Source organism: Lepus europaeus, chromosome 2 (genome assembly GCF_033115175.1).
Source record: "Lepus europaeus isolate LE1 chromosome 2, mLepTim1.pri, whole genome shotgun sequence".
In the NCBI taxonomy this organism is placed as follows: Eukaryota; Metazoa; Chordata; class Mammalia; order Lagomorpha; family Leporidae; genus Lepus; species Lepus europaeus.
Window position 1 is genome coordinate 4,243,711 of NC_084828.1, and position 139,805 is coordinate 4,383,515.

At 61.3% G+C, this 139,805-nt stretch overlaps 2 protein-coding genes across 3 annotated transcripts; one reads left to right on the top strand and one right to left on the bottom strand.

Moving 5' to 3' along the window:
• Nucleotides 1-6,034: 6,034 nt before the first annotated feature.
• Nucleotides 6,035-26,993, top strand: LOC133769661 (interferon-induced GTP-binding protein Mx2-like). The gene is given in 15 exon segments (XM_062204858.1): nucleotides 6,035-6,125; nucleotides 8,458-8,593; nucleotides 10,064-10,256; nucleotides 10,642-10,779; nucleotides 13,317-13,471; nucleotides 13,955-14,093; nucleotides 14,508-14,706; nucleotides 15,807-15,885; nucleotides 16,790-16,912; nucleotides 17,206-17,347; nucleotides 19,877-20,035; nucleotides 22,373-22,449; nucleotides 23,499-23,771; nucleotides 26,623-26,769; nucleotides 26,771-26,993. Coding segments are annotated over 15 exon segments (2,064 nt in total). The 5' UTR covers nucleotides 6,035-6,105; the 3' UTR covers nucleotides 26,855-26,993.
• Nucleotides 26,994-38,522: 11,529 nt separating this feature from the next.
• BACE2 (beta-secretase 2) lies at nucleotides 38,523-116,499 on the bottom strand. 2 transcript variants are annotated; one of them, XM_062175172.1, is made up of 9 exons: nucleotides 116,209-116,499; nucleotides 86,311-86,399; nucleotides 78,243-78,459; nucleotides 74,757-74,885; nucleotides 73,711-73,845; nucleotides 71,156-71,257; nucleotides 66,947-67,096; nucleotides 59,909-60,077; nucleotides 38,523-38,987 (listed from the first exon to the last, which is right to left on the bottom strand). In XM_062175172.1, the coding sequence occupies exons 1-9, from the start codon at nucleotides 116,497-116,499 to the stop codon at nucleotides 38,734-38,736; spliced, it is 1,536 nt and encodes a 511-aa protein (XP_062031156.1). In that variant the 3' UTR covers nucleotides 38,523-38,733. The 2 variants fall into 2 exon arrangements, with proteins under 2 accessions (XP_062031156.1, XP_062031161.1); XM_062175177.1 differs by lacking the exon at nucleotides 38,523-38,987 and adding an exon at nucleotides 58,900-59,035.
• Between the last annotated feature and the right edge of the window lie 23,306 nt (nucleotides 116,500-139,805).

The window sequence follows — 139,805 nt, forward strand, 5'->3', positions numbered from 1 at the left end:
CTAATGACACCCCAGGAGGCAATGGGTGGTGGCTCGGGCACTTGGGTCCCTGCCACTTGGGTCAGACCCCTGGGTTGAGTTCCAAGCAACTGGGTTCAGCCTGGCTCAGTCTGGCCATTTTTTAACGCAAATTTATATTCTTTCTTTTTATATAAATACCCATATAGCCTCAACTTTGCCTTTTGGCCCAGAGAGTCCAAGCCATTTATTATTGGCCTTTTATGGAAAAATATAATTACAGACCCTGATATCAACCGCAAACATCCTTCAACTACAAACCCTTTAACATCGTGCACATGATAACCAAGAGCAAATGTGAATGAATGAATCTTTTATCTGATTGCCTTAGCTTAGTTAAGATGAGGGGTGTCTCAGGAGGTACTCATAGGGGCCACAGTTGTGGTGTAGCCAGCTAAGTTGTCACCTGCAATGTGGCATCCCATGTGGGAGCACCACCTCGAGTTCCGGCTGCTCCACGTCCCAGCCAGCTCCCTGCTAATGTGCCTGGGGAAGCAGCAGAGGATGGCTCGGGCCCCTGCACCCACGTGGGAGACCCCTATGGAGTCCCCAGGATTCTGGCTTCTGCCTGGCCCAGCCCTGGCCACTGCAAGCATTTAGGGAGTGAACCAGTAGATGGAAGACCTCCATCTCTCCCTCCCTCTCTCCCTCTCCCCCCCCCCAATCCTTTCAAATCAGTTGTTTACAGAAGGCAACTGGGGGTGAGGTGCCCTAATCTGGGGTTAAAACGTGGCTTCACTGTGGGAGTCCTCGCCTTGGCCAGGCCTGGATAGCACCCAGCCACTGCTTCCCTGAGACCCTAAAGATGTTGGCCCCAGGATAGGCTGGCTCCCAAGGACAAGGATGTGCTACAAGGCCCTGGGAAAGTCTGGCCCCAGGTGCTGGGACAGACACCGTGTCAGGACAACGGGAGCACTCGGGGGGGGGGGGGGGCATTTGGAAACCAGGTCTCCACCAGCTCCCCGGGACCTGGGGTCTAAGCAGGAAAGCAGGGCCATGGGGCAGAGTGGCCACGGCGGTGGACGGTGCCATGTGGCCCGGCAGTGCAGGTCTGGCTGCGGATGCAGGTGCCGCGTTGGTTCCCTGGAGGGAGCAGAGGCCTCTGGGCTCAGCGGATGAAAGGCCAGGGCTCCGCGAGCATCCAGGTCATCGGGGCCCCGCACACACTCAGGAAATGACTGCGTGTGTCGGAGATCCTCCTGGGGTGTTCTCCCCCGGCCCCTGCAGGAAGGAGGGACGCGAAGTCTCCATCAGCCGGGGGCAGGCTGTCTCCTGGGAGACGGAGGAGGTAGGGGGCTCCCGCCCAGGACAGGCCCTGCAATGCCTGCACTGGAGGAAGTGGGTGCTGGTCTCCACCCGGCCTAGAAGCAAATTTGGGTGATTTCAGAGAACTGAAACTCCCGTGACAGTCACGTTCTAGGGTGCTCTCCACGCCACGTGGGGGCCTGGGGGTACAGATGTGGAGGGAAAGCAGAAGGGTGGCAGTGCCCCGGGGAGGCCCCCCGGCTGTGGCAACCGCCCGTGGGCAGCAGGTGAGTGGGCACACCTGGGTGCTAGCATACGCCGGGCAGCCTCAGCCCTGACCTTGGCCCGTGGTTTCCTTGAGGTGCAGGGGCAGCGCATGGGGCTACCAGTGATCTCGGCAAAGCCCCCTTCTGCCAGGGCATCTGTGGGTGTGGACTCTGCAGGACGCACAGGGCAATGGCTCGAGCAAGCGCAACCCCTGGGGTTCCTGAGGTCTGCTGGTGACCTCATGACCAAAATGAGATCAAAATGAGACGCAGTGGTGCCCCTGTTCCGGTCCCACAGCCTCTGGGGCTGGGGTGCTGACGTGGAGGCCGGGCCGTCTCTGTTGGGGGTTGTCTTCCCAGGTAGCCACCTGTCCGAGGCCAGGGTTAAGGTATAGCCGGCAGAGCTGCCGCCGGCAGCCCCGGCAGCCCACATGGGTGCTGGTTCGAGTCCCGGCTTCTCCACCTCTGATCCAGCTCCCCGCTAATGCACCTGGAAAGCTGGTCCAAGTGTTTGGGCCCCTGAACCATGTGGGAGACGCGGAAGAAGCTCCTGCTTTGGCCTGGCCATTGAGACTATTTGTGGAGTGAACCAGTGAGTGAAAGACTCTCTCTCTCTCTCTCTCTCTCTCTCTTTCAAATAAATAAATCTTTTTTTAAAGACGATGACAATTGGCTGGCGCCGCGCTGACGTGCAGCACCCTGGGTGGCGCTGGAGCCCTCTGGTCAGCACGGCTTGGGCCCATCTGCACCCCGAGCACCGGGACTCGGCTGCAGGGAGCCGGCGCAGGGTAGGGTTGGGTTGGGCCGTCGCCATCTCACCAGCATGGTGCGCCCTGTGTCCCGTGGCCCTCCGAGGCCCTGCTGAGAAGGTCCTGGTTCCCTAAGCCCAGGGGCCCCAGCTCTGTCACCTGTGAGATACAGGCACAGCTCCACCTGCCGGTCAGTCTGGCTCCACACCAGTCCTGTCCACAACAGAGCCGCAGGTCACCAACGCAATTCACCTGTCTTGCGGCAAACACAGCCCCCCCCCATAGCGGTCCTGGATTTGGGGACCGGCTGCCAGGAAGGGGAGGAAACAGGACCTTCCCTGCCCCCTGCAGGGCCGAGCTGTCCTCTGCGCAGGTGACACACGCGGCCCCCCTCCTGTGCAGCCTTGAACCTCATTCCCCCTGTGCCAGGAAACTGAACCGAGCCTGTGCAGTGGGCGCGTCCCCTCCGTGAACCCCCCTCCCCAGCCCCCAGCAGCCCCCAGCCCTAGCCGCAGCCCCCGTCTGCTCACCTCTCCCCGCACCACACACCCCTAGCCTCCAGCACGGAGCTCCGTGAATGTGCCCAACAGGACCGGATGGAGGGTGGGGTGGGCGCGGCGTGGCCCCAGGTCACTGCCCCACGAGGGACTGGCGGGCAGGCAGGGCCCACGCTCCGACCCGGAGACAGCAAACTCGCTTCACGTGGGTGCCTGCGCACGGCGGCCCTAAAGGAGCCGCGGTTTTGCAGAGCCACGGTGCCTTCCCGCTCCCGCACTGCCAGGCCTGCGGGGGGGGCCCCGCTCGCCCACCCCGCGGCTGCACCCCCACACCCAGCTTTCTGCCTCCATGCAAGTGCGGGTCAGCGCGGGGTCCGTGCGGGGTCCCCAGGCGGCCCCAGACCCTGCGGCCACCCAGCTCCCGGCGAGGCCAGCGTGCGGGCCCGGGGGCACGGGTCACAGCGCGGAGAAGACGAGACCCACAGGTGACCCGGGCCCTGGACGGGCATCCAGGCTGGACCCGGGGGACTGAGCCGGCTCTGCCCCCGGGACACGGCGGCCCCGCACGGGGCACAGCATCCGCTCCGCATCCCGCGATCCCGCACAGCGCAAACCTGCGGGGCACCAGCGGCACCTGGCCAGAACCAGGGGACCCGGACCGCAGCCCCATCCACCTGCCCCCTCCTCCCTAGGTGACCCCTGTCTCCGGCCCCGCCCCTCCTCCTGGATCCGCCCCTCCTCCCAGCTCCACCACCTGCTCCAGGCTCAGACTCTCCCCAAAACCAAACCCCACTCCTGGCCCCGCCCCCCCTTCTGCCTCCTCCAGGGTCTCCCGGCCCCTCCTCCTCCCCGCACCGCCCCTTCTCCCGGCTCCGCCCCTCCACAGGCTCCGCCCACCCCACAGCACCGCCTCTCTTCTCGGCACCGCCTCTCCTCGCGGCTCCACGAGCTCAGGCCCCGCCCACTCGTGGAGGCTCCGCCCCTCCTCCCCGCCCCCTGCCCCGCCCACGCCCGGCCCAGGCTCCGCCCCTCCCCACCCCAGCCCCGCCCAGGCTCCGCCCCACGCCCACCCCTCTGGACTGGAGTTTCCGACCACAGAGGAAACTGAAACTGAAACTGAACCCGGAGCGCGGACATGAGCGGGGGGGGGGGGGGGGGGGCGGGGGGCCGAGGGTGCAGGCGCGGTGACCAAGCCAGGGAGGACCCAGCTGTCTCCTGGCCACACAGAGTGGGGCCCGAGAGGGGCGGGGGGCTGCCCACCCTGGGGCCACTGCGGCGGCGGGGCCGGCAGCGACCAGGCCAGGCCTGGGAAGTGCGCGCCTGGGGCCAGGAGCAGCAGTGCTGAGCCGGAAAGAACCGGCCCGAACCTGCAGGGCAGCCGGGCCCAGGGCCGCGCGCTGGGGACTCCGTGGAGCCACACGAACCGGGGTTCCTCCGCAGAGACGGGCACCCGGCAGGGTCCATGCGGGGAAGACGAGCTACAGGCGTTCATTTAGGGGCAGAAGTTGGAGATTGTGCGGGCATTTGACCCAGCGGTCTCCGCGCCAGGGCTCGGCCCGGGGGGACACTGTGCGCTCCCGCGGGTGTAGCCCGGAGCAGAGGCCAGGGCACAGCGGTGGGGAATGAAGCCCTGCACGGGGACCACGGTGTGGCCGCCTCCTGGGGCTGGGTGGCTCCTGGGCCTCCATGTGGTCCAGGGTGAAGAGGGCCCGCCCTTCCCTCTGGGGGTGTGAAGTGGGCCCGCCCTTCCCTCTGGGGGTGTGAAGTGGCCTGCCCATCTCCCTCCCCCGAGGGGCCTGGGAAGGCCCTGAGTGCAGATGGCCCCTCAGGCGGGCATCCAGCATCACAGAGCCCAGTGCCCAGGCGCTGCCGCCCGTACACCCGGAACCCCACCCCCAAGCCAGCACAGCCACTCCTCTGGGCGCAGCTGTGTCACCTGCAGGAGAGCAGTGGGGTCCCCGAGGGCAGGCCAGGGAGAGGCTGGGCAGGCATGGGAGGCGCCTGCACCCCTGGGAGTGGCAGCCCCTCGCTGCCCTTCCCCGAGCCCGCCCGGGCCCCACCTGGCTCTGCCTGGCCCAGGCTCTGTCTGGTCCCTCCCCTGGGAGGCCACGGGGCAGGGGCTCCTGTGGTTTGGAGCAGGGGGCAGCACAGAGGGACAGCTCTGTCCCCTGCGGGCCAGCCCCGTGCCGCCCTGGCCCGCGTCTCAGCAGCACTGTCCCCTTCAGAGTCCGCCCACCGGGCTTCAGCCTCCAGGATGCTCCGGTCCCCACGTGTCCAGGAAGAGCAGCCAGACACTGGGGGAGAGTGTGGGCTCCCCCCTCCCCCCGGCGTGGGGTGGCCCCGGCCAGGGGAGGACCTCAGGCCAGCACCGCCCCCTCTCTGCCATGCCCCCTGCTGGCATTGGCCTCAGGCAAGCTCTCCCCAGAGCTGGGCCCAGGGCTGGCTGGGGTGACCTCTGTCACCAGAGCAGTGTCTGGGGGGCTGCTTGTCTCTGAGCTGAGCTAGGAACATGGAGTGGGGGGTCCGCGGCTACAAAGGGGCGTGTCCTTTCCCACCCACAGCCCCTTAGCAGGAAGGGGAGCCCCCAGGGAGGGCTAACCTAGTCTGCACCACCCCACCCCAGGCCATGTCCATCCTGGGGAAGTTAGACAGGAGAAGTCCAGGGAGACCTTGGAGTGAGCAAAGGCAGTGGGGGAGGGGAAGCGGGCAGGAGGGTGGAATCCCCCCAGGAGCCAGGCTGGCCCCAGAGGCCAGGCTCAGTGTCCGGACCCCGCGGGGCAGCCAGGGTCAGGGTGCACTCAGGTTCCAGACTGGGCTGTGGGGGCAGCAGCCGGGCCAGGGGCCTCAGAAGCCTCTGATGAGACCCAAGTCCTGGGCTCCCGCCCCTCCCGAGGTTAGACCCAGGAGGTCCGGGCTTGGGGCCCCAGGACCTGCGTTTCCCGCGGGCAGCCAGGGTGGGCGGGGAGGGGGCTGCGCTGGGCACCCCGGCCCACCCTCCTGGCCACTGAGTTTCATTTCCCTGCGGCCAGGTCTCTGGGTTTCCTTTTGCGGCCCCTGTCCCCGCCCCCGTCCTGGTCCCTCAGGGTCCTCTAAGTTTCATTTCTCCGCGGCCCTGGGCGGAGCTGGAGGCGGAGCCGGCGCTGCATAAAAGCGGAGGAGCCCGGACCACAGCTTCTGGTGCTGAGCTAGGAGCAGTGAGTGTCGCCGCTGGGGTCCGCGCTCCAGCCAGCCGAGGGGCACACGCAGCGGGGCTTCCTGGCGGAGAAGAGGTGAGGGCAGTGCGCGTCCCCACTCGGGCTGGTGACGTCACGGGCGCGAGGGCCACGGTGGATGCGCTCCGACCACCCCAGGTGCTGACCCCCGGAGCGGCCCGCCCTGAATGACGCGGTAAAACCTGAACTGGCCACCTGCCCGGGCTCTTTTCGAATTCCTGCAGCCAGAGAAGGGGGAGGGGCTGGAGTCCGGAAGGGTCTGGGGTCGAGGGGCGGGGCGCTGAGGAAGGAAGTTTGCTGTCCCCTCTGAGTGGCCCCCGCGGACTGGAAGTTTCTGCGGTGGGGCGGGGCGGGCTCCTGGGAATGGCCCCTCCAGGTCCTCACTGGTCCTGGGGGGGGGGGGGGGCTGGGGGGAGACCCCAGGGCAGCTGGGAGAGGAGGAGGCCCAGAGAGGCACGTGCGGGGCTCCGCCCACCCTGCTGGGCTGGGGCTGCCCAGAGGGCAGGACCCCACAAAGAAGATTCCGGAAGGGGCCTGGGGAGCAGGACCCTGCTGCTGGGGACCCAGGCCTGGGGAGACGACCCTCCCCCACCACAGCAGTGGCCACAGAGCAGCACTTCTGAGAGCCTTCCTAGCACGGGTCCGTTTTTGGACATTTAATGTCTATTTGTTATCTATTTGAAAGGCAGAGGACAGAGCTTTTCCACCTGCTGGTTCACTCCCCTGTGCCCGCGACTGCTGGCCCAAGCAGGTGGAAGCCAGGACCTGGGGCTCAACCCTGGCTCGGCTGTGGGCGCCATGGACCCACTGGGCGAGTTCTGGGTGCGGAGCCAGCCTTGCGTGCTGGGCATCCGGGCATCAGAGCTGCACCTGGGTGCAGGCTCGGGGATGGGGCGCAGGGGCCGCAGAGTCTTTGGCTGTGTGGAAGACCCAGGCAGAGTTGGCTTCGGGTTTGCTCCTGGGAGGCAGGGTCCCGTGGTGCCGAGCCCAGTGCCCGTCCCCGGGGCCTCCTGCAGTGTCGAAGGCGGCTCCTGTGGACACAGCTGCTGGCCAGGAGCCCAGCCCTCTGTGGGAGCCCTGCCCGGGGCTGGGGGGCAGGGGTTCTGCCCGTGGCCCTGACACACGGCGCTCTGCGAGGTCTCGGGCCCAGGCGCCTGCGCGCCAGAGGCAGACAGAAGTTCCCCGGGCATTCCAGAAGTAGACAGGCCCACGCCAGGGAGGTTGCAGGATGTGCGTCTGATTCTTTTTGTAGGACGGGGTGGTGGGGTGCCTCGTTAGGGTTCAGGGGAGGAAGGGGCTGACCCCACCTCCTCTCTGCTGCTCTGTGGGCTGAGCTCAGGATGCTCCACAGGGACCCAGCCCCAGGCCCCTGGCGCCACTCCTGGTGCAGGGATTCTATGGCCAGCACCGAGGAAAACTCAGGAAACCCCCAGGCCTAGGAAACCTACAACCCAGGAAACCCCCAGGCCTGGGGGACCCCTAGGTGCCTGGTCCTGAGCACAGGCAGCAGCCCCCCAAGGCAGCATGGCCTGCGTGGGCACAGACCGCCCCGGGCACCCTCTCCTGAGTGATGCTCCTGCCCTGCCCCTGACCTTGGGGGAGAGGAGAGCTGGTGCCCAACTCTAGCCCTGTGGGAAACGGGGCCCAGCCACCACCTCCAGCTCTGCCCAGAGGGGTCAGCAGGAGCGAGGGCTGAGAGCCAGAAAGGGGAGCGCGGGGCGGGGGCACCTGCTCCCCCACCACGTCCACGGTAAAGACGGGCGGGAGAGAACACGGAGGAGCAAGCTGGGGCTAAGCCAGGGCCTGCCCCCTTGAGCCCACCGAGCCCCCGCCCCCAGCTGGCAATGCCCTCGGATCAGGGTGACCCCGCAGCTGGGGCAGGTGCAGCGACTGAACTAAAGCTGGTGGAGCTGCTGAGGTGCCCCTCCCCTGCGAGCCCCCGATGTCCAGCGTGGTCCAAGCTCCGGAGGCTGCAAACCCTGAGGGTGCACAGAAGGTCGTGGGGATGAGCGCCAGGGATCTCACTCCTGAGGGAGACAGAGGAGGGTGCTGGGACCCCAGGATCCTGCTGTGACTGCTCTGTGGCCCTGGAATGCGAGGCCTGGGGACCAGCAGTGCTCCTTGGGGCAGGGAGGCCACCTGTGGCAGCCATCGTCCAGAGACAGGCTCTCCCGAGAGGCAGGGGCCGTGCCGGCCTCAGCTCGGAGCCCGAGCCCTAGCACAAGAGGTCTTTGCGAAGCCGGGGCCTTCACCCAGTACATTTCCAGACCACGTGCGCCCCCGAGTGGATCAGCTCTGGTCCCCACCCCTCCCCCTCGCAGAGCGCATCCCTGTCTCCCTTTCTAGGTAGCATAGCTGCGGTGCATGGGGGCCGAGGCCCGGCCCGGGGGTGGGAGTCTGGGCAGGGCGATGGTCGAGGACCTCCGCCCGGGCTCAGCTTGCAGGCCTGGCTGACTCCGCTTCTCGGCAGCACACAGCGTCGCAGGAGGCACAGGAGGAAGATGGTGCAGTCTGGGGTGGAATCCACGAGTCTGGATTCAGCCGCTGAGCCCAGTGCAGCGACACTGAATGGAGACGCTCACCCGGCAGAGAGAGCGCAGCCCAGGGTAAGTGGCCGCCCGGCAGGTGCATCCCGGGGACAGGAGCGTGTCCTGCTGAGGGCTGTCCCCTTCCACAGGGCAGCGGCCGCCCTCCTGCTGGCCTCCTCTTCCTCCCCGCTCTCTGGGCCACCAGGGCTGGACCATGGCCTCCGTGGACTCTGGCCACCGGGGCCACCTGGCTGTGGGAGCCTGGACAGGCCCTGGGGCTCAGGCAGGACAAGCAGCCAGGGCCGTCCCTGCCAACCTTGGCTTGGCCTCCGCCCAGCCTTGGGCCTGCTCACTGCGTGGTGAGCTCCATTGAGAAGCCACGTGCTGTCTCCCCCAAACCAAGATGTTTTTGGGGAACCCCACGAGCCTCTGCGCTGAGTCCCTGCACTGCCATTCCCGCTGGGCCTTGGGGGGATTCCCTGCCGCTCACAGTCTGGACGAACACCCTGAGATGGGCTGAGCCTGAGATGGGCTGCCTGTGACCCCCGGGAGGAGCCATGGCAGCTGCCGCCCAGGCTCCCAGGGCATGCCCGGTGATGCCGTCTGCCCTCGGTGGCTTTATTTATGTAACTTTTGCGTGCACACAGTGGGCGTCTTTCACCGAGTAGGGCTACCTCCAGGTGGAAACTCGCTCCTCGGTGCGGGATAAGCACCCTGCCATCGCAGGCTGTGCACGGTCTGGCCGAGCCCCTGACCTCCCACGTCACACACCCCACCGTGCACGGTCGGTGTTGGGCTCGGACAGTCCGGTCCCTTCCAGACACTGAAGTCCCGGGAGGAGCTAAGGTGCTGACCCTCCTCCTGAGTGAGGTCCGGATCCAGCCGGGAGCTCTCCCTGCTGCCTGGAGGGATCCCCCACAGAGCCGGGGCTGCGGGGCGCTCAGTGGCCTCTGTACGTCTGAGATGGTTGCTCTCCACTTCTGTTTTTACAGAGACTTGTTCACAGATGTGACAGTTAGAAACACACACACACACACAGAATGTCTTTGATCGGCTGGTTCACTCCTCGATGGCCACCATGGCCGGGGTTGGGTCAGGCTGATGCCAGTGTCCAGGACCTCACCCAGGTCTCCCAGTGGTGCAGGGGCCCAAGCACTTGGGCCGTCTCCTGCTGCTTTCCCAGGGCGCTAGCAGGGAGGTGGATCAGAAGTGGAGCAGCCGGGACTCAAACAGGCGCCTTAAGGGAGGCCAGCACCACACGTGGGGGCCGCGTTCCTCGCGGGGTTTCTAGCGCTGGTTGTGAGCAGTTTGGTCCAGGTGCCCGGTGCAGTGCCCTCCCGTTCCCAGGTCGGGGCTCAGGAGGTCCCTGGGTCTTTGCTTTGTGTTTCCACGACGCGTGAAGACACCCGAGAAGCCTCTCCCGGGATGCTCTTCCCCTCCCACGCCTGCTCTCCTTGGAGAATTCCGTAGCTGCTGGGGCTCGCTGGGGCTGGCTGCTCTGACGTTGCACCCACGGCTGCCCAGAGTCCTCTGCGTTCCCGTCCGCAGGGGCCGGAGAACAACCTGTGCGCCCAGTACGAGGAGAGGGTGCGCCCGTGCATCGACCTCATCGACTCCCTGCGGGCCCTGGGCGTGGAGCAGGACCTGGCGCTGCCCGCCATCGCCGTCATCGGGGACCAGAGCTCGGGCAAGAGCTCCGTGCTGGAGGCCCTGTCGGGCGTGGCCCTCCCCAGGGGCAGCGGTGAGGACCCTCCCTCTCCTTCCGGGACAGCCGGGATGCGGGGCAGAGACGGCCCTGGCAGGCGCTCCGTCGGGGAGGGCGGGGAGCAGGGCCACCCTGGTGGAGCAGAGTGGGGGCTTCGAGCCTCCAGGGGTTTCCCACCGGGCACGGGGAGGACCAGGCAGCCTGAGGAAGCCTGCGGGCCCTGGGGTCAGACGGCGCCGGGCTGCGTGTCCAAGGCGGTTCCTGAGGTCACGCGGAGAGCATGCGTGAGCAGCAAGGGGGCGGCGGGAGGTTCTGCCTCGTCACCCACCGTCCCCCCAGCGGGGACCGCAGGGGGTTGACAAGCACGGGCTCAGGCCTGCAGGCCAGGGGCAGGTGCCAGCTGACCGGGCCTGGCCCCTAGGCATTGTCACGCGCTGCCCTCTGGTGCTGAGGCTGAAGAAGCTGCCCCCGGAAGCCGAGTGGAGGGGCCGGGTCAGCTACCAGGAGCAGGAGGTGGAGCTGTCTGACCCCGCGCAGGTGGAGCCGGCAGTGACTAAAGGTGAGAGCCTGGGCCTCCTCCCCTGCTGGGCGGTGGTGGTGGTGTGGCTCCCGAGACCGCCCGCCCCATCCTGGGCACTGCCGCTCCCTTGGGGACCCCTCCCCAGGGGCACTCAGCTCCCTGGGGGTTTCATCCCTTCGCTGCATGAGCCCCGGGCCCGGGGTGGATCTGACAGCAGCGTCCTGCCCGAGTCAGGATGCACCGAGAGCCCTGTGACCCAGAAACACTCGCACCCTGGGCCCTCTGCGGACTGACGGGGTCGTGTGGGGCGGGACTCCTCGCGAGGTCCTGTACAAGGGCTGGCCCAGGCTGAGGGTCCAGGGCTGAGGGTCCCAGGGCTGAGGGTCCAGGGCTGAGGGTCCAGGGCTGAGGGTCCCAGGGCTGAGGGTGCACAGGGCTGAGGGTCCCAGGGCTGAGGGCCCCAGGGCTGAGGGCCCCAGGGCTCAGGGTCCCAGGGCTGAGGGTCCAGGGCTGAGGGTCCCAGGGCTGAGGGTCCCAGGGCTGAGGGTGCACAGGGCTGAGGGTCCCAGGGCTGAGGGTCCCAGGGCTGAGGGTGCACAGGGCTGAGGGTCCAGGGCTGAGGGTCCAGGGCTGAGGGTCCCAGGGCTGAGGGTGCACAGGGCTGAGGGTCCCAGGGCTGAGGGCCCCAGGGCTGAGGGTCCCAGGGCTGAGGGTCCCAGGGCTGAGGGTGCACAGGGCTGAGGGTCCCAGGGCTGAGGGTGCACAGGGCTGAGGGTCCCAGGGCTGAGGGCCCAGGGCTGAGGGTCCAGGGCTGAGGGTCCCAGGGCTGAGGGTCCAGGGCTGAGGGTCCAGGGCTGAGGGTCCCAGGGCTGAGAGCCTACAGACACGGACTGTCAGCCTCCCAAATAAAAAAATAATAATAATTTTTAAAGTTCAAGAAAATACAGAATTAAAAATAAGTTCTGTCATGACAACTCTGGAGTTCATTCGCACAAGCGTCTTCTGAAGTTCCTGGAGATGTCTGTGCTGTGGGACACGGGATTTCCACATGCCACCTGCGGAGACGCCCTGTGCGCTGACCCCTGGACCGGGAGCCAGGGCAGCCCCGGGGAGCCCCGAGCGCCTCCGAGCAGCGGCCGCAGGAGGCTCCCGAGTGACGGCGCCTCCCAGCTCCTCTGGCTGCTGTGGAGCCGGGGCAGAGGGAGAGGCTGGCCGTGGGCGGCGTGGGTGGAGCGCCTCACACAGTCCAGGCCTCCGCGGACAAGGACACGGACATGGACACGGGCACTGACACTGCCAAGGACACAGACACAGACATGGACTAGCCCCTGGCCACGGCCATGGCCACGGCGCCCTTTCCGTGCTGTGGGTGAGGCCGGCTGTGGCTGCACACACAGGACCGCGTGTCGGCGAGCCCAGCCCTAGGGCTGTCCGTGTCTGTCTCACATGTCAGTGGACCAGCAGGGAAGGTGCTGGGGGCGTGGCTGGGCTCAGGAGGAGTGGCCAGGCCCTCCCCACCCAGGGTCAGTCCCAGAGGTGCGCGGGGCAGGTCTTGCAGGCCCTGCATCACTGTGGTCATCATGTGGCACGGGGGCTGCGGGCCAGTGTCCCAGGGCGAGCCCAGCTGTGAGGAGCAGACCCTGCCTTGACGGGGGACACGGGGAGACGACCCTGCCCGTGGGTGTGGCTGCAGGACGGAAGGGACAGTGGTGTCACCATGCACACGGGTGGCGGTCAGCGTGGTGGACAGCACACAGGAGCTTCCGCCCTCTCCGGGGCGCCTGCAGGGGGCGGGCCAGAGCTGCACTGGGGCTGTGGTCTCAGCCTTGAGGCTCCAGAGGGCGTGGCCTTTGTCACTGAAGCCCTTGCGGCGCTGTCGGCATGGCCACCTTCCTGCCAGTGGGCCAAGGGGAACAGGCCCGTCCCGGCTGATTTCGGCCTCCCTGGAGCTGCCCCCAGCACTCTCGAAGGAGTCCCGGCCAGAACTTAGCTGCAGGCCCACGGCGCGGGCCAGCCGCCGCAGGGGAACCCAGCAGATGGGGCGCTGCGTACGTGGCTGTGGTCCCAGCCCGGGTGGGTGCTGGTGCCCCGTGGGCAGAGAGAGAGGACGCTCGGCTGCCAGGCTGCACACGCAGACCCGGGCCCTGCACCTGCACCTGCACCTGCGGGTCTAAGGATGGAGCAGGCCACAGCCGAGTCTTGGCCGCGATGCCCGGCGTGGCTCGGGCCCACACAGGCCAGGTCCCCGCGGAGCCTGGCAGTTCCCGTCCAGGAATCCCCTGCTTCCTGTGGTTTTCCCTCATTTGCTGTGACCTCAGGGGGAACTCGGGGGTCTCGGGAAGCCTTCACCTCCCTGCCCTCCCGAGGACGGGACCTCTGGGGGCTGTGAGGACATGGGGCTCTGACCCCAGGTGTCAGCCCTCAGAGGAGCAGTGCCTGGGGCTTTGGCTCTGACCGGGGAGAGCGAGCTGTGCACCCCGCTCCTCCCCAGCCCTGGGCCTTGGCAGGGACCGCGGGGCCTCTCCCAGGGGAGCAGGTGCCAGCCCGAGCCCCGCCGCTCCCTGTGCCTCCTGCAGCCCAGAACGTGATCGCCGGGGAGGGGCTGGGGATCAGCTCCGAGCTCATCAGCCTGGAGGTCAGCTCCCCGCTCGTCCCGGACCTGACCCTCATCGACCTGCCCGGCATCACCAGGGTGGCCGTGGGCGGCCAGCCCGCGGACATCGGGCACCAGGTGAGACGCCCGCTCCGTTCCCCCGGGCCTGGGCGCGCCTGGGGGGGCAGTGGCGAGTCGGGGCCTGTGGCCAGGTCCTCCGGCCGGCTCAGTGGGAACCTCTGAGGAAGTGGGGCACCGTGGTTTGCTCTCCAGGCCTGGCTGTGGCTGGGGGCAGCGGGGGTGTCTAACACAGGGTGGGGCGGGGCCTGTGGGAGGAGGAGCATCAGCAGTGGGCGTGGTTATGGCACCAGAGCCTCACCTGGAGAGGGCAGCAGCAGGTGCAGCCTCGTGTTTTGCAGCGCGAGGCCGGTCCCGGGGAGAGCAGCTGGGCTGAGGCCCCGTGGTAACTCTGAGGCCCAGCCCCCGGCCGTCCGGGCAGGAGCCCCGGGGCTCAGGGCTCGGCAGGTGCCACCCCTGGGAGTCTGGGTGAGGCCAGGGCACGGCCGGGCCCAGGGAGTCGCTGCGTCACGGAGTCGCGGGGCCCCTCTCGTCCCTGTGCAGATCAAGGCGCTCATCAGGAAATACATCCAGAGGCAGGAGACCATCAACCTGGTCGTGGTCCCCAGCAACGTGGACATCGCCACCACCGAGGCACTGAGCATGGCCCAGGAGGTGGACCCCGAGGGGGACAGGACCATCGGTGAGAAGGCGCGGGGCTGAGCCTGCAGGGGGTGCGGGGGGCGCACCCCAGAATCCAGACGGGCGGGCGTGCGGGCGCGGCTCTGCCCAGGTGCACCTGCTGAGGGTGCCCAGGGAGGCCATGGCCAGCAGCTCCCCTGACATCTCGGGGTCCCAGGTGACGCATGGCCCCTGTCTTCCTGCATCAGCAGGCCCAGTGGGGAGACTCAGAGGGCGGCCTGTCCGTCCTGGGGCCGGGGGAAGGAGTGTGGCCACAGCCTCTTCCAGGGGGCCCCTGCCGCTCTCCCCCTAGGCTGTCGGGGGTTCATCTCCAGGAAGCCAGGCGGGGAGGAACCAGGCGCCCGCGGCCGGCCCTGCGCTGAGCTTTCCCGGGGCGCAGGCCGGGGCGGCTCTGACCGGAAGTCCCTGCCCGCAGGCATCCTGACGAAGCCTGACCTGGTGGACAGGGGCACGGAGGACAAGGTGGTGGACGTGGCGCGGAACCTCGTGTTCCACCTGAAGAAGGGCTACACGGTGGTGAAGTGCCGCGGGCAGCAGGACATCCAGGAGCGGCTGAGCCTGGAGCAGGCCCTGCAGAAGGAGCGGGCCTTCTTCCAGGAGCACCCCCACTTCAGGTGCGCGGCGCCGGGCCCCCGCTGGCCTCGCAGGCCTGGTTCCGACCCAGCCACCCCCCAGCAGGAGGGGCCTCTCAGGCCTGGTTCCGACCCAGCCACGCCCCAGCAGGAGGGGCCTCTCAGGCCTGGTTCCGACCCAGCCACCCCCCAGCAGGAGGGGCCTCTCAGGCCTGGTTCCGACCCAGCCACCCCCCAGCAGGAGGGGCCTCTCAGGCCTGGTTCCGACCCAGCCACCCCCCAGCAGGAGGAGCTGTGCCGGCCTGGTTCCAACCCAGCCCCGTCTCTGTGTTCTGTGCCGGCCCGGCTCCGACCCGGCCCCCTCTCTGTGTTCTGTGCCGGCCCGGCTCCGACCCGGCCCCCTCTCTGTGTTCTGTGCCGGCCTGGCTCCGACCCGGCCCCCTCTCTGTGTTCTGTGCGGGCCTGGCTCCGACCCGGCCCCCTCTCCGTGTTCTGTGCAGGCCTGGCTCCGACCCGGCCCTGTCTCTGTGTTCTGTGCAGGCCTGGCTTCGGCCCGGCCCCGTCTCCATGTTCTGTGCGGGCCCGGCTCTGGCCCGGCCCCGCCTCCGTGTTCTGTGCAGGCCTGGCTCCGACCCGGCCCCATCTCTGTTCTATGCAGGCCTGGCTCCGACCCGGCCCCGTCTCCGTGTTCTGTGCGGGCCCGGCTCCGGCCCGGCCCCATCTCCGTGTTCTGTGCGGGCCCGGCTCCGACCCGGCCCCCTCTCTGTGTTCTGTGCAGGCCTGGCTCCGACCCGGCCCCGTCTCCGTGTTCTGTGCGGGCCCGGCTCCGACCCGGCCCCATCTCGGCTCCGACCCGGCCCCATCTCCGTGTTCTGTGCGGGCCCGGCTCCGGCCCGGCCCCGTCTCCGTGTTCTGTGCGGGCTCTGTGCAGGCCCGGCTCCGGCCCGGCCCCGTCTCCGTGTTCTGTACGGGCTCTGTGCAGGCCCGGCTCCGGCCTGGCCCCGTCTCCGTGTTCTGTGCGGGCCCGGCTCCGACCCGGCCCCGTCTCCGTGTTCTGTGCAGGCCTGGCTCCGACCCGGCCCCCTCTCTGTGTTCTGTGCAGGCCTGGCTCCGACCCGGCCCCCTCTCTGTGTTCTGTGCAGGGTTCTTCTGGAGGAGGGCAGGGCCACGGTGTCCAGCCTGGCCGAGAGACTGAGCACCGAGCTGATCGAGCACATCTGTGTAAGCACGCGAGGGCACTCTCCTGGCGGAGCCCGGCACAGGGCTGCAGCGCCGGCCTCGGGGCCTTCCCGGAAGCCTGGGTGCAAGCTGGGGTTCAGGAGGGAAGGCCTGACTCTGGGGGAGCCGCCAGCGTGCCCCACGTTCAGTCCTCAGCGGGGGCAGTTGGGGACCCCCAGCCAGGTGGGCGTGGGCGAGGGGGCCATCTGGGGCTGGCTGTGGGTCAGAGCTCGCCTGGGCTCTTTCTGCTCAGCTCTGGGCCACAGTTCGAGTCCTCCGTGCGTGGCCAGGGAGCCCCGGGCCTGCAGGTCGATGTCCCTGAGCCGAGTGTGAGTGGGGAGCTGCCTGGGCCCCCTCATGCGGGAGGCGGGCGCTCGGGTATCGGACCCCCGCCCGGGCTTCCGCAGCAGCTCGGGTCCAGGCGGGGCAGGGCAGGTCTCCTTCTCTGGACCAGTGCCTTGAGGCCCGGTCCTGGAGTCTTGCTCTCGCACGTGGCTGCTCACGGAGCAGGAGGGCTGGGCCTGTTGGCGCCACCGTGTGGCCAGGAGCAGAAGTTCCCGGCCACTTCTTGTTGAGGTTTGCAGATCTGCAGTGGCTCCGGGGGTCCCTGTTCAGGACCTGCCCCACACGGGGTCTCTGTGCTGCCTGCAGGAGCTCCCGTGGCCTGGTCGCGGCAGTGGCTGCTCTTCTGGGGCGGCCTCCAGGCCACGCGGGCGCCTGGGCCTGGTGCCCAGCAGCTTCCGAGGAGCTGGGCCTGGGGCTGGAAGGAGGCCAGGCTGCCCTGGGCCCCTCGGGATAGGCCCCGGGGGCGGGAGGTGCCCTCAGGGGAGCCGCGCCCCATGCAGAGGAGCCGGGCCGCCGCCCTCTCCGGGGCTCGCAGCACATCTGGCCTTTCTCCCCTCCGCAGAAAACGCTGCCCCTGTTGGAGAAGCAGATCAAGCAGAACCATGAGCAGTGCTCTGAGGAGCTGCAGAAGTTGGGCGTGGACATCCCCGAGGACGACAGCGACAGGCTGCTCTTCCTGATTGACGTGAGCGCGGCCCGCCCACAGCTGCCCCGACTGCATGCAAGGCCCAGATCTGAGTGCAGCAGGCCCTCTTAGTCCTAAAAGACCGACAGGGCAGGGAACCAGTGGGAGGGGAGGGCTGGGCCCGGGAGGCGGGGCCTGCAGGAGACAGTCGCTCACTCATTGGCTGTGGCCCTGAGCCCACCCAGGACCCCCGGGCGGTCAGGGGAGTGGGTCCCCACCCCGCGTGCACACGGTGCATACCAGCCCACGAGTGTGCCTGCACCTCTCCTGACCCCGGTGCTTGTCCCCCACAGAAAATCAACGCATTTAACCAGGACGTCACTGCCCTCGTGCAAGGGGAGGAGGTGGTCCAGGAGGACGACAGCCGGCTCTTCACCAAGCTGAGGGCCGAGTTCTGCAAATGGGAAAGCGTGGTCGAGAAGAATTTCAAGGCAGGTGAGTGTCGCGGCCCACGGGGGCTGGCCCGGAGCCGTCACCGGTGATCGGCGGACAGCGGGGCCTCCCTGTCCTGGTTCTGGAGGCTGGCAGGACCCAGTCCCGGCTCCACCAGATCCCTGTCCGGGGGAGCTCTGTCTGCCCCGCCCCACGGACAGCGCCCCCTGGTGGTGTCCTTGCGTGGGGATGGTCGGAAGAGCCCCTGGTGCACCTGGGTCAAGGCAGGGTCCCCTTGGGGAGGGCAGAGCCCTGCGACCTCAGCGCTGCCCAGAGACGCCCCTCCTGCCCCACCACGCAGGTTTCGGCACTGGAGTTGGGGCGCAGAGACAGGGCACAGCAGCAATGCGGTCACAGACCGGGGTGGGGGCTGGGCCAGAGGAGGAGACGCACGCAGGTGGTGAGGGTGGGCGCGGTGAGGAGCTAGGGACACAAACTCCCCGTTTGTCCCGTTCCTGTCACTGGCCCGGGTCAGCCAGTGTCTGAGTGCAGCGGACCCTCGAGAGAGGATGGGCATGGACCGGCCGGAGCCAGGTGGCTGCAAGAGCTGCCGTCCTCCCCCATGGAGCAGAACCCACACCTGTGTGATGACGCAGTGCCATGGACGTGGTCCATAGAGCAGAACCCACGCCTGTGTGATGACGCAGTGCCGTGGACGTGGCCCACGGAGAGGAACCCACAGCTGTGTGATGACGCAGTGCCGTGGACATGGCCCACGGAGAGGAACCCATGCCTGTGTGATGACGCAGTATCGTGGACATGGCCCACGGAGAGGAAGCCACGCCTGTGTGATCATGCAGTGCCGTGGACATGGCCCATGGAGAGGAACCCAGGGCCTGTGTGATGACGCAGTGCCGTGGATGTGGCCCACGGAGAGGAACCCAGGGCCTGTGTGATGACGCAGTGCCGTGGACGTGGCCCCATGCACCTGCTGGGGCCTCCAGTCCAGACCGTGGCTGCCGGGATTCCATCATGGCAGCCACGGAGGCAGACACACAGCTGCACCCTGGGTCTGCAGGGGCCCAGGAGGCAGGCGGCATGGCTGCTGGGGCCCGGGCCACCCCAGGCAGCGTCCAGATGGGCGAATCCATAGAGATGAGATAGAGGCACCCTTGCTCCTGTGGCTGGAGCGAGAGACGGGCAGGGAGTCCTGGTGGCCGCCAGGCGTGAGCACGTGGGTGTGGCCAAGGGCGGAGTGTGCAGGGCACAGCCTTGACTGCAGCAAAGGCAGTCAAGGGGGGTGGGCTCCTCTAGGGATTTCTCCTTGATCACTCCTGGGGGAGACCACCAGCCAGCAGGGGGCGCCAGGCTCCACCCCCGTTCTTCACTCAGTGGGGTGGGGAGGGGGCCCTTGGGAGGCTCCAGCCCTGCAGGGTCCCTCCACTGCCTGGGGAGCAGAGAGTGAAAAGATCCCAGGTTCCCAAAGGGGCTCCCATCACGCAGTGCACCTGCTGCGCCCCGGCCACTGTCCCTCAGCTGTGACCATACCCACCGCGATGGGCCAGGTCCAGTGTCCACGGCCACACCTGCTGTGCCCCGGCCACTGTCCCTCTGCTGTGACCATACCCACCGCGGTGGGCCAGGTCCAGTGTCCACAGCCGCACCTGCTGCGCCCCGGCCACTGTCCCTCAGCTGTGACCATACCCACCGCGATGGGCCAGGTCCAGTGTCCACGGCCACACCTGCTGTGCTCCGGCCACTGTCCCTCAGCTGTGACCATACCCACCGCGATGGGCCAGGTCCATTGTCCACGGCCACACCTGCTGTGCTCCGGCCACTGTCCCTCAGCTGTGACCATACCCACCGCGATGGGCCAGGTCCAGTGTCCACGGCCACACCTGCTGTGCCCCGGCCACTGTCCCTCTGCTGTGACCATACCCACCACGGTGGGCCAGGTCCAGTGTCCACAGCCGCACCTGCTGCGCCCCGGCCACTGTCCCTCAGCTGTGACCATACCCACCGCGATGGGCCAGGTCCAGTGTCCACGGCCACACCTGCTGTGCTCCGGCCACTGTCCCTCAGCTGTGACCATACCCACCACGGTGGGCCAGGTCCAGTGTCCACGGCCACACCTGCTATGCCCTGGCCACTGTCCCTCAGCTGTGACCATCCTACCACAGTGGGCCAGGTCCAGTGTCTACGGCCACACCTGCTGCGCCCATGGCCGCGTCCTCGGGTGGTGACAGTGACGGTGACGGTTCCCACCTGAGGTGCACAAGTTCCAGTGTCAAGGCTGTGCCGCTGCTCCCTGGCCCCAGGCGGCATCTCGGGCGGTGCAGGGCTGTGGCGAAGTCTCGCTGGGTTTGCTGCTGTCTACGCTGCTCTCCCGGCCTGGGCCCTCTCTCTGCCGCCCTGGGGACAGGGACCGGACCTGGAACGGAGGTCTTCCCCGCGCCTCCAGGCACTGCTCCGTCTGGGGCTTGAGCCGACTTCCTGTTTCCTTGGCACTCTCACGCCCCGGAGCCAGAGTGGAATGGCGTCTGGAAACGCGGACGATCGCCTGAGGAGTCAGAGCCGCTCTTCCCCACGCAGGTTCTAGTAACATCCGGAGCCAACTGCGGAAGTTTGAGAAACAGTACCGTGGCCGAGAGCTGCCGGGCTTCGTGAACTTTAAGACGTTTGAGACGATCGTGAAACAGCAGATCAGAGCCCTAGAGCTGCCGGCTCAGGACATGCTGCACAGGGCGACAGGTGTGTGTGGTGTGGGCGGGCCACGGGACAGGTGGGTGTGGTGTGGGCAGGCCACAGGGGACAGGTGGGTGTGGTGTGGGCGTGTCCCACAGGGGACAGGTGGGTGTGGTGTGGGCAGGCCACAGGTGACAGGTGTGTGTGGTGTGGGCGGGCTGCACAGGTGACAGGTGTGTGTGGTGTGGGCAGGTCACAGGGGACAGGTGGGTGTGGTGTGGGCGTGTCCCACAGGGGACAGGTGGGTGTGGTGTGGGCGTGTCCCACAGGGGACAGGTGGGTGTGGTGTGGGCGGGCTGCACAGGGGACAGGTGGGTGTGATGTGGGCGTGTCCCACAGGGGACAGGTGGGTGTGGTGTGGGCAGGTCTCAGGGACAGGTGTGTGTGGTGTGGGTGGGCCACAGGGGACAGGTGGGTGTGGTGTGGGCGGACCACAGGGGACAGGTGTGTGTGGTGTGGGCAGGCTGCACAGGGTGACAGCTGGGTGTGGTGTGGGCGGGCTGCACAGGGGACAGGTGGGTGTGATGTGGGCGTGTCCCACAGGGGACAGGTGGGTGTGGTGTGGGCAGGTCTCAGGGACAGGTGTGTGTGGTGTGGGCGGGCCACAGGGGACAGGTGGGTGTGGTGTGGGCGGACCACAGGGGACAGGTGTGTGTGGTGTGGGCAGGCTGCACAGGGTGACAGCTGGGTGTGGTGTGGGCGGGCCACAGGGGACAGGTGTGTGTGGTGTGGGCGGGCCACGGGACAGGTGGGTGTGGTGTGGGCGGGCCACGGGACAGGTGGGTGTGGTGTGGGCGGGCTGCACAGGGGACAGGTGGGTGTGGTGTGTGCGGGCTGCACAGGGGACAGGTGGGTGTGGTGTGGGCGTGTCCCACAGGGGACAGGTGGGTGTGGTGTGGGCGGGCTGCACAGGGGACAGGTGGGTGTGGTGTGGGCGTGTCCCACAGGGGACAGGTGGGTGTGGTGTGGGCAGGTCACAGGGGACAGGTGGGTGTGGTGTGGGTAGGTCACAGGGACAGGTGTGTGTGGTGTGGGCGGGCCACAGGGGACAGGTGGGTGTGGTGCGGGTGGGCCACAGGGGACAGGTGGGTGTGGTGTGGGCGGGCCACAGGGGACAGGTGGGTGTGGTGTGGGTGGGCCACAGGGGACAGGTGGGTGTGGTGTGGGCGGGCCACAGGGGACAGGTGGGTGTGGTGTGGGCAGGTCACAGGGGACAGGTGGGTGTGGTGTGGGTAGGTCACAGGGACAGGTGTGTGTGGTGTGGGCGGGCCACAGGGGACAGGTGGGTGTGGTGCGGGTGGGCCACAGGGGACAGGTGGGTGTGGTGTGGGCGTGTCCCACAGGGGACAGGTGGGTGTGGTGTGGGTGGGCCACAGGGGACAGGTGTGTGTGGTGTGGGTGGGCCACAGGGGACAGGTGGGTGTGGTGTGGGCGGGTCACCCAGGTGACAGGTGTGTGTGGTGTGGGTGGGCCACAGGGGACAGGTGGGTGTGGTGTGGGCGGGCTGCACAGGGGACAGGTGGGTGTGGTGTGGGCGTGTCCCACAGGGGACAGGTGGGTGTGGTGTGGGCAAGTCACAGGGGACAGGTGGGTGTGGTGTGGGCGGACCACAGGGGACAGGTGCGTGTGATGTGGGCAGGCTGCACAGGGTGACAGCTGGGTGTGGTGTGGGCGGGCCACAGGGGACAGGTGGGTGTGGTGTGGGTGGGTCACAGGGGACAGGTGGGTGTGGTGTGGGCGGACCACAGGGGACAGGTGCGTGTGATGTGGGCAGGCTGCACAGGGTGACAGCTGGGTGTGGTGTGGGCGGGTCACCCAGGTGACAGGTGTGTGTGATGTGGGCGGGTCACCCAGGTGACAGGTGCTTGTGGTGTGGACATTTGCACGCCAGAAGCTGGTGTGTAAGATCCACCGCCCCACCAGAAGGCTGCAGGATCCCCGCTCCCGGAGCGAGGGCCCCATGGGCCCGTGGCCTGTGTGGCTCTCAGGTCCCAGCACACGAGGGCACACAGTGGACAGGTGCATTGCACAGCAGGTGCCCGTGCTGTGGGTGCCTGGTGTCCATGTGGGGCTGCCCCTGGGTGTGTGCTGAGGTGCACATGTGGGCGTGGAGACGCTGGGCAGCTCTTAGGAAAGGTGATGCTCTAGGAGCCCACAGGACATCACGTTCTTGGGCCCCTGTGGACTTAGGGTGAACGCCGTGGGCGCAGGCTGCCAGGCCCGGGCAGGGGAGGGGCCGGGCTCTCCCCCGACGGTCCTGAGCCCAGGGGCCGGGCCGGCGTCTCTGACCATTTTGTGGCCTCCTGCTCTGCTCGGTGCTCCTGGCCGTTCCTGCGCCCTCAGACATGGTGCGCGCCGCCTTCACAGATGTGTCAGAGAGAAACTTCCACGAGTTCTTCAACCTGCACAAGACCACCAAGGTAAACCCTGCCCGCGGCGGGCCCAGCCCAGAGCCAGAGCCGGGGTGGGCGTGGGGGGGGGCGGCCCCCGCCTCCCCCAGGTGCAGGGCCCGGGGGCTCCTCCCTGGCTGTGCCCCGGGGGCTCCTCTGTGAAGTGAGACACAGGAGACCCTCCCCCACCATGAGGCTGTCATCCCAGTGGGGGGTCGGAGGACACACCTGCTGCCCTGTGTCCCCTAGGCCAAGGGTCCCTCACGCCCTGCGTGAGGCATCCCGCAGAGGCCAGCAGGGGTCCCAGGCACTTGGCTGAGGTCGCCCTGGCCCCACCCCCTCCCCGTGGATGCTCTGCTGACCGTGGCCTCCTCCCCAGCAGGCGTCCGAGCCCCACAGGAGAGGCGGACAGGGCTTAGTCCTAGGCTTGAGAGCAGTGTCCTCAGAGGGCCCAGGCTGGGGCAGGGCCAGCTCAGACGGGGGGCGGGGACTGGGGCTGGGGCGGGGCCATCTTAGGCTGGGGACTGGGACTGGGGCTGGGGTGGAGCCAGCTCAGGTGTGGGGCGGAGCCAGATCAGGTGTGCTGAGGGGACTGGGGCTGGGGCGGGGTCAGCTCAGGCGCAGGGAGGGGACTGGGGGATTGGGGAAGTGTCATCTCAGGCGTGGGGCGGGGACTGGGGCTGGGGTGGAGCCAGCTCAGGCTTGGATGGGGACTGGGGGATTGGAGAAGGGTCAGCTCAGGTGTGGGGAGGGGGCTATGGCGGGGTCTTCTCAGTACGGGGTGGGGATTGGAGGACTGGGGCATTGGGGCGGAGTCTGCTCAAGTGTGGGGCGGGGTCTGGGGCGTCAGTGCAGCTTCATTTCAGGCACAGGGCAGGGTCAGCTCAGGTGCGGGGCAGGGATTGGGGGACTGGGGCTGGGGCGGGGTCTGCTTCCAGCAGGCTCAAGCCTCCCTGGGGAGCCCCACTGGCAGCAGCGTCCCCTCCCCTGGGCTCCCCCCGGCCTGAGGCCCTGCGGGCACCTGCATCCCCGTGACGCCGGCTCCTTCCCTACCCCTGCCTGTGCTGTCTCCTCCCCAGTCCAAAATCGAGGACATCCGCCTAGAGCAGGAGAAGCAGGCCGAGCGCGCCATCCGGCTGCACTTCCAGGTGGAGCAGGTTGTCTACTGCCAGGACCAGGTGTACCGGGGCGCGCTGAAGAAGGTCAGGGAGGCCGAGGCGGAGGAGGAAAAGAAGTCTCAGAAGTTCAGCGGCTCCTCCTTCGGATTCGGCTCCTCCTCCTCCGGATTCGGCTCCTCTCAGGACTCCTGCTCCTTGGCCGAAATCATAGAGCACTTGGACGCCTACTACCAGGTGAGCCTGGGAGCGCGGGCCAGGGCTTCTCCTGCCCTCCTGCGGGGCCTCCTGCGGGCCTCGCTCTGTCCCGTCTCTGGGGGCAGCACCGCCAGCTCCATCCCCCCCCACCCCCGGCTGTGCCCCTTGGGAGCAGCTGGACGCCAGGCACACAGCAGAGGCGGGGACTTTGCGTGCCCTTGGCCTGCTTTCTCCTCCGGGCCGGGGACTTCCTAGAGGTCTCCATGCAGCCTGGCCGGGCCCTGCAGCTCAGTGGGCGGCAGCTGTCCACTGGGCCACGTGGCTGGGGGCAGGGGCAGTGCAGCTCAGGGGGTGCATGGGCAGTGAGGGTGCGGCCAGGTGAACCCCGGGGACCTCCTGGGTGACCAGATGCTCCCCGCCCCACCTGGGCCCTGCAGCCGACGGGGCGGGGCTGCCCCAGAGGCCATCGTCCTCAGGCTGAGGCCGAGCCGCCCATCTGTGCTCCCGGGCGGCAGCAGGAGACCGCACGGAGCAGCAGGGCTCCAAGGCGAGGTCACACTGCTTCCTGCTGACTGGGGGGGGCCGCGGCGTGTGCGGCTGCTTCTCCCCACCCCAGCGCAGGGCCCCAGCTCCCCGTCCTTCCTGCTGGGACCGCCGTGAAATGCCCCGCGCTGGACCCGCACGTGGCCCGCAGGCCACAGCACGTCCGTGTTCTCGGGCGTCACCTGTGCTGGCCGCCTCCTGGATGGGGCCTCTGCCCAGGCTGAGAGCCAGGCTCGGGCCCCGCCCTCCCAGCCCCACGCCCCTCCCCCTGCTGGCCTCTCTGCAGGGGGCTGCTCCAGGACCTCCCACAGGCAGGCGGAGCCCCCACCTGTCCTTCTGTGCCTGGCGCTCTCCTGGGCACAGCTGCCCCAGAGCGAGCTGTGTGTGCGGAACAGGGGTCTGAGCTGTGTCCCTGCAGACGTGTGCTGTCCACGCCCCGTCCACGGAGCACCTGCTCCTCTCTCTGTGCCCCCACCCTGTCCATGGATGCCTGCTCCTCTCTGTGCCCCCATCCTGTCCATGGATGCCTGCTCCTCTCTGTGCCCCCACCCTGTCCATGGATGCCTGCTCCTCTCTGTGCCCCCACCCTGTCCACAGCGTGCCTGCTCCTCTCTCTGTGCCCCCACCCTGTCCACGGAGCGCCTGCTCCTCTCTGTGCCCCCACCCTGTCCACAGAGCGCCTGCTCCTCTCTGTGCCCCCACCCTGTCCATGGATGCCTGCTCCTCTCTCTGTGCCCCCACCCTGTCCACGGAGCGCCTGCTCCTCTCTGTGCCCCCACCCTGTCCACAGAGCGCCTGCTCCTCTCTCTGCTGCCCCCACCCTGTCCATGGATGCCTGCTCCTCTCTGTGCCCCCACCCTGTCCACGGAGCGCCTGCTCCTCTTTGTGCCCCCACCCTGTCCACAGAGCGCCTGCTCCTCTCTCTGCTGCCCCCACCCTGTCCATGGATGCCTGCTCCTCTCTCTGCTGCCCCCACCCTGTCCATGGATGCCTGCTCCTCTCTCTGTGCCCCCACCCTGTCCACGGAGCGCCTGCTCCTCTCTGTGCCCCCGCCCTGTCCACAGAGCGCCTGCTCCTTTCTCTGTGCCCCCGCCCTGTCCACAGAGCGCCTGCTCCTCTCTGTGCCCCCGCCCTGTCCACGGATGCCTGCTCCTCTCTGTGCCCCCGCCCTGTCCATGGATGCCTGCTCCTCTCTGTGCCCCCACCCTGTCCATGGATGCCTGCTCCTCTCTGTGCCCCCACCCTGTCCATGGATGCCTGCTCCTCTCTGTGCTGTCCATGCCCCGTCCACTGAGCGCCTGCTCCTCTCTGCCCACGCCCCGTCCACAGAGTGCCTGCTCCTCTCTCTGCTGCCCACACCCCATCCACAGAGCGCCTGCTCCTCTCTGTGCTGTCCATGCCCCGTCCACTGAGCGCCTGCTCCTCTCTGCCCACGCCCCGTCCACGGAGCGCCTGCTCCTCTCTCCTGCCCCGCCCCGTCCACGGAGCGCCTGCTCCTCTCTCTGTGCCCCCGCCCTGTCCACAGAGCGCCTGCTCCGCTCTCCTGCCCCGCCCTGTCCACGGAGCGCCTGCTCCTCTCTGTGCCCCCACCCTGTCCACGGAGCGCCTGCTCCTCTCTGTGCCCCCACCCTGTCCATGGATGCCTGCTCCTCTCTGTGCCCCCCGCCCTGTCCACGGAGCGCCTGCTCCTCTCTCCTGCCCCGCCCTGTCCATGGATGCCTGCTCCTCTCTCCTGCCCCGCCCTGTCCACGGAGCGCCTGCTCTGCTCTGTCCCAGCTCCTGCTAACAGTGGCTGAGCTCCTCACGTGCCTGGCCGCTCCCTAATGGATTTTGTGTCTGGAATGTCCGGGTTCCTGTCCCAGGGCCGACGCTCCTGGGCCCGGTTCTAGAGGGGGAAACTGAGGCACACAGAGGGCGGAGCTCCCTCAGCCTGGGACCAGGAGCTTCCTGGAGAGTCCCCGCCCCGGGAGGTGAAGCTTTCACGGGGGCTTGGGGAGGAGAGAGGGGAGCCTGGGACCCGTGCTGTGCCTGCAGGCGGCTCCGAGGCCCCTCCCCCAGCTCCCAGCGCCCTGGCTCTGCCTGGGGCAGCCCCGCTGGTCCTGATGTCAGCCGGGCCGGGCTGTGGGCGGGTCGTGGGCAGTGGGCTGTGGTCCTCGGCCTGCCCCGACCTTGGCCCAGCGGGCTCACCGCTGCCGTGGGCGGCCGCGTCCACGCTCAGGGAGCTGCTGGGAGCACAGAGGGCAGCCGCCCGGCCACCCTCCCCGCTCCCGGCCTCCCTGGGCCTCCCCGGGAAGTCGGGGCTCCCGGCGCTCTCTCGCGGCCCCTGCAGCCCCCGCTCTCCCTGCAGGAGACGGGCAGCCGCCTCTCCAGCCTCGTCCCGATGCTCGTGCAGTTCTTCGTGCTGTGCTCGTACGGGCAGGAGCTGCAGAAGTCCATGCTGCAGCTGCTGCACGCCAAGGAGAACTGCGGCTGGCTGCTGCGAGAGCGCAGTGACAACCAGCACCAAGAGGAGGTTCCTGAAGGAGCGGCTGGCGCGGCTGGCCCAGGCCCGGCGCCGGCTCGCCAAGTTCCCGGGCTGACGGCTCTGCCAGCCGGGCTGCGGGCGCAGTCCCCGCCTCCCCCTGTGCTGTCCCTTCTGGAGCCCGCGGCTCAGCTCAGAGCCACGCGGGGCACCAGCAGCAGCCTCTGCTCCTGTGTAATAAACGCGTGCGGCCTCTACCTCTGCCCTGTGCTGGGTTCTGGGCCGGGGCCCCTGGAAGTGGCAGGGGAGTGGGGCTGAGCCCGGGAGCAGGACCCTCCCTGGTTCCCAGAGGCGGCGCCCTCTCCCGGCCGCCCTGGGCATTCCCCCGCCCTCGCTCCTCGCTGGCACCTGCCTCAGGACGCTGCAGGACCAGCGATGGTCAGCGGTGTCCCCTGTGGCCTGGGTTCTGCTTTGCCCCGTTACCCTGCCCCTGTGATGCGTAGAGGGTGCAGGGCGACGTGGCGTCTGCACTCCTGGGAAGCGGTTGGCCCAGGGTTACCTGCCGGGACCCGCAGAGCTACCCGGTCCTGTGCTGACCAGCCACCCCCAGGGCAGAGTGCGCCGTCCCTCCCCGTCCGTGTCCAGAGTGCGGAGGGTGCATGGAGGTGGCTCTGTGGCTCCTGCACGCCCAGGGCCTCGCTCAGGGCTGAGCACTGGGGGTCATCAGTGTGACGCCAGTCGCCGGAGCCTCCCAGAAACGCTCCCGTGCAGAAGCCCCCGAGGGTCCCCAGGCGCTCAGCTGCCAGGCAGATCTCATTCTTTCAAAAAAGATTTATTTATCTGAGAGGCAGAGTCACAGAGAGGGACAGACACAGAGCGAGCCATCTTCCATCCGCTGGTTCACTCCCCAGATGGCCACAACAGCCAGGCCCGGCCAGGGTGAAGCCAGGAGCTCCATCCAGGTCCCCCATGGGATGGGAGGGGGCAGGCACTGGGGCCATCCTCCACTCCCTCCCAGGCGCCGTAGCAGGGAGCTGGATCGGAAGTGGACAGCGGGACTTGAACCAGGGCCCACATGGGATGGGGGAGGGGGTCACGGGCGGCTGCACCCGCCGCACCGCTGCTGGCCTGAGGGCTCTGAGTCCTGGCTGAGATCCGTGTCTCCGGAGTCAGCTCCCGGGGGAGGAGCCGTTTTCCAACATGGGATCTGTGACCAAGGAGCGGCCAGTGCGCTGCTCTGTGCGTCCTCACTGCCCGCGTCCCGGCCCTGCGTCCTGCACGTATGCCCCAGCTCCCAGGCTGTGTGGACAGGTGCCCAGGGCGGGGCGCCCCACCAAGGCCACGGGGCTGCCTCTGCCCGCCCCCGGCCTCTCAGCGCCCTGGTGTTGGGCGCCTGCCCTCCGCGGGCGATGTCGCCGCGTGCCAGGCCCCATGGTGGGAGGAGGCCAGAGAGGGCGGGCGGCCTCCCCGGAGTGGCCTCTGCAGGCTCCGGAGGGCCCCGGCGCACTGGGTGTGAGTTAAGGCAGGAAGTGGTGTGGCCTTACCCTGGCCAGGCAGGAAACGTGGTGCCCAGGGCCTCGCAGGAACCTGTGTCCCCGGGTACAGCAGTGTCCGCTCCTGATGTGGGCCCACGGGGACATTGTGGGGACATCACGGGGATGTCATGGGGACATCACGGGGTCATCACAAGGACATCACTGGGACATCATGGGGACCCGCCGTGCTGCGGGGCGCTGGGCTGGGGGCCGAGTGCTTGTCTCCCCTCACTGGGAGCTCCTCCTGCGTCTCCCGCCCAGCTGTGGAAGCCTTTGCTTCCGCGGGCCATGCACTGCAGCCCCTGCTGCCCCCGTGTGGCTGAGGGACGCAGGGCGGAGCCAGGATTCTGTCCCAGCTCCCGCTGTACCAAGGCGCCAGCCCTAGGACCTCGCTCGGAAGCTGCTGAGGACACGGCTCTGCCCCGTGACCCTGTAGGGCCCGGGAAGAAACCTGGCAGGTGGACATGGCTCAGGGCCGGCCAACCCCAGGACAGGGCTCAGGCAGGGACAGCTGGGTGGGCAGCCCCACACAGGCCCACCAGGAGCACACGGCCCAGGACCCGTGGTGGATCCAGGGTCGCAGGGTGGAGTCCGGGATTCTGTCCTAGCTCCTGCTGTACCTTGGCGCCAGCCCCAGGCACTGGCCGGCCAGAGGGCAAGGGGGTGCAGGCAGGGACAACTGGGTCTGGGGTCCAAGTCTGGGCAGGGCCAGGGCTCTGTGCACAGCGGGTCAGGCTGGGGGTTGCAAGGGAAGTCGCAGGGACCCCCAGTTCCCTCCCCTCTGTACACCTGTGCATGCCCCAGAGTCTCCGGAAATCCGGGATCCATAGCCACAGCTCCCAGGCGTCCCCGCGGAGGCTGGCCCGGGCAGCACGGGGAGTCCCAGGCAATGAGGGGCGCCACGTTGGTCAGTTCCCAGGCTTTGCCTTGATGGGGGCTGGATGGGTGAACTGCGTCAGATGAGCCGGCACAACACATGGGGGCTTGGTGGTTAAGACCCTGACGCCCCCTACTGGAGGCTCCGGCTTCCTGCGCCTGCGTGCCTGGGAGGCTGTGGTGATGAAGCAATGACTGGGGTCTCAGCCCAGTGCGGGGGACCTGAACTGAGCTCCTGGCCTGGCTTCAGCCCCAGCTGGTGGCTCTGTGGCATAGCCGCTACTGTCACCCAGGAGGCAGCTTTCCACACACTGACCCCCGCAGCAGGGGCGGGCTCACACATGGGGACACGTCATTGGTCCGCAGGGCGTGGGGAAGGGGCAGGAGCCCTCGGTGTGGTTTCTGGGAGGCAGGGCCAGGCAGCTGAGGGTGGCCAGCTGAGCAGCTTCCCCAGGGGCTGGCTTGGGGTCCTGCACCTGCCGTGGGGAGGTGAGAGCCGCTGAGGGTGGCCTCGGTGTGAGCGGTGTGAGGGCCATCGAAGAGGGGGCTGGGCGTGGTTCAGGATTGGTTCTGGACTGATAGGCAGGTTCTTACCTCTAGGAATCCACACCCTGGGGAGGGGCAGTGTCAGTGTACCCAGCTGTGTAGAAAATAAGACACGTGGTTAGGGCATCTAGCTTATTTGCATAAGATTTGTTAGAGGCTGGCGCCTCCTGCAGCGCCGGCATCCCATGTGGGCACCGGTTCAAGTCCTGGCTGCTCCTCTTCCAATCCAGCTCTTTGCTGTGGCCTGGGAAAGCAGTAGAAGATGGCCCAAGTCCTTGGGCCCCTGCACCCACGTGGGAGACCTGGAAGAAGCTCCTGGCTCCTGGCTTCAGATCGGCGCAGCTCCGGCCATTGCAGCCATTTGGGGAGTGAACCAGCAGATGGAGGACCCCCCCACCCCGCCTCTTTGTAACTCTGCCTTTCAAATAAATAATAAAAATCTTTTTCTTTATTTGACAGGCAGAGTTAGACAGTGAGAGAGAGACAGAGAGAAAGGTCTTCCTTCCGTTGGTTTACTTCCCAAATGGCCGCTACAGCCAGTGCTGTGCCGATCCGAAGCCAGGAGCCAGGTGCTTCCTCCTGGTCTCCCGTGCGGGTGCAGGGGCCCAAGCACTTGGGCCATCCTCCACTGCCTTCCCGGGCCACAGCAGAGAGCTGGACTGGAAGAGGAGCAGCCGGGACTAGAACCTGGCACCCCAACCGGGACTAGAATCTGGCGCCCATAGGGGATTCTGGCGCTGCAGGCGGAGGATTAACCAAGTGAGCCACGGTGTCCCTGAAAATCTTTTTGAAAAAGAGAATATTGTCTCCAATATTTTCCCTGTGTCATTTTGATTTCAGCATATATAAATTTTTAAAAAGATTTATTTTATTATTCGAAAGGCAGAATTGCAGAGAGAGCGCGGGAGAGATAAATGTGGAGACATCTTCCATCCACATATGAATGTGATGGCCAGGGCTGAGCCAGGCTGAAGCCAGGAGCCAGGAGTTTCTTCCAGGTCTTCCACTTGGGTGCAGGAGCCCAAGCACTTGGGCCATCCTCCACTGCTTTCCTAGGTGCATTAGCAGGGAGATGAATTGGAAGTGGAACAGCTGGGACTCGGACCCAAATGGGAAGCGGGAGCTACAGACGACAGCTTTTCCGGCCAGCCCACAGCGCCAGGCTGGAGAATACAGAATTTTTAAGACCCATTTTCCTTGGGGCTGGTGGTGTGGCGTAATGGGTTAAGCCACAGCCTGCAGCTCTGGAATCCCACATGAGCGCTGGTTCAGGTCCTGGCTGTTCCACTTCTGATCAGAGAAGGGCCCAAGTAAGTGGGTCCTCGCCACCCACGTGGGAGACCCCGATGGAGTTCCAGGCTCTCCGCTTCGGGCTGAGCCAGCCCTGGCCATTGCGATCATTTGCAGAGTGAACCAGTGGATGGAAGACCTCTCTCTCTGTGTAACTCTGCCTTTCCAATCGATCTTTTACACAAATAATTTTCCTTTATGCTTCCATTTTTAACCTTATAAAGACAATAGCATGCGGTTGAAATCATGATACGGTCATCAGACACTGGCCTTGCGTGGGCCACTTACAGCGAGAACCTGGGGACTTGGGCATGCCTCTGTGTGCCTCAGTTTCCCCCCGGGGCAATGCCCAGTAGATGCATCCAGGCAGCGCTTGGAGATGGGCTCTGAGTATGTGGGGAGAGGCCAGGGCTGGGGATGCCGCCTCTCCCCGCCTGCCCGTCCATTGTCACATTCTCCAGACTCCATACAGAGCGCGAGGGAGGGTGGACGTCCCTGAATCACAGGTGAGCTGTGGGCAGAAGCCTCGCAGGATGACAGAGTAAAAGCAGCACAACACCGCCACCTAGTGACAAGCCTGTGAAGTTACGCGGTGACAGCTGCAGAAGGCAAAACCCCACACCCGTGTGTCCCCCTAGAAAAAGCTGCATCAGACATCGCGTTGTGGCTGGGAAGCAAGCGCCCTGCAGGCTCTGTCCGGGCCCGCCGCCTCTCCTTGCAAGGCCCTTGGAATCATTGCAAGCTTTGTCCTTCTCCTCCGGGGGCTGTGGGAGTCTTCAGTCCACCGGGCCGGGCGCTGGCTCACCAGGGATGCCCCTGTCATTCATCAAGCATTGCTGCCCTCGCTGGGGACCGGCCCTCTAATCAGGACGGTGTGGCACTAACTGGGCGCAGCTCCGGAGCATGGGGGTGGGGTCGGGGAGACCCCAGGAGACAGTAGGAGCTGGACTTCCGGAAGTGGGCAGAGCCGGGCTGGTCCCCAGGGCAGACCCCTCACCACTGTGTCCCCTGGGCAGGTGCCCTGGAGTTGGTTTCTCACTGATAAAATGGGGAGGAGCCATGTCCTTGAGGGTGATGGCGGGAATGGCGACCCCCAGGTGTCCCCGTCTCGTGCTCACGCCCAGTCGGAGAGCCCCGTCCTCTCCTTTCGGGGTTTGTGCGCCCACCAGGGTCCGTCCTCCCGACTCTCTCGCTCTGCACCTCAGTGACTGTGCGGGGCCCTTCCCTGCCAAGGTCATCCCAAGGTCACCTGTTTACCAGGAGCCCCCACGATGTGCCGCCTGCTGTAGTTTCTCCAGGGTGACCTGAGTCTTTGAAAACACTCCAGAGCCAACACGTTGGAAGCGCCACTTATTCAAACAAACCAGAATGCTCTATTTCCACTCGGGTTCACCTCCGAAATTGGTGGAACACACAAGCATAAAAAGATTAGCAAACTGCAGGGCAGAAGGGCACAGCGGCAGTCTGGACCCGGGTCGGTGGCCACAGGGCCCCTTGACAGGCGGGACGAGGGTCTCGGTGCTCCTGGTCCCATGGCGACTTTTCGTTGAAATCCATTCGGTGTTTTGGAAATAGAAGAAAATCCCGTAAGGGAAGTAGGTCATTTTCAGCATTTTTGGGGACACAAGCCTGCAGCACTGGCATTCCACATGGGCCCTGGTTCGAGTCCCAGCTGCTCCACTTCCGCTCTTTGCTATAGCCTGGAAAAGCAGCAGAAGATGGCCCAAGTCCTTGGGCCCCTGCACCTGCGTGGGAGACCCAGAAGAAGCACCCGGCTCCTGGCCTCAGATTGGCCCGGCTCCAGCTGTGGGGGCCCTTTGGGGGGTGAGCGAGCAGATGGAAGACCTCTCTCTCAGCTCTTCCTTCCCGCTCTCTGTGTAGCTCCTTGGAATAAAATACATCTCGTAAAAAGCCTCCAGGTTTCATACCGCTAGCAACAAAAACCACAAATTGCATAAGAAATCGTCAGGCATTTTGTTTTCCATGATTTCACTCTGGATGAGCAGGTCGGAGTCGGCTTTGTCCAGCGCCCTCCCCTGCGTCTCACCTCTTAGTGTCTTCCTAACACTGCTTCCAGGAGCACCGGCCTCAGAATGGAGGCAGGTGCAGTGAGGACGCTCAACCAGGGAACTTTCTGGAGCCTCCCGGCCCTTTGGAGACCTGGCCCCTAGGACACTGCTCTGTCCGTGGCCTGTGACTCATGGCACGGCTCCAGTCCCACCTACGTGGCCGTAATCCTGTGGCAAAATCTCAGCCCGAGGGGCTCTCAAGGGTCCCACAGGGGCGACGGCTGGGCTCAGCCGACTGAACTCCTTGTTAGAGATGCACCCTCCCACCCACGGTGGCCCCACGGTTCACTCGGACTGCAGGGGCGACGGCTGTGCTCAGCTGACCGAACTCCTTGTTAGAGATGCACCCTCCCCCCACGGTGGCCCCACGGTTCACTCGGACTGCAGTGCGTGGGATGCCCTCTGTGCCACGTGCAGTGTAGCCATCACCCGATTCCCCGTCTGTGCAGGCTGCGGCCTGGCTGCAGAGGCAACCGATGGGCTGCACCACGGCACGCTGCCTGCGCCCCGGGAATCACCCAGCTTCATCGCCCTGGCGGCCCCCCCAGGCCAGCCGGGGCACGGGGGGCGCCCTAGGCAGGCACCCTGTGCCGCTCTGGCCGCAGGCTGGCTTCCAAGCGGTCGGGAACATCCGTGGCGCCTCCTGGCCCAGCCGTCAGCAGAGCTTGGCTGCCCCGGCCGCTGACGGGTTACGTCTGAGGATGCGGGATGGGGGGAGGTCTGAGGCGGGGAGAGGACCCTGTTCCCCGCAGCTCTGTGTGTTCCCGGCATCGCTCACCACTCTGATCGATCTCTGGGAGACCAAGGCTCTGCGGGTGCACTGACTGTCGGCCCCGGCTCCCCGCCATGGTCTGTGTCCCCCAGCCGGACAAGGCCCTCGGCCCACTCCGCGGTGACCCTCTGACCCAGCCAGGCCCTGGCCCAGTCTGGATGCCGTGGCTCGTGCTCAGGGGGCACCACTCAGGAGCCGGTGCAGTGCACTTCCCTGGGCCCCTGGGCACCCGACGGCACTGCACCCTGCGGTGACTTCAAGCTGCTGGGGCCGCCGGGGGCCGCGGGTGAGCTACGGAGCAGGGCTTAGGGCCGACAGCAGCGACACCAGGAGTCTCCCGTCCCCCTCAGGCTCCTCTCTGGGAAGTAACTGACCGATGTCCTGGAGGAGGGGCGTGGCCAGGAAGTCCCTGTGCTCAGTGAGGTGGGATGGACCTGGCTGGAAGCGGTTAGGTCCTGGTGACTCCGTAGGACCGTCCAAGCTGCTTGGACCCCAGAGGTCACTCGCACTTCCCAGGTCACGACCTCGAATGTGCAGCCTGAGGCCTGCGTGCGAGTGCAGCCTCTCTCGTGTTGTTAGAACAGGCGGATCCCAGGCACGGCTACAGCGAGAGCGGCTGGGGCACACTGTTCCCCTGGGCCGATCACCCGTCCCTGGCGGCTCCTTTGGGAAACCCCTAAAAGCAGGCCGGGTGGGGGACGGGGGTGACACGAGCCGGCTCCGGGCCCTGGGGCTGTCTCAGCTGGTCCAGGCCTTCGGGACCCACTGTGGGGTAAGCACGGCTCCTCCGGCTCCTCGCCCTCCTGGCTCCCCCAGATGCCAGAACCTGCCAAGTCCCAACCGAGCCCTGTCTGCATCCCTTGAATGAACCAAGCCTGCATGGCCTGGGCACCGCACAGGCCACTCGGCCACGGCTTCTCACACCAAGGTGGACGGCGACACCGGGCTCCAGCTGGCCTGTTCTTGGAGCTGGGGGCTCGTTTGCAAGAGCCACGGTGCTCGTGAGGATGAAAGACATCTGGGGCCTCCCGGAACGCAGCAGCTCTTCTGAAAGAGGCACCCACCACCCGCTCAGTCTCTCGGCAGAGTTCTAGTCCCTTTTTTTTTTGTAAAGATTTGTTATTTATTTATTTGAAAGTCAGAGTTACACAGAGAAGGAGAGACAGAGAGAGAAAGAGACAGAGAGGTCTTCCATCCGCTGGTTCACTCCCCAGTTGCCTGCAAAGGTCAGAGCTGCGCTGATCCGAAGCCCAGAGCCGGGAGCTTCCTCCGGGTCTCCCAGGTGGGTGTGTGAGATCTGAGCCTGGATCAAGGTGTAAGTATTTTAAATTAGGCCTCCATCTTGTAACTTGGGCCTGACCAGGCCCTGAACCCTAAGCCAAAAGTAAATAAATGAGCTCACCTTGCGATAAACTCTCCTAGCAACAGCCGATTAACAGATAACAGAGAAATACCTAGAATCCCTGGTGTCTTCTCAGGGCAGATAAGGTGACTGATAGCTACCCGAGACCCTGCGGTTCGGCTCGTACACCCCAGCAGCTCGGACCCTATGCTTCGGCCAATCAATTCAGAAGGCATCCACCCCAAAGCCATCCAGCCACCTTTAGCAGGTCCGTTCCCGCCACTGGACGCACTAACCAATTCTAGGAGATGTCCTTTGAATTTCCCGCGGGATGAGATGATTCGCTAAATGGTACCATGATGTATAGAATGTCCCTGAAAACCCTACAAAAACCCTGTTCTGAAGGGTCGGGGCTCCCAACTCAGACCCTCTGTGTCGGTGTTGATTGAGAGACCAGGCCGGACCTGCAATAAAACTCTCGTGTGCTTTACAGCGGTATCGGCTCCTTGGTGGTCTTGGGGACGACTGCACTGGGCATTACAGGTGCAGGGGCCCAAGCACCTGGGCCATCTTCCACTGCTGTCCCAGGACACAGCAGAGAGCTGGATCGGAAGTGGAGCAGCCGGGACCCAAACCAGTGTTTATATGGGATGCCAGCACGGCAGGTGGCGGCTTTACCTGCTGTGCCACAGCGCCGGGGGGGGGGGGGGGGGGCGGCGGCAGATTTCTTATTCCCTCCCCCACTCACACATATTTCCCCAGCTTTGCTGTTTAATTGGCAAACCACCGTGTGCTCACACCTGAAATTCCTAAACCCACGAGAATGCGCGTTCTTTTTAGAGATTTTATTTATTCTTTGAGAGGTAGAGTTACAGAAAGAGAGAGAGAGAGAGAGAGAGAGGCCCTCCACCTTTTGGTTCACTCCTCGAATGGCCAGGAGCGTCTTCCGGTCTCCCATGCAGGAACTTGATTGTTGATGTTTATGGAACAGACGGCTGGATGGTGATTGGTACCTGGGGACATCAGATGGCCCTGGGGCCGGAACTTGGAAGCGAGCTGTGTGGCAGCTCCGGCAGGCAGGCACACACGGAGAGGAGCTGGCGGGCGCCAAGGCTAGCACACTGGTCCACACCCTCTGCCTGCCTCGCGCTTCTCTCCAAGACCCGTGCCCGGCTCCCGGGAGTCGTTGCCGCTGTGGCTCTGGGAATCACGACAGTGTGCGGTTTTAGGCAGCCACAGACCCGAGATTTCTTTCTCCGTGTTCCTGGAAGTGTCTGGAAGTACTTCCAAGTATTCCCAAGTGGAATGGGATCAGGGAAAACACTCACGCCCACCCACAGGGCCGCCTTCTGGTTTTTTGTTTCATTAAGTTTCTTTACAGACTATCTCTGGGCCATTAGCCTGGGAGCTGCGTCCATCTTCCAAAGGGACTGCGTCTCCTGAATCTCTTCGTTATCCATGAAAGGAACCCAAACGTCCACATTCTTAAGCCACTGGTGTCGTGCCATGGAGAAAGCGGCAGCAAAGCCAGATCCAAAATGCCGAGTCGTCACCATCCGCAGGTTCAAAATGCCAAGTCGTCCTCACCAGCAGCCGCCACTGGTTGCCCCTGGACAGCGGCAGATTCCCCCTGGGCCCTCTCACGCGGCTCCTGCCGATCGTGGAGGCTGTGGCCTGCAGAGGCCTGGCCCAGCCGGCCCGGCGCTATCGGCCGAGACAGCAGGAGGGAGGTGTGGCGGCACCATGCCACCGCTCGCTGCTCCCACGGCTCTGCCCCGGGGTTCAGAAGAAACACAGAGCCGCGCGGGGTGGGTGCGGCTCTCGCCTTCTCCGGGAGTGGAATCAGTGCTCAGTTCTCGTCCCCGTCGTGCGCCCTCCATCCGCACTTCAGTCCCCGAGAGGGGGTTCATTACAGACCTCGACTAGGCTCTCAAGGACCAAGAGCCCCCCCCCCCCTTTAGAAAACAAGATGGCTCAGGCGGAAGCGTCCGCCCCCATCCACGAGTTGGCGAGATTTCTCACGACACCCCGTGCACCTTTCACGCAAGCCTTGTCTTCCGGAACTTTCCACAGCGTGTCCCTAGGTGCAAAGGACCCTGTCAAAGGGTCGCTCAGGACAGCCCCTGAGGGTGTCCGAGCTGAGTGTCCGTTAGAGCTCCAGGGGGCGGGGGCACCGGGGCAGCACTGACTCCAAGCCCAATATCAGCAGCACGGCCAGCAACCAGGACTCCCTGGCCAGCGCAATTGTCTGCTTCACCCAGGTTGCTAAGTTACGCTTCTATAAGTCTTTCCATTAAGATGTCACGTCCAATGGCATCTAGATGCAAGGGTAGAGCAATCGGACAGGAAACACCGAACCCAAGCTGTATTCTGAGAGCGGGGCCTGCCGATCTGCCGCCGGGAGCCCCCCGCCATCAGGAGCCCGGCGCTGCACACAGGACAGAGCCCCCTGACCAGGACATCAGCAGCAAAGCCCAGCAGGGCAGACTCGCCATGTCCTCCTCCTCCGGCAGGCACCCGGAGTTTCCACGGCATGGAGGAGGCACCGCTCGGGGATGCCGGCTGTACCTCTGCGTAAAGCAACAGGACCCAAGGAGAGAGCCCGTGGGAGCGAAGTGAATCCCACGCAGGGGCCTCCCACCCGGAGATGCACTTAGGAGTCTCAGCTGTCAACCCCACCTCCCACTGCACGCCCTCGCCTTCCCGCCGAGACAGCTCAAGTCTGCTCACGGCCAGGAAGTCAGCTCCCTGCTTCCCGGGAGAGAGACCCCCGGGCAGAGGAGACTGGGACAGACCAACAACGAAGCCAAAGAAAGTGCTTCTGGTCAGCTGTTAGTGTGCGTGGACTCCTCTGGGCCCCTGTGGGTCAGCACCCGCCCCGCCTCTGCTGCTGCGGGGTGGGGTGGGGCGCGGGGTCCTGCAGTCAGGCCGCCTGCTACGCCCCCCACCCCGGGCAAAGTCTGATCAGAGGTAGTTTGTCCACCTCTCCCACAGCAATACCACAAGGGTACTGGGTGCAAAAGAGGGGGCCTCCTTCCTCCTGCACCCCAACAGAACTTCACGTTTGGAAGGCGGAGCCCAGAGGTCCCCGGGGGGGCCTGCTGCTCTGTGCCCCACTCGGAACGGGGAGGCCCCCGCTGCTCCTCCGGCTGTCACGTCCCGCCTCCCCGTGCCACTGAGCCGGCCGGCCCGACACGCTCTCAGAGCAAGGAACACAGAAGCTTCCTGCAGCTAACCGGGGTTCTAACGCTATCCAGAGAAACAGCGAGGACATTAGCCAAGGCTTGCCTTGTTTTTTCAGTAGCACATCTGGGCCATTTGGCATCACCAGCCCCATAAAGCCTGAAGCCCAATTCACTGTTTTGGTTTAGAACAAGGTGATTTTTTTTTTATTATCATTTTTTTTCTTGGAAGTAGGAAAGATGAATCGGAAGCTTTAAAAAATCAAGAATCAAAATACAGTGACTCTGGAAGGCCTCAGCAGCGGAGAGCCAGGGTCCCTGGGCAGCGAGAGCGCCCGCGCGGCCCCGGCCTGCAGCCCTTGGAGTGCGCGCTGGGCTGGGCACCTCATTTCCAGCGGTGCCTGACGAGGGAGGATTCGTCGTTGACCAGCTCGGGGTCCCGGGCGCCGTGCCGACACCGCAGTGGGAGCAGCAGCAGTGTGATGAGGGTGAGGAGGATGGCCCCACACACGCTCATGAGCGCGTAGGAGATGATCCACAAGGTGGGCTCCTGCGGAGACTGGGCCGGGACGCAGCTGCTGGCCAAGTCGTCCGTCGAGAACGGCCCAGAGATTTCCGACACCGGAGCACCCGCGATTTCTGGGGAGACAGGAGGGGGAGAAGCTAGAGCTATGATGTGAGCCGTGCACCTGCAGCCTGGGACGCTGACGGCCCCGGGCTTAGCAAACCACAGTGAGAGCGGCCACGTGGGCACAGCAGGAGGCCTCTGTGTCTCTGCCACTCGGGGGGCCTGGTCCCCAAGAACAGGGAATGTCATGGGGCCTGGAAGCTGAGCTCACGCTCCGGCCAGGAGCACCTGTGGCTCCCTACACAGCTGTAAGGCCACACGGTGAGCCTGGTGTCACCACTGTGCCGGGCAGGTGACAAGGGCAGAGCAGGAAGAGCCGGACCGACTGCAGAAGCCGCTGTGACCCTGCCTGGACCGCGGGCCTCTTCCCTGGCAGGCTGGCAGGCTGGCCAAGGTCACGGCGGCTTCCATGATCGGCCATGTTTAACTTCACAGATGAATGTTTGGGGCCAAAAAGTCACAGCACTCAGCATTTGAGTTTTCTGAAGAGTCCAGCGCCGGCCAAGCAGGTGCTTCCCAGCTGTGCACGACAGGATGTCGGCTCCGCAGGGGTACACCTTCCTGCTCCCGCAGGGAACAGCCGCCAACAAGCTCCTGCCAGCGCCCGGGAACACAGAATGCTGCCCTCACGTAGCTGGAGCCCAGGTGCCCAGCGCTGCGGTCAGCAAATGAGATCCAAGAGCTAAATCCGCCCGCCGCCACCTCTGGGAAACCTCGGCTTCTGGGGACACAGCCGGGTCCCTCTGTTCACACACTGCTGTGGCAGGGGTGGGATGCGGCCCAGGCCACTGCTTGCAGAGCCCAGAGCCCGGGTTCCCGGCCCCCAAGGGGGACAGTCAGCCATCCCTGGCCTACAGCATGAAGTATTTAACACACGCCATGGGTGACTACGAACACCCTGCTTTCTGGCTATCAGGCGACACCAGTAGGGTAGAAAATTTTTAAGCAACTAAAAACCCGCTCATCGGTTCACCCGCTGCACAGAGTCAGCTGTGGGCCCCGTGCTCGCTCCGTTGGTGCCGCAAAGCCGGCCCTGTGCTCGCTCCGTCGACGCTGCAAAGCCGGCACGGACAAAGTCCCCGGCCGGGCCCGTCACTGTGCCTGCACTGCGCACAGGACTCGCCGATCTCTGCATGTCGTTCGATGCTCAGCCACGCCGCTTTGATGCCAAAGCACACAGGCCCTGGACACATCCCCTGGGCTCTCCAGTCTCCCGTCTGCGGCCACTGAGGTGGCTTCCGGCGGCGTCCCACTGGCGAAAGCTGGGCGAGGAACAGCTTTGTTTCCTTCCCAGATCTTTGCTCGTAGTCTCGAGAAAGGGCTGCTGAGAGGAAACCATGGGCCGAGCGAGGCTCACGTCCAAGTCCTACAGACACCCAGAGGAGGACCACACCTGCCCCTGCCCCTGCGGCGCCCACTTCCTGCCGGCAGCCGCCCTCACCCTGGACTGCGGCCCTCACCCTGGGCTGCGGCCCTCTCCCTGGGCTGCGGCCCTCACCCTGGGCTGCGGCCCTCACCCTGGACTGCGGCCCTCACCCTGGACTGCGGCCCTCTCCCTGGGCTGCGGCCCTCACCCTGGACTGCGGCCCTCACCCTGGGCTGTGGCCCTCACCCTGGGACTGCGGCCCTCACCCTGGGCTGCGGCCCTCACCCTGGACTGCGGCCCTCACCCTGGACTGTGGCCCTCACCGTGGGACTGTGGCCCTCTCCCTGGGCTGCGGCCCTCTCCCTGGGCTGTGGCCCTCACCCTGGGCTGTGGCCCTCACCCTGGGCTGCGGCCCTCTCCCTGGGCTGCGGCCCTCTCCCTGGGATGCGGCCCTCACCCTGGGCTGCGGCCCTCTCCCTGGGCTGCGGCCCTCTCCCTGGGCTGCGGCCCTCACCCTGGGCTGCGGCCCTCACCCTGGACTGCGGCCCTCACCCTGGGACTGCGGCCCTCTCCCTGGACTGCGGCCCTCACCCTGGACTGCGGCCCTCTCCCTGGACTGCGGCCCTCACCCTGGACCGCGGCCCTCACCCTGGGCCGCGGCCCTCTCCCTGGGCCGCGGCCCTCACCCTGGGCCGCGGCCCTCACCCTGGGCTGCGGCCCTCACCCTGGGCTGCGCTCTCTACAGCTCTCAGGTCACTAACAGGGCCTGTGCCGCCCTCGCCCGGCCGTTTCTACCTCCACCACGCTGCCTGTCTCTTCCCCACCGGTGAAGAAGCATCTTTGAGATGGCCCAGACTTCCCCCACGCGTGAATGTCTTTCCACGGGAGGTCATGTGTCTTTTTAACCGATACGACGGTGAAGGGGAAACACGCGTGGGACAGACAATGGCGGCCCCGCTACAGAGAGCCCGGGGCAGCTGAGGGCGACTCGAAGGCGTGGTGTCCAGCCAAGATCAACCTTCCCACCTGCAACAACCAAGTGTTGCATGAAACAGACGGCAACGATGCCCCCAAGATGCTAAAACCAGGAAGGGCAGACGCCAGGCCTGAGAGCTGGGACGGAAACCCAGGGCCCCGGGCCTCAGGGATGGGGCTCAGGCAGAGCCGTGGTGTCCCCGGGGAGATGGGGACAAGTCCAGGAAGTCACTGCTCGACATGCAGGGTGGTGACGCAGAGGGCACAGCTGCAGCGGGAGAGACTCGGGGGTCCCGAGGCCTCCCATGAACCTTCCCGTGAGCGGAGCGGCCTCTGGACCCCGGGGTCTGCATCCGAGGAGTGAACCAATGGCTGAACGCACTTGAAAGAAGAAAACTGTGTGGGGCCTGAACAGGTGCAACCTTTTCATCCTCATTAACCCCGGACGATGCAGGCTAAGAGCTGCTAGCCCAGCGCTATGTGTATCAGCCTCCCGGAGCTGAGGTAAAGTCTACAGGGAGGAGTGTGGGCTCCGTGCACTTGCGATGCTATTTTCCAGAAGGCTCTTGAGGCCCCGCAGATTCTGGTACCCAGGCTGGGTCCCGAGGATGCTGAGTGATGACTTCCCACCAGAGAATCGGGAAGACCGGCGGAGGCAGCGCCGGGAAGGGTGGAGGGCAAACACCTGGAACTCACGCAGGGCGAGGGTACTGCCTGCTCCCACTGGCTCCTGTCCACCCTGTGTCCCAGAGTGAGGAGGGGACAGCCACCAGCCCCCAACAACTTACAGGGCATCCCCCAGAGAGCCAAGAAGAGTCTCGTCTCTCTTATGGGAAAAACCAGCCCCAGGTGAAACCCTGCCCTGACTCCAGCGAGACTGGAAGCATCAGGCTGTTCCTGACCCACCCGGCCATCACCGAGATGAGCACGAGCCCCCAGGCCCCACCAGGTCGCGTCACAGAGCCGGGCGTCCCAGGGACGACTCCCCGGCGGCTCAGCTGGACACCGCGGACTGGGCGCTCACAAGCTGCCAGTGTTGACTGCTCACACGACCACAGAGGGAGGACATCCATGAAGCCGGGAGGCCGGGAAAGTCCCCAGCAGCCACAGGTCCACACCTGTAACCACAGGTCCGCACCAGCAACCACAGGTCCGCACCTGTACCACAGGTCCACACCTGTACCTGTACCACAGGACCACACCTGTACACAGGTCCACACCTGTACCTGTACCACAGGTCCACACCTGTAACCACAGGTCCGCACCAGCAACCACAGGTCCGCACCTGTACCACAGGTCCACACCTGTACACAGGACCACACCTGTACACAGGACCACACCTGTAACCACAGCTCCACACCTGTACCTGTACCACAGGACCACACCTGTACACAGGACCACACCTGTACCACAGGACCACACCTGTACCTGTACCACAGGTCCACACCTGTAACCACAGGTCCACACCTGTACCACAGGTCCACACCTGTACCACAGGTCCACACCTGTACACAGGACCACACCTGTAACCACAGGTCCACACCTGTACCTGTACCACAGGACCACACCTGTACACAGGACCACACCTGTACCTGTACCACAGGACCACACCTGTACCACAGGTCCACACCTGTACACAGGACCACAACTGTACCTGTACCACAGGACCACACCTGTACACAGGACCACACCTGTACCACAGGTCCACACCTGTACCTGTACCACAGGACCACACCTGTACACAGGACCACACCTGTACCACAGGTCCACACCTGTACCTGTACCACAGGACCACACCTGTACACAGGACCACACCTGTACCACAGGTCCACACCTGTACCTGTACCACAGGACCACACCTGTACACAGGACCACACCTGTACCACAGGACCACACCTGTACCTGTACCACAGGACCACACCTGTACACAGGACCACACCTGTACCACAGGTCCACACCTGTACCACAGGTCCACACCTGTACACAGGACCACACCTGTACCTGTACCACAGGACCACACCTGTACACAGGACCACACCTGTACCACAGGTCCACACCTGTACCACAGGACCACACCTGTACACAGGACCACACCTGTACCACAGGTCCACACCTGTACCTGTACCACAGGACCACACCTGTACCACAGGTCCACACCTGTACCTGTACCACAGGACCACACCTGTACACAGGACCACACCTGTACCACAGGACCACACCTGTACCACAGGTCCACACCTGTACCTGTACCACAGGACCACACCTGTACACAGGACCACACCTGTACCACAGGACCACACCTGTACCTGTACCACAGGACCACACCTGTACACAGGACCACACCTGTACCACAGGTCCACACCTGTACCTGTACCACAGGACCACACCTGTACACAGGACCACACCTGTACCACAGGACCACACCTGTACCTGTACCACAGGACCACACCTGTACACAGGTCCACACCTGTACACAGGTCCACACCTGTACACAGGACCACACCTGTAACCACAGGTCCACACCTGTACCTGTACCACAGGTCCACACCTGTACACAGGACCACACCTGTACCACAGGTCCACACCTGTACACAGGACCACACCTGTAACCACAGCTCCACACCTGTACCTGTACCACAGGTCCACACCTGTACACAGGACCACACCTGTACACAAGTCCACACCTGTACACAGGACCACACCAGTACCACAGGTCCACACCTGGCAGCCACAGGTGTGCACCCAGCAACCACAGCTTTCTAAAATGAAGAAACGCCGTTCGCAGCCCCGGGGAAGCCGGGAGAACTCTTTCCTGGTGGACGCGCACTGCAGAGGCTCCTGGAAGCGGGGCAAGGAGCACACTGGGCGGCACGTGGGGCCGCACGGGCGCTGAGCACCAGGAGCGGGGATCACCCAGGCAGCGTTCAGCTCTTCACTGACAGCCTTAGCCATCAGAAGAGGGAATGGACCCACTGACGCGGAATAACAGCGGCGCTTGGGCGATTTACAACACGCTCGTCAGTAAGGCGTGTGGAGAGCGGCCCAGCTCTGCACGGCTCTCGGGCCATGGGAGCTGGTGGCCTGTGGCAAACCCGACGGCAGCTGACAGCCTCCCAGAGAAGACTCACGGCCCGTGAGCCAGCCACACCGATGTGAAACAGGCAGGAAAAGAGGCAAAGGGGAGATGGCGACCGGTGAGACGGAGAACACAGGCCGAAGTCCCCGGAGTGAACATCCCGAGGTCCCAAACCCGCAACTTTTTCAGCGTCAACCTGGCGGCGCAGCTGGATGCTGCCACGTGTGACACAAGGTGACGCAGTGGAAGGGAGGCTCGCAAAAAAAAAAAGAAACAAAAAAACCCCAACAAGTGAACCTGGGCAGGGCCACCCCAGCCCCCCAGCCTGCGTGCACAAAGTGTGAACCAAGAGGAATTCTGTGTTTAGATTTGGGCACCATCTCCAACACCTCATTACCTAGATGCAAATATCCCAAAATTAAAAAAAAAAAATCCCAAAGCTGACAAAGTCCTGGTCCCAAGTCTCCCGATGAGGCCTCCTCGGCCTGTGGCGAGACGGCAGACTTAATCCTAAGTCGTCTGCACCAGGGGTCAGCATTTTATTACTGCCACATAGTCTGGATCTGGCCTGATGACTTGGACTGCTGATCTTGGTCTAAGTGTCCCGAGGTTGTTAAGTGAGATAATAAGTAGGGCCAGGGGCCAGCGCGGTGGTGTAGCGGGTAAAGTCACCGCCTGCAGTGCCGGCATCCCATATGGTTACTGGTTCAAGTCCCAGCTGGTCGTCTTCCGATCCAGTTCTCTGCTATGGCCTGGGAGAGCAGTGGAAGATGGCCCAAGTCCTTGGGCCCCTGCACCCACGTGGGAGACCCAGAGGAAGCTCCTGGCTTCAGATTGGCACAGCTCCAGTTGTTGTGGCCAATTGGGGAGTGAACCAGCAGATGGAAGACCTCTCTCTCTCTCTCTCTCTCTCTCTCTCTCTCTCTGCCTCTCCTTCTCTCTCTGTAACTCCGACTTTCAAATAAATAAATAAATCTTAAAAAAAAGAAAGATAACAAGTAGGGCCTGCCTATATCCTTTTAAGGTAACGACTTCAACATGTTGAAAGGATGGGAAAAGATGCATCCGGTTAACGCGCGTAGTAGTCGCTTTCCATTATTATCACAGAACGCCCAAGGCCGGCTAACAGGTCTGCAGGTGCGAGGCCTAGGACTCCTCTGGCGATGGCACTTTCTGGAAGAATCTCGAGGCAGCACAAGCAACACAGAGCCTGTTTGTGTCTCTGTCCCTCACCATTTTTTTTTTTTTTTAAAGGCAGCAGGGAGCGCTGGAAGGTGGGGATATGGAGTAGGGCTGGAGGTCAAGCACTTAGATGGTTTTTTTTTTAATTATCTATTGATTTGAAAGGGAGACACACACACACTCAGAGAGAGAGAGAGAGAGAGAGAGAGAGAGAGAGAGAGAGAATGAGAATATTTAATCTGCTGGTTCACTCCCTAAATGGCCACAATGCCTGGAATGCGGCCAGTCTAAAGCCAGGAGCTTCTTCCAGGTCTCCCACGTGGGTGCAGGTCCCAGGCACTTGGGCCATCTTCTACTGCTTTCCCAGGTGCATTGTCAGAGAGCTGGATCAGAAGTGGGGTAGCCGGGACTTGAACCAGCACCACCTGCTACACCACAGCATACCAGCCCTCATCTTATGCAGCCCCTGGGGTCAGTCACAGGGGCCATACTGCCACCTGACCTAACCTCTCCACTTTCCAACAGCCGGGCCTTACTGTCCTTCATGTACGACCTTGGGGAGTGAACCCCTGGTGAGCCTGGGGTGTAAGTCACAAACCCACAGCGGTGCTAACGGGAAGGACCCAGAGGGACTGCATGGGTGTCAGACACAGACTGAGCGGACAGTGTCCCCAGGGGCAGCGATGCCAGCCTCGCAAGGGCAGAGCGCTCTTCTCACACCCAGGCTCCACCCGAAACGCTGTGCACCTAACAACAGCGTTTCTGCCTACAACAAAGGATGAGGGAAGTGAGAGAAACACAGGAGTCGGCCTTCAGCATCCCACGCTCAACAGCAGAGCGAGCAGGGCAAGCAGCCACGACACGGGGCACCTGAGCCATGCTGCCGCCCCCCGCGCTGATGGACGGTCCCCCGCCACAGCAGGCCGCGGGAGGGGTCCTCAAACCTCCACGGAAATGTTACCCACGAACAATGCGTGGATTGAAACTCCTTCCCCAGCGGAACAAACCATCTCTCCACTCGGCGCTGTGACAGGTTTTGTGCAGCACCCTCGGGCATCCCTCAGGAACACACAGCATGTTCAACAAGAGACTATATTCCGGGGCAGCCGCTGTGGCGTAGCGGGTTAATCTTCTGCCTGCAGTGCCAGCATCCCATATGGGCACTGGTTCGAATCTTGGCTGCTCCACTTCCGATCCAGCTCTCTGCTATGGCCTGGGAAAGCAGTAGAAGATGGCCCAGGTCCTTGGGCCCCTGCACTCACATGGGAGACCCGGAGGAAGCTCCTGGCTCCTGGCTCCTGGCTTTGGATCGGCCCAGCTCCGGCCATTGCAGTCAACTGGGGAGTGAACCAGCTGATGGAAGACCTCTCTTTCTCTAACTCTACCTCTCAAATAAATAAAAATCTTAAAAAATACATGAACTATTGCCACACAAAGCAGCCCGGATAAATCTCAACAGGAAGGACCACATGCTGTGCACGCCAAGTGGGAACTCGGCGCTGGTGACAGAAGGCACACAGGCATCTCCCGGGCTGCAGAGGGGTGCAGAGGGGTGTGGAGGGGTGCGGGGCTGGAGGCAGGAGCAGCGAGCCACAGAGGAGGGCAGCAGCTGGCTTGGGGGACGGTGTCCAGAGCACCAATGGACCAGGCCGTACCTTGCCAACATGCACCGTCGACCTGATGCCAATTAACAATCAAAAGAACGTGGCAGAGAGGTAAGCATGTGCAAGAAGACACAGGCGTGCGATGGCCTTCGGTGAGGAAGAAAGCCGGTTTCCTCCAGGCTGGGCCCACAGGAATGGAGCGCAGGGCTGGTCTTCGCGTCGGACGTTCAAGTCCACCCACGCTTCGTCAGACGCGCTCTGTGTGGTGTGTGTGTAAAGCCAACAGCACAAACCCACACGACCTGGGTTTCTCGGTCGGTGCACAGGAATCGCCGCTCTGACCAGGAGAGCTGCGTGTGCCGTGTAAAGTTGCGGGAAGACACTCGTCTTTGTCGCAGCCGAGGTGTTGCCCGGAAACACCCAGGCTCTCACGTTTGCTTAGGAGCCGCTGAGCCTAAATAAGAGGACTTCAGACGCCCCCGGGGAGGCCTCCCCAGGCACGGCCCCGCTGGCGCTCAGCACGGCCACGGCACCGCCACCGACTGTGCTCCCAGGGCAGCCTTCGGCTTCTTCGTGGGCTCGTTTATGCAAGTCCACGGCACACACCGGGGGCGGAGGCAGGGACCGGGGCTTCCGGCCTTCAGGCCTTGGCTCCCTCCTGTGACCGCGCGATCCTGGCCGAGTGCCTTCCTGCCCCTCAGCTCGCTCATCTGTACAGTGGGGGCATCCACAGCGTCCACAGGCCACAGTCGTGGAGGGAGGAGAGCCAAGGTAACAGATGCTAAGGCTTATGTTGAAAAAGAAAATCCAGGGGCCGGCGCTGTGGCCTAGGGGGCTAAGCGCCTGCCTGCAGCACTGGCATCCCATAAGGGCGCCGGTTCGAGTCCTGGCTGCTCCACTTCTGATCCAGCTCTCTGCTGTGGCCTGGGAAAGCAGTGGAAGATGGCCCAAGTGCTTGGGCCCCTGCATGTGCGTGGGAGACCTGGAAGAAGCTCCTGGCTCCTGGCTTCGGATTGGTGTGGCTCCAGTCATTGCAGCCATGTGGGGAGTGGACCAGGGAATGGAAGCCCCCCCCCCCCCCCCGGTCTATAACTCTACCTCTCAAATAAATAAATAAAATCTTTAGAAAACAAAACCACCCAATTTCGATCCTGCTAGGTGCACGGGATTGGGCCTTCATATCGTTCCTGGGGTGAGGTCAGTGCTATGGACATGTGCACTGTCAGTTTATGGCTATTTTTAATTCTTTGATCAATGTCTCATAAAATTTTAATTGTGTGTTTTCTCTGTGTTGTTCCCCAAAAGTCAGAGCTGGGAGGAGAAGGAGTGCCTGTGGCAGAGACAGCATTTCACGGGGCCCAAAGCGATCACCATCTTGTCTACTTCTCCACAGCAGACCAAATCAAGCAAACGCTCCCTCCGGACCGCGTCTTTGAGCTGCCAAGCTCTCTGAGCCGGCCTGGCTTACTCCGAAGAACGTTCTGGACTTACAGGACAGGGGTCTGGACCCAGGGCCAGCTCCGTCTCAGCTGTGTGGAAACCACTGAGCATCGGGGCCGCGGCGGCCTCTGCCACAGAAGACAGAGCAGCCGGATGTGGGTCTTGGGGCGCCGGGCGGTGGCACCTTTGGTTATACGCCCCGCGGGTGGCGGAGGCGTGTCCCCGAGACGCTGCTCTGAACAGCCAGCTCGTCTATTTTTAAACATGAGCCGCACCAGAAGATCTACTTTAAACCCGAGGCAAGACAAATTCACAGCAAAGCGAACGGCACAGTCCACGGTGTGTCTCAAGTTGTGCAAGCTGAAGCCACGCGGCTCTGGGTGCTAAATGTCTCCTTCTATAAAAAGAGGATGGGTGGCATTTCAGGACTTTTGGATACATTCAGAAAACAAGGAGTTGCTGACTTCAACACTCTGTCAGTTTCCTACCCACAGAGCACCTGGCCCGGGCGCCACCCAGGAGCTGGCAAGGGCTTGGCCCCAGCACCTGTTCCAGGTGTGTGCTAGGGACCCGGGAGGGCCGGCCCCAGGCCACACCCTCGACCCCCGCCTTCTTTGTCTGGCTCTGCTTGGGGAGTGCAATGGCGACTTCCAGCCGGGGTTGGGGGCAGGTTGAGGAGAGGCAGGGACAGAGTAAGAGAGACATCCGGGACTTCTCCAAAATACGCATCACTCCCCACCCACCACCTTTCTGACCCTGGCTGAGAAGGGAGTGACGGCGCTGGCCACTCAAGTTCCGCAAAGGTTACACTGAGTGAGGGGCTCCACCCACTGCTCCCTGACCCCACCCCCCGAAGCTCAGGGTCACCCAACAAACACAACTAATTATGAAACCAAAACGAACTCACAATTGACAAGTACGCAGGTGAGCTCAGAGCCACTCCTCCCCAGAAACAGGCCATCGCACTGAGACCGCTCTGCCCCGGCGGGGTGGGGGACTCGGCCAGGAGCACCAAGGCATGGGTGCTGGGGCCGGGATCCTCTGAGAGCCCAGCTCACCGATACAGGAAACCAGGAAAAACTGACCAGCAAGGGAGCCTGACTGCCCCAGGACTGAGAGAGGACAAGACAGGATCTCTCGCAAGAAATGGAGTCCCCCGGTCCCCAACTCCAGCTCAGATGGACTCCGAATTCACACAAGGAGGCAAGAAATCCTAATGGTTTCACAGTGAAGGCACTGGGCAGAAACAAAGGCAAAACACAGTTACTGACCGCTCACGACAAAAGAATCACCATGCAGACGGGATAAAGTGTGGGATGGGCAAACAGCGAGCAGATACAAACAAGGTGAGCGCCCCGGCGCCCCAGCGGTGCGCAGAGGGGTCACGCGCTCTCTCCCACGCCCAGAAGACTTGGAAAGCAGCCACAGGCTGAAGTAGGTCAGGGGAAGGGAACCGAAGAAAGCGAAGCAATTTTTTGCAAAAAGACTATTGAGGGGCTGGCGCTGTGGCGCGGTCGGTTAATCCTCCGCCTGCAGCGCCGCCATCCCATATAGGCACCGGTTCAAGTCCCGGCTGCTCCACTTTTGATCCAGCTCTCTGCTTAGGCCTGGGAAGGCAGTGGAGGATGGCCCACGCTGGGAGATGCAGAAGAAGCTCCTGGCTCCTGGCTTTGGATCAACCCAGCTCCGGCCATTTGAGGAGTGAACCTGCGGAAGGAAGACCTTTGTCTCTGCCTCTCCCTCTCACTGTCTGTAACTCTACGTCTCAAGTAAATAAATAAAAACTTTTAAAAGAAGACTAATGAGAGGGGATTAATGCTACAAGATGTATCAATGAGTCCCTCACAAACGCTCGCTGGAACTTGGTGCACAATGATTGTGTGGCTCCGATTAAGGAAGGAGAGATGGGTTATTCAACGCGAGCTGCAGGAACAGTGGGCTGGTCACTGTGGGTACAAGTTGGATGCATACATTCTAGGCAAGGTAAACCAAACAAGAATCGGACTAAATCACCAAATAATCACTAATCACTAATCACCACTTAAAATGTGACAGTAAACCCAAGAGAGTCAGAGCCAAAGACTGAAATATTTAAATACACTAAAGTAAGCATTTGTACAAAAATGCATCATAAGCAACATTTTAAAAATTTATGAGATGCAAGTCACGGGGTTTTTGCTCCAGACAAACGACTGCTTACTCCATTATATCAGGAGCTCCTAGAGATCAATGCAAAAACCCAAACCCAACAGGAACACTTGCTGGGGAACAGCGCGTGGCCTGCGTCTGTGGAAGGCGCACCTGGCCGACTGCAGAGCTGAGCGGCCACGTTACATCGGTGGCACAGGGCATCGGACGGTGCTGGGCGCCGAGGAACAGCGAGGGGGACATTCGCTGCCCGAGTAAGACTCCGTGCCCCTGGGGACCCCTGCACCTTGGGACTGTCCTCTTCACCCCAGCGTCCCGCAAACAGCGAAGCCCCCACTGCTCCCGGCTGCACTGGTTAAACCCCCTCGGCAGGAAATCCCGTCTCCAGGAAACAGCACGTTTTACGGTGAACGGATCGGTCCCCGAGGATGACAAACCCCTGGGGAACTGGCCCTCGGGGCCTCGGCCTCCACCCGGCCGTGGGCGCAGTGTCCCTGCTCGCCCCATGTGCAAATCTCTCATCTTCCCCACTTCCTTCACCTGCGGGACGCCGTCCCTCTGTTGGGCTAAGCTGACACCGCCGTGCTGGACACAGCAAGAACTCGGCACAGGATATGAATGGACAGTTTCCAGAAAACACAAACGACTGAGATGTCGGAACAGAAATTCCACCTCACTCCCCGAAAGTAGCGCAGCTCAAGCAACAGCGCGAGATTCCTAAAAGCTGGAGACGGCCACGTTGGCCAGGCTGGTGACGCTCGGTCACAGTCACTCGCAGGGTGCTGGGACAGCCAGGCCCGGTGGGCGTGGCCTCTACAAAAGGCAACATTTATCAGCATCCCGCGTGCTCAGCCCTGTCGCTCAGCCACGCGAGTTCCAGCCGTTTGGTGTGGAGGTTTGCTTCCACCCGCGTGGATGCGCAGGTATCAACCATGGCTATTGTCGCAAGCATTGTTGTCGAAATACAAGATTGGAAACAACGTAAATGTCTGACAATAAGGAACCACTTAAATCAACTACAGAACATCTGGGGGCTAGAACAGGCGTCTCAAAAAAACCAATAAGGAAGCACTTTAGTAATGATTGGATTGCTTCTCTGGGAGTTGGCACCTTTTATTGCACCTTTTGGATTTTACGTGGCCATTTCGATTACATAAAATAAAGGAAGTCCTAGGCACACCGACATTATTGCAGGCCACTATGGAAAAGCAAGCCGGTACACTTGAAAAAAGGCAAAATGGAATTTCTGGATGTGAAAATAGGAAAATACAGTCAGTGCCACGGAAAATCACTGACTGGATTACGTGGTAGCGTGGACAGAGCCACACAGGGCACCGGGCAGCACAGAAGCCTCTGCAGCAAAGATAAAGAGAAGCAAACGTGAACGAGAAGTTCAGAGACTTCAGGAAATGCGAGAAATCTCAAGTGAATCTCCCAGGAGATGCGGGAGACAATGCAAAGAATGTACGCGCCAACGGTGGCTAAGGCAGGTGCTGAGGGTGGCCTAGGACTGATGACGACAGACAGGGATTGTCACACTCAGAGAGCACAGAGGGCACAGAGAGCAGGATGCAGAAATGAGCCACATGCAGGTGCCCTGTGGTGAAACGTCAGAACCCCGAAACCTGCAAATGCAGGCAGAGAGAGCACGGAGATCACGCCTACAGCTACGTCAGCGGGACCACCTGGGGTCTGGCCCCGCAAGGACACGGCCAGAGGACGGGGAGCTGACGTCTTCGTGGGCTAAGGGATCCGGTCCACCCTGAATGCCAAGTATGGAACTCCGCATCAAGAGGTGGAGCGAAATGAAACTTACTTTCATGGTCTTGTATAAAAGCAATCTAACGTACATTTTTCAGCAGAAAGAAAATTGCTATGTCCTGTCCAATGACTCAGCAATTTACTTCTTCAGTGCCCCGGCTGACTCCCGGCTGTCGTTACTCTGAGAAAATGACAGCTTTACACAGTGCTTCTATAATTACCGAATGATGCACTGCTCTAGGCCTATGAGTCGGCTGCTGTGACCCTTCTGGCCGGGCCTCCGGGTGGACTTCCCTACCGGCTTCTCCGCATACGGCCAATGGGGTTACCCAGCAGGGCCAGCGTAATGTACCAGGGACGGCGAGGCAGTGGATGGAGGGACTGGGCATCCGCTAATGCAGGCTTCGGAAAGCAACACTGCCACTACGGCAGGCACCGTGCTCAGGGTGACACAGGAGGGACAGGTGCACTTCAAACGTTTGTGGGAAAAAGAGAGAAAACAATCAGTAGGTCGGGCCGGCACTGTGGTGTAGTAGGCTAAGCTTCCACCTGCAGTGCCAGCATCCACATGGATGCCAGTTCAATCCCGGCTGCTCCACTTCCAATCCAGCTCTCTGCTATGGCCTGGGAAGCAGTGGAAGATGGCCCAAGTCCTTGGGCCCCTGCACCCACGTGGGAGACCTGGAAGAAGCTCCTGGTTCCTGATTAGCTTAGCTCTGGCCATTGCGGCCATTTGGGAAGCAAATTAGAGGATGGAAGACCTCTCTCTCTCTCTCTCTCTCTCTCTCTCTTTGTGCCTCTCCTTCTCTCTCTGCATAACTCTTTCAAATAAATAGATATGTCTTTAAAAAAAAAAGAAGGAAAAAACAGCTAAGACAGCAATATTGGGAGAACTGGGAAAACGTGAACAGGTCTAGCTATTACAGGATGTCAGGTAAATGTGGCTAGCTTTTTCAGGCGTAATGATGCTATGCGGTTTTACACGAGATGCACAGTGAAACCCCGAGGGGTGAAAGCTCATGACGTTGCAACAAGAAATGCACACACCTGCACGTCTGAAGCACAGACCTGCCCGGCTGGGACCCATGGCGGCGGATGCTCAGTCTTCTCTGGCAACGAAACATTTTCATAGCAAAATATTAGAGACGTCAGGGGGAAGAACGTCAGCAACTCAACACACTGCTGGGGACACCGAGTCGCCTTATCAAGTTAGAGTCCTACTTCACATTTTGGGAGAAAGATAAGAAAAAAGCCTGGTGTCTATGGAAGAAAAAATCTTCTCTTTTCTGAGGTTATGGGAGAATTTCTTAAGTAGGGCACAGAGTCCAGGTTACGAGAGGGAAATGGATGGATTTGATTTCAGTACATTAAAAAGGATGTAAGCTAAAAACACCAACACGGGTAAAAGGAGGAATCAGAGCAGTCAGAAGATGGAATCCAGAAAATTTAGTTCTCAAAGAACTCGCACACTTCAGCAAAAAAGTGGAAAACGCACACGAGACAGCAACAGAAAAACTCACGCTCAGGGAGCAAGTGCGACACCCCCTAAACGCCGGCTAAAATGCGACACCTCCATCTCACACGGACTGGCAGGCACCGCACAGAACAAACCAAGATCGCAGCGGTCCGAGGGACCGGAGACTCCTGTGGAACTCCGGCACTCCAGCTATTTCGCAGACTAACCCGGCAGTCGCCAATCATTTAGAAACTGCAGTTCTAGAAGATTCCAGTCATGACATAGAGCTGTTTGTTACAGTAATGTTGAGAACTGCAAACATCAGAAAGTACCCCAAAGTCCATCAACACAGATGGGTACCTAATCCGGGACTGTGCACAATGGGATGTGACAGTGCAGTGACAACCAGTGTGCAAAGTTTAGAAAATACAATTCAGGGGCCGGCGCTGTGGCGTAGCGGGTAAAGTCGCCTTCTGCCGTGCCGGCATCCCCTATGGGTGCCGGTTCAGGTCCCGGCTGCTCCACTTCCGATCCAGCTCTCTGCTGTGGCCTGGGAAAGCAGAAGATGGCCCAAGTCCTTGGGCCCCTGCACCCATGTGGGAGACCCAGAGGAAGCTCCTGGCTCCTGGCTTCGGATCAGGACAGCTCCGGCCATTGTGGCCAGTTGGGGAGTGAACCAGCGGATGGAAGACCTACCTCTCTCTCTCTCTCTGCCTCTGCCTCTCTGTAACCCTGCCTACTTTCCATGGAAAAGAGAGGGCAGGCAGCTGGACAGGGAGGCCCAAGAGCCCTCCTTGCTGGTGCGTGGCCGGTCCAGTCCCCTCTCCCATGGCTGCCGGTGCCCTGTGTGACCCACAGAATGGGGCCCAGGTGGAGGCCGTGGACGGAGGCTTCTGCCGTGGGTGCCGGCTGCACTCTCTGTTAGCCTGCTTTGCGGATACTTGGGCTGTTGTTCTGAGTCCACACAGCCAGGGAGGGAGGACTCCCGCCAACCGCCACGTGGTGGCCTCTGAGGCCCGGGGCCAGAGCCAGCTCCGCCACGCCTCCACGGCCGACCCTGAGGAACCGCCCAGGCAACAGGCGGCTGTTTGGGGAGGATGGCTACATAGCAACAGATAACCAACACAGGTGCTCACACCGTCCCGGGGAAACTAAACACGGACAGGAGTTAGGAGAAGGACGTCTGCCCGTTTCAGGATGAGGGGTAACTGGGGAAGGGGATGGCTGAGGCTTTATTTATTCATTTTGCAAAGACTGATTTATTAGAGAGAGAGAGAGAGAGAGAGAGAGAGAGAGAGAGGAGGGCGGAGGAGGAAGGGAGGGAGGGAGGGAGGGGATAGAGAGAGGGGGAGAGACAGAGACAGGGAGATCTTTTACTCGCTGGTTCACTCCACAAACACACACAACCGCCGAGGCTGGCCCAGGCTACAGACAGGATCAAGAACCACATCCGGGTCTCCAGAGTGGGCGACAGGAGCCCGAGCCCCTGGGCCGTCTTCCGCTGCTGTCCCAGATGCATCAGCAGGGAGCTGGACCGGAAGCAGAGCAGCCGGGACTCGAACCGGCGCTGTGATGTTTGCTGTATCCCAGTGGCGGCTCCACCCACCTGGCTGCAGTGCCAGCCCAGGGTGGGCCTTTAGCTACGCTTGCTTTTTATCTCCATGACACATTGTTGAGAAAGCGATGACACAATGCTAGCATTTGTTACACCTCATCCTGTAGGCACACGATGTGTACGCGCGGCCCCTGAATCTGTGAATTCCACCAGCTGTGGATGGAGAGTCTATAACAAAAACTGTGTCTGCACCGACAGGTACAGGCCTTTTTCTTTTAAAAGGATTTATTTATTTTTTATTTTTTTGACGGGCAGAGTGGACAGTGAGAGAGAGAGACAGAGAGAAAGGTCTTCCTTTGCCGTTGGTTCACCCTCCAATGGCCGCTGCAACCGGCGCATCGCGCTGATCCGAAGGCAGGAGCCAGGTGCTTCTCCTGGTCTCCCATGGGGTGCAGGGCCCAAGCACTTGGGCCATCCTCCACTGCCCTCCCTGGCCACAGCAGAGAGCTGGCCTGGAAGAGGGGCAACCGGGATAGAATCCAGCGCCCCAACCGGGACTAGAACCCGGTGTGCCGGCGCCACAAGGCGGAGGATTAGCCTATTGAGCCACGGCACTGGCAAAAGGATTTATTTTTATTATTTGAAAGGTAGAGTTAGAGAGGGAGGGAGAGACGGAGAAAGAGAGAGATGTTCCATCTGCTAGCTTCTTCCCAGTCCCCCACGTGGGTGCAGGGCCCAAGCACTTGGATCATCTTCCGCTGCTTTTTCAGACACATTAGCAGGGAGCTGGATCAGAAATGGAGCAGCCGGGACTCGAACCAGCGCCATATGGGATGCTGGTGCTCCAGGTAGAGGCCCAACCTACTACACCACAGTGCCGGCCACAACCCTTTTCTTGTCTTGTTCCCTTAACAACACAGTAGAACAACTATTTGCATCGTATGAGGGGTCATAAGTCATCCAAGGGTGAATTAGCGCACACAGGAGGATGTGCGCAGCTCTAGCATCGCGATATTTTATACAGGAACTCGAACATCTGCAGATCTGCCTATCTAGGGGGCTCCTGGAATCACTACCCGCGGATATGGAGGGACAGCTGTATTCACTGCTCTGTAATTGGAAACATTTTAATGTTACTTAAAACATCTTATAATTAAAACCCAGCACTTTTAAACAGAAAGGCAGCCAGGGTGTCCGCTCCATTGATCAAAGTGCTGCGGAGCCCTGGCTGCCTCCTCTGGTGGCAGCCCGAGAAAGCAATTACCCTAATGGCTAAATAATTGGTGCTGGCAATGAGACGCCCATCAGTGTGCATTCCCTCAGCTGGCAAAATCAAATGTTTAACTACCAAAACCTTGAATACATCTTTAAGACGGCAACGAGAGACGCACAGAAGAATTCACGAGGAAAAGCAGAAAACTACGTCGCTCTAATGGCGATGCTCGCTACTAGAGCCTTTCCCACGGCCACGTGCCTGGGAGACGCCAGGTGCCAACACTCACGGGCGCCGAGGGGACGGAGGAACAGCTGTCGCCATGGCCGCCCCTACTTTTTTTTTTTTTTGGACAGGCAGAGTGGACAGTGAGAGAGAGAGACAGAGAGAAAGGTCTTCTTTTTGCCGTTGGTTCACCCCCCAATGGCCGCCGCGGCTGGCGCGCTGCGGCCAGCGCACTGCGCTGATCCGATGGCAGGAGCCAGGTGCTTCTCCTGGTCTCCCATGGGGTGCAGGGCCCAAGCACTTGGGCTATCCTCCACTGCACTCCCTGGCCACAGCAGAGAGCTGGCCTGGAAGAGGGGCAACAGGGACAGGATCGGTGCCCCCGACCGGGACTAGAACCCGGGGTGCTGGCGCCGCAAGGCGGAGGATTAGCCTGTTGAGCCGTGGCGCCGACCAGACAGTATTTCACAAGGGGACAGACACTGCGGCAAAGCTGCTTTGGTTCCTAGATACCCTGAGTTACAAAGAAGTGGCGCACGTTCCCTGGGCAGTGCAGTGGGGATCCTGGTCGCACCGTCCTAACGGCAGCCACCAGGAAGGGCCTCCCTCGGTGACACCGAGGCAGGGAGAGCTAGCACAACACACCTGGACGCCGACTGGACAAAGAGGAAAGCCCAGGCAGGCCCACGGAGTCCCAGTGTGCTTGCCTCCACGAACTCACAGACACCTGCGCTGATGCTAAGGAGCCACGTCCCAGCCTGTCTCGTCACACTGGGCTGATACTGTATTTGTAGAGAACATACGTTGGCCAAATATGCGACTAAAAAGCTCATGGCAAAGTAGAACGAGAGGACACATTTATTTTGGTGCGAACACTTTGGGAACGCGTCTCCAGACGGTGTGTGGAATACCCACTTCGCGTTCGTTCTCTACGAACCCCTAGCTCTACCTCACACGTCTCAGCATTCCTCTTAAATGTTTCTTTACCTTCCAGGAAGGCCAGTGTGTCCAAACCAGACTTCCAAGCGTGGCGCCCCTGCTCTATTCAGCAGGATCCCGGGGAGACTACGACGTGGGGATGAACAGTTAGCGGCACTCTCGCTCTCCCTGCACAGCTGTGCCGCCCGGCGCTCTCTCACACGCCCTCCCCTCTGCCCTCTGCGCTGCTCCGGTGGAGCTGGGCGCAGGGCTGAGCCGAGGCTCTCTGTAAGGCCAGCTCGGCGACACCTCCTGCCCCTCGAACCCACTGGGAGTTCCAAGCTCTCTTTCCATGGAACCCCTACTGCGTTCCCTTCAACTTCAGGGGGATCGGAGTGACTGCTTTCTCGCCCACATCCTGGTCATTGCTCCCTCTGAAACTGCACACTTAAGTCTTCTCTCGTAGCTTGGGGTTCCGTTCTGTTCCTGACTCCAAACCCAACGCACCCCCAGTTGTTTCCAGTCCTTGGGGAAATTACACTTTGCCAGGTGCCGCTCTCCCAGCTGCCGCCCCATACACGGGTTCTCTCCACTCTTCTCCAGCCATCCGATCCCACACTCGGTCTAGGATTTGCCTCCTCCTTGCTGGCTTGGCCCAGGATCAGAAGTGCCCGGTCCTCCCACTGAACCACGTCGGCGAGCCCACTGGGAAATCGCAAGACCCCTTCAGTCTGCAAGGGTGTCCACCCACCCCACCCCCAGCTGGCTTGCAGAGTGACACCCTGAAGCCACACCCACACCGCTCCTCCAGGGGAATTCTACAGAAAAATAGGTTTAATTCTCTAGGATTAACATCATAAGGCATGATTAGTTATTAGTTATTTCATAATGAGGACAGCTTTGAGGGAACCTATACACAGTTTGTCTACGACTTCTCTTCGTCACTCGTTTGGCTTTAACTGGTGAGAAACAGTGTCCCCGAGGTCCCATATTCCTGTAGGGCAGGCGACTTCCAGCGTCACGTGGGAAGGAATTGTGTGGCTCAGACTTATCGAGTGCGTGTTTACTGCTCCACGCCAACCACTGCTCAGGAAACCCAGTATCCACTTTCTGGCTAATATTTGGTCACTGATAACAGGCCTGAAAGAAAGCATTCAACAGCACTTGATGTGTCATCAAGTCCAAGGTATGGAATTAACCCGTCCGTCACCAGAGGGATACAGACCACGTCGTCAGATACCCACAATGGGAGCTTTGTCAGCCGCGACAAGAACAGAATCCTGGCACTTGCAGCAACGTGGCTGGGAGCGGAGGACCTCATGTTAAAAGAAACAAGCCAGGGGCTGCTCTGTGGCCTGGTAGGCTAAGCCTCCACCTGTGGCACAGGCATCCCCTATGGGTGCCAGTTCAAGTCCTGGCTGCTCCACTTCTGATCCAGCTCCCAGCTGTGGCCTGGGAAAGCAGTGGAAGATGGTCTGTGTCCTTGGGCCCCTGCACCTGCATGGGAGACCCGGAAGGAGCTCTGTCTAACGCTTGTTCTCAAATAAATAAAATCTTAAAAAAAAAAAAAAAAGATGCCAGACACAGAAAAATACCATGTTATCTTTCAGATGTGGAGAGAAAAAAAAAGCCCCTCAATCTGAACAGAGAATGGGGATTCCTGGAGGCTGAGGGACTGGGGACAGAGCCAGGTTGGACAATGGGCGGGCGACCGGGGTTAGGCAGAAGGGATGCACGGCTGACGTCACACAGCACAGGGGGGCGGGGGCGGGGGCGGGGAGACGACCTCGCGGATACTTGTGAGCAAACACCAGGAGGGAGCTCCAGCTGAATCTTCAAAACTCAGAGGCAAAACACCATCAGCCCGGTTCCTCAGTAGGCGTCAGGAACACGTATTGAAATGCTGCCCCGTACCCCAAACGTGAATACAGTCATTGCCACATTAAGATCAAGTATGGCCCCCCAGCGGCTGCCCCCACGCCCAGGGCTCCTGTCGGCGCGGGAGCCACTCACCTGCGCAGGAGCTGGCCGCGAAGCCCACCCTCCTCCGAGCTCGGTCAAAGACGACGTAGAAGCCCTCCATGACGGTGGCGCCGATCACCAGCGCGTTGGTGGAGGGGGAGATGCCGAATCTGTAGCATTCATAGTTCAGGCCGGCCCCCACCATGGGCTGGATGTAGAGCTGTGGGGGGAGGACAACCGGGGGACACCGTGAACCGGGCGAGGTCCAGCATGAGCGAGGCCAGTGTGCGCCCGCCCCTCCCAGGGGGCAGGCGGGGCCCCGGAAGAGGCAGGCTGATTTGTCTGTGTCCAGTACGCAAGGAAAGCTGGGGTCAGCCCTTGTGAAAGGCACAGACACACAGTGACACACAGGGACCACTTGTAACTACACGGCTTACATGTCCCTCCCTTCATCTGTCCCCTCGTCGGCTCACCCATCTGTTAGTCTGTCCATCAGTCCCTTCACCCACCCACCCTCCCATCCAACAGCCCATCTACCCACCAGTCTGTCCGTCTATCAGTCTGTCCATCCAGCCACCCACCCATCACCTACTTACCAGTCCGTCCATCCGTTTGTCCATCCACGCATCCAACTACCCATCCAACCACCCACTCACCAGTCAGTCCATCGTCTGTCCGTCCGTCTGTCCATCCATCCATCCGTCCATCCGTCCATCCGTCTGTGCACCTGCCCATCGACCCGCCCGTCTTCCCGGCAGTCACTTGTCAAGCACTCGGTCCAATGCCAATGCCGCCCTCGGCACCAGAGCACAGTGATGGATGCCACACCTCCTGGTTCCTCTGAAGCGGCCCCTCTCCAGGGGAGCAGGTGAGTGACTGCGGAGGGCTCCGTGCCCGCGGGAGCAGCTGACGCCCCCCACGCTGGGTCTCCCCCACTGGCCTCAGAGAGGGGCGCCCATGGCTTCAGAGAGGGCGCCCATGGCCTCAGAGAGGGCACCCATGGCCTCAGAGAGGGGCACCCATGGCCTCAGAGAGGGCGCCCATGGCCTCAGAGAGGGCACCCATGGCCTCAGAGAGGGCGCCCATGGCCTCAGAGAGGGGCGCCCATGGCCTCAGAGAGGGGCACCCATGGCCTCAGAGAAGGCACCCATGGCCTCAGAGAGGGGCACCCATGGCCTCAGAGAGGGCGCCCATGGCCTCAGAGAGGGGCACCCATGGCCTCAGAGAGGGCGCCCATGGTCTCAGAGAGGGCGCCCCATGGCCCCAGAGAGGGGCACCCATGGCCTCAGAGAGGGCGCCCATGGCCTCAGAGAGGGGCACCCATGGCCTCAGAGAGGGGCACCCATGGCCTCAGAGAGGGCGCCCATGGCCTCAGAGAGGGGCGCCCATGGCCTCAGAGAGGGGCGCCCATGGCCTCAGAGAGGGGCCGCCCATGGCCTCAGAGAGGGGCGCCCATGGCCTCAGAGAGGGGCACCCATGGCCTCAGAGAGGGCGCCCATGGCCCCAGAGAGGGGCACCCATGGCCCCAGAGAGGGCGCCCATGGCCTCAGAGAGGGGCACCCATGGCCTCAGAGAGGGGCACCCATGGCCTCAGAGAGGGCGCCCATGGCCTCAGAGAGGGCGCCCATGGCCCCAGAGAGGGGGCACCCATGGCCTCAGAGAGGGCGCCCATGGCCTCAGAGAGGGCGCCCATGGCCTCAGAGAGGGGCACCCATGGCCTCAGAGAGGGCGCCCATGGTCTCAGAGAGGGCGCCCATGGCCTCAGAGAGGGCGCCTGCCCCTGCCTCCCCCCTCGCCAGCTGCCCTCCGGCACCTGCACTGGAGCTGCTTTGCCTTCGGCGTCTGCAGGCCCACAGCACACCAGGGCCTCTGTCCCTGGGGCCCTGCCGCAGTGGGTCCTGGAGACACACATGCACACACGCACACCACACCTACACCACACACACCACACACCAGAGACACAACCACACCACACACACACCACACACATACCACATGTATACCATACACACCACACCACACACATACAACCACACCACACCACACACACACCACACACATACCACATGTATACCATACACACCACACCACACACATACAACCACACCACACCATACACACACCACACACATACAACCACACCACACACACACCACACCACACACATACCACATGTATACCATACACACCACACCACACACATACAACCACACCACACCACACACACACCACACACATACCACATGTATACCATACACACCACACCACACACATACAACCACACCACACACACACCACATGTATACCATACATACCACACCACACACATACAACCACACCACACCATACACACACCACACACATACAACCACACCACACACACACCACACCACACCCATACCACATGTATACCATACACACCACGCGCACACACACTACACACACACCACATATATACCATACCACATATATACCACACAACCACACCACACACATGTATACCATACACACGACGTATACACCACACACACCACACATAAAGCACATACCACATATACACCACATGTATACCATACACATGATATATATACCATACACACCACACATACACCACAAACCACATATACACCAGAGACACAACCACACCACACACACACCACATGTATACTATGTACACAAAATATACACACACACATACACAACCATACACATGCCACATAATTACCATATATATACCACCACACACACCACATATATACCATATATACCAAATATATACCACATACCACACAACACACATACCACATATATGCCACACACATGAAATATACACCACACACATCACATGTACATCACACACACAACCACACCACATACCACATATATACCACACACACAAACACATCACATACCACATATATACCACACACAAACACAACACACACATGACATATACACCACACACACACCACACATACATAAAAAATACACACCACACCACGTATATATCACACACACACAACCATAGCACATACACCACAGCACACACAACACACAAACACACCATACACCACACATACCACAGACACACACCGCCTTTGAAGTTCTAATCCATAAGAAGGACACACACAGTTATCACAGGGCACCTGCTGCTGTGGACGCAGCCAGAGCGACCCAGGCCCACCGCGCTCCTGTCTCTCACACGTCACCCTGGCTGTGCCCTGGGGGACTTGCCCGGGGACAGGAATCCCAGACTGGGGCCTTTGTGTGACAATGTCGGCGAAGACGGAGCCCTGGCTCTCCTGCACTCACAACGCTGCCCACCCATCACTGCTGGTGCCCGGAGGGTCGCAGGCGGGGCCCGGCCAGCAGCTTCGCCGGCTTGGGAGCCCGTGGCTGCCCTCAACGCAGCACGTGGAGCCTGTTGGGCCCAGGCGTCTCCTGCCCCCTCTACGGCCCCGCAGGAGCACGGCAGGCAAAGGCTACGTGGGAAACAGGAAAACAGCAGGGAAAGCGGAACATTTGTAGAACCAAAGTGTGAACACAGCACAGTCAGCCCAGACCAGCACCCCCAGCCCCGGGTTCCTAAGGGAGATTGACTATGACTGCATATGCAGATATGCAAATGAGGGGCTGCCCCTTCACACCCCTCCCCCAGGCGCCGTGTGCCCAGCCTTCCAGCCCAGGGGCCCCGTTCTGCCCTGACACCGACGGTCTGACGGTGCCCCACGCGCCGTGTGCCAGCCTTCCAGCCCAGGGCCCCGTTCTGCCCGGACACTGATGATCTGACGGTCCCCCACGCGCCGTGTGCCCAGCCTTCCAGCCCAGGGCCCCCGTTCTGCCTGGACACCCGACGGTCTGAACGGTCCCCCACGCGCCGTGTGCCCAGTCTTCCAGCCAGGGCCCCGTTCTGCCTGGACACCGACGGTCTGACGGTCCCCCACGCGCCGTGTGCCCAGCCTTCCAGCCCAGGGCCCGTTCTGCCCTGACACCGACGGTTTGAGGGTCCCCCATGTGCCGTGTGCCCAGCCTTCCAGCCAGGGCCCCGTTCTGTCTGGACACCGACGGTCTGACGGTCCCCATGTGCCGTGTGCCCAGCCTTCCAGCCCAGGGCCCCGTTCTGCCCTGACACCGACGTTTTGAGGGTCCCCCATGTGCCGTGTGCCCAGCCTTCCAGCCCAGGGGGCCCCATTCTGTCTGGACACCGACGGTCTGACGGTCCCCCACGCGCCGTGTGCCCAGCCTTCCAGCCCAGGGCCCCGTTCTGCCCTGACAACCGACGGGCCTGACGGTCCCCCACGCGCCGTGTGCCCAGCCTTCCAGCCAGGGCCCCGTTCTGCCCGGACACCGACGGTCTGACGGTCCCCCACGCGCCATGTGCCCAGCCTTCCAGCCCAGGGCCCTGTTCTGTCTGGACACCGACAGTCTGACGGTCCCCCCACGCACCGTGTGTGCCCAGTCTTCCAGCCCAGGGCCCCGTTCTGCCCTGACACCGACGGTCTGATGGTCCCCCACGCCACCGTGTGCCCAGCCTTCCAGCCCAGGGGCCCTGTTCTGCCCTGACACCGATGGTCTGACGGTCCCCCACGCGCCGTGTGCCCAGCCTTCCAGCCCAGGGCCCCGTTCTTGCCGGACACCAACGGTCCTGACGGTCCCACCACGCGCTTTGTGCCCAGTCTTCCAGCCCAGGGCCCTGTTCTGCCTGGACACCGACGGTTCTCCCGAATGCCAGCTCTTGCCACCACTTCGTAGGGGCCCCTGGCTCTGCACACAGCCTCAGGCCACGTGTCGTCTGGCACACGCGCACAGCGGGGCGGTGACATGTGTTACAAGCCACACGGATGAAATGATGTCCCAGCTCGCCGGCCAGCCAAGCACAATTTAATCATCAAAAGCGCATTCTTTTTTTCTTTTTTTTTTTGACAGGCAGTGTGGATAGTGAGAGACAGACAGAGAGAAAGGTCTTCCTTTTTGCCATTGGTTCACCCTCCAATGGCCGCTGCGGCCAGCACTTTGTGCTGATCCGAAGCCAGGAGCCAGGCGCTTCTCCTGGTCTCCCATGTGGGTGCAGGGCCCAAGGACTTGGGCCATCCTCCACTGCCTTCCGGGCCGTAGCAGAGAGCTGGCCTGGAAGAGGGGCAACCGGGATAGAATCTGGCGCCCCGGCCGGCGCCGTGGCTTAACAGGCTAATCCTCTGCCTTGCGGCGCCGGCACATCGGGTTCTAGTCCCGGTTGGGGCGCCGGATTCTATCCCGGTTGCCCCTCTTCCAGGCCAGCTCTCTGCTATGGCCCAGGAAGGCAGTGGAGGATGGCCCAAGTCCTTGGGCCCTGCACCCGCATGGGAGACCAGGAGAAGCGCCTGGCTCCTGGCTTCGGATCAGCGAGATGCGCCGACCGCAGGGCCATTGGAGGGTGAACCAGCGGCAAAAAGGAAGACCTTTCTCTCTGTCTCTCTCTCACTATCCACTCTGCCTGTCAAAAAAAAAAAAAAAAAGTTCTAAGACGTCAACATTAGCGCAATAACACCTTTAAAATATTAAAAAAAAAAAAAAAAGAATCTGGCGCCCCGACCGGGACTAGAACCCGGTGTGCCGGCGCCGCAAGGCGGAGGATTAGCCTGTTAAGCCACAGCACCAGCCCTTCTTTTTTTTTTTTTTTTGACAGGCAGAGTGGACAGTGAGAGAGAGAGAGAGACAGAGAGAAAGGTCTTCCTTTGCCGTTGGTTCACCCTCCAATGGCCGCCACGGCTGGCACACCGTGTTGATCCGAAGCCAGGAGCCAGGTGCTTCTCCTGGTCTCCCATGGGGTGCAGGGCCCAAGCACTTGGGCCATCCTCCACTGCACTCCCGGGCCACAGCAGAGAGCTGGCCTGGAAGAGGGGCAACCGGGATAGAATCTGGCGCCCCGACCGGGACTAGAACCCAGGGTGCTGGTGCCTCAGGCGGAGGATTAGCCTAGTGAGCTGTGGCGCCGGCCCAAAAGCACATTATTTCAAAGAGGCTGGAAACATCACCCTAACGCCAGGGCGTGCAGTGGCGCTCGCCCAAGGATCGTGTGTTCTGGAACTGTCGCCGGCGAGGATGACCGCTTCTCTCGCACAGTGAGAGAGACAGACACGCGAGGGGCTCGGTGGTTTGCTCAAGACACAGCAGGAGCCAAGGGCAGAGCCCGGCACGTAGCTCAGGCCTCCCGTACCCAGCACGCGAGTCCTCCGTGGGGCCCCGTTTCCCTCGAAGCTTTCTGTCCTAGACAGCAGCATGGCAGGTGGGAGGGACCCGGATGGAGGGAGGACGGGGGCCTTGCATGCAGGGGGTCGCGAGCAGCAGCAGGAGCAGCGTGGAGCGAGGGTAGCAGGAAGTCAGTGCGAGAGGCTGGATGGGTAGGGGGCGGGGAGGGGTTGGGGGTGGACAGGCCATGGGAGGGGGCGTGGGAAGCCAGGCCTGGGCCAGGAGCTACACCCTGGGGACCCACTGACTTCTCGCAGCAGGGGAGCTGAGCTGTGGTTGAGGGAGGTTAGTGTGACAGCAATTCTGAACAGGACAGAGTGGGTACACAGACGGCACCCCGAGGTCCCGGGGGGACTTGAGACGCACGGACAACACCTTGGGGTCCAGGGGAGGCGGTGAGAGCAGACAGGAGCCAGGGCATGGGGAATAGGGGCGGGGAGACCAGGCTGCGGAGGGCAGAACCTGCTGTGTTCAGCATTGTAGAGATAACGATCACCCCCGGGGCAGTTTTAGTCTTCAGAGACAAGAGGAGACAGGTGCGTGAGGGGGCCATGGCAGCCATCCTGTAGCCACGCCCTTTGTAGGCTGGCTCCTCCCCCTGAGGGGGGGCGGTCTTGGTGCCCAGCCGGGGACCCTGGGTTGGCCTTGGGCTTGGCGGGCAGCACCATGCAAAGGATGGTGGCCGTTCTTGTCCCTCCCAGGCCCTGGTACCGGGGTGGGGGGGTCGGCAGGGCTGCCCGATGTGTGGGTGACATTCTGCACCCCGAGGCGCTTGTGGCTGAGTGAGGGGCACAGCCGTGTAAGGGGTCCACAACACGGGGTAACGCGTGTTCCCGGGAAGCGCTCACGCCACGTGCGTACCTGCGGCAGAATGGTGATGCGAAAGGAGCGGCTGGAGTTCTCGTCCCTCAGGTAGATGGAAATCTTGGGGAAGTAGGACCAGGGCGTCTCCGAGTTCGTCCAGCACGCCAGCTGGGACCCCGTCCAGAAGCCGTCCGAGAATTCTGGAATCTAGGCAGAACGAGACATGTGAGCATCAGCGCCAGCCCGGCATGTCCACAGGGAGCCGCACCTGGCTGGCTGGCTGCCCTCGCCGGAGCCCAGGTGGATAAAGGCTGTTTGGTTTGCACAGAGCGGGGGCCCTGTTAGAGTGAGGGTGAAGGCGGAACGACCCGTGCCGACCGACGCCGTGGGGATGACATCACCCCCTCGCTTTACAATGGGGAGTCCAAAGCACAGAGGGGCGCAGTGACCTGGCCCAGGGCACACAGCGGTGGACGATGGCCCTTTAGGAAAAAGAACAAACCCCAAACGTGGCCCTCAAGGCCCTTCCGGGCTCAGCTGCCCTCTGAATTCCCTGGGCCCAGCAGAGCCCCAGTGTGAGCTCTCTGCTCTTCTGGAACATTCTGTCCTCTGGATAGCAGCTCAGGTACCTCTTCCTCCAGGAAGCCCTCCCTGACTTCCCAACACAACAAGACTACGCCTTCGTGCACAGCTCGTGGCCTTCCTGCTGGTGGCAGGCGGCAAGTCATACTTGCTGGGGTGACTCACTTCTGTTTCCTGCACTGGACTCTAAGCCCTTGGAAGGGCAGAGGGGTCCTCGCCTGTCCACGTAGTCCTCACATGTAGCACCCAGAGACCTGAGAAATGCCCGCGGGGAAACAAATGGCTTCCAGGGACGCCAGGTGGCCGCCAGCTCCTCCCCTCAGGCAGTGCCGACTGCCCCCAGCCCGGCTACGGGGGCTGTGAGTCCAGGGCACCTGCGAGGCCCCCACAGGAAGTCCTGTGCAGGGCTGGTCTGAAGTGGCTCCTGTAACCTGGCCTGCGGCCCCTGGGGGCACAGCCGGGAGGGGCTGTGATGGGGCTGTCCAGGGAGTCTCCCTGGGGAAGAAGCAGGGGGGTCATGGCAGGGGCGGGCACAGCCCAGATGCTGGGTGGACCCTGCCCACTGGCCGACGTGGGTCACGGCAGGGGAAGATGGTGCTGAGGGCGGGAAGGGAGGCGAGATGAGGCTGGGTGGGCAGCAGGTGCTGTCAGTGACCCAGGGGTCGGGGTGTGAGCAGGGCGTCCACGTGGATGTGCATGTGTCTCCTTAGCTTGGAGTCCTTGGAGCTCCAGGGGACGGGCCTGGGCTGGACACAGCCCCCCGAGAGTCACGGGGAGGGCTGCGGACCCAACAGCACAGGGGTCAGTGTAGAAGAGGGGCCTCGGCCCAGCCAGAGGAACAGGCCAGCGAGGGAGACCCCACAAGGAGGGGCACGGGGCAGGGGGCGTCCCGGGGGGCAGGCACGCGGCATCACAGGGGTCCAGGGGCCGACAGCAAGGAGACAGAAAGATGGGATCGGCGAGAAGCGAACAGAATGTTGGGTGCCACTGGGTGACCTGGGCACAGCCACCTACCGAGTACTAAGCAGGTGCTGGGTGCTACCTTGCTGGGGGCTACCACGGAGTGGGGAGACGGTGCCCTGCTCGGTTCACCCACCACGCTCACTGCCACGCCGCGCTGACTGCTTTGTGAAATTCCTAATGCCGGCACTGGTATGTTTTTGCTTTTCAAAAAATGCAAAATCGAAGGGAAACGTGTATCACGGGGAGCTCTTCGTGGCGAGCTGGTGAGAGGTTGCGGGGGGGCGGGGTCATTGTGCTGGACTCGGTGATGGGCAAAGGGTGGCAGTGTCCGGCCCGCTCCCATGTGCAGACAGGAGGGGGCTCTGGGGAGACAGGGGACTGGCCAAAGTGGCACAGCTGAGTCGGACGGGTGCCTTACTGCCCCCGAGCCATGCTCCTTGCCTGTGAGTCTGGAGCCAGAGCCCTGGCGCCTGTGACCCCGTGTGCACCTGCACGCCCTGCCTTGCCCGATATGCAGGCTCCTTCCCACAAACCGCTACCTTCGAGAATCTCATCTGAACAACCCATGCCTAGGGGCACAGCCGCACATTTGCATGGCCCTTCAAGCCTGAAACCTACCCTGTCCTCAGCTCAAAAGGTGACCCAGGTCCCAGAGCCATAAGCCCGACAGATAAAAGAACTGGTGCGTCACTGGCCCCTGTGACAACGGGCGAGACCCAAGACCAGCAGCCTCTGGGGTTTGTCTGCCTGCAGGCCCCGGGTGACATCACAAGGGAACTCTAGATGTGGCAAACGAATCTGGCCCTGGGGGTTCCCTCACCCCGGCGGTGGCCGTGGGGCAGCTGCGGCGATGCGGTCAGCAGTGCGCAGGCCGTCAGCCCCTCCGCGGAGGCCGGGCTGCCCAGCGGCTGCGGGGGGGGGGTCGCAGGCTGCAGACACAGCCTTGGCTCCCTCGTGAAACACTCCCAGCTCAGATGGGGCGACTTCCGGAACACAGAACTCGCAGACACCGCGTGAATCTACCATTTACGAGACCGGCATATTGTTCCTTATTTTAAGGATGCTCTGATTTTTAACAAGCATTCTAAATTTAAGGCTCAAAAAACTGGATCTGCCTTTTTTTTTCTGATTCAGCAGATATTGCAAAAGAGAGAGAGGTTGGCTCTGGCTTCCTACAGTGGCCGCTCCCAGCCGCGGCCCTGAGAGCCGCTGGTGCCGAGGGCCTGAGCCTTGCTGGTCAACCCCCGCCCCCCACCCCACACTGCTGATCTGCTCTGCCGATTTGTGCGCTTCTCTTTCCACAGCGCTCTCGCTCTCTCTTTAAATATATCTATTTACAGAGACAGGGAGAGAGAGACGGGGCGGGGGGGATCTCGCATCTGCTGGTTCACTCCCCAAATAGCTGCAACAGCCAAGGCTGGGCCAGGCTGAAGCCAGGGGCCAGGAGCTTCTTCCGGGTCTCCCATGCGTGTGCAGGGGCCCAAGCACTTGGGCCATCTTCCGCTGCTTTCCCAGGCACAGTAGCAGGTGCTGGATCAGACATGGAGCAGCCAGGACTCGTACCGGCACTCGAATGGGACATCAGGGTCACCGGCAGCTTAACCCACTGCGCCACAGCACCGGCCCGCACCGCGGCACTGTCAGACTGGGCCTGTTTCGCTTCAGGACGACCAGAGCCTCTCGCGCGTCCCGGGCTCCTGCTGTGAGCTGGGACAAGGCAGTCACCGTGCGTTTTCCTGTGTGAGGCCTTGGAGTTCTGCCATCCCCACGGGCAGTGGGATGAAGGCTTCGTGCGGGAAACACTCGACTCTGGTGGGCCTGCGTGGGGCTCCCTGAGCGCAGAAGTGTTGGGGAGATGCCTGAGGAGCCGAAAGTAATGTTTCTCTCACCCAGGAAGTGGCAGTGGCTCCATGGCTGGGGGTGGAAGTGCTGTTTGTGAAGTGCCTGCTGCCCCCAGGCATCCTACCCCAAGCCTCCCACAGGCCACCAGAGACGAGGGAGGCTCCCGGAGCTGGCCCCTGGGCACAGCCTGGTACAGACTCTGGCTGCCCTGGCCACCTGCTGCCTGGACCTGCTCTGAGAGTTGGGGTCCCACTCGAATGCCATCAGCCAGGTCCCCCAAAAAGCACGCTGTTCTCAACCACCTTGTCTCAGAGCGTGGTCGCCAGCAGATACTAGACTGGCCACCTGGCTTTGTCTTCTGTGGAAGACATCACGGTGTCAGATACAGGGGTTCCGGTGCCCGAGAGTGTGGATGAAGGCCAAGGTCCAGTAGGTTTTTGGGTGCTTCGTTTTAAAGGCCAGAAATCAATCAATCATTCAGTATATCTATCAATCTATATATTTACGATTGATACATTTGAAAGTCAGGGGGTGGAGACAGAGTTTCCCAAGCACTTTTTCTTATTTTTTTCAGAAATATATGCTTGATGTACTGCTTAAAGCCTATTACTGAGACTTGTTTTCTCAGATTAAAAACAACAACAACATAAACTAGATAATTCTAAAACATTGCATGTTCAGATCCGGGATCTCTGGGGTCAGAACGAAGGCATGATTGGCTTACTAACATCAGAGCGTGAGACTAACTTACTACGTAATGGCTAAGAAAAAGGAAACCTCGCTTCACGGTCTCCAGGGAGAGTTATGGTGTGGACAGCACCAGGACACACAGGGAGGCTCCCGCCCAAGCCCGTGTCACTCGGGCACTCCGGCACTCACCAGAGACGTGCGAGCCACGCCTTCCACCACGGCATCAAACACCTTCTGTGGCAGGCGCAGCAGGGTGGTGCCGCTGTCCACGATGGCCTTGTCTGCGTTGTACTAGAAGGGGCGACACAGGAGGGGAGGGGGCAGTGAGTGACAGCGGCTCTGAGTGTACACGCCCCGCCCCCGCCCCGTCACCAGTGTCACACAGTGTCAGCTGTGTATTAGTCTAGAACAGGTGACACAGGAGGGGAGGGGGCAGTGAGTGACAGCAGCTCTGAGTGTGCACGCCCCGCCCCCGCCCCGTCACCGAGCGCCTGGCATCTGCAGACCCGGGCAGCCGTGGCAGCTCCTGGCTGCAAGTCCGCTCACATCGTCAGAGGCTGGCACCCGATCTTCCTTCCAGCCCAACAGCCTCACTTCCCAGATACGGAGACGGAAGCCCAGGAAAGGGAAGTGACGTCAGCCGAGCCTGCGGCCAGCCCCAGGCAGAGCTCTGCCCTCACTCAAATTCTCATCAAGAAACCCCTCGCGGGGCAGAGGGAAAGTCCTCTGTCTTCAGAGGTTGAAGTGGAATGTTGAGGGGTGGGCGTCGTGGCGCGGCAGGTAAAGCCACCGCCTGTGACACCGGCACCCCACGTGGGCCCCGGTTTGTGTCTCGGCTGCTCCACTTCCCATCCAGCTCCCTCTAATGGCCTGGGAAAGCAGTGGAAGGTGGCCCAGGTGCCACGTGGGAGACCTGGATGGAGGACCAGCTGGCTGGCTTTGGCCTGGCCATCACGGTCACCTGGAGAGTGACCAGCAAACAGAAGAATTCTCTCTCTTTCTCTGTAACTCTGCCTTTCAAATAATAATGATAAAAAGCCCCCCGAGAGTGGTGGAGAAGACAGAGGCTCCCTCGAGTGCCCAGGACTGTGCGTGCCACACGCAAGCAGACATGTAGTGAGCCGTGTGGACCCAGGGAGCTGAGATCCGCCCACAGCCATCCGCTCCTACCCCTGCAGCTCGGGCAGGCTGCGCACAGCGTCACAGAGCTCTGGCTGGGGGAAGCTGATGAGTGCTTCAGTTTTATTTTGCTTATTTTTAGGCCTCCTCTGTCCAGCTCTGTTGAATAAACCTGTGAACGCCACTCTCAGAGGGTCACACCAGGAGAATGGTGAGAGCCAAGCTCCACATACCCCCTCACTCGTCTTCCCCAGGACTTCACAAAGTGTGTGGAAAATAGGATCAACAGATAAGGTTATTAGGGTGCAAAAAAAGCATTTGAGGGGCCAGGGTCGAGGGGAGCGTATTAAGCTGCCACTTGCAACCCAGGCATCCCATGTGAACACCAGCTGGAGGCCCGGCTGCTCCACTTCCGATCCAGCTCTCTGCTGTGGCTTGGGAAAGCAGTGGAGGATGGCCCAAGTCCTTGGGCCCCTGCACCCACGTGGGAGACCCAGATGGAGTTCCAGGCTCCTGGCTTTGACCTGGCCCAGCTCCAGCCTTTGCAAATGTTTGGGGAGTAAACTAGTGAGTGGGAGATCTCTCTGTCTCTCCACTCCTCTCTGTAACTCTGCCTTTCAAAAAAATGAATATATAAACCTTTTTAAAAATTATCTATGTAATCTATTCATACAAGGGGTCTTGAAAAAGTTCATGGAAAAATGTATACTATGAAAAAAACTGCATGGATTTCAAATTTTTAAAAATATTTACTTTTTATTCAGTTGAAAGGCAGAGTTACAGAGGAGGAGGAGGAGGAGGTGGGGCGGGGGAGGGGCGGGGGAGAGATCTTTTATCCATTGGTTCACTCCCCAAATGGCCGTAATGGCTGAGGCTGGCTATGCTGAAGCCAGGAGCCAGGAGCTTCTTCCAGGTCTCCCACGTGGGCACAGAGGCCTAAGCACTTGGGCCATCTTCTACTGCTTTCCCAGGTGCATTAGCAGGGAGCTAGATTGGAAGTGGAACAGTTGGGTCTCGAACCAGTGCCCATATGGGATGCTGGTGTCACAGACGGAGCCTGTGATGCCATGACACCAACCCTTAAATTGTTTTGGGACCAAAATAAGCTTACCGTTTAATTCCGCTTTTCCTATGCTAAATTTACCCTATTAAGACAAGCGGTTGGGAAGAAGCAATTTTGGGGTGGGGTGGGGTGGGGATGGGATCCATTGGTTTAAACGGTCACACAGAAGGCCCCGTCTCTCCCCACACAGGGAGCCTGGGATTGGTCTCGGAAAGCAATGCAGCTTCTGACTTCCCGCTGAGGAGCTGTGCTGTCTCAGGGGCCCAGGGGTGCACACGTGCACACACACTCACATACACACTCACACACACAGAGCCGAGACTCCAGGGCAGATACCTCTCTGCAGTCCAGGTTCAGGCTCTGGCCTCACACACACATGCACACACACACACTCACACACACTCACACTCACACACACACACAGTGAGATCCCAGGGCGGATACCTCTCTGCAGTCCAGGTTCAGGCTCTGGCCTCACACACACATGCACACTCACATACACATTCACACACATACACACTCACACTCACACACACACACAGCGGGACCCCAGGGCGGATACCTCTCTGCAGTCCAGGTTCAGGCTCTGGCCCCCAATCTCCAGCTTCAGGATTTCTATCTGGTAGTACCACTCCTCCTTAATCGGGGTGTACCAGATGTCCCCTTTGTACAGACTCGGTTCAATTCCACCCAGGACCTGGGAAGGCAAATATTTACAGGTGTAAGAGAAAAACCCACAGGTTCCACAGAGAGGCCGAGCCGTGAGGGGCCCCTCCCCGGATGCACTTCCCTGGGGTGTGATGGGACAAATGCGAGGCACGCAGGCGACGCAGGGGCCGTTCCCTGGCCTGCATCCGAGTGCGGCGTCCGTCCATCACCTAGAGGCACCGGAGACCTCCCCCAGGAAACGCTGTGGAGCAGTCAAGCCCACGGAGCCACGGGGGTCAAAAGAGGGGAGCGGAGTGGCGGGGCGTCCCTGGGCAAACCCGCAGCACCACCCCTCCCCACAGGGGCCAGGCTGCCCCTCTCAGGAGGGGGGTGAGGAGCCTGGAGCAGCAGGTGGACCTGGCCCTTGGAATCTCTGGGTGGGGAGCAGGGGTGGAGGTGGCCTCTCTGCCCCCCGGGTCCCTTCCCGTGCACTGCTCCTGTCACCTCCTCCAGACGTCTGAGTGCTGGGGGCCTTGAGTATGTAGAAGGAAACACCATTGCCATGTCGTGTGTGTGCACACGTGTGTGGGGGGGAGAGGGGGAGGAGAGGGCGGGGAGAGGGAGGAACACCCAGTGTGTCCACCAACCCAGGGTGAGACCAGCCAGGCCTCCTGTTCCTCATCTGCCCCTCCCCCACCCAGCAGAAAGCCACCCCTCCCTCCAAAGGTCCCGGGGAAGGGCTGAGAGCCGTCTCTCCAAGCGGCCGGCCAGAGGGCTCAGGGCTCGGTGCCCTGGTGGCCACGGGCGCTGCTCTCCAGCTGTGGAAGCCCCTACAACCCCCGCGCTTCCTCCGTGTGCTTACGCGCCTAATGCCTCTGAGCGGGTCGTTCCCGACACGGAAATAAACCAGCCCCGCGTGTTTGTGATTTTTCGTCCCCTTTAAGACTAAAAGATACCCACAAGACTACCTCCGTTGGTACCGGATCCGGCCACGGGCAGGCCCGCCCCGCACATCTGCATGGAGAACACGTCGGGGATTCTCGCCTGCGCCACCAGGGAGTCAAAGAACGTCTCCAGGGAGCTGGAGGGCTGCGGAGGGTGACAGAGAGAGACGGCGTGGAGCAGGGTGATGTCGGGTGCAGCGGGGCGGCACCCCCGGTCTCTGTTGTGGGGGAGGGAGAGGCCCCTGTATCAAGGCTCGGGTCTCCCCTGGCCTCTCTGGCTAGCCTGGGAGCGAAGTTAATCAAGGCTGATGAGCACGAGAGCGCCATGCGGTTTTGTTAAAATCTGGAGGCACCTGCACATCGTGCCCAGGGTGGGGGTGGGGCTGAGGGGGAGGCAGGACCCTTTCACACGTCCCAGACAGAAAATAACCGGAGGAGCAATGGCCAGGGACGGTGCCTTCCAGGGCCGCCGCTAAAACAGTCGTGCAGGTGCACGGGGCACCCAGGGCAGCCCCAGCGCAGGCCTCTGGGGCCGGGCAAGGGGGGCGCCCCGTGGCTCGCTGCGTGGAGGGACAGCCAGGCCAATCCACGCCTTCTGTGGCTGCAGCCTGAGACAACCCACAGGCGCCGGGCGTGGGCCGCTGTGGCCGCAGTCCCGCCGCTGCCCAGCAAACCGCGCGTGATGGCGGTGCGGATTCAGAAACCTCCCGCGGAAGCTCCTCCTGCCTGGTCCCTTTCCTCTGGCCACAGCTCTGCTGGAACAACAGGAGCCGGAGGTGCCGACCGCGGAGCAGGCGTGGAAGTGGGTCAGGGCGGCCACGGGTCCTCATCTGTGACACCGCGGGGCCTTTCCAGGAGCCGCCGCCGCCGCCACACTTCCGTGCCTCTGTAGACGCCGCTGCCGTCGTGCACACAGGCGGCGGCTCGCCCAGGGGCGCGGTCCGTCCCAGACCAGGGACAAGCGCCGTCCTGCCTCGGTGCCGCCGAAACCTGGCCCTGGGACAAGTGAAGAGTCAGCTTCTCCCACTGCCCGGCCCCTCCCTGGGCCACAGCTCCGCATCGGGACAGGGACCTCGGGAAGGGGAGGCGGCGGCTGCGGCAGCGCAGGTGCTGGGGTCCTGGAGCAAGTTGGCGCCACACTTGTGTGTAGGGTCCAGGCTGGACACCTGGGGGTGCTGGCGTGACCCACCAGTCACCATGTGCCCCCAGGTGTCCCTCAGCAGGAGCATGGGTGCCACAGGGTCCTAAGGCCATTTGGGAGGACTGGGACCCTGGCGGAGGTGGGGGGGGAGGGTCTTCCGAGGGCACGGTGCGCATGCGCACAGAGCTCAGCCTCTGCAGGGTGCCCGCACCAGCCACGTGCACCGCCTGTGGGGGACGCTTTGTATTCTGGTCCAGGAGGGACACACAGTCCCCGCTTCAGGCCGGCAGTCCACAGTAAACGCCCGGGAACAACTGCCTGGCCGCACCCTGGCTGGCCCTGGGACTCAGGCCGTGGCTCTTCTCAGCAAGGTTGGGGTCAGGACAGCCCCGCGCTGCTGCTCCGTCCACACGGAGAGCCCTGCCCGCGGGAAGGGCCCTGGTCCTGCTCTGTGCAAGCCTCTTCCAGGAGCGTGCGTCTCAGGACCCCGGGGATGTCACTCACAGACCCCCAGCACCACCCCCGGAGACCCTGTCCCTGCAGGGCCCTGGGGGTGGGCTGACACACACACTCCATGACCACCGCCCAGTGCTCTGGCCAAGCTGCCCCAGCCCCCAGCCCCGACCGCGCTGTGGGTCCTGCGTCCAGCTACTCTCTCCTCCCTGCAATCCTGCTGTCTCCTCAAACCCTGGGGGTCAGGAAGCCAGCAGTCAGTGACCTTGGAGCTTCACAGGTGAAGAGGTGAGAGGTCATGGGGAGGATCGGGACCCCTCCCCTAAGAGAAGCCCAAAGCTTTCCTCGGTAGGAAGTGCAGGTAGTCTGGGTTGGGCTACGACTTCTGCACGATTAGCATAAAAGGAGCCACAGTCACACCGTTGGTACTGACGACCAAGGGCTCCGGGGCCCCCCTGGCTCTGCAGCCAGGGGCTCTGACTTGGGGGGGTGAGCCTGACCACCTCTCAGTCCCCAGGGCACTAATCGGGAGAACGCAGCCTTGCAAATGCCCGCCTCCCTGGAAGGCTCGGGCGCTGAGTGACGGGGCAGCCCCCTGGCTCCCAGGGCTGTGTCTGAGGCTCTGGTCCCTGTGAGCCCGTCTCCCAGGAAGCCAAGGGCGGTGTGGGGGGGCCACTGCCCTGTCCACTCCTCACCCCCATATCACTCGCTAACAACGTTGGGTCGGGACAAACGCTCCCTCTGTGTGGGGAACGAGGCCTCCCCTGTGGATGGGGTGCACGGGGTGGGGAAGGGTTCCCCCTGCATACTCCCCCTCCTTCCACACTGAGCTCCAGCTGAACAACGAGGCCAGGGTGTGGCGCCCAGGTTCAAGGCCAGCACAGGTGGCTTCCCACCGCCCTTCTCAGGTGCACACACACTGCCTGTCCCCGTCCCCAGGAGCCCCGGGCACACCCTGGTGGCGGATCCCGCCTGCCTCTGGCAACTGTCGCCACGGAAAGTCCCCGCCCGCCTCCCTCCTTTGCACACCGGTCAGCCCCAAGTACAAACAGTTGGCGCACATCCAATGCTGCCTGTTTGTGGACACTCTGATGCCAAGGGCCAGGGCTCCACCATCTCTGCCCAGCTCATTGCTACGTGGAGCTGCAGGCGTCTCCTGGGGTGACGAGAAAGCTGCAGGAAGTGCTGGTGGTCTGTGGGCGGGCACCTCTCCCTGTCAGTCTCCCAGGGCTGCCCGCAGGCCCCGCCTTTGTGCAAACACTGAATTTAATATGTTTTCTTTGACTCCTATCCCAGGAAAAGCTCCTAATCAAACTTCACATTCAATGTGATTCAGATGCTGTTAACATTTTAAAATTACAGAAGTTAAGACGAAGATATCCGTGTCGTCAGAATGTTTTACAGGAAGTTGCCAAGGGATGCGTCATCTTAAATTTAAAAACGCTCAGAGGGACTGGTGTTCTGCAGCAAAGAGGCGCTGCCCCCCGCGAGGCCGGCAGCCCATATGGGTGCCAACTAGAGTCCACTTCTGGACCAGCCCCCTGCTCGTGCGCCTGGGAAAGCAGAGGATGGCCCAGGTGCTTGGGCCCCTGCCACCCACATGGGAGACCCAGAGGAAGCTCCTGGATCCTGGCTTCAGCCTGGCCCAGCCCTGGCCATTTGGGGAGTGAACCAGCAAACAGATCCCTGTCTCTGTCTTTATCTCTGTCCCTCTCTTTGTAACCCTGCCTTTCGAATAAAATAAATACATTTTAAAAAATGCTTAGGACTGGAATTCACTGCTGCTTCAAACATAGGATTCTCACTGTCTCCAAAGGCAGCTGGGGCCCGCGTGGCAGCCCCTCGGTGCCTGGGCTCGGGGCCCCCACCCCGGGATCTGGCAGACACGTGTCTGTGGAGCCACCCTACCTTGGCCAGCGTGGCGTACGCGAGTCCGAGTATTCCGTTCCACTTAATCCCAGGCAGAAAGAAACTCTCCGACTCAAAGATAGTGGCGACGTTGACGAGAAAGGACGCGTTGAAGCCCTTGGGGATGGTGACGAAGTCCTCGCCCACGACGCCCGTCCAGCTCCCCTGGGTGTACTTCACGGTGACGTCAAAGCCCTTGGGGCGGTAGGTACTGGACCTGCGGGGGGAGAGGAAAGCCCACCACGTTCTGTCAGAGATCTGTGCCGAGAGCCGCGGGGGCCAGGCTGGGCAGTGTGGCACACAGTGTCGACGGTGACAAGGTGACAGCCCCCCAAACACGGCCACTACACTGTGGCGACTGTTATGCACACCACATGTGAACACACTGGTCCTGGGTTCCGTTCTTCCCCATGCCCGAGTCACGCCTGGAAAACCAGGTGCTTTCTGGAAGGATGTGAGCCTACAAAGCCTGGCCGCTGCCCTGCGACTCCCGGAGGTGACCGCCACCTGCCTGGAGGCTCCGGCAGCTTGTGCTGGCCACGCCCAGGGCTCTGAGTCACACACACAACACCCCCTCCTCCCCAGGGCCCGGGTCGGCCCCCGATGTCAGGGCTCCCTCTCAAGCTCTCTCCTGATGCCCCCAAGCGGACAATAATCACACCAACATCTGGACATGCTGGGGCGCACATCACTGTGGAGGGACCCAGGACTCAGCACACAGGAAACCCCGAAGCTGAGAATTACCGAGAGAACGGCGCTGATGAGGTCACACGATGGACAGGGCAGGTGCACGCCCTCGCAGGCAGGGACAGTGGACACGGGCACCCCTAGTGTTTCATGCAGTGAGGAGGGAGACACCCAGGGAAGAAGGCAGGGCAGGGGACGGCAAGTACTTGGCTGGGATTCGGGGACAGCTGAGGGCCACGTGCATGTGGCTCTCTGGTGAGTGGCAGCAGGTGCCAAGGCCCTGGGGCTGTTCCACCCTACTAGGGTATTTCACACCAGGTGAGTTTGAAAATTCTGCTTGCATGATAGCGGGAGTCTGAAGAATGCCTTCTGGAAGATTCCTGGGCGTTCAGACTATGCACCAGTTTTGTCACTGCCACAAGATACCCAGGCAGCTGCCTTATAAAACAAAGAGGTCTACTGAGCTCACAGTCTGGGGGTCTGAGCTCCACGCCCCATAGCTCAGGCCCTGGTAAGGGCCCCTCTGTGTCACCTCCCAGTGATGGCACTGGTAGGAGCATGTGAGAAGGGGTGACCACATGGCCAGTGAGCAGGTGAGGAGGCTGGGCAGGGCCAGCCCCAGGCTTTCACTGTTACCCCCTGGCCAGGGCGTGGCCCAGGGACCTAAGGGCCCCCACACATCAGGCTCCTCCTATTAAAGGTTCCACCATGTCCCAGCCTTGTCACATGGAGATCCAGGCTCCCAACGCACGCAGGAGCCACTGGGGACACCGCCCCTGCCCCCAGCACTGTCGCAGACTCTCAGAGTCCTCAAAGACACACCAGTCACCAAAGCAAGCGTCCTGAGGCTGCTGTGGCCTGAGGGTTCCTCACTCCGTACCAATGCTGCGCCTGTGCTGGGCGAAGCTTAGGAAGCCCCTGCTGTAGGAGCACCAGGGCTGCGGGCCGACCTGGGGGGGCAGCTAAGTGGGAGGTGACACGGCCTTCTATTTAAGTAGGACGGTGCTTCAGAGAGTGCGTGGAAATGCAGCCCAATACATTTACCGTTTCAGAAAAAAGTTTTATTTGTTTATTTAAAAGTGAAAGAGAGAAAGGGAGAGGTGGAGCGAGAGTGAGAGATGGCATCCATAGTTCACTCCCCAAACGGCCACAGGGATGGGTCAGGCCAACACCGGGAGCCCGGAACTCCGTCCAGGTAGGGGCTTCCACTGCCTTCCCAGGTGCATTAGCAGGGAGCTGGATCAGAAGTGGAGCAGCCGGGACTCGAACTGGCTCCCATATGGGACGCTGGTGTTGCAGGTGGCGGCCTAACCTGCAGTACACTAGGTGCTTTGTGCTGAGGAATTTTAAACGACTGTAGGAAGAAAATGTCAAACTTGGCGGATCCTCTTTAAAATTCTTCATTATGCTCAGCCTTCAGCAGCGGCTAGCTCTGCGTCCAGGGGTTGATCCGGGGCTCTCGTTCTTGAGGTTGATCCTTTCCACCTTTCCTGCTTGCATCTTGTATACTCAGAAAACATGTTTTAAAAACGTCTGCGGGGAGTCGGCACTGTGGCGTGGAGCCAGATCAAGTCCTGGCTGCTCCACTTCCAGTCCAGCTCTCTGCTGTGGCCTGGGAAAGCAGTAGAAGATGCCCCAAGTCCTTGAGAGACCGGAAGAAGCTCCTGGCTCCTGGTTTCCCATCAGCCTCAGTCCGGCCATTGCAGCCATTTGGGGAATGAACCAGTGGATGGAAGACCTCTCTCTCTCTCTCTCTTACTGTCTGTAATTCTGCTTTTAAAATAAATAAAATCTAAAAAAAAAAAAAAAAAAAAAGGAGCCCGCGACTTCTGTGAGCCAACACAGCGCAGGAGGCAGAACGCCCGGGCAGCCCGGGGAACCCTGGGGTCCGCTCTGTCCCAAGCCCCCACCTGAGGAACTCTTCCCAGACTCCCCCGGGGCTCTGAAGCTCAGGCCAGGTGCACAAGCTACCTGTGGACTTGGCAGCCAGGCCCAGGTGCCCACCAGGTGCCCGCTGCCACCCCTCTGATCCTGCAAACCACCAGGCCCCCATGGACGGGACCAGGCCGCCCGGAAGCTGCTGGTTCCACCTGCCCAAGCCACATCCCCAGGAGCAGCAGCGGCAGTGCCTCTGGCTCCGCCTGCCCAGGCAAACACCCGGCGAGCTGGAGGGCCCGGGCTGGCAAGGTCTGACCCTGACCGCAGGTGGGACTTGGCATCCGATGGGTGTGTGGCCGGCTCAGCTTTCAGGGGATGATTCTGTGTGGCCCGAGGAGAATGCGATGGACACCCAGTGGCCTTTGGCAGGAGGAACGTTCCCCACCCCTCAAACAAACAGAAACCAGAGCTGCCTCCGGCCCACCGAGAGGCGATCGCTCTGCAGCCAGCGAAGCCACCAGGTCACCTCTCACGCCCGAATCCCACTTAGGAGCATCGGTGAGGGCGGAAACGAGTGGCTCTGAGGGAGCCCAGGAGCCCGCGGGAGCCGGGAGGCGGCTTCGTAACGAGAACACAGAACGCCTAGTTTCCTGAACAGATCAGTGCAGGGTCAAGGGCGCACACTGGGTCTCCACCGAACCTCTGGCTGAGGCTCTTTTATTGGTGGAAAAGAAGTCAATCTGGGAACACGCACGACCTGCTTTTGCTCCGTCGTAGCTCACTGGAACATTCGCTTCCGCTGGCGACAGGCGACTCAGACGGCGAACGGCAGCTGACGTCTCATCCCCAAATCAAAGAGCTTCTCAAAGAGCTCCCAGCCAAGCTCCAATCGCTGAGAGAAGCTCCAGGAAGCATTAAACATGCGTCTCCAAAGGCCTGGGCTGGCGTCAGGGTGACAAGCCCACCAGCCGTCCTATTATCACGGAGACACATCAGAGGCCTGAGCACACACGGAAATACTGCAGGCCAGGGAGCCGCAGCTCAGAAAAGAAACCTTTGTCAGGCATCGGGAAGGGAAGAGCCTGTTCTTCGGTTTTGATCAAAAACAATGGCTGACAGTGTACCTTTGGCCAACTCCGCTGCTGGGGACAGCGTAGGCAAAGTAGTGACACACAGGCTACGCCAGAGGGAAGCATTCCAGCTCTTGCAACTGCACATCTCACTCTACTGTGAGCCCACGAGAAGCACGGGAAACGCAGAGGACAGGAAAAAAGCAAGGTCAGTGTGAACCTAAGCAAGGTCAGTGTGAACCTAGGCAAGGTCAGTGTGAACCTAGGCAAGGTCAGTGTGAACCTAAGCAAGGTCAGTGTGAACCTAGGCAAGGTCAGTGTGAACCTAGGCAAGGTCAGTGTGAACCTAAGCAAGGTCAGTATGAACCTAGGCAAGGTCAGTGTGAACCTAAGCAAGGTCAGTGTGAACCTAGGCAAGGTCAGTGTGAACCTAGGCAAGGTCAATGTGAACCTAGGCAAGGTCAGTGTGAACCTAAGGCAAGGTCAGTGTGAACCTAAGGCAAGGTCAGTGTGAACCTAGGCAAGGTCAGTGTGAACCTAGGCAAGGTCAGTGTGAACCTAGGCAAGGTCAATGTGAACCTAAGGCAAGGTCAGTGTGAACCTAAGCAAGGTCAGTGTGAACCTAGGCAAGGTCAGTGTGAACCTAAGCAAGGTCAGTGTGAACCTAGGCAAGGTCAATGTGAACCTAGGCAAGGTCAGTGTGAACCTAAGCAAGGTCAGTGTGAACCTAAGCAAGGTCAGTGTGAACCTAAGCAAGGTCAGTGTGAACCTAGGCAAGGTCAATGTGAACCTAGGCAATGTCAGTGTGAACCTAAGCAAGGTCAGTGTGAACCTAGGCAAGGTCAGTGTGAACCTAAGCAAGGTCAGTGTGAACCTAGGCAAGGTCAGTGTGAACCTAGGCAAGGTCAGTGTGAACCTAAGCAAGGTCAGTGTGGACCTAGGCAAGGTCAGTGTGGACCTAAGCAAGGTCAGTGTGAACCTAGGCAAGGTCAATGTGAACCTAGGCAAGGTCAGTGTGAACCTAGGCAATGTCAGTGTGAACCTAAGCAAGGTCAGTGTGAACCTAGGCAAGGTCAGTGTGAACCTAAGGCAAGATCAGTGTGAACCTAAGGCAAGGTCAGTGTGAACCTAAGCAAGGTCAGTGTGAACCTAGGCAAGGTCAGTGTGAACCTAAGCAAGGTCAATGTGAACCTAAGGCAAGGTCAGTGTGAACCTAAGCAAGGTCAGTGTGAACCTAGGCAAGGTCAGTGTGAACCTAAGCAAGGTCAGTGTGAACCTAGGCAAGGTCAGTGTGAACCTAGGCAAGGTCAGTGTGAACCTAAGCAAGGTCAGTGTGAACCTAGGCAAGGTCAGTGTGAACCTAAGCAAGGTCAGTGTGAACCTAGGCAAGGTCAGTGTGAACCTAGGCAAGGTCAGTGTGAACCTAAGGCAGCATTTAACCCGCAAAGCACACGGGAGCAAGGATGTGGCTGGTGGAATGGAATTTGCCCAAAACTCAGAAACAGGTGCCCCAGCCCTGAAACGGGTGCCCCAGCCCTGAAACGGGTGCCCCAGCCCTGAAACGGGTGCCCCAGCCCTGCGGAAGGTTTTCTGAGTAGAAAGGGGCACCAGGGCAGGGGGAGGGGTCTTATCCGGGATAACTCAACCTGCAAAGCCGGGGAAGGTGGAAGTGGCAATGGGGTGATGCTGCCTGCGGAGGGGAAGTCTGGGCTTTCCCTGGACAGCGCTGGGTTCTGCCGTTCCTCTCTGTTTCACCCACAAAAGGAGAAGCAGTTGGGAACCTGGGGCATCCCGAGAGCTGACAGGGTTCTCGTGGGGGCTGGCAGGAGCAAAGACCTGGCCAGCTGAAGATGGGGATGGTCCCCGGAATTTCTGCCAAGATCAGGTGCCTGGAGGCCAGGCCAGCCCAGTCTTGCAGCGTGGAAAACGGGCACCGCGGGCCATTCAGACACAGGCCTGGGGATGGACACACGATCCACGTGGATAAGCCAGGGCCAGGCCAGCTGGGAACTCAGAGAGCTGTGCGTGCTGGGCCCTGAGGGAGAAGCAGAGCTCAGTCAAGGACGCGGCGAATGGGGAAGAGGCTGTCTACAGTGGGGAATATTGTCCGCAGATCAAATGACACAGCACAGTGTTGGAAGTGGGGACTGTCACCTTAACAATCACACCTGCAGGGCCAAAGGAGCCAGGGTGGGGAGATGCGCCTTGGCCTTTGAGGGGCTCCGGCTGACGTACAGTGCGACAGCCACGCCCACTGACTGCGGCTTTGCTCTTTCGGCTGCCCGCTGACTCTGCAGGCACCGGACAGGGAGTGACACTCCTCAGGCCGGGCAGGGGACTGCTGATGGGGGCCCAGCTCCATGGTGCCCCACCCCCCGGAGAGTGGAAGCTGCGTCGGTGTGCAGGGGAACAATGCTGGCTGGCGAGCGGTCCTCAGCGGGTACCCCACTGTCCCTGGGTGAGTTTCGGAAACACTAGGGGTGTTTTTGGCTGCTGGCTATCCAGGGGAAGTCACCCTCCAGTGCCCCCTGTGGGTGAAGACCTCAGGCTGACCATGTGTGCACACAAGGTGCCCACTGTCACATATGCATGAGGGATTTTGCACAGCGGTTTGATTGCACTGGATATTAACAACCATGGTACAAATGTAGTGACGCTGGGACCATTGGGTGGTGGTGACCAAGGTTCTTCACCATTCTGGAAAACCTTGCAGCAACCTAACCTGCTCTGAGAATCTGAGTCTAACTCAACCTGCCATGACCCGTCTATACTGGGTGCTGTGTCCACAGGGATGCCCCCACGGCCTCCTGCACCTGTTCCTTCCTGGGCGCAGTGGGGCCAGAGAGTCAGTGTGCTGAGCTCCGCCCCCACCGCCGCCTTCAGGCTCGCCTGCAAGATGGAGGCTGGCGAATCCAGAACGCGGCCACGGCACTGATGCCCCCAGAGTGGAGCCCCGGCCGCAGTGCAGGAGACGGATGGACATGTGGGTCTCCTCGGCCACTTCCTGCCCCATGAAACTGACCGGCATTTTCAGAAGCCACCAGGCTGGGGCTTCCCTGTCTCTAATCCCTCACCCCCCACTGAGGCTGGGACAAAAGCCCGAGGATAAGGGAGGCGGGAAGAGGGGAGACACACAGGGATTTACAGGGGGAAGTCCGATGTGGTGGCTCAGTCCTTCCATGGTTCATGACCTGACCAAGCAGATCCGGCAGTGCACTTGTGCTATCGAGATGAATTTATCAAAAAGAGATGGAGGTCACGTCTGCACAGCGTGAGGGAAGCTTCGAGTGCTCAGAGGGCAGTGACCCCACACTGTGGGCTCCTCCAGAGCGGGGTGCCGACTCAGGGCCCCTGGGGACCCCAAGCCCCCAGTCCCGAGCTCTTCCAAAGCTGGGAGCTGGGGACCGTGCTTGGAAAGGATTGCTCTATTCTGAAGACCTCCATTGGGCTCCACCCTTAAAACAAGATCGATTTATTTGATAGGCAGTTACAGAAGGAGAAAGGAGGACAGAGAAAGCTCAGGAGAGGGAGCAATGTTCCGTCCACTAGGTCACTCTCCAAGTGGTCGCAATGTCCAGGGCTGGCCAGGCTGAAGCCAGGAGCCATCTTCTGCTGCTCTCCCTGGGGTATGAGCAGGGAGCTGGATCGGAAGTGGAGCAGCCGGAACCTGCACTCACCTGGGATGCGAGCCTCGCAGGGAGTGGGCACGGCACCAGCACCGGACTCCACCGCTTTCTCAGGACCCCCTCACTCCTGATGGCGAGGCAGCCCAGGCTCAGGCCTTAATGCTCTGTGCATCCACCAGGCGCTTTTCTCCAAATGAGTCCCGAGTTTCTCCCAAGTGGAAACACCTCCCCCCAGGCACAGCCTCCAAGAACCACCATAACCCTGCACGCTGCGACGATGCTAAGGGAGCATCTATCTCCCCAGCTGTGGGGGCCAGCCCTCCCCCTGCCGGCGCAGCCTTGCACTCCCACACAGGCTCTCTGCCCCCGCCCAGGCCCCACCGCTGCCACTGCAGCACCTGAGGGGCTGGAACCAGCACTGAGGGACCACAGCGCCCTAACTACCAACGTCGGACTTGAGATCATGTAGGGCGAAGCCTCGTGTGAAGGCACCAAGGGGGATCAAGGTGTGGATTATGCTGCAACAAAATGTGCAAATGCGTGAGCACTCACACATGCACACCATGATACATACGCTCACACACATGCACAGTGACACACACGTGCAGATGCACACGCGGGGACCCCAAGAAGCTCATGGGAAATGGAATTAGGTCTACGTTTATTTTGTGCACCGAAGTTTTGGATCCTTGCAGCCTGTGCATAACATGGAATTGCCAAGAACTTTTAGGAGGCCCCTCGTACATAACCCCTTGACAGTGCACCGGCCTCCGGCTGAGCCACGCCGGCGCCGGCTCCCCCGCTTACCTCTCCACGTCAAAGTAGGAGTCCACGTAGGGATGTGGAGCCCCTGCCACGGCGAAGTTACTGCTCCCCGTGTCCACGAGGATCTGCAGCTTTCATTTGTCAAGGAAAAAAAAAAAACACAACAGAGAGAGAGGTCAGTCCAAGAAGGCAGCTCCTGAGCAACCGTTTCAAAAATCAAAGTCCTGAGCAATTGATCAGTTGGAAGAAAACCACACTGATGTGGGGGTGGGGGAGCTGTGATAGAACCAACACAGTCAGGGAGGGCGCACCCCGCTCTCAGGGCACAGGCACTCTGCAGAGGCTAGCCAGCGGCACCTGCTGACAAGGCTAAGCCCTTTCTCACCCGTGGGCTCTGGGCCAGGCTCTTCCCTGGCTGGAACACCCTACTTTTGCTTTTCCAAATCTTGCTTGGCAAATCCCAGCCAGTGCGGCAGCCGTGACGCCGATGTCCCCCCCCCCCTCCTCCTGGGCGCCCCTGTCACGAGCATCCCTTTGTAGTTTCATTGAGGTTTCATTTGCGTGCAACAGAGAGGCACGCTCACCAGTGTTGGAACGGCGACTTCCAGCGTGGCACACACCCAGGTCAACCTGCAGGTTCCTTTCCCAGCCTCTCCGGCTCTGCCCCAGAGGCCACCACCCCCTCACTTCACGGCCACGCGCTGCTTTCTCGAGGGTTCTACCAGTGGAATCATGTACTGCTGTGACCTCTGTCTGGCACAGCTGCCTTTGCACAAGACGCCCGCACTGCGGTGTGCAGGGTCCTTTCCTCCCTCCCTTGCGTGGACACCACGACCTGCGTGGGCGTCTCTGCCTTTGGGCAGCTGGGTTGCTCCCAGTCGTGGGCTAGAAGTGAGGAGGCGGCCATGGGCATTCTTGCCTGAGTCTGTATTGGACGTATGTTTCCATTTCTTTTGAGAAAACACCTAGGAGGACAACTTGTCGGGCCACAGGGCAGGCGTCTCTTCCATGTTTTCTAAGACACAGTGGAGCTGGTCTCCAACACAGATGCTCCGCGTCCACTCCCGGGAGCAACGTGGCCATGGTTCATCTGGCTCCTTTGGCCCATTTGGCCCGTGTCCTCCTGTGGGTCTTTATTTATTTATTTATTTATTCTCATCAACTTGGAAGGCAGAGAGAGAGAGAGAGGAAGAGAGAGAGACTCTTGTACCTACTGGTTCACTCCCCAAAATTCCCACAATACCCAGGGCTAGGCCAGGCCAAAGCCAGGAGCCAGAAACTCCATCTGGGCTCCTATGTGGGTGGGAGGGGCCCGAGCATCTGAGCCAGCACCTGTGGGCACCAAGGATGCTTCAGCAGGCAGCTGGATCAGAAGTGGAACAACCAGGACTCGAAGCAGGCACTCTGGCAGGGGACGTGGGCACCCCAAGGGCAGCTGAACTGGCTGCCCCACAGCACCTGCCCCGGAAGATGTGTTTGTCGTTCGTCTTTTTATGTCTAGCATCGAGCTCACGTCCACACAGAAAGCCAACCATTTACAGAATGAACACGTCTTTTAGAAATAAACACAGAATATGTAGGTAGAGCCCACAAGTTAAAATTCAAGCTTAAAAAGCCATAGATGGAGCCAGTGTTCCGGTGCAGTGGGTTAAGCTGCTGCCTGCAATGCTGGTATCCCGTATGAGGGCCGGTTCGAGTCCTGGCTGCTCCACTTCCAATCCAGCTCCCTGTTGATGTGTCTGGGAAGGCAGTATAAGGTGGCCCGAGTCTCTGCACCCCTGCCCCCACGTGGCAGACCCTGAAGGACTTCCAGGCTCCTGCCTTTGGCCTGGCCCAGCTCCAGCTGTTGCAGCCATTAGGGGAGTGAACGAGTGGATGGAAAATGCCTGTGTCTCTGTAACTCTGCCTTTCAAATAAATAGATAAATAATAAACTTTAAAAAAAAATAGATAAGGATGGTGGAACAGCCAAGTTTTCCTTTGTAATAATTTTTTTTTAAATCGATCCAAGTCCGACCACCACTTGAGCCGCCGCCCCGGGTGTGCTTTGGCAGGAAGCTGGATAGGGAGTGGGGTCGGCCCCACAAGCCACTTTTATACACGATGTGGTGCCCCAGGAGGCATCTTATTTCATCTTATTTATTTATTTATTTGAAAGGCAGAGCTACAGAAAGAGGCAGGGAGGGATCTTCCGCTGCTGGTTCACTCCCCCAGCGGCCATGAAGGCTGGCGTTGTCCTCCAGGCACTCGGGTCATCTTCTGCTGCTCTCCTGGGCACCTTAGCAGGGAGCTGGATCGGAAGTGGAGCGGCCGGGACTCGGAACTGTGCCCGCCCGTGTGGGATTCTGGGGTTTCAGGCGGTGGCCTTGCCTGCTGAGCCACAGTGCCAGCCCGCCTGGGAGACATATGCCTGCTGAATCCAACGACCACCCAACTCGAGCTCTGCCGTGGACACGCCTTCCCAGGCGTTTTCTGTGGGCAGCACCAGGGCGGCACCAGGACGGCACCAGAGCAGCACCAGGATGGCACCAGGACAGCTGGTCGTGGCGTGCCTCTGCCAGGCAGGCCCGTCTCAAAGGCTGCTCACGGCCCGCAGAGCAGCTATTGTTAACACTTCCCCTGTGGCCAGCTCAGGGTTGACACGGGCTCAAAGCCACTTCTGCAACAGAGTGGATGCGGCCAGGCCTGGCACCGTCCCTGTCCATGGAAAGCCAGGAGTCTAGCGCCACACTGCTGCCCAGCGGGCAGAACCTGCCAGAGCCGACACAGGCCGGGGCCTGGGAGCCACGACCCTGAGCACTCGCTGCTGTCCCCAGGGGCAGTCGCAGTGTTCACCGGGGGCAGGGAGAACGTGGAAGGTGCAGAGGTGGCCAGGCGTGGAGCGGTGAGGGACAGAGGGGAAATAAAATGCAAGGGAGGCCTGGGGATCGATGGGCCTTTAAAAGGAATGAATGGGGCCGGTGCTGTGTTGCAGCGGGTTAAGCCGCCACCTGTGACGCGGCATCTAGTCCCTCCGAGTGCCAGCTCGAGTCCCGGCTGCTCTGCTTCTGACCCAGCTCCCTGCTAAGGTGCCTGGGAAAGCAGCGGACAATGGCCCAAGTGCTTGGGCCCCTGCACCTCCTTTGGAGACGTAGAAGAAGCTCCTGGCTCCTGGCTTTGGATTGGCTCAGCTCTGGCTGTTGCAGTCATTTGGGGAGTGAACCAGCAGATGGAAGGCACCCCTCTCTCTCTCTCTCTCTCTCTCTCTCCGTGTATAACTCTGCCTTTCAAATAAAATAAACATTACAGAAAAAAAGAGAGGGGTGCGGTGGTCAGGCAAGGAGCATGGGCCATGCTGAAAAAGCCCTGGATTGCACAACAGCGAACAAGGTCATCCAAGGTCACGGGGAGGGTGAGCGGCGGATTCCTGAGTGGGAACAGCGCCCACGCCCGGTGCCACGCACCAAAGCCACTTCACAAGTGTTCCTGGCTCTGTGGGCAGCCAGGCAGCACCCCTGGGAAATGTCAGCGTGGCCTTGGTCCCGGCCCCGCCCACGCACCAGCGCCCGGCTGGTATTCCTGTCCACGGGGATGCTCCCACACAGCCAGGCCCCGCCCAGCAGGGGCGAGACCATTGTTCCTCCACACAATAGCGCAGTGACTGGTGCCGTGGATGCTTCCCCTGCTCCCTGGGCCCGGAATTCCAGCCCAGCCTCTGCAGCTCCCGACCTGGGCTCGCTCACACAGCCACCCCTGGCTGCTCGGCTACACCACAAACACAGAGAAAGACCAGCAGGTCCTCTGCCTGATCTTACGCAGGGCACCTGTTAACGGTGGCCAGGTACAACCACGGCAGAAGCTGTCGAGCAAATTCTATCTGCTGTTCCTGCTTGGCTAGCTGCCCCTGTAGGTCATTCTAGAATCTACAACCTGAGAAATCTCCACAAACAGGGCAGCCGTGAGGTCAGGCAGGGGACGGACACGCAGGCGCAGCACCGCTCCGGGCTGTGCCTCATGGAAGGCGTCAGAGTGGCCAACAGCAAAACAGACATTTCTCATACTGAGCTCTCATGGAGACCATCGGCCACCTGTGCGAGTCGTCTCAGCCGCAGAGCAAAGCCAATGGCAACGATGCCACTGGACCTGTGAATTTCTGGATTTCCATGATCTGAAACAAATGGGGAGTCAAATACTCGGGGTTTCTTCCACACACGTCAGCCCACGCCACACACCAGTAACACAAGCTGCCGCTGCTTCTAGTCCGGGGACCGCCGAATCCGTGGCCCGCCTCTTTGGGTTCAACTCCGTGGGCACACAGGCACAGGTGCACACATACATACTTCCTGGTCCCCAGGAACAGGCTGAACACACACATACTCTCCACTTCAGGAAATAATTCTACACTTTATAATTTTTTTGAAAACCTAACAGTCTTTTTTTAAAGATTTATTTATTTATTTATTTGAAAGGCAGTCTTACAGAGAGAGAGAGAGAGAGAGAGAGAGAGAGGTCTTCCATCTGCTCGTTCACTCCCTGAATGGCCCCAATGGCCGGAGCTGGGCCGATCTGAAGCCAGGAGCCTGGAGCTTCTTCCTGGTCTCCCACACGGCTGCAGGGGCCCAAGGACTTGGCCATCTGCTACTGTTTTCCCAGGCCACAGCAGAGCTGGGTCAGAAGTAGAGCAGCCAGGACTCGAACTGGTGTCCACATGGGACGCCGGCACTGCTGGCAGCAGCTTTACCCACTACACCACGGCACCAGCCCCCGTTTCTACGCTTTCAAAGCATGACTCCAAATGACTCGGAACGCAGGAGGGAGATGCAGGTGAGAACAGGAATACCTTGGTGAGCGGAATGGCCCAGCGGGTGTCGCTCCCCACTTTAGTCCTGACATCAAGTGGCCTCCTGTAGAACCCCGGGTCCTCCTCGTCCATCATCAGCTCCTCTTCCTCCGACCTGGGGCTCTGAGCCCCAGTCCCTGGCGCTGCTCTATCAGCCTGGTGCCTCTTCCAGACGACAGCCCCAGCCCTGGGGACCCATGCAGCAGCGGGGGAGTGAATGAACCGCAGCTGGAGACTGGGGGACTTCCATGGGGGGAGGCCAGGCGGTTACTCCGGGCAAGAGCGCAGGTGTGCGTTCACTGACAAAACCCATGGGCACGGAGCTGCACGCGACATCCCAGAGGGCAGAGAGCAGGCGAAGATTCCAGAAGACACGAGGGGAGGAGTGGCACGACCCCGTGGTGGCCCACGGCGGAGACCTTCTCTGGCGACTGCTTGCTCGACCCAGGCGCACACAATGTACCCGGGGTGGGCGGGAACTGGACGGGTTTCGGATGCGGATGGTTTTCTTCCAGAAGACAAGTCTCCCTTGGTGTCAACTCACCCTGCCTGCGCCTCCTCGCTGAGCCCGTGCGGAAGGCCCCGGGGCGCCCCTCGCTCCACCACTAGCGAGCCGCTGCCTGGGGAGGCCTCCTCTGTGCCCTGCTCTGGGAAGAGGGTGACCGGCCGTTCCCACGGGGCACTGGTGAGGGGTGAAGGCGGCAATGCCAGCTCATCGCAGCGCGGGCCCTCACAAGCGAGCAGATGTGAGCATGGATCACACGCGTGAGTTGGGAACGCGGGTGGGAAATCCCGCTGACCCCTGCCACCGGCTCGTGCACAGCCCGGGGGCCGGCTGACTGCAGAGATCCAGGTGTGAGAGGCTCTGCAGGGACTCCCCAGCAGGGCGGGCAGGGCCTCCCCCAGGCTGAGCCGGCCAGACCCGCTCACTGCTTCAACGGCACACATTACGGGGCCTTATTTCCCTCATTTAAAAAAAGCATCAGTTGCATTTCTTTTTAAAAACTTTTATTTATTTTAAAGGGAGGAAGATGGGAACAGAGAGGGAGAGGGGGAGAGGGAAAGATAGAGAGAGAGAGAGAGAGAGAGGGAGGGAGGAAGGGAAGAAGGGAGGGAAGGAGAGATCTACCAACTGGCTGATTTCCCAAATGCCTGCAACAGCCAGGGCTAGGCCAGGCGGAAGCTGGGGACGCCATCTGGTCTCCCACGGAGATGGCAGGGACCCAGCACGTGAGCCATCCCCTGCCGCCTCACAGGTGTGCGTGAGCAGGAAGCTGGACCTGACGCGGAGGTGGTCCTCTGTCCCAGGCACCCCAAGCGCTGTCCTAACCCGGCCACGCCCCTCTTCTTGTTCTGACGGCTGAGCCCCGTCCCCCTTGTCTGCCAGCACAAACTACAGACCTCCTCAGCCTGTTTCCCGTTACTATAAGGAAAACCACCCCGCGTCCGGGGGCTTACAAAGAAAAGAGGTTTATTTAGGCCTCGGTTTAGGAGGCAGAAGGCCATGAGGGCCCCTGGCTGCGTCCCCTCACGGCACCCGGCGTCACGGTGACAGTGGGAGAGACGTGTGAGTCGAAGCCAGGAAGGGGAGCGGCCGGCCTCGCCATCTCGGCATCGGCCTTCCCGCGAGGACTCGCCAGGGCCACACGAGGCCCTTCCTAGCGCAGCGTCTCTCTTCCAGGTCCCGCCTCTTAGAGCATCCGCCACTCCCAATGTGACCGTGCAGGGACCAAGCCTGCAGCACGTGGGCCCTCGGGGAAAACCACACCCAACCCCAGGCAAGGGCATACCCGGGGCCCAGGGCCAGGCCACCCCTCGGGAAGGCCTCCCCGCTGCAGCACAGAGCAGTCCTTGCCATCTGGCCCTCGGCACCCACGTGGCCTGGCGCCTCGTTACTCTCCCGGTCACCGACTGTTTCTCTCGGTGAGGCTGGGGGCTGCTCGAGACCAAAGCCCTCCTCCCTACTATCTGTCTGATGCTCCCTGGATGCCTGCGACGACGGCACACATGAACCCCTCACCCGTAGCTGGGCAGACAGAGCAGCTCTCCTGGGCGCAGTGGAGGCGGGGGGCAATCTGATACAGTCAGAGGTAGCCGGGCGCCGTGCCCGAGCCCGACTCCTAGGACCTGTGTGCAAGGAATCTGCTTGTTTTACAGAACTGGCCGGGGCAGGCCACACTCAGGGGACTGTCCAGTTCTCTATGAATCACCGGACGCTCTCCTTACAGAAAACCTAGAGTGTCCCCTCTACTGTCAGAGAGTGCATCCCATGATCCTGGAAGATGTGGGAAACAGCAGCCGTGCAAAGCCCAAGACAGACGGCGGCTTCCTGTACACACACCTAGCACAGGGTCACCCCTCATAGCCTGTGCTTCCTGTACACACACCTAGCACAGAGCCACACCCCACAGACTGTGCTTCCTGTACTCACACCTAGCACAGGGTCACACCCCACAGACTGTGCTTCCTGTACTCACACCTAGCACAGGGTCACCCCCACACACTGTGCTTCCTGTACTCACACCTAGCACAGTTCACACCTCGGACTGTGCTTCCTGTACACACACCTAGCACAGGGTCACCCCCACACATTGTGCTTCCTGTACACACACCTAGCACAGAGCCACACCCCACAGACTGTGCTTCCTGTCCTCACACCTAGCACAGTTCACACCTCACACACTGTGCTTCCTGTACACACACCTAGCACAGGGTCACCCCTCACAGACTGCTGCTTCCTGTACATATAGACCTATGATAAAGTTTAATTTACAGATGTGGCACAGTAGATGAGCAACCATTCTAGCAATGAAACAGAACTTGGTAACAATGTATCACACATGATGTGAGTTGACATGTGAGGGCTGTGCTCTGTGCTCTGTCGTGTCTGGTTGTCCCGCTCTGTCCAGGCTAGGGCTGGCTGCAGCAAGTGAACCTTCCAAAGAGGAGCCCACACACAAGGGTGCAGCAGTGCCATGGACGTCACACTGCTGGCCCCAGAGGATGCTGGTGGCCACCTGGCCAGCCCGGGCTCTCTCCAGCACCTGGTGTTTCCTCTGACAGCAGGACTGAGCCTGTCCTGCATCCAGGGCCTGAGTGCCCAGGGATGAGCGCTCCAGGGAACAGCCTCAACCAAGGACAAACAACACCTGGTGGACGTTCGCTGCTGCCTCATAGTCACAGTGAAGCAGGTGGCCCGGGAAGATAGCGCTGTGTGTGCCAGGGCCTGTGCCCCGCCCCCCAGTGCTCTGTATGTGTCCTAGTCCAGCCCCAGGGCCTGTGCCCCGCCCCCCAGTGCGCTGTGTGTGTCCTGGTCCAGCCCCGCCCCCCAGTGCTGTGTGTGTGTCCTGGTCCAGCCCCAGTGCCGGTGCCCCGCCCCCCAGTGCTCTGTGTGTGTCCTGGTCCAGCCCCAGGGCCTGTGCCCCGCCCCCCAGTGCTCTGTGTGTGTCCTGGTCCAGCCCCAGGGCCTGTGCCAAGCCCCCCAGTGCGCTGTGTGTGTCCTGGTCCAGCCCCAGGGCCTGTGCTCCGCCCCCCAGTGCTCTGTGTGTGTCCTGGGCCAGCCCCGCCCCCCAGTGCTCTGTGTGTGTCCTGGTCCAGCCCCAGGGCCTGTGCCCCGCCCCCCAGTGCTCTGTGTGTGTCCCGCCCCCCAGTGCTCTGTGTGTGTCCTGGTCCAGCCCCAGGGCCTGTGCCCCGCCCCCCAGTGCTCTATGTGTGTCCTGGTCCAGCCCCAGGGCCTGTGCCCCTCCCCCCAGTGCTCTGTGTGTGTCCTGGGCCAACCCCGCCTCCTGGGCCAGCCCCAGGGCCTGTGCCCCGCCCCCCAGTGCGCTGTGTGTGTCCTGGTCCAGCCCCAGTGCCTGTGCCCCTCCCCCCAGTGCTCTGTGTGTGTCCTGGTCCAGCCCCACCCCCCAGTGCTCTGTGTGTGTCCTGGTCCAGCCCCAGGGCCTGTGCCCCGCCCCCCAGTGCTCTGTGTGTGTCCTGGTCCAGCCCCACCCCCCAGTGCTCTGTGTGTGTCCTGGTCCAGCCCCAGGGCCTGTGCTCCGCCCCCCAGTGCTCTGTGTGTGTCCTGGGCCACCTGCTGCAAGTCCTGGTGGGTGGAGTCCCCAGGACCCCCAGCAGTACCCTGCTCTCATCAGTGTACCAGGTCCTGGCCACCTCCACCTGCCTGGTTCACTTCTCCCCTCTTAACCCCTCTTAAGCTCTGCTACGGTCACAGTGCCTGTGCCCCACCCCTAGTACCTTGCCCCGCCCCTAGTGCCTGTGTCCCACCCCTAGTGCTTGTGTCCTGCCCCCAGTGCCTGTGTCCCACCCCCAGTGCCTTGCCCCACCCCCCCTTGCCTGCGCCCCGCCCCCATTGTGAGGGCGTTAGGAGGCAGGTCCTTTGGAGGGTCTGGGACTGTGAGGGTGGAGGCTCACGAGTGGCATCAGCACCCGGAAGGGGCCCTGCCCAATCGTCAGATCTTGACCTTGGACCACAGCCTCCAAAACTGAGAAATAAACACCTGGCTCAAAAGCCGAGCAGCCCGGGGTGTTCCGTCACAGCAGCCAGGACGGACTGAGACCCTAGACCGAGAGTCCTGTAATGCGGAGACGGTGACAGGCACAGGGAGACGCCGTGGCCGGGAGAGCCACCTGAGCAGCTGCACGCATGCCCCCTGCAGAAGCCCACACGTGCCTGGCGGTGCAGCGCTCCACGGTCCCTTCTCACCGCTCAGCTGCGGCCTTGCCCACACCCCCGGAAGCCAGGGGCTACCTGGGACGGTCAGGTGGCCGCTGCGCTGAAGGGAGCAGCCGGCGGCTCATCCAAGATTCTGTAGACATCACTGTCTCCTGATCAGCAGGTTAACAGATACGAAAAGTAGCGGATCACTTACAGAATGGCTCATTGAACACGACTCCTAATTCCATTAGCAGCCCATCTGCCGGCGTCTGCGGCAGGACCGGCCCCCAGGAGCGAGGGCCCGGCTGCGTGGGCTCTTTGCCATAGCCACAGCCGCCGATTGTGTTCTGGGTGTTGTCTGAGTGCCACAGCTTCTGGAAGCAAACCTCATTCACTCCAACACGTGTCGCCGCCCCACCATTGGAAACAGGTTGTTTTTATAAAGGACGGAAAGAAAGATCATTTTCAGAGCGTCCCACTGAACACAAACAGACATTACAGAACTTGGCTACGGGAAGCCTGGTGACACAATGTATCCGAGCTGTGTGTGTGTGCGCACACGTGTGGGCTGGCGTGCAACTTTACTACCATGTGGAGAAGCGCAGGGCCACAGACACGTGGGGAAAACCACACTGCCACGTGGCTAGTGGGGGCGGGCCGGGGCTGGGCTGTGTGAGCCAGGGATGGGGGCCCGGTTTCCCACGGCCAGCTCGGTGTGCAGCAGGTGCAGGTGAGCTGGCTGTAGATGGTGATGCTGACAGAGCAGCATCACTCCCTGATGGAGCCCTGGGACTTTACCCACAAACACCCATCGTGGTTATAAAGAGCGTAAAAGGGCACGTTTCTAAGCGGAGCGACGCGTGCGCAGACCCAGGGCGCATTGGAAGCCACGTCCCTACACGGGATCCACAGACGCAGCTTCAAGTGCACGTTCCACCCAGCCCTGTGGCTCTCGAGGGGAGAAAGCAGCGTTCCAAGGGCTGCAGGAATCCAAGCTGGACTCACCCCGGCTTCACTCCCAGTGCTCCCGGCCGCCTCGGATCCACACATCACCCTGTGTGGCCAGGCACCAAGGTGCCTGCTCTCCCTTCCCTGACCCGGAGCCCTGCCTGTCTGCCTGCCCCTGGGCCTCCTCTTCTGTGATCGGTAGGTGCGGCTACTTGACTTCTGGCATCTTTTCCCCTCGTCCCTTCCACCTCCTCCGGAGTGGTTTTGTTTGAATAGCCCCGAGCGCAGCGCCGGGTACACAGCAGGAGCTCAGTAGCGGGCTGCTGCACGAATGACTGAATGTCGGGCAGGCGTCACTGAAGCCATCCCGCCCGAGACACTCACGTCCAGTTGGGCTGGGCTCCGGCCGGGGGTTTCTCCGGGTCCAGCGCCCTCGGCAGGGCCTCCGTGAGCTCCAGGGTCTCACCCTCAGACTCTTCGACCTGGGGTTCTGCTCCCGCCTCGCTCCCTCCTTCCCTCGAAAGCGTCTCTGGTGGCTGCTCCTTTCGAAACCCCGAGAGGCCACCTTGGGTCCAGGAGCCCCAGGCTCCGGATGAGAGGCTGGGAGAACGGCTCAGCCCCTGGGGTCCCTCGTACCTGTGCCCCCGCAGCCCGGCCCAGCACTTCTCCCCAAGGAGGAGCAGGGCTGCTCTCACGGCCGATGGGAAGGGCTGAAGCGGAGGGTGGTGGAGGTTGCACAGTGAACGCAACACAAACCCGCCGGCAGGTGCCTTGGGATGGGTCCTGTGTGCTCTGCCCAGGCTGTGGCACAGGGCGGGCAGCCCCTCAGAAAGAGAGGAAAGAGCCCTCCGAGCCCACCCCCCAAAGGGGTCTGCGGGCTTCCCCCCTCACCCGCTTGTCTGCTGTGTGGGCTGCCTTACTCCGCTCAGTCACACCCCCAGGCCCTGTCTGCCCATGGAGGCTGACAAGAACAGACATGACACCGACACCTGGGAGGAGGCGGGCCTCTTCTCCCCCAGTGCCAAGGCCCCAGGGCTGTAGTCCTGGCTCAGGGCTGCCCAGCAGTGGCCTGCCGAGCCAGGCTGGGAGTCCACAGGACAGACGGCAGGTATCCCACTTGAGGGCACCAGCTGTGGGCCAACGGGCTGCACACAGCGTTCTCTTTGGGCCTGGCTCTCTCCCCGCCTCTTCCATGCAGACACCACAGTGTATGTCTACAGCCAGGGCTGCGGGTGCCGGGTCATCTGGAAGTTTCCACCTGCTCCACTGGCCCCTCCCCAGGGAAGCTCAGGTGTCTGCAGGGGCTGGGGAGGCCAAGAGGGAGGACAAAGGAAGCGTCTCTCTCAGCGGGGCATGCCAGGGTTTCACAGCCTTCCCGAAACCTCTCAGGTTACGCGCCTCCTGCCCCAGAGCAGTCTCCTGACGAAGGAACAGAGCCCGGGTATTTAACCAGCCCTGTGGAGAGTCACACGGCCTGCCCAACTGTGCTCGTGGCCTCCAAGAGCCACGGCGGTCCCTCTGCCACGGAAAGGAAAATCCACACACAACCACAAGAAAGCAAGCCCCCGGACAGCGTGGAAGCAGCTCGGTGCCCGTATGTGGTGATGGGGGGAAGGGCTGGTCGGTCTCCTCCTTCCCAAAGGGACAATGAAAGCCACCACCACCCGCCCGGAACTCATTAACATCACCCGGGATTTTAGGGGACATCACTGTACCGAACATTGACTCTTCTGGCATTTTCCAAAGGACCTGCAGAGCCAGGCTAGGAGTCTCACCAAGGTGTGTGTAACTCTTCACTCTCGGGACACATCCGGGGGCTGGCCCTGTGGCCCAGCGGGTTAAGCCACTGCCTGTGATGCCCACATCCCATATGGGTGCCAGTTCGAGTCCTGGCTGCTCCACTTCCTATCCAGCTCCCTGCTAATGCACCTGAGAAAGCAGCAGAGGATGAACCAAGTGCTTGAGCCCTGGCACCCACATGGAAGACCCGGATGAAGCTCCTGGCTCCTGGCTTTGGATTGGCCCGGATCAACCTGAACACCTCCAGAACCTGTTCATCTTGCAAAGCTGAAATGATGCTCCACTGCCCCGCCCCCCGCCCCCAGCCCCCAGCATCATGCATCTCTGTGAACCGGACTCCTCCAGGGACGTCCTACAAGTGCAATTCTCCTGTGTCGACCTTTGTTTCATGGTTTATTTCTTGGTCACAGCATCCTCAAGGCTCACGCCCATCCTAACAGGTGTCAGGACTGTCACGCCTTTCAGAGCTGAGCAATAGCCCACTGCATGTTGTGGGCGGGACACTTCCTGCGGCAGGTGAACGCCTAGCCTCCACGGTGATGGGGCAGGAGGCGGGGTCTCGGGTGATTAGGTCATGAGTGTGGAGCCCTCATGAGTGGAACTGAAGCCCTTATGAAGGGGCCCCTCAGGGTCTCCCCGCCTTCATTCCAGCACATGGGGACACAAGAAAGGTCAGCAGCCCGCAGCCTGGACGGGAGCCCTCACTGAGACCAGGCGGCACCTTGATCTTGAACTTCAGGCTCAGAATTTGAGAAACAGTTGATGTCGTTTGTAAACCGCTCCGTCTAAGGTGGTTCGTGTGAACTTTCAGCACCGAACTTCAAGTCTAATTCCAAGCTCTTTACCCTGTCACTCAACACACTTTAAAACATTACTTCCTGGTGACTGGTGGGGGAGGGCATTTGACATAGCCCGCCTCCCAGCATCAGAGTGCCTGGGTTCCATCCTGATCCGTCCTGATGTGACTCCTGCGGACGCACTCCCTGGGAGGTGGCAGTGATGGCTCAGGTACACGGGCCCCTGCGAGCCACACGGGGGACCCAGATTGGTTACAGCTCCTGGCTCCAGTCTCCCGGCCACTGTAGACATTTGGAGACTGAATCAGCAGACAGGAGCACTCTCTCTTACTCTCCCTCTCCCCTCCCTCCTTCTAATACATAGATATTTTTTAAAAATAAAATGATGTCTTCTATTATATGTCTCAAGGCAACACAACCAATTTTAATTCTGTCATTGTCAACTGTGCACTCAGATGATGAAGTAATGACCGTGTTGTATATACAACTGACCTGCGGGATGGCCCTGCAGGGTGAGCCTCCCGGCGCTCCTGTTATCCAGGAAAATACATCATAGAACAGTACCATCGAGTGCCCGAGAGCAGGAAATGTGACTTCAGGCCCAAGGGCGAGCATCTCTGGGGACACTGGTGATTACACACGAGAGCGTTAATGGACAACAACCAACAATCCACGAACACTAATATTCACGTGAACGTGGCCTGCTGCGACCCAGCCTCTATGCTGAGATCATCTTAAAAACAAAGACGCTATCTCCATTGCGCATGAACCACTTTGCAGCCGATCTGAGCAGCCCGAGCCCGGGACGAGCAACACAGAAAGGCCCCACTGTGTCCACTCCGCTGCCCTTTGCTTGTGGGGCCAGCGGCCGAGGAAGCAGCTGCTTCTGTGTGGTTCCTAGAAGCCTTTGATGTCTCCTCTCTCGCTAAGTCCACGGGAAAAACAAAAGAGCATCTGACGGGCACAGGGCTATCAAAGACACCATTCTCTGCCAGAAAGACGTCCTAAAGGCCCCTGCACGTCCACTCCCTGGGGACAGGCATGGAGTCCCCGTGGAGCTCTGCGGCTTTGTGGCGCCCGGGTGTCTTGGAAGAACGCTAGAGGAGAAATGATGGCGGCACCTCGCTTTTCTGTCCATGCAATACGGATGTTTTCCTAATTATGGCACGGAACAGTCATGGGGAAATCTTCCAGAACTTTCCACAGAGGGGAGAAACTAAGAAGCTTTGCAATGCTTGAACTCTGGCCGTCTCCGACAAGCCCCCGAGAGCCTGGGAAACTGTGGCTTAACGCGGCCAGCAGCCAGGGACACTCTGCTGCCCACGCTCCCATTCGGCTGGCCGCCCTGTAGCTCCCCTCTCTGCTGCCGGCAGCGCCTGCCAGTCATGGGGGGACACGGGGTTCCCCCTTGGGAGGATGTCTTATAGCTGACGCCCATTTCCCAAGCCGGACCATGCCCCTGCTCTCCCCATTTCCCAAGCCGGACCGTGCCCCTGCTCTCCCCGGTGCTGTGTCCCCTTCGCAAGCCCGCCGGCTCAGGGCCCCCACACCCTCCCCCTGGAGCACCTCCTCGCTCAGCCCCCACCCCGTGGAAACAGCTCTACTCCCTGCCCACAGCGGCCCCTCGGTGCCAACGCGGGTCCTGCTGCCCGGCTCGCCCATGGCCCGCCGTGGGGTGGGGCACAGGTCACGACTCCTCCTTCGGCTTCCGGAACTCCACCCTCGCCTGGTGCCCTCCACCTGCCACCTGCCTCCCCATTCCGTCCCTGGTCACCTCCTTCACCTCTAGGTCTTGGGGGTGTCCCAGGCCCATCCTGGGGCCTTGCCTCTTCTCTACCTAGACTCACTCCACACCATCAAATGTCACCGCCACCCTGCGGACCCTCCAACCTGGGTGTTCACCCAGGACCTCTCGCTCAACCCCAACTCATGGTCAGCCACTCCTGGCGCCCTCGGTTCGACTGATGGCAGAGGCACCTTGATGGGCATGTCCATAACATGCTCCCCAATTCCTGCCTCACAGCAACCCTAGCCCCTCTCCTCTGGCCCCCTCCCCTACCACACTCCCATCACATGGACCCCCTTGAGGTTGCTCCAACAAGCAAGCACACACCTGCCTCAGTGCCCTTGCACCTGCTCCTCTCCTGGCCTGGAGCACCCTTCTGGGCCAGCTACAGGTGCCTACATTAGTGACAGGTCCCTGCTCTCCCACCCAGAGGGCGGGCCCTGGATCCCACCCAGACAGTGGGTCTTGGTTCATCTGTATTTAGCAAGGTCCTCAGGGGACAAGCACCCCACAGCACTGCGGCACCATCCAACCCCGCGGGCAAGCACGGCTCTGCTGGGTTTCTGGGTGGTGGGAGGGGCACTGCCACAGCCCCGCCCTGTGACAGCCTTCATCCTTGTCCAGACCACTTACTGAGAGCCCCCACGCCAGGAGGTGGCCATCCAGGGGACAAGTGGTTGGCAAGAGGGACTTGGGGCCTGGCAGCTTGTAGGTGGTTAACACTGCCCAGCCCCGACACGGAGCCCGGCCCCCAGTCCTCCCCTCTCCCACCATCGGCTTGTTGGATACAGAGTGTCCCCCTCCCCCCAGCCAGGCTGTCCCTCCTGGAGGCTCAGGTGGACAGGCTATGCAAGCACTGGGTGAGCAATGTGATGTCCTGCCGCCCCCCACGGCAAAGCCTCAGGGTCTCGTTTGGAGTCAACATCCGGCCTTTGCCACGCCTTCCCCCCCTGTGGTCAAACCCACACTGGTCACGAGCCACATCACCATGCTCCAGTTAACAATGGTAGCCTCTGTGACACAGTCCCAGACCATGACCACGGAGCTGGGAAATTGACATCAGGGCCACTGTGACGTCATAGCACAGGCGCCACTCACGCGTGTGGCGATGGCGGTGTGGACACTCTCACAGAGAAGTGGTATGTGGTGCGAAGCGGCTCACACCTGAGTCTCCCATGCTTGCCACAGGACACCATGTCACCACTGTCTGCCTTCCCCTTTTAACCAAGGGGGCAGCTCTCCAAGGGACACCTGGTCCCTCTGCACAGACACTTCCGAAATATTGCATCATGGGAACCGCACGCCACGCCTCACCATTTCCTAAGACACGAAATCATGCAAAAGCCAGCAACTGATACAGATGGGATGTGCACTTAAGAAAACGTCCTTAGGGGGTTGGCACTGTGGCGTGGCGGGGTAAGCCACCACCTGCGATGCCGGAATCCTAAATGGGGACCAGTTCACGTCCCGGCTGCTCCGCTTCTGATCCAGCTCCCTGCTAATGCACCTAGGAAAGCTGTGGCAGATGGCCTGGGTGCTTGGGCCCCCGCACCCACAAGGGAGATGCAGAAGCTCCCAGCTTTGGCCTGGCCCAGCCCCAGCCATTGCAGCTATGAGGGGAGTGAATCAGTGAATGTGAGATCTCTCTCTGCAACTGTCAAATATTTCAATCTTAGAAAGAAATGAGTTCTTAGCACCCCAATGCGCCTGCTCTGTCTTGCACAGGGCCTCCAGCGGTTAGTCTCAGAGGAGGGCACACCACGACCAAGTCTCCCTCGCCATCCCTGCTGACGATCCTGAGATGCCGGCTTTGCGAGCTGGAATACTGGAAGAAACAGCCACAGCGAACTCCGCTGCCGACTGCCTGCCTCGGATCTCTACCCAGAAGAGCCCTGCCCCTCCCTGCCGCCCGGTCCTGAGGAGTGCCCCCCCCCCCCCGGGACCAAAGGGAGCCAGCCGGCAACCACGTTTTAAATCTCCCCTCCCCAGGACGCTGCCAGCTTTGGGGATCAATGAACGGAGCCGAGACGGAGCCAAGACGGCGACAGTTGCAGCCAAAAGCCTGATACGGTCAAGAGCTGGGTTTTTTGTAACAAACACCCCCCAAACCCTTTTAGCTTCAGCCCTCGGAGGGCGGGGGCCAGCTGAGCTCGGCCCACGGGTAACCAGCGATGAAGGGAGCCACGGTTTGCTGATTCACCCGGATGTCAGGCTTTGGCCCCCAGTGGATGCGTCGGGATTTGTGAAAAGCAGACACTGAACTCTATGACATGGGTTTCCTTAACGCCACCTCGAGTGTGACGAGAGCCGACTGGCTGCAGACACCCAGTGCAGGCTCAGGACACGCCTCCGATGTGAACAGGAGGCTCATCAGACACACACTGTGTCCAGAAAATGAGGCCGGGGACGCTGCGCCTGGGGACAACGTGTCCCAGAGGCCCAGGTCTGTGCGCTCATCCCTGCCAACGCCGGAGTGGGGTCCACAATGCCCGGGTGTGGAACCAGCAGGAGGTGCAAGGCCAGGGACAGAGGCTGGGGCGGGGCTGGCCGAGAGCTGGGACAGTGGACGGGGTTTGCACCTGCCCGGGGCTGCCGTGGCAAAGCACCACAGAGCATCGCAGGGCGGGGCTCTTGCCACACCTTCTCTCCCAGCAGGCCTGCAGGCTGCAGTGTCCAAGACCAGGTGGTAGACAGGGCTGGTGCTGCCCGGGGCCTCTCCCGGGGCCTTCTCCCTGTGTCCCCTCCACCCCCCATCCTAATCCCCTCCTCTGCTACTTTTTTTTTTTTTGCTAAGATTTATTCATTTAATTTTATTTTTGAAAGATACAGCCTCAGACAGAAAGAGAGAGAGAGAGAGATCTTCCACCCACTGGGTCACTCTCCAAAAGGCTGCAATAGCCAGGGCTGGGCCAGGAGCCTGGAGCTCCCTGTGGACTCCCATGCGCGTGGGCCCGCCCACCGCTGCCTCCACAGGTGCCCTAGCAGGGAGCAGGTGCAGAAGCGGAGCAGCCACTCCCACACGGATGTTGTCGTGGAAGGCCTCAGCCCACGGCCCCAAGTGCCGGCCCCTCACCTCTTCCCGAGAGGTGGATCTGTGCCGGACGGACAGCATCCGTGCCCACGCAACGCCTGGACGTAAATCCTCCCTTTACAGCCCCCATCCCCACGCACACTCCTCCTGCGGGCCAGGTTGTCAGCACAGGGACTTTAGAAGACACAATTCAGCCCCTAAAATAGGGGCCCGGGTGGCCCGGTAGGGAGAGCGGTCCCGAGACCCCAGGACACACGGTCTGCATCTCCCGGGGGAGCAGGTCCCTAGACCCCAGGACACACAGATGCACAGCGACTGGGGATGGCGGGGAAGAAATGTTTGCCAAGGTCCCCAGTCCCACGGATCAGAGCCCCGTGGGAAGGGGTCTGAGAGGAGGGGCCGTGGGCAGGGTCGAGGGTGGGGTAAGGTGTCAGTAGGGCTGTGGTGCCAGCCCCGCCCACTTTTCTTGATTGGTTGGTGGGTTTGGCGGGAACTCTCCTGGGGGCGGGACCTGCCTGGGAGCCGCGCCTTCCCCCCCCCCCCCCCCCCCGCTGCTCCTGTGCGGTGCGTGGGCTGCCCACGCGGCCCTCATCTGCTTCTAGGGGAAGCCAAGTGGAGAGGAGGAGGCTGGCAAAGAGGAAGGGCTGGCGGGTGCCGGCAGCGTCCGGTGAGGCCAGGGAGGGGCCGGGGTCCCACGTGGGCAGCCGCGGAAGCGCAGCATCTGGGCTCCCCGGGTGGAGACGGCGCCACCCGTGGGCCTGCCCCTGTGACCGCGCAAGGCGTGAGGAAGGGCCCCTCGCCCCTGTGCCAGGGAGGCCAGCTCCCAAGAACTGGGCGGCCCAGGGTGGCCTCCGATGGGGTCAGCGACCGCGGGGCGCCCGCACAGTGGGTTCCCGAAGCCCCCTGCCCGCCTGCCCCGCAGTCAGGGGCCCTCCACGCCCTGCCTCTGCCCACGGCGTGGGGACACAGCCCCCCAACCCTTCCCCTCCAGGCCGGGGCGGGGCTGGCACCGCAGCCCTCTCCCCCTCCCCCTCCCCCTCCCAGAGTGCGGTGGAGGCTGAGGTCCGAGACTCAGCCAGGCCCTGCCACCCTCGGCCTCCCCACACGCTGGGATTCTCCAGCGCTGCAGGCGGCCTCGTGGTTCACCAACCAGGAGGACAAGGATGTGTCCAGGGACAGGAAGCAGCAGGCCCCAAGTAGCAGGGCCGGTCGGACGTGGGCAGGAGGCACACAGGGACTCCGCCCTGGGTACACAGCCCAGCACCTGGCCTGCGTGCACTGGAGCGCGAGGTCAGATAGCAGAAGGTGCCCCGGGTGCCACAGGGTGGGGCCCACATGGCCGTGCCCTAAGTGACCCACGATGGGCAAACACTGTTTCGGAAGTCCCTGCCTGCAGCCTCCGGCCCTGTACAAGGTAGCAGAGACCCTCTGAGACGTGTGTCCCTGGGTGACCTCATCCCCGGGCAAACATCGTAGAACGTGTTTACTCAAACCTGGACGGCACAGCCTGCCACGTCCCCGGGCCACAGGGCCACACGGTGTCACCGACTGGGTACTGCAGGCCACTGTAGCACAGAGCTAAGGCTTCGTGTCTCTAGTGCGGGGAAAATACAGTGCGAAAGACAAAAGCTGTTCACCTGCACAGGGGCTGCAGGGCTGGAGTTGACCTGGGGGGGGGGGCGGAGGGAGTGGTGGTGAGGGCCTCCGCCATCCCCGGGCACAACTTAACCCTGGTGAGCGGCACACGCGGGGACGCCACATCTGTAAGACACTCTTTCCTTAAAGCAGATTAACCCAGCTTAGTGTTACTTTTTGACTTTATAAACTTAAATATTTTTAGGTTTTATTTATTTGAGAGGCAGAGTTACAGACAGAGAGAGAGGTCTTCCATCCGTTGGTTCACTCCCCAGTTGGCTGCAACAGCTGGAGCTGCGCCGATCTGAAGCCAGGAGCCAGAAGCTTCCTCCTGGTCTCCCACGTGGGTGCAGGGGCCCAAGCACTTGGGCCATCCTCCACTGCTTTCCCAGGCCACAGCAGAGAGCTGGATGGGAAAGGGAGCAGCCAGGACTGAAATCGTCGAAGGCTTAGCCCACTACACCGCAACACTGGCCCGAAACGTAACGTTTTTTTACTTTTCTGACTCCTTGGTTGTAACACTGAGTCAAAAACACAGACACACTCTACCCAAATATTTCTCTGTTTTTATTCTATAAGTGGTTTTCTATTTTTTAGATTTTCAAACTTTTTGTCCAGAACTAAGACACACACACGTGGTCGGGGTGTCTGTCTTCCACCTCCATGTCCTGTGGCACCAGAAGGTCTTTGGGGTGACACGGAAGGGGCTGTCACCCGGTGAGCACAGTGCCTGTGCCTCCCTGAGGCTGTCACTTCTCTAAGCAGTACACAGTGAGCGACGATAAACAGTGCAGAGTCGTCAATGCACAAACCAATAACGCAGCCATCGGATCACGACCAGGTGATCACACACTGCACACCACTGTACACGCTACATGCCACACGACGGCAGTGCGGGTTTGTATACTCCAGCATCACCACACACACACGCGCACACAGCGTCACAGCTTCGGAGGGGACCACCCTCCCGCGAGCCATGTGCTGCTGCCTGCGCCACCGCTGAGCCCTGAACACCTGGGTTGAAGAATGCGGCACAGGAGACGACGCGCATGCGCAGGGGCCTGCCCTCCCACGGCCGCACACTGGGTAGGAGAGGGCCACTTGCCACCTGCTCCGTGCCCTGGCTGGCTCCAGCCGCTCCTCCTCAGTGCCCTGATGCTCACCGCACTGAGCTCTGGGGTGGTTTTGAACTTCAAACGCCATCGCCCTTTGCCCTCCAAACACGCCTCTGCTCAGCTCTCTACACCTCTCATCTTTGTCTTCCAGGGACAGTTCACAGCACAGCCCTGCCAGGAGTGGTACTGCAGGCTGACCCAGAGCCTCGAATCTCCGTTCCCGATCACGCCGGGCGGCCAGGGGTGCTGTGGCTCCCAGGCTGCCGCAAGGCTCTCAAATACACCCAGCGGCACCCACTAGATTCTCTCTCTCATGGCTCTAATATCAGCCTAGCCTGTGCCAGCCACGGTCCTGACGCTCGGGCCCCACCATTCCTGTCCACCTGAGCGAAGTCTCCAAACGCGAGTGGCCCTGGTTTCTTGGGCCAGCTGCAGGAGGTGCGCACACGTGGGAGAGCCCCCTCGGGATCCACTCTCAGCTCAGCTGGACGGGTGAGGAATGCCCAGCTGCCTTCCCGCCTGTCGGGGCAGCCGAGCTGATTGGACGCCACCTCTCAGAGACACACCAGGGTGTGGGCGCCAGTCCCCCACGTCCATAGCCTGTCCATCACACGCACTGCCCCGCCCGTTGCTCCCGGGATTCCCTCCGAGATAAACCGTCCACCCCGACAGAGGACGCTGGTGAAAATGTGCCCAGAGCTCTGCGCGGTCTCCCTGTGCCCAGCTGCCCTGCCGTGTAATTTTCCGTTGCAATTCAGAACCTAAGTGGCCCCTTCCCCACCTCCCCGCCCCTCCCCTGCACACGGCCTGGAGACAGGGCAGCACAGCGTCCTCACACTCCGAAGGCTTTTGTTCTAGCGAGCCCTCACCCGAAGCACAAATGTAGCACAGATGGAGGGAGGGCTCCACACACGTGCACTCACAGGAGACGGGTGGGGTGGGTCACATGGGCTCCATATGTGTGCTCACATGGGATGGGTAGGGTGTGTCACACGGGCTCCACACGCGTGTGCTCACACCGGATGTCCGCTCACCTACTGTCTTCGTTGCCCAGCTTCCCCGAGGCCCGGTCCTCATCGTGCTGGCCTCAGGTCAGACTGCACCGCTCAGAGGGTCTCCCCCTGCCCCCTCCAAAGCAGTGTGTTTCCCCTTACCCATTGCCAGGTGTCTTTACAAGCTGTCTTTCTAACAAGAACGCGGTCCTCTAACGCGAGGGCCACCTTTGCGTGGCTGACCCCTGCGTCCCAGGGCACTGGGAAGAGGCACACGGAGGCAGGAGCGAGACAGGATCGTAACAGGAGCCGGGCAGGTGCCCACACGCTGCCACCCCCAGCTTGCGCTGTGAAGCACGTGGGAGGGCGTGCCTGGGTTCTGCACAGTCTCCAGGCCACTTTGCACAGGGGGCCTCGAGCACCTCAGGGCTCTGAGATCTGTGGGGGCGCTGGGTGGCCCCCGGGTCGGGAGAAGCACACGTGTGGGAGACCCCCCTTGGACTACGGTAATGAACAGAACAGCGCTTGTACTGTGAGTGTCGCTCTTCGCCACTTTCCTTGTTTAGTGAGAGAGAGAGACAGAGAGAGATCTTACACACGCTGGTCCATGCCACAAGCGGTCCCACACAACCTGGAGTGGGGTCAGGCCGAAGCCAGGGGCCAGAAGCTCGCCCAGGTCTCCCCCACGTGTGCTGGAGCCATCACCTGCTGCCTCCCCCCGGGCATTAGTGGAAAGCACGCCCGGACGCTCAGTCCCAGGCGCGGATCTGGGGTGGGGGTGGCCCACGTGCACACGATGCCTGCCTCTAACGCTCTTGTCTAGATTTATAAATGACTGCTCCACCCCATGGCAGGAAATCTCAAAAGTCCCTTTTAGCAGTGGAACTGAGAGCAGAGCCCCACTTCAAAGCTCGATGCTTGGAGAACTCTCCCCTCGCACCCCCGCCTGCCCGACCCTGCAAACTCCTGGAACGTGGTCTGTCCGAGACAGAGACTTCCCAGGTGGGCAGAGAGAAGGGGAGCTTCAACCACACCACGGTGTCAGATGACGGATCCAGAGACCCCTCTGCACGGGCGCGCTCTGGGCCGGGAGAGCCGTGCCAGAGCTGGGCCAGGCTGGCTGCACTGGGGACAATGAGGATGTACAAAACGCAGGTGGTCACTGTCTCTCCCGTAAGTCTGGAGGGGGCCCTGGGAGTCTGCATGCATTGATTGGCTCATTTAATGTATTTGAGAGGCAGAGAGGGAGAGAGCGGTGGATTGATTTTCCATCTGCTGGTTTGCATTTCAAAGGCCCACAACGGCCAGGGCTGGGCCAGGCTGGGACGCCATCTGGGTCTCCCCCACGGGTGCCTCCCAGGGTGCTCGCCAGCGTGAAGGTGGATCAGAAGCGGAGATGGGTCCCGATCCCAATTGTGACACAGGCATCCCGAGGGACGCCTGCAGTGCTGTCCCCAACAACCCGAATCTGCATTTATAACCAGGCCTGCGAGGCGTTCTTGGCTCTGCCCCAAAGCCTGCTGGTCTGGGGAAGAAATGATGCCACGCAAGTGTTTAGGGGCAGCAGCCACCCTGCCGTCTGCCCCGGCCACGACCCAGACTGTGCACTGGAACTAGCAGGGCTCCAGGGGCCTCACCTGTGCTCGGGAAAGCAGCAGCCATCAGAGGCTCTCTCAAATGAAGCAGCGTCCGAGCCCCTAGAAGGGACCTCAGGTCACAGGGTCAAATTCCCGGCTGGACAGATGAGGAAAACTGTTGTTCTCCACTACCAGCAAATAGCAGATCCAGGCTCAGCAGCTGAAGCCCTGAAGTCCCCAGCCCTGTGCAAGCTACATGTCCACCTGCTCCCCTGGGAGGAGGCACGGCGCTGCGGGAAGGGCTCGTGTGCCTCTCGGAGGCTTCTGAGGTCCACGCCGGTTTGGGTGCTGAATGTCCCCCCAAGTGACCCACATGGTCAAGGCTTGGGAGGCCGCGGGGCCTGGTGGGAGCTCCTTGGGTCACTGGGGGCACCGCCCTGGGAAGCTGGTTCTCTCCAGTCTCTCTGCTCCCTGGCTCACCCCGAGACCCCCGCACCCACACTCTGCCTACATCCCGCACTTCCTGGCTCTAAGGGCCTGGTTCCACAGCCTCTCCCGCAGGCACATCCTGTCTTGGCATCCTTCACTGAGCACCGGCGGCCCTTTCTGGGGAAGGCCCTCCCCTCGCCTTTGTCTCGCCCCGATGCTGTCCACCTTTCTCCCCGGGGCACGGCCTTCAGGGCGACCTTACATGTGCTCTGTGGTGTCTGGCAGCGCTGTTCCCGTCCCCTCCCCCACTCAAAGCCACCTCTAGAGCACTGGTGTCACAGGGACAGGACATGAGCAGCAGGAGCACGCATTGTCCTCGCAGGCCAGGTACAAGCTCCCCCCAGCACCCCCAGACTCATGAAGGGAAGGGAAGAGGGGAGCATCCCCACCGCCCTTGGTGACCCCCTGGGAGGGCAGGGCTGGCCCAGGGCTCCCCGCTGCCCTCGGCACTCCCCTTGTCTTCCTAAGGCAGCAGCTCTGATGCTCTGTTTCCACGGACAGGTATGCGAGGTGCCGTATAACAGAACCCACAAACCTCCACCCGAGAGCCGCGCTGGGCAGCTCTGAACCAAACCTGCTCGCTCTGTCCCTCGGTGTCTGTGCTGCGAGGGAATCTTTCTTCTGAGATTCTCAAAGCAAGAAGGGACATTTTTTATGGACTAGCAACAGGTACAAGAGCAAACGGTTGGTGTGGGACGGGACGGGATGATGGGAGCTAACAACAGCCACCGGTGCCTCCTCCCCCTGCTGACCTCGCCCTTCCTCAAATCCCTCACGCCCAGGGCTGTTGCAGAAGCCTCAAGGGGCCGCCCACCTGCCGGGGTGTGCTGTGTTCCAGGCAGCGTCTGGCCAAGGCTGGACAAGCACAGCAGGGTCACCAACAGGAGGTACCCATGGCAGAGGGCAAGGGAGTCAAGGACAAGTGGCCGGCCACTGCCGGGCGGGGATGGAGAACCTAGGTGGGCAGAGCAGTGCCCTGCTCTCCAGCACACGGGGCCACCGCCTGTGGGGGTGACAGCTGCCACCAACCCCAACCCTCGCCCCAGCCTACACACACCTTGAATCCAGGGGCCAAAGGCTGCCTGGTCTGTTCAGTGGCAGAGAGAGGCGGCCAGACACTCGGGGACGGCAGACATGCCTGCCACCTCCAGGCCCCCAACACGGGTCCAGTACGGCCGCCAGCCTCCACCACAGAGGAGGAGTTTCTCCAGTGCCGGGCGCCAACCCCATCGTTTCCCTTTTGGTTCTGAGTGAGAGGGGCCAGGGGCATCCCAGGAGGAAACAGGAAGAAGGGGCAACGAGAGCAAGCGAAGCCCCCTGCCCTCAACGAAGGAAATCAGGAAGAGGCGAGAAGTATTGAGCCCAGGGATTAAGACCTGCACTTCCGGTATCGGAGTGCCCCAGGGTAGTGCCTGCCTCTGGCTCCCGACTCCAGCTTCGGGCTAACGTGGCCCCTGGGAGGCAGCAGGGAAGGCTCCGTGCTCCCCAGGGACCTGGACTGACAAGCCGGCTTTGGTCCACCCAGCCCTGGCCACTGTGGCATCTGGGGAGAGAACCAGCAGATGGGTGTATGTGCTCCCACTCTCTCTTAAATTAATAAATTAATTTTTTTTTCTTTAAAAAGTACTGGAGGGGGAAATGTCTATATTTCTAGTGTCTATATTTCATCTACTTGAAAGGAAGAAAGAGAGAGAGCGAGGGAGTGAGAGAGAGAGGTCTCCATCTGTGTGCTCCCGGCATGAGCGTTTGTGGTCACAGGTCTCTAAAGCCATCAACCCGAGCTTACAGAAGCTAGATGGTATCGCCCATTGTACAAAGCAGTCCCAGCAATTCTCGTAGTGCCACACCACAATGGACACGTTAGCATTGTCAGCTGTGAGTCTCCAGTGGAGAAACCAACACCCAGCCACAGCTGAACCCTCCCCTCCCGACCCCCACCCCCACCCCCAGCGCACTACCTCGACACAGGCTCCCGCTCCTGCCACGCCAACACCATCTGCTTGTTGTCACTGATACAGAGCACACTTGACCCCAGATGGAAATTATTGGTAATTAAAAGGTGGGAGTGAATAAAAGAGAAAAAAACAGCCAGAGAAGGAGGGACCTAGGGTGAACTCGCTGTGGGTGAAGCCGTGTTGCATCTCCCGAAAACCGGTCCTGACGGCCGGCGCTTTCTTGGGAAAGAGCGTCTATGCAAACGTGGTCAGCTAAGAGGAGGGCAGGCTGTATGAGCACGGGCCCTTAAACACAGGGATTTGCACACAGACCCGCACAGAGCGGGGAAGCTTGCGCCAAGACGGAGGCAGGGACTGGAGAGACCCGGCCAAGAGCCAGCGAGCCACCAGACACAGAGCCGAGGCCGGGAGGGTCCTCGTTCGGAGGGGGCAGCTTCCTGCCGAGGCCTGGAGTTTGGATTCTGGTCTCCAGACGGTGAGCGGATAAAGCGTCCGTTGAAGGTCCCCAGCGCGTGCCCAAGGAAGCCCACGCTGAGCCTTGCGGGACATCAGCCACGGAGGCCCCCGGGGACTCGGGGAGGCAGCCAGCACCCACAGTCAGCAGAAGCCTCCCGCACCACGGAGACAGCCACAGAAAAGCTAGCAACGAAGACAGCGGGGCGGAGGCGAAGGCCCAGACTGCCTGGACTGAACTTGCCGCTCTGCCTTGCACATGCCCTGAGACCAGGTTTCCCTGTTCCAAAATGAAGTCAATGATCGTACGTCCTTCACAGGGTGTCGTGGGTTATGCAAACTGCTTAGCATGGGGTCTTGAACGCTGGCCACGCGGGCTCACTGCAGCGCCGCGGTCGGCTGGTCCTCTGCCCCTGTGCTGGCCCGGGCTGGTTCCCAGGTCTCTTGTTGACCATCTTCAGTTCTGGAGCCTTGGATGAAGCCTCTCTACACGCTCCAAGGAGGCCGCCACAAACCAGCTCTGGCGTCCTCGCCCCTTCACCCGCCACCTCAGGGTTCTCCAGCTGGGCTTGTCCCATCCCATTCTGTCTTTTCCCAGCCTCGCCTCCAGTCAGCTTGGTGCCGCCGGGCGCCCTGGCTGGCTTATTCTGAAATACAAACTCACACACACACTTGGTTCCTGCTCTCAGGGTCAAGTCCTGAAGACACGTGTACGCGAAGGCCCCGATCATCACACACAGCACCGGGACTGGAACGTGAGGCCAATACATGGCCAGCGCATCACGTCCACGTTTACGTATGAGACCGCCCTGCCTTGTGCTGTACCCATTTTAGTGGAGGTGATAGAAAATCCTTCCACAGAGACCCCAAAAGCCTTTCTGAGGCCACTCCAAGTACAGACCTTCAGTTAGATTTATCATGTGAGCATGGAAGTCTTTTTTTTTTTTAATAATGGAAATTGCTATAATTATAATCACTTTAGAATACCATTGTTATTATTAATAAGACCAAATTGCACGGTTCTACCAGACGCCGGCCGGCTGCTGTTAGAGAGAAGTCACATAATGGTAGCAGGGAGCGAGCCTGGCTCCATCTCCATGCCAACCTGGGCCTGCCCGCCAGCACCCGGGCTCTGTGCCGCGCGCCGGGCCTGCCGGGAGATCTCTGTGACCCTCGCGGAGTCCTCGGGCCGAACGATGTTCTCCCAGCTCTGATTAAAGCATTCAGGAAACAAGCGGTGGTTCTGCACGGCAGGGCGGGGATCTGCAGGCTCGGGCTGCTGGCTAACCTGCCTCTGGTCCTGTCGCACGCACTCCCGGACCCAACCACTCATCAGGGGTTCCCCAAAGGCAGGAGAGGCTGCAGGCCGTGCAGCTGCAGGCCTCCCCTAGGGCTCTGATGTCGTACGGGGTCAGGGTCAAGGGCTCTGGCCAAAAGAAAAGCAAGCAGGAGCGGTAAGGGGAGGAGAGCGAGTGTCCCCCAGGGGTTCTCGGCTCCAGCTCCCGGGTCCGGTCCATTTCCTGGCTCTGGGTCGGGTATGACCTGCCCTGTGGCCCTGGCAAGCCGTTCAGTCCCCAAGCTTCATTCTTCCCAGCCCCCTCCCCCCCATGCAGGTCAGACCACCAGGCCCGGGGTTAGTGGGTTTTGTGCGGATTTTAGGGAAAGTGCACCCGAAGCACACAGCACAGGGCTTGCCACGGCGCCAAGCGCCCAGATGCCAGGACGGCCCCTTAACTCCAGAAAAACTCTTGTGTTCGTCATCGCTTGAATTTACGATTCTACTTTTCTCTCCACCTAAGCAATTTTTATTTTAGGCTCTGGAGATCAGCAGAGAGGACATGCGTGACTCTTGTCCAGTAACAGCAGGCACCTCCGCCCGGGTTCACAAGTCCCCTCGCTGCTGCCCGCAGGTGGCCGGAGGCGGCTAGGGGAAGACAGGTGGGAGGGGAATCCCCGCGCCCCAGCCACCAACACGTGAGAGTTAATACCGCACACGTGGATTTTGCCACGAAGCAGCTCATCGGTAAATCAAGCCAGGAAGGAGGAACAGAATAACTTACTCCCCGTCGAAGGTGGAAGTGAAGTCTGGTTGTTGTAAAAACAGCCCCTGGAAACATGCCGGCGCCTCACGGAGACCTAACCTTGAATGCACTACTTCCTGGGCTACGGTACAGATAGGAACGCAAGCGCTCAATTCATGCCTGTTAATTAAATTGATTAAGCGTCAGCGTCTAAAAGTAAAGGTCATTGACTTAATTAACAAAGGCAAGCTATTACTTAGGAATGTTTCTTTTTTTTTTTTTTTTTGAGTCCAGGAGAGGTACGTGGGAGCCCCTCGTGAGACTTTTCCCTCCCGTTTTCCTTTCGAGTGACAGCTCTGGGGATGCTTTCAGCAGGGCCCTGCGTCTCTCAAAATCTGCTTGACAAGGGGGCTTCCAAGAGTCCACGGAGAACGAAAGACCACGTGTGGGGCTGCCGTGTGGCGCAGTGGGTCGGCCGCCGCCTGCGAGGCCAGCATCCCACACAGGAGCTCAGCTCCACGTCCCTGCTGCTCTGTTTCCCACCCTGCATTCCCACAAATGCGGCCCGAGTGCGGGGCTCCTGCCACCCGCGTGGGAGAGACCAGGACGAAGCTCCTGGCTCCTGGCTTCAGCCTGGCCCAGGCCTGGCTGTCGTAGGCATCTGGGGACTGAACCAGCAGATGGAATCAATCTCTCTCTCTCTCTCTCTAAGTAAATCATAAAAAGAAGAAACCAGGCCCTGCGAATTCTCATGCAGTAGAGAAAACTTGCTTCCCTTCTGAAACCAACCGGAGGTTTTTGTTTGTTTTGTTCTTCCAGGCACAGAGGTTCCAAACCAGGAGTGGATTCCTCAGAACCCGCGGGCGGAAGTCACGAGGCGCTGCCCTGGGCGCGTGTTTGCTCTGGGGCTGCCTCAGCTGACTCCGGTTCCCACGCCCCCTGCCCGGCAGCCACCCTTCCCTCCCGGGATCCTCACGAGGATTCCCATGACTGAGTTGAAAGGCAACCAGGATCAACCTTGCTCACGGAACACACTTTTGGGAAAGTTGAAGGGGGGGGGGGGCCCTAATTAAACAGCTCCAGGAGCCGTTTGTCGGATTTCCTTTTTTAAAAGAATTAGCAGTGCAGTCTTTCCTCTTCCAGTCTTGAATAATTAGACTTACACAAAAGTCATGAGTACGTGCTATTTATGGGGGAACCGTTGGGGAAGTACAACCCAAATGACAACGTTAGAAATAAAAATAAAGTGTCTTTATCCCGCGTGCTCAACTTAGAAAACCTGACCTCAGATGGCACCTGGCTTAGGTAGTTTGCGCACACGAGGGGCGGGCTTGCCCCTGGGAGTCCCAAGACGTTCTTGCTGGGGCGCACGCCAGCTCCCGACTCGGCGCATCCTCACCCGGTTCTCACCCGCACCTCTGCGCTCGCTGGGGCACGGGGCAGCGGCGCCTGGCTCCTCCCGCGGCCGGCTGGCGTGCAGCTGAGCTGCACCCCAGAAACCCCTTTAAAGGAGCTGCCCGGCTGTAGGCGGCGCGCGCCTCTCCCGCCCTGGCACGGGGGTGGGCATTCACACCGGGCGATCGCACAGCTCCCCCCGACCCCGCCAGGAACCATGGCCTCTCGACCCAGGCCCGCGGGGCCGACCCCTGCGGCAAGGAGGCTCCGCCCGCACGCAGGGAACCGCGCCAGAGCCAACTTTGAGGTCTCCCCGCGTCGCCCAGCCCCGCCACGGCGGGGCTCAAGTTCCACAGCGGGGCGCACGCCCCAGAGCCGCGCCCCAGCAGCCTCCCCGCCCGCAGCTGTGGCTCTGCGGGCGACCCCCACCAGCAGCCCGGAGCACGGGCCAGGGCGCCCCCGCTGACCTACCTCCTGCGGGGGGGTCCCGATCAGCATCTCCAGGTAGTAGCCGCGGCCAGAGTCCCCCTGCAGGTTGTCCACCATGGCCAAGAAGTTAGCGGCGCCCCCCGCGGGCTCCAGGGCGAGCGCCAGGCCGTCGGCGCGGGGCGCGGCAGGGGTCCCGGGTCGCGGGCTGGGCGCAGCTCGGCCGCTCGTGGCCGCAGCCACCCGGAGGGGCAGCCTGAAGGGCGCGGGGGCCAGCACCGGGGCCGCGCGCAGGAGCAGCGGCAGCAGCAGCAGCGCCCGGGCCGGCGCGCCCATGCCCGTGGCGGGGCCCAGGGGGCGCGCCCAGCCCGGCCCGGCGCGTCCGGCTGCGGCTCGGTGACCTGGGCGCGCGGCGCTGCGCGGCTGCGGGGCTGCGCGGCTGCGGGACGGGACTGGGAGCGCACGGGAGCGGCGGCGGCGGCGGCGGCGGCGGCGGCGGCGCAGGCGGGGAGGCGGCTCCGAGGAGGAGGAGGAGGAGGCGGAGGCCCGGAGGGGGCGGAGGCGCCGGGGCCGCCCCAGCCCGCGCTGCCAAGTTGAGCAAGTTTTCGCCCGCTGCCCCCTCTGGCGGGCGGCGGCTGCGGGGCAGGGGCCGCGGCCTCCCCGGCGGCCCGGGTCAGAGCGGGGCGCGCCGGCGCTGCCCACCCTCGCGTTCTCCGACCGCGCCCCTTCCCCGGGAAACTCGAGTCCTGAATTTCCTCGGAACGCGCCCCGGAGCCACGGCCAACGGATGTGACGAGGCTCCTTGGATACCAGGGGGAAAGTTTCGGGAACCCTTAAAGGGGCAGCGAGGGCCTGAACGGGCACCCCCGGCCCCGCGCGCGCGCCGGCGCCTTTGTGTGCTCCTGGGTCGGGAGCGGCGGGCGCTGCCGGGGGTGACTCGGAATCAGAGCCGTGAACCGCGCCCCCCCCCCCCCCCGGAGTCCCCCTTCCTTGACCCCGTGGGGGCTTCTGACCGGAGACTGGGAGAGTTAGAGAGGTAGGCGCGGACGTGGGCGCTTGGGAAACCCTGGCTGGGGGCCTGGCTGCCTGCCGGAGCCTGGGTTCGTCTGCGTCCTGCGGTGCCCAATGGGGAGGTGGCCCCGCCGCTGGCTCCGCGCCTGGACGCGGCTCCGCCTTGTCCGTAATGCAGACGAGGTGGTGCCAGGAGCCGCCGCTGCCCCACTGTCCCCGGAGCCCACCGGTCCGCTCAGCAAGTTGCCATCGGGGCCCCCGGCTCCATCTCTTCAGCTCCTCGCTGGACATCTGTGCAGGCTGGTGGGGCCACGGACACTAATCCCGTGAGGCCAGCAGCGAGGGTGATTTCACGGTGGGTGGCTGGCACCGGCGAAGTCCATGGAGTAAAAATCTTTGTGCCTCCGCGGGCGGAGAGATGTTGGCTGTTTTTGAAAAACAAACAAACTCATCTGAAGAAGCCGCCCGAGCCTCCTCACTGCAGGCTCCAGCTACTTCTGCGCACGATTTGATTTCCGTGCCTGTCTTCTGAATGTTAGAGTAGCCTCTGGCTCGGGGGAGGGGACCCTCGTGTCAGGGACCTCTGGCCGTAGTGATTTTTAGATGACTTTATCTGTACGTCACCTCTTCCCCAAACCCTGACAAACCCCTCGTCCCATAAGACAGGCCTGTTGAGTCCCACTCTCTCTCTCTCTTTTTTTTTTTTAAGATTTATTTTATTTATTTGAAAGAGTTACAGAGAGAGATAGAGACACAGAGAGAGAGAGGTCTTCCATCCGCTGGTTCACTCCCCAGATGGCTACAACAGCCGGAGCTGTGCAAATATGAAGCCAGGAGCTTCTTCTGGGTCTACCTCGTGGGTGCAGGGGCCCAAGGGCTTGGGCCACCTTCTACTGCTTTCCCAGGCCATAGCAGAGAGCTGGATTGGAAGAGGAGCAGCCGGGACTAGAACTGGCGCCCATATGGGATGCCGACGCCTCAGGCCAGGGCGTTAACCCACTGGGCCACAGCGCCAGCCCGAGTCCCACTCTTGACATTCCCCATAGGTCTGCGGACTTCCTGCAGAGCTGTTCGCATCTGGGACTCCAGGTTGCAGAGCAAGTACAGCTTCTAAGGGTGATTATTCACACCCCCAGGGTCCAGGCTTGGGCTCTGAAAGCTACTGAGATGTCTCGGGAGAAGGTGAGCCTGGTGAAAATCACTCCGAACTTGGTAAGGATATGGACCGAGAGACCACGCGCTGTGGAAGCTCAATAGGAGAGATGTTTGCTCTCAATAGGAGAGATGTTTGCTCTCCCTAATAATTAAGATCCACAGGGAAATTTGTGAAAATTCAACTCTAATTAAGGTTTGTAGTCGAAGCCCCTGGCTGCATCCGAGGCGAGTCTTGCCATGTTCCTCCTGTTGAGAGGAGTCGGTTGGCGGGTCGGGTACACAGAAGCCGAGAGCCGAGGCGCCAGCCGTGGGCCTGTCTCCTTGTGTGTCTCTGTGTGAATGATCCTGGACTTCTGGAACCCTGCGCCGGACCACGGTGTGGGCTTGGTGTGGTGAACAAGTTTACTTCCTAGGTCTCTGAACTGAAGTGACAGTGCGGGGCCTGTGCCGGGCTAGCCTGGTCACCCCTCCTTTCAACTTTGTTGACCTTGAAGGTTCCTCAGGAAGGCCCTCCCCGTCTGCCCAGTCTGGGGCAGTGCGGAGCCCAGGGAGGAGAACGTGAGCCCGCTCTCCCTGCTGGCCTGCTCCCTCCTCTGCCTCCCTGCCACCTCCTCCCCCTCACCACCTCCTGACTTGCTGCCTCCACCACGGAAAACAAATCCCCAGGATCAGATGGACCTCACTCCCTGCAGGGGGAGCGACATCAGCGCTGACCCGTGTCCTCGTGTCCTCAGACAGTGGAAGGTGAGGAAGGGCCCACCACCACCCCCCTTGTAAAACATTTATTTATTTGAAAGAGTTTCAGAGAGAGAGAGAGAGAGCGAGCGAGAGCGAGGTCTTCCATCCACTGGTTCACCCCCTAGATGGCTGCAATGGCCAGAGCTGTGCCGATCCGAAGCCAGGAGCCAGGAGCTCCTCTACTGCTTCCCCGTGCACGTTAGCAGAGAGCTGGATCGGAGGCGGAGCAGCTGGCACTGGAACTGGTGTCCGTATGGGATGCCGACGCCTCGGGGCCAGGGTGTTAACCCGCTGGGCCACAGCGCCGGCCCCGCCCCCTCTCCACATCCTTGGGGCTGAGCCCGGGTGCTGTGCAAGTCTGAGCTGTGAGTGTGGCCTGCTGTTGGCCCCCGGCTCCCAGTTCCTTTACGCCAGCAGCTCTCACTCTCTCTGGTTTCGGAACCCCTTTCACCTCTTAGAAAATCGCTGAGGACCCCAAGGAGCTTTTGCTGATGTGGGTTATACGAGGGGATTTCAAAAAGTTCATGCACAGGTGGAATTAAAAGACGCATTTATTTTGGTGCAAAATAGATTGTTCCTTGTATGTGTTTTCCTTGAACGTCTTGAAGACCCTCGTAGGCATGGGCTATAAGGGTTTTTTTGCACCAATAAAACGTATCTTTTAATTTCATCTTCCATGACCTTCTGGAGTTACCCTTGTGTCTGTCAATATTTACCAAATGAGGAATTAACACGGAGGAACTCGTAGCCCTATGTTCATTTAAAAAAAAACACAGCAACACAACCAACATTTTAATGGGAACCATTTCTTTCCCCCAACATTGAGTGGCATTGTCTCACGTATTAGCGATTTATTTTCTGGATTAAGGGAAGACAGCAAGATTCTTGGGTTCAGGTCTGTATTCTGTTAGGCTCTCCACCACTCCGGAGGGAATGAGAGTGAGAAAAGCAAGCAACATTGTAGCACTGCGGTGAGAAAGACTGGGAAAACCAGGCCAGCCTTTGCAAGTGCTGGTTTGCACTGTGCGGCTCGGTTTCTGCAGTATCCTACGCCACCCAACCTGGGATGAGCCTTGGGTATCCAGAGTCCATGTACTTCAGGGGGAAGGAAAAGCCCGCTAAGGTCTGGTCCTCGCTCTGAATTTTGCCACAGACTTCTTTCTGGGGTCTCGTGTTGGGGTCTTCTTGCTCGGGTCTCTCCCAGCACCTCCCTGCCTTAGCTGACGCGGGGCACCTACAGCCTGGGGGAAGCTTCCTGGTTCTCTTCTTTCTCCGGCCCTTCTCAGCAACTCCCAGGCGTGGGGGGCCTCTGCTGCTGCTCCTCCTCCCCCCATCTTCCTCTGCTTCTCCTCCACCCCTTCCTGGCTGCCATCCCTCGGCAGCCTCTGCCCTGTCTCTCCCTCCCCTTACAGTCACACCTCTGGGCGACGCTGTCTGTTTCCCACTTTGCTCACTCCTTGCAGGCAGACAGCTGAGCCCTCTGAGCTGCCCCACTCTGGAGGCGCTAGTCCCGTGGCTTCACACCTGTTAGGACCATGGGGGAACTTGTCTTTGCCCCTTCCGCAGGTCCCCGTGCACTTGGGGTGTCTCCAGACACCAGTCCCCGGGTGGAGCAAAGATTTGAGCCTGGGTGGAATGGCACGCGGGTGTGCGACCGAGGTCCCTCGGTGCCTGTGGCGCGAACTTCAGGATGTGTTTCTGAGGTCTGGAACACTTCGTGTTCAGATTTATTTATTTACTTGCAAGGCAGAGTGACAGAGAGAGAAAGGGAGAGAGAGTGAGAGATCTTCCATCTGCTGACTCGCTCCCCAAATGCCTGCGGCAGCTGGGGCCGGACCAGGCTGCAGCCGGGAGCCAGGAGCACCATCCACGTCTTCCACATGGGTGCAGGGCTCCAAGCACTTGGGCATCTTCCACTGCTTCCCGGGCGCATTAGCAGGGGGCTGGATCGGAAGCAGAGCAGCTGGGACCTAAATCCGGGCTCTGACTTGGGATCTTGGCCTTATCAGGGGCGACGTTGCCTGTTGTGCCACAACACCGGCTCTGTACTAAAAAGTCCCAGAAACAGTGAGCAACCCATCCTGAAATGGGGACTCCTGAAAGCCACTCCCCTCACGAGAAGGCTAGTTTCATCAAGGGGGTGGGAGAACTGCAGAACGCCTTGGCACCCCAGAGAGCACAGGTGCTGCCGGCCACTTCCGAGGTCCTGCTCGGAGCCTGGGCAAAGCCGGGAATTTAGACATCGTTAAACGCAGCCACTGCAATGGCTCCAGCCACTTCAATTATGTTGAAACCTATTTGTTCATAATGTTCTTTTTCAAAGCACATTGATTATCTTTGAAGAAAGCTAAGGAACTCAACTCATTGTTCTTAAAAGCTGCAAAGAAAGGAAGAGGCACGCACTCCCCAGTCTGACTTTCCCGCAGCTCCCATCCCTCAGAGTAAACAAATCCACGAAAGCCAGCTCCCCTTTATGGAAGTATTTCAGCGAAGCTACAGAGAAGGGCGGGAGGACCCTGCTCTCCCCTTTCCCAGCCCCTAAATGAGTTAATGGATGTGGGTGTGGGTGTGGCAGGTACCTGGGTGACAACATCACAGAGGAGAGAAAGAACTCCCCACGGACGTCAGCAATGCTGTGACTGCTTCCAGCCAGAAAAGATCAACCCTGCTCTAACCAAGCCTGTGGCTAACCAGTATCACAGGTGGGCAAACCATCTCCTTAGGCCCAAAGCTGGCCGGTTGCCTGTGCTTGTCAATAAAGTTTTATCGACACACAGCTGCCCCCATTTGTTTAAGTTGTTACAACGGAGACTGTGTGGCTCACACATCCCAGACTACTGAACAGCGAGCCCTCTCTGGTGACAGTTTGCCAATCCCTGCTGTAGGTCAGCGGGTCGCCATACCCCTGTCCGTCAATTGCAGTACGTGGACCTTGTCCGGATCCTGATTTGAACAACATGGCAGACTTATGGGAAAGAAATGTGAACCCTGGTCCGATGATGTTGTGCAGTTATTAATGTTTTCAGGCACTGTGGTATTGTGTGTGTGCGTGAAGAGCTGTGTGGAGACACATCTGAATGAAATAAGTTTTATTGCAGAAGGAGATAAGCTGGTGGGAAAGTTGCTGGCAGTGTCTACCAGGCGCCATTGCTGTTCTCATCTGTGCAGAAGACGTGGAGGCACAGAGTGGCTGTTTGGCGAGTGGGGGGCCTGGAATTCTGAGCAGGGGCTCTTGGTCATGGGGCTCAGGTGGTGCCTTTGATGTGAGCCCCTGTGCAGTGGGGGAGGCAGGCCGGGTGGCCCTGCGCTGGGCACACACGGGACTGTACCCAGAAGCCCCTTCCATCAGAGGCGGCTCCGTCTCCACCCGCAGGGCTGTAGCTTCCAGGTGTTTGGTAGGGGAGGAGGCAGGGAGGCGGGCCAGGACGCTGCTGCTCTTGGTGACTTTCTCTCCTGTCCTGGCGCGGGGCTGCAGGAAGATGCCCGTGGTGTCGGGACGTCCCCTGGTGGCTGGGCCGTTTGGAGAAGGGGGCTATCCTTCCTGTGGACTTCTGAGTTTGACAGAGGAGGGAGGGGGTGAGGGGGAGAAACTAAGGGAGAAAGGCAGTTAGGCTGGGGATGCTGGGAGCCTGGGCCTCCCCGGAGTCTGCTCGGTGTGTCTCCCAGGCTGCTGTGGGATCGCCTTCGTCTCCCACCGGAAACAAGCAACCTGCACCCCAGAAACCAGCCCGGCTCCAAACTCAGGGCACAGGACTTCCTTCCCCTCCCCTCCCTGCCACTGACTGCCACCACCACACACACCAAGCTCATGTGCCACAGCCTAAAGTGACCTGGGTGGCACTGGCCGAGGGGAAGGCAGGGCCAGCGAGGTCATCTGACCACACCCTACCCCCGTGTGCTGCCTGCAGAGTGTTGGGGGCACCTGGCTGGCAGGCCCCTGAGCTGCGCACAAAACCCGCAGGTGGGGGGTAGCCCTGCAGCGCATCTGGGATGGTGTGGGGCTCAGGCTTGCCCCACCCCTGCCATGAACTTCTCTGGCCTTTCCTTGGACCCCTCAAAGGTACCCCGAAGACTCCACCAGGAGAGAGAGGCTGGGGTGGGGGTGAGCCTGGAGCCCTCCGTGCGGGACTCCTGGGAGCCCTGGGAATTGCCCCAGGTGCCTCCCACAGGGAGCAGCCCTACCTTCACCTGCACACGGAGTGCCCCCAGCCACCAATCTGCAAACTGGTTCCTGGCCCCACCCCCTGCTGTCCATCACTCCCGTGTGTCATGCCCACAGGCCAGTGGGGCTGCCCCTCCCAATTCCATTCTCTAATCCACTCTCCAAAATTTTGTTTTTGTTTTAGGGAAATTTCAGAAGTCATCGTTTCAAGAAAACAAGAACTTTGAATTCTACAAAGAGAGGGCATTTGGGGGCTGCTGCTGTGGTGTAGCGGGTAGAACCGCTGCCTGCGATGCCAGCATCCCGTATGGGCACTACTTCAAGTTCAAGTCCTGGCTGCTCCTCTTCCAATCCAGCTCTCTGCTTATGGCCTGGGAAGGCAGTAGAAGATGCTGCAAGTGCTTGGGCACTTGCCCCAGTGTGGGAAACCCGGAAGAAGCTCCTGGCCCCTAGCTTTGGCCTAGCCCAGCCCCAGCCATTGAGACTACTTGGGGAGTGGATCAGTAGGTGAAAAATTCTCTCTCTCTCTCTGTCTTTCCCTCTGTCTCTCTACCTCTGACTTTCAAATAAATACATAAATAAATCTTTCAAAAAAAACCATTAGAGCTTAAAAAAGAAAATGAAAACAATTTTGGAGTGAAAAGAAGAATGAGGGGGGCGGTGAATGGCAGAGGGACCAAGCGGAAATCTGTTGTGATTCCCGGGACGGCTGCAGCCGGGAGCAAAAAGGCGGACACAGATGGAAATGATGGCCGCAGCCTGGGTGAGAGGCAACCCCGGCCGCAGCCTGGGTGAGAGGCGACCCCGGCTTCCTCTCTCTGCGCAGGAGGCCAGGAAGCGAGGGCAGAGATGGCGGGTTTAACCCTGCATATGCGGCTGGCAGGACTGATGGTAGCAGAGGGCGGCTCCCAGAATTTTCTATCAGGCCCAGCGGCCTCTCCTGTGTGTGTGTGTGTGTGTGTTGGGGGGGGCGGGGAATGCAAGGAAGTACTGAGAAAGTTCTCAGGAAATCCGAGAGTGCTTCCAAAGTGCAGGGGAAGTGGAATGAAAAGGCAGGGTGCTTGGGTGCCAGGATGCTTGGAAATCTATTCATAAAATGTATTTTTCATGAACCTCTTGAAGCATCCTTGTACTTGAACCAAACAAACGAATGACAAGGAAGTAGTCAACAAAAGCAAAGTGAAATATACGCGGAACAATCACACAAATCAAACAGAATTGAGTCCAAACAATTGTTGATAATGTGGCTGAAAAACAATGCCGTTGTTAGAAAAGGAATCCCGAAACGGAACCCCCGGAGGTGAAAAAACAAAACCGCAGGACCGCCCCTGCAGACTTTTCTAGATGGCGCTCGCGGGCTCTGCACCTGTGGATTGAACCAACTGCTACTAGCAAGTGTTTGGGGGAAAAAATGAATCAGTAACTGAACATGCACAGACTTTCTCGTCGTCATTTTCTAAACAGTATGGTACGGTGGAACAACAAAGCCTTTCTATCGTACTAGGTGTCCTAAGTCATCCAGGGAAGTCTTCAATTCCAGGAGGGGCAGGCCTTGTGGCGCAGTGGTTAGACCACCACTTAGGCCACCTGTGTCTCTTAGCGGCGTGCCTGGGCCAAGTCTCGGCTCTGCGCCTGACTCCAGTCTCTCTTCCTCTCCTCTGCTATTCGAGTCAATAAATTAAGCAATTTAAAAAGAAAAATTGTTCCCACTATGGAAAAAGGTCCTGGGGGCCTGTGGGGTGGGAGTGCCTGGTGAGCGTGGGGATGGAGCCGGGGGTCCGTGCCGGGTCGGGCTGGCTGTGCAGGGTCTGGGGGGAGAGAGGGCCAGAGGGGCTTCTTCCCGACCGAGGGGCCAGGCGCTCCCGGCTGGGGATGCTCCCGGAGGTCAGGAGAGCACGCTTACATCTGTTGGCATCTGGACGTGGGCACTTCCCGTGGAGGAATGAGTTGGGGCAGAGTTCGTGGGTGAAGCCGGATAACCCCGCTATCCAAGTTTCTGCCGGCGAGCCCGGCTCCCGCATGTGCACCTCATCTCATTCTTGGTGACGGTGGGCAATGGGCGCTGCCATCCCCTGTCCACAAGGAGGCCACGGAGGACACAGCGAGACCTCGGATCCCAGCGCTGCAGACCCAAACGCACGGAGTAACTTCAGGAAGGGTTTGAGAGAACGCGTTTCTTTAATTTTTTGCTTTATCAGTATTTTTAGATGATTTCCATTTTAAAAACACCTTTTTCTCATTCTCCAAAGACTGCAGTGTGTCCTTACAAGGCCGCGGAACTACACAGTGCTGCCCGTGAATCGGAGGCGAGCCCGCTTTATCTCTGGGCGAGGGCCGCAGCTTTCCCGCTCGGCTGTTTGTAGACACAGTGAGGCCGTCTCTGTGCTCAGGGTCGCTGTATTTTTATTCTTTACCCCCCTGGCGGCTGGGGGCTTCTGATCTTGAAACTCAAAGGCAAATGCGCAACTCATGGCCTTGAGTCTCTGCCGGGACCACACTGGACCTTGAACTGGACGGAGCCCCTGGGCACGCGCTCCCACGAGTCCAGGGGAAGAACCTTGCCTTTGGCCTCACAGCCTGGAAGCTGTTGGGATGGAGCCCTGGGCGGCATGGACGTCTCACCCTTGCAGCACCTACCTTTCAGAACAAATCGCACAAAGGAACCCCCAGCACGGTCCTCCCTGAGGTCAGCCTTCCGGGCCTGCTTGGTTCAGAACAAGGGTGAGCCTGCAGTGGGTCCTCAGTGCGCGATTGGGGAGCGAATGTAGGGAGGGATCACAGGGGTCCCGGGCTTGGCCCAGCCCCTCTTTCCACCAGGATTCCCAGCGGGGCCTGCAGCCTGGGCGGCTCCCAGCCGTTCTCCTGGCCGCTGCCTAGGCCATGCCGTGATCGCATTAAGTTTCCGTTCTCTTATTACCCTGCACAGAAGGCTCTGGGGGCCAAACTGCGTGAGTCCTGGCTCAAACATTCAAACTCGCGAGTCCTCTCCCCTTCGTCAGGTTCAGGTTCATGGGTGTCATCCATCACCATGGCCACCTCCCTCTAGGACTTCAGGGCCTGGCAGGGAACGTGCCTGGGGAGAGCAGCTTGGGTGCCGGCTGACATCTGTTGGGCACCACTGTGCACACAGGTGCAAACGCTTTACCTTTATTGAGGCATTTAATTTGCTCACCAACCCCATCTTTTTCTTTTTTTTAAAGATTTTATTTATTTATCTGAGAGGCAGAGTTACAGAGAGAGGAAGAGACAGAGAGAGGTCTTCCATCCACTGATTTCACTCCTCAAATGGCCGCAACGGCCAGAGCTGGGCTGACCTGAAGCCTGGAACCAGGAGCTTCTTCCTGGTCTCCCATGCAGGTGCAGGGGCTCAAGCGCTTGGGGCATCTTTCACTGCTTTCCCAGGCCATAGTAGAGAGCTGGATTGGAAGAGGAGCAGCCGGGACTTGAACAAGCACATATCAGGGTTGCCGGCACCACTCCTCTTGAGGGTACTGCAGGTGGAGCAAGAGGCTGCCCCCTCCATTGGAAACACAGGGCAACCACACATGCACCACACCCACCACACACACACACCATGTACACACCACACACAGCACGTGCACCACACCCACCACGCACCACATGTACACACCATGCATACACATACCACACACACCATACAACACATAGACTGCACCCACCATGCACCATACACACAGGTCATGCACACACCACACATAACACATATACTCCACCCAGCACACACAACACACAGCACATACACCACACTTACCACACATCATACACCACACACACACACACACACACACAGGTCAATATCTACCACCCTCTTGCACAGTCCTGCTGTGGCCACACAGGCTGTCTCCGGCCACCCGAGGGCCTCCAGGCCTGTCCTGGCTGTCAGGTGACCGCCCCGGAGGCACATGCCTGGTCCATGGCCATCCTGGACTTCCTCACTCCCCAGATCCCCTGTGCCGAGTCTGCTCGGGCCCACCAATGGGCATCCAGTGACATGGGCTGGCCCCGTCCACATGGGAGGGTCAGAGGAGCTGGGTGTTTTCCAGGACACAGACCGTGGCTGGCTTTCGTGGCTCGTGGTCCCCTGCAGCCAACTGCAACAGGAACCACCGAGCCCTGACATGGGCAGGTGCTCCCGAAGGCTCCCTGTGCCCCTGCCCCACACAGCCCCCTCTGTGCGCTGCCCGAGGGGACGATGGCTGCATTTGGCGTCCTCTGCCTGGCACCAGGGGCTTTGCCGAGACCTGGGGGCTGAGTGTCTGCAACCCTTGCTTCTTATTGCACCGTGGGGTCTCTCCGTGCGGCCCTGGGAGAGCCCCTGCACAGGGCGGTACCCATGGATTAGCATCTCGAGGTCCGTCATCTCGCATCCACGAGTGGGCCCCAAGGTGAGGCGGGACTGCGGAAGCCGCACGCGGGCACGCGGCTGCTGGGGCACGTGCTGTGGGGTGCTTGCTCTTCTGAACAGTTTGCAGGCTCCATAGCACCCCATATCCAGACGGAGAAACTGAGGCACAGCCACAGGCAGGAGACCTGGTGAGAGGCTCAGTCAGCGTCTGTGACCTAGAAGGAGGTACAGAGATGGCTCTGCTGAGTGGCACAGACAGGGGTGGCTGCCCTGACCACCCAGGCTGACCGCAGCACTGGGGGATCACTTTCCTTTGGGGGGAGCTCCAGCCTCCTGGGGAATGGTCACCTTCCCGGCAGCACCACGTAGCCTGGGTCTGGGAGGACTGCAGGCTGCTCCACTCCGGGTTTCACCTTGCACACGGCCCCACCTTCGGGAACAGAGCTGGCCTGGAACTCACAGAGCAAGGGAAAGGAGAGAGGCGAATCCATGCTGTCTGCAAAGCCTCCCATTTCCCTGACGAAGCCGTGCCCGCCCAGCCCAGCCCAGCCCAGCGCGGGGTGAGCCTGGTTCTGCCCCCAGGGCCGTGGTGGGGGTGGAAGGGATCCACCCCCCTGCAGAGCTGGAGACACATCAGAGACCCTGGGGATGCGGGCCCTCCCTTCTGAGGCCACTCCCTTGTCCCTTTCACTTTGTCCAGGGTCCGCTGGCTTCTGTGGGCAGGGGGGCTCCCAACACAGGGGCCTTCTCCATAGTGCAGAAGTGGATACCCCATCTGTTGGGACCAGTGAAGCCCTCAGCTGATGCCCCCGCCTCTGAACCAGACCTCTTTTCCTGGCAAGAATATTTTGAAAGCGGATAAATACGTAAGTGAAAGAAAGGAAGCAAGGCGACGTGCGCCTGTGTGCGTTTGCTTCCACGGGGTCAGCGGGGCCCTCAGTGTTTGCTCCCATGAGCCCAAGCTGTTATCGCGCATTGCTGGGTCCGTGCGTGGCCTCGGACCAGATAATGAAAGGGTTTTTCTCATGTGTCTGTTCTTTGTTCCCAAGGAACAACAGCGAGAGGGCATCGCCAGACAAGTCCCTAGAGCAAGAGGCCCCATTTGGGAACAGAGCCAAAGAATCCGTGCCCCACGCCTCCATGAATTCTGCTTATCTCTCTTCCTCCCGACACCCTGACTCCCACACTGCTGGCTGCATGGGGCCATTTTCCTGTCCTTTGCTATCCCCAGAGTGGACATTTGGACAGGGGGCAGCCCTCGCCGGGCACCCTCTCTAGCATGGGGCCCAGGGCGCCATCACCCCTCGGGCTGTGCAATGCATCTGCTGCACAGCTCTAAGTGTTGCCGTGGACTCGTTTGCTTCCCTAAACGTCTGGCTCAAAGCCACACGGAAAACCACAGGTTCATTCTGTGAATTCCATGGCAATAAGAGGCCGCACCTCCCTGCTCAGGGCAACCAGAATGAGGGAGCATTCACAAGACAACAGCTCTCACGCCCTCATCCTGCGGACGGACAGCAGAGTCTGGGCTTCAGGGTGGAGAGGGGTGTGGTCAGTGGCCCTGCAGGCCCCACAGTGTCACGTGTGTCTGGGTGGGCTGCAGATGGAAAGGCGACCCTGTGACTGCATCGGCCTCACAGTCGGGTCCGTGGAGAAGAGCAGGGTGGGCTTTTGGCCGCTGCTGTCTTAAAAGACAGGTGGGGCCGACGCCGCGGCTCACTAGGCTAATCCTCCGCCTTGCGGCGCCGGCACACCGGGTTCTAGTCCCGGTCGGGGCACTGATCCTGTCCCGGTTGCCCCTCTTCCAGGCCAGCTCTCTGCTGTGGCCCGGGAGTGCAGTGGAGGATGGCCCAAGTGCTTGGGCCCTGCACCCCATGGGAGACCAGGAGAAGCACCTGGCTCCTGCCATCGGATCAGCGCGGTGTGCCAGCCGCAGCGCGCCTACCGCGGCGGCCATTGGAGGGTGAACCAACGGCAAAAGGAAGACCTTTCTCTCTGTCTCTTTCTCTCTCACTGTCCACTCTGCCTGTCAAAAATTAAAAAAACAAAAACAAAAACAAAAAACAAACAAACAAAAAAAAACACAGGTGGGACAGGCAAGGCGGGCAAAGATTGGCCCCAGCAGCGCCCACTGCTGGCTGGACGGTGCACGCGCAGGCAGAACAGGTGTCTTGGCAGGGCCAGGGGCTGCTGGGCTCCCCTCTCCCCTGCCTGGGGAGCTGCACTGCCATCGTGAGTCCAGGGAAGGTGGTGATGTCCAGGGACCAGCAAGGGCCCCTCTGCCGTGTGCGTCTTTTGCCCCCATGCCCATCCCCTCCCGTCCTCTGTAGTCTTCCTCTCCCCCGACCCTTTTTGGAAGATTTTATCTATTCACTTGAAAGGCAGACTCACAGATAGGGAGTGAGAGACAGAGATCTTCCCTGTGCTGGTTCGCTCCCCAGATGACGGCGATGGCACGGCAGCTGGAGCCAGGAGCCCGGAACTCCACCTGGGTCTCCCACATGGGAGGCAGGGACCCAACTGTTTGGGCCATCGTCTGCTGCCTCCCCAGGTGCATTAGCAGGGAGCTGGACTGGAGGTGGAACAGCCGGGACATGAACTGGTGCCCCATGGGCTGCCGGAGTTGCTGGCCCTGGGTTAATTCATAGTGCCAGCCCCATCTTCCTCTCTTTCATGTTGCCCCTTCTAGGGCTGGCGGGGCGCCATCTCCCGGCTCGCGCCAATGAGAAGGGCAGCCCCAGGCAACGTGCGAACTGCTTTCAGAGTTCAAGGATGGCTCTGGCTTCACCCTTGACCCCTGGACCCTGCAACAGCCACCTGAGAAGGAAAGGTAGCAGCCGGGTCAGTTTTAGAAAGAGCTCACCAGCCCTTCATAAATACTCTGCTTCCGCAAGCATCACAAATGTAAGAAAATAAGCAAAGGCTTTCTAAGGGTTTGTGTCCTCTATGCCACGTCCTGCCTGCCACGGAACCCAGCAGAATGGGGCTATAACACCAGCTACCCTAACGGTCTCCTTACCACAGGGCAAGAACGAATACGCTGCATTTTTGCAGTATTTTTTATACTAGGAAAAAAAAAAAAAAACCCTCTAGATTCAATTCCCAGGATAGTTGGATCCTCGCAGCTACCTGGCCAGGTGCGGGAGCAACACTCATAGTGGCTGGTTTTACAGAGTGTGAGCCCAAGGCTTAGCAGGCTGAAATCTGTTCTTGGGAGGCACAAATACTAGTCGGCGGCAGAGCTGGGACTGGATTTTAGATCGCAGGCATTTTCGTCGGTAGCCCTTCATTTATTTCCCGGAATGATGGGTCTGGGTATGGACACAGACCGTGGCAGCAGGTCCGTGGACACACAGTTTTGGTGGCTCCTCTGTCCCTGGCGTGGCCCTGCAGGCAGTGGTGTGGGGGGGGGAGGAGACTGGGTGGACAATGAAGGGGGGTCATGGTTCCTGGGGTGTCAGCCCAATGGGCTCAGCAAGACGGGGTGGGGGCTGGGAAGGGGGGAGACCACCACCCTGCCTTCCCGTGTTGTCATGGCCCTGGCGCTTGCTGCCCTGGGCAGTGACCAGGACAGCTGAGCCCTGTGTGTTGGGAGCCCTGGAGGTGGGGTGGTGCCCTGGGTGGGGGTTGGAGGCACAGAGCGCCCAGGACCCCACAGAGCCCCCTGGAGAGAGGACACTGGGCAGGCATCGCTCAGGTAGGAACTGAGCAGGGACAGGGAGCCGCAGATGTTGGAGCTGAGGTGCCCCTCCCTCACTGCCCGTTCCCCACGTTCTGGTGATGGGTGGGTCCTTGTCACCTGCCGCTGAGCTCACTGGGAGAAACCAGAAGGACCGGTCCGGTCCGGGGCTGTGCCTGCTTCCCCTTTGTCCTTTCTTCCCACAGAGTTCAGAAGGCTTCCGGACAGGAAGGCTGGTGTGTGTGGGGATGCTCCTACTCCCCAGCAGTGGGCAGCCTTGGGGACTCCTGGTTTGTTCTGCAGGGGCCTCACCCGCAGGGTCTCATCACACAAGGACACATCATCCTGTGGTCTCTGCTGGGTCCCCGGCTCGGCTTTGACCAGAATCCTGGGAGCTGCAGGGAGAGCCAGAATCCGGCGGCACGTCACCGCGGCTGGGGGGCTCTGGGCAGAGTCTCTCCCCGCTCTGGGTCTCAGTTTCCCCCCCCCAAGCACTGGGCACACAGATGAGCAAAAGGAAGGTGGCGTCCAGAGCGAGCCCATTGGTCAGGGCCCAGCCCCCGGGGGCCCCCAACGCCAGCTCACGTCCAAGGCCTCCTCTTCCTGTCACCTTAACCAGCGACTTGGTTGTGCTGATCGTGGAAAGATGGCCGGGGGCCGGCGTTCCCGAGGTTGCTCCTGGTCTGGCTGTGAGCCGGAGGGGATGCTAGGAACACGTTGCCTTTCCGTTGTTTGAAAATCGATGCCGTCAGAGGCCGTGGTCACCACCAAGGCTGACGCAAGGAGAGAAACGTGACACTTGGGTTTTACGTGCCCCAAGGTGCCTGGTGGCCCCCCGCTGCCTCTGGGGCCTGGTGTGTGGTCAGGTGCGGAGAATGAGTGACTACAGCCCGAGGGCTGGGGCAGACGTCCCCCTTTACTGGCTCCCCCCAGGGGGCTTCCACAGGGAGACACCGGGCCGGGTCCCCCTGAGGCTCGCAGAGCCGCACCCCTGGGAGCAGGTGGAGTCACAGCAGGATGGGCCTGCTCTCCGCGGAGTGACAGGAGGTCTGTGTGCTCTGCTCCGCCCTGCAAGGGGGGGGGCCCTTCCTTACTCACCTAGGAATTCAGCTTCTCGTTTTTTTTTTTTTTTATTATTTTTTAAAAAAGATTTATTTATTTATTTGAAAGTCAGAGTTAAGAGAGAGAGAGAGAGAGAGAGAGGTCTTCCATCCACTGGTTCACTCCCCAAACAGCTGCAACAGCTGGAGCTGGGCCTATCTGAAGCCAGGAGCCAGGAGCTTCTTCTGGGTCTCCCACATGGGTGCAGGGGCCCAAGCACTTGGGCCATCTTCTACTGCTTTTTCAGGCCATAGCAGAGAGCTGGATCGGAAGTGGAGCAGCCGAGACATGAAACTGTGTCCACGTGGGATGCCGGCATTGCAAATCTCAGCTTTACCCACTACAGCACGGTGTCGGCCCCCAGCTTCTTGCTTGTAAAGGAATCTATTAGAGACGAGGAAAAGCAGCTCCTGCTCCTCTGCTCCTCAGCTTGGGACCAGCAGCCTTGGTGAGCCCTGCCCCGGGGCCATCGGCGTGGCTGTGGGCTGAGCCACATCGTCCCCATTGCACCTGTCCAGGGCCCCATCTCCAGGATCACAGGGCGTGGCCTTATTTGGAATCAAGGCTGCCGCAGATGGAGTCAGTGAAGTGGAGGTCACGGTGGAGTTGGGGGGGGGCGGCATCCTCATAAAAGGGGGGACTTGGACGCAGATAAAGGCAGAGACAGGGTGATGCTCCCACAAACCAAGGAACCCCAAGATGGCCGGGAGCCTCCGGATGATGGGAGAGGGGCCTGGGCCAGACCACATCTTGATCCCCACTTCCAGAGCCATGAGCACGTAAATCTCTGTTGTTTAAGCCATCGGGCAACTCCAGGGAACACAGGTAAGAGCCGCTCCCCAGAGGAGGACAGCCCAGGGGTGCAGAAGCCACTTGGCCACCTCCCAGGTGGTGGGCACCTGTTCGGGGAGTCTGTGATACATCCCTGCACCTATGAGCCCAGCAGCTGGGAGGGGCCGGCCCTGGGACAGCCCGACACGGACCTGGAGGGCAGAGGCGGGCACCTGTGAGTGTGTGACAGAAAACAAAGAAACTGTGGACGTCCCTGAAGCTTTAGTGCTGAGAAAGCTCGGTGGGCAGGGGCACAGCCGCCAGCAGCCGACGGCAGCCACGGCCTTCCTGGCCCGTGGTGGTGCTGTTCGCTCTCCCCTGTGCCCTGGACACAGCTGATCCTTTGTGCCCCTTTAGTTTTCTCTCCAAATGCAGGCGCGCTGGTTTGTGTCTCCCCATTAAGTAGCAGGGACCCTGAGGTCATGGTGTCATGGGCTGAGAGCCGCGGGAGCCAGGTGGGCGTTGATAGCCAAATAAATACGGAAACGAGCCAGCGGGCACACGTCGGGGGTGACCCACAGCCCTGAAGCCCAGGACCCCGAGCTGCCTGCTTGTATGCGCTACACAAGTATTACAGCCAGTGCAGCCAAACCCAGGCTTGGTTTTTTTTTAAAAGATAGATTTGTTTTTTATTTATTTGAAAGGCTGAGTGACAGAGCAGGAAGCAGAGAGAGAGAGAGAATCTTCCATTTGCTCTTTCAATCCCCAAATGGCTGAAATGATTGGGGCTGGGCCAGGCCAGAGCCGGGAGCCAGGAACTCCACCCCAGCACTCGGGCCATCTTCCGCTGCTGTTCCAGGTGCATCGGCAGGGAGCTGGATCAGAAGCAAAGCATCCGACAGGGGCTGCTGGTGTGGCAGGCAGTGTCAACCCACTGCACAACGCTGGTCCCCAGCCCCAGGCTTTCAGCTGTACTCAGGAAATACCCCTGGCTCCCCAGTGGGCTGTTCCCACCCCTTGAGACCCCTTTGGCCAATGTTACTCGGATTGAAGCAGTGGGAAGGGGAGGAGGTTGTCTTGAATTTTCTAGAATGCTGAGAACACTTCGTGTGGTTTAGCCTCGAACACCCGGGAGCCTCTGAGCAGGTGTGCTGGTCTCAAGGAGCCAGAAAAGTCTCTTCTGATGGCCTCCCTCTAGCACAGGACAAAGAGGAGAGGGAAGGTTCTGGAAGTCCCGGGGACAGTCTTCCAGGCACCATCCTCCAACTCCTTACCCATGCTGAAAGGGTTGCTCGGGTCAGCTCCATGTGCACCAGGGCTTGGAGGGTGAGGTACAGGCCGGCCCAGCCCATGGGAGAGAGGGCGCCAGGAGCTGACGGAGCGCCCAGATCTGAACCCGAGGCTCTGCCCTCTGCTGGCTGTGTCACCTGGGGCAAGCCCTTAGCTTGTGCCTCAGTCTGCTCTTCGGTGAAGTGGATCCTTGGTCCCAGCCTTGCAGTCTGCACGGCGTTCGTGCACAGTGAGGACTTGCTGGGGGGGGCCACGGACCCCGTGGAAATGAACACGAGGGCATGTCGAAAAGTTCACGGAAAAACAGAGCTCAAAGATGTATGCACTTGTTCTGGCACAAAAAAATCTCGCACTCCATCGTAGCTTTTTGTCATCATGGCCATTTTCCGCCCACATTCCAAAGACCCTTCCGATGCCCGCAGGGTGGGGCTGGTGGGCAGATGCGTGGCACCCGGGTGACGGTGCGGTGTTCGTGGGGAGAAGCCGCTCGCACGTCTCCCCGCTCCCCCTGCGAGTCTCGTGCAGGAGTGGGGCGCTGCATCAGACGCACACAGGGCCGCCTTCCCTGCCCAAACGCCTCTTCTCAGCTCTGAGCAGGCACGCCGCTCATGTGGACGAGCTGCAGCCATCTGTGAGGGACGGGGCTGGCGCCCGCTCAGCAGCGTGGGCCGGCACGAGGTTCCGCGCGCCTTCCCACCCGGCCTCCAGCTCCGCGTCACCCTGACTGAGCAGCGCGGGGCGGGGCGAGGGCTGGCGGCAGATGGACTGACTCTCTCGGAGCCAAAGTCAGAATGCAGAAAGGAGGGGAGAAACCTCATTTTTCTCTTTTCCGTTGTGAGGGCTTTCATAGGCAGACCCAACTGGAAGGCTGGTTATTACCCAGGAGGGAAGAATGTGTGTTTATTGAGGAATTTCTCACCCTAATGCCAAATGCTTGGTTATGTTTTTCACTGCCTCTAATCCAAGAAGCAGTGGGGGCTGACGTCATGGTGCAGCAGGTAGAGATGAGTATCTGAGATGCTGGTATCCCATATGGGCGACGGTTCGAGTCTCGGCTGCTCCAATTCCTATCCTGCTCCCTGCTAATGTGCCTGGAAAAGCAGTGGAAGATGGCCCGAGTGCCATGTGGGAGACCCGGATGAGGCTCCGGCCTGGCTCATTGCTGGCAGTTGCAGCCATCTGGGAAGTGAGCCAGTGGATGGAAGACCTCTCTCTCTCTCTCTCTCTCTAACTCTTCCTTTCAAATAAATAATTTCATAAAGAAGACGTGTTGCTGGGAGCAGAGACAGAAACACATTGTAGGGTTGTCTATGATGACCATAGTAAAAAACAGTTTAATGCTATGATATTTAATAGGCTAAGGCGGGAGTTTGAGGCTGCTCAGCCTTCCAATGGACTGACTCATTGATTGACTTCTTGAGCACCCAATAGCATAGGCAGACACTGGTCTAGGCCCTGGGAATCCTGTAATAAGTAAGCAAAGCAGGGAAAAATATACGTTTGTGGATGTGACCTTCTGGGGCAGGGGTGGGAGCGATGGCCAAGGAGGTGCACACCTCAGCCAGTGGGAAAACAGGAGCCCACGCCACAGAGCATGCGGCCCTTCCACCCCTCTTGCCGGCTCCGCACTCCTGGCTCCCTCTGCTGGTGAAAAATGTCACTGCTGTGCTTGGGGAATGGGACACACCCCTGGGTACAAGCTCAGCCCCGTGTGCCCCCTGGATCCCACATCCCCATGTGCCCCCTGGGTCCCACAGCCCCGTGTGCCCCCTGGGTCCCACATCCCCGTGTGCCCCTGGGTCCCACATCCCCGTGTGCCCCCTGGATCCCACATCCCCGTGTGCCCCCTGGGTCCCACAGCCCCGTGTGCCCCCTGGGTCCCACATCCCCGTGTGCCCCCTGGGTCCCACATCCCCGTGTGCCCCTGGGTTCCACATCCCCGTGTGCCCCCTGGGTCCCACATCCCCGTGTGCCCCCTGGGTCCCACATCCCCGTGTGCCCCCTGGGTCCCACAGCCCCGTGTGCCCCCTGGGTCCCTCAGCCCCGTGTGCCCCCTGGATCCCACATCCCCATGTGCCCCCTGGGTCCCACAGCCCCGTGTGCCCCCTGGGTCCCACATCCCCGTGTGCCCCTGGGTCCCACATCCCCGTGTGCCCCCTGGATCCCACATCCCCGTGTGCCCCCTGGGTCCCACAGCCCCGTGTGCCCCCTGGGTCCCACATCCCCGTGTGCCCCCTGGGTCCCACATCCCCGTGTGCCCCTGGGTTCCACATCCCCGTGTGCCCCCTGGGTCCCACATCCCCGTGTGCCCCCTGGGTCCCACATCCCCGTGTGCCCCCTGGGTCCCACAGCCCCGTGTGCCCCCTGGGTCCCACATCCCCGTGTGCCCCCTGGGTCCCACATCCCCGTGTGCCCCTGGGTCCCACATCCCCGTGTGCCCCCTGGATCCCACATCCCCGTGTGCCCCCTGGGTCCCACAGCCCCGTGTGCCCCCTGGGTCCCACATCCCCGTGTGCCCCCTGGGTCCCACATCCCCGTGTGCCCCTGGGTCCCACATCCCCATGTGCCCCCTGGGTCCCACATCCCCGTGTGCCCCCTGGGTCCCACAGCCCCGTGTGCCCCCTGGGTCCCACAGCCCCGTGTGCCCCCTGGGTCCCACAGCCCCGTGTGCCCCCTGGGTCCCACATCCCCGTGTGCCCCTGGGTCCCACATCCCCGTGTGCCCCCTGGGTCCCACATCCCCGTGTGCCCCCTGGGTCCCACAGCCCCGTGTGCCCCCTGGGTCCCTCAGCCCCGTGTGCCCCCTGGATCCCACATCCCCGTGTGCCCCCTGGGTCCCACATCCCCGTGTGCCCCCTGGATCCCACATCCCCGTGCGCCCCCTGGGTCCCACATCCCCGTGCGGCCCCTGGATCCCACATCCCCGTGTGCCCCTGGGTCCCACATCCCCGTGTGCCTCCTGGGTCCCACATCCCCGTGTGCCCCCTGGGTCCCACATCCCTGTGTGCCCCCTGGGTCCCACATCCCGTGTGCCCCCTGGATCCCACATCCCCGTGTGCCCCCTGGATCCCACATCCCCGTGTGCCCCTGGGTCCCACATCCCCGTGTGCCCCCTGGGTCCCACATCCCCGTGTGCCCCTGGGTCCCACAGCCCCGGGTGCCCCCTGGATCCCACATCCCCGTGTGCCCCTGGGTCCCACAGCCCCGTGTGCCCCCTGGGTCCCACATCCCCGTGTGCCCCTGGATCCCACATCCCCGTGTGCCCCCTGGATCCCACATCCCCGTGTGCCCCTGGGTCCCACATCCCCGTGTGCCCCCTGGGTCCCACAGCCCCGTGTGCCCCCTGGGTCCCACAGCCCCGTGTGCCCCTGGGTCCCACAGCCCCGTGTGCCCCCTGGGTCCCACATCCCCGTGTGCCCCTGGATCCCACATCCCCGTGTGCCCCCTGGATCCCACATCCCCGTGTGCCCCTGGGTCCCACAGCCCCGTGTGCCCCCTGGGTCCCACAGCCCCGTGTGCCCCCTGGGTCCCACATCCCCGTGTGCCCCCTGGGTCCCACATCCCCGTGTGCCCCCTGGGTCCCACAGCCCCGTGTGCCCCCTGGGTCCCACATCCCCGTGTGCCCCTGGATCCCACATCCCCGTGTGCCCCTGGGTCCCACATCCCCGTGTGCCCCTGGGTCCCACAGCCCCGTGTGCCCCCTGGGTCCCACAGCCCCGTGTGCCCCTGGGTCCCACAGCCCCGTGTGCCCCTGGGTCCCACAGCCCCGTGTGCCCCCTGGGTCCCACATCCCCGTGTGCCCCCTGGGTCCCACATCCCCGTGTGCCCCCTGGGTCCCACATCCCCGTGTGCCCCTGGGTCCCACATATGTGAAACAGAGCTGGCTGGCATGAGCGCGAGAGACCATCGACACAGGGCCCGGGAACTGGGGCTGGCACGAAGTTCACGTCCAGGCAGCGGCCCGAGTGCTGAGCCAGGTGCGGTGATGCCCCTGTGTCCTGGCACTCAGCCCTCGGTGCCAGGGCGGGCATGCTTGCACTTGGTGCTGCCATGCCAGGGGGCCCGGGACTGGGGGGGGGGCTCTCCAAGAACAGAAATTTGTTTCTTCTACACCTGGAGGCTGGGAAGGCCAGGGACAAGGAGCCTGCAGCTGGCCAGGGCTTTCTGCTGAGTCATCACTAACAGAAGAGCCTGTAGCTGGAGAGGGCTTTTTGCTGAGTCATCCCATAGCAAGGAGCTTGCAGCTGGTGAGGACTTTTTGCTGAGTCATCACTAGCAGAGGCAGAGATGGGCCCGCAGGAGGGGTGGGGCAAGCCCCATCCTTTATCAGGAACCCGTTGCCATGACAGCGGCATTAATCCAGGCCCCAGGGGAGAGTCCTCTAGACCTAGGCTCCTAAGTCCCGCCTCTCAATGCTGTGGAGTTGGGGATTAAGTCAGGGGGCCTGCATCAGATCACTGCACAGAGCTTTGGGCTCCCAGCCGCTGTGGGGGGCTCCTGTTCCCCCTGTCCTGGACGGCAGGGCAAGGCCCCCAGAACCAAAGATTTGTTGTCACCCGGAGTCCAGGAACAGCTTGGACCGAGCTGTGGCCGCTGTCCCCTCTCTGGGCCACCCTGCAACCTGGGCTTTCTCAGCCAGTGAGCAGTCACCGCCCCTCTTTGGTGGCGCCCCTGCCTCTTGGGTTCCTGGTGTCACTCACACTGACCCAGGAGTGAGTGAGGAGGAACAACAGGGCTGCCAGGAGCCCCGTCTCCCCCTGGAGCAGAGCCCACACACCAGGGCAGCTCTGGGCTCTCCCTGCCTCCTCTCAGGCCTTGTCCACAGTGGGCCTCTGGGGGCGCTGCAGTGAGCGCATGTGGAAGGGGCCACGCCACGCCCACTTACAGAACACCCCCTGGCCCGGCTGTAAGTGGAGGGGCCTGGGGCACCCACCCTGCACCCCATTCCATCAGAGCTCCCCGGCTTGGAGCCAGGAGTCCCTGGTTCTCCTGATGTGAGGAGTGGGCTTCCCTTGTATGGTGTGGGAGGGGGCACCTCCTGTGGGGCTCCCCTGGGCCCAGGAGTCCCAGACGCTGGCTCTGTCTGCTTTGGACTTGCGCTGGGCACAGAGCCAGGCCACGTGTATGCCTGCCGGCACTGCTCGCTGGCTGGCACGTTGGTTTATTCTCCTGGGACATTGCCCCACCAGTCCTTGTTTCACAGCTGGCGAGGCCCTCCAGGTGCTGGGGGAGGTGCGGAGCCATGAATCCTAGAGGACCCCAGATCTGGGAGACTCCAGGTTTTCCGTGGTTCCAGGCCCGAGACAGCATCGCAACACAACACCCCTCAGCTGACAACAGCACGAGGCGACATGATGGCCACAGGAGCTA

Bases quoted from the DNA above. Each gene is read 5' to 3' on its own strand.
- BACE2 (XM_062175172.1), bottom strand. From the start codon at position 116,499: ATGGGCGCGCCGGCCCGGGCGCTGCTGCTGCTGCCGCTGCTCCTGCGC. The intron at 73,846-74,756 runs GTGGGTATCTTT...TTGCCTTCCCAG, and splicing joins GTACCAACGGAGGTAGTCTT to GTCCTGGGTGGAATTGAACC. The intron at 67,097-71,155 runs GTGAGTGCCGGA...CGTTCTGCCTAG, and splicing joins GCGTGGCTCGCACGTCTCTG to ATTCCAGAATTCTCGGACGG.